The sequence below is a fragment of the Pristiophorus japonicus genome, chromosome 18, assembly GCF_044704955.1.
Source record: "Pristiophorus japonicus isolate sPriJap1 chromosome 18, sPriJap1.hap1, whole genome shotgun sequence".
NCBI lineage: Eukaryota > Metazoa > Chordata > Chondrichthyes > Pristiophoridae > Pristiophorus > Pristiophorus japonicus.
The window spans coordinates 115,380,312-115,524,490 of NC_091994.1; the positions used below are offsets into that span (position 1 = coordinate 115,380,312).

The window sequence follows — 144,179 nt, forward strand, 5'->3', positions numbered from 1 at the left end:
AAGGACCTGATGCTCTGACTCTCTTTGCCCGCTCAAGCCCCGGCCCTGTCCCCCACCCCACCCTGCTCCTGCTCTCTCCCAGCCGCGACCGACCTGGGGCTGAGAGCACGAGAGACTGGGGAGAGAGAGAGAGAGAGACTGGGGAGAGAGAGAGAGAGAGACATGGGGAGAGAGAGAGAGAGAGAGAGACGGAGAGACGGAGAGGGTGGAGTTAGAGGGAGAGGCGGGGGGAGAGTGAAAGAGACCGGTGGGGCAGAGGCAGAGGGAGAGAGATAGGGGCGAGAGAAAGAGAGACTGGGTGGATAGAGAGAGAGAGACAGGGGGGAGAGTGACTGGGAGTGAGCGAGAAAGGCTGGGGGACGAGTGAGAGAGAGGGGAGAGAGAGAAAGAGGCTGGGTGGGGGGGGGGGGGAGAGACTGGGGGGGGGGGGAGAGAGAGAGAGACTGGAGGTTGGTGGGGGGAGAGAGAGAGAGAGAGAGAGACTGTGGCGGGGGGGGGGGGAGATTGGAGGGGAGAGGGAACTCGGGGAAGACGGATCACGTTCTTCCAACCCCCTACAAGGGACATCGAAGGAGTGGATGATATCCAGAAATCACAACACTCTCACTATTCACTTCATACCCAATAAACCTGTTAACAATCTGTACACAATGCCTGCCCCATCTTGGTGGGGTGGGGAGAGAGGGTAGGATGCACTTGCGCTGGGTAAGGCACTTCGGCTGGGGGAGGCATACGCGGACTGGGGTAAGGCACTTTGGCTGGCCCTTGCTGTCTTCTGGGGAGCTCTGTCCTCTGTGGCTTCAGGAAGTCAAAGTGGATCGAGTTACAATTTACAAAGTCAGTGAGACCTTGGGCTGGGCGGTTCCATTTACACATTCCTGTCAAACTTCAGGGTGTGGCTTATCCTCCAAAGGGACCAATCATAGACAAAGGGTGGAGCATGGTGGCCATGTGTGCAGTACAAATAAGCGCGTCCATTTTTAAACCCTGTATTTACATATATGCAGATTCTAATTCGTTAGCTGATTGTTTTTTGGTCAATATATGTACTGCCATCTGTCAGTGATTCACGGGAAGCTCCAACAACTAGCTGTTTATCATTGTAAATCTTATCATTGTAACTGGCAGAGTGAGACTCCTTCCATCTGTGCTTCCCAAACGTTTCCAGATTTACTGCAGACACGAGATTGTTTCTGGCCCACACCTTGTGGCCACTCAGCCTGCGGATATATTGGGATTGTTTGGTCCTGTTCCCCCCTGAGCTGCCTGTCGCTCACACCCTCTAATGGCAGAGCACACATGGCCAGTAATATCTGAAATACACTGGAATTGAGTGAGAGAGGTTCCCGTTCCTGGCCCATCAGTGAATGCAGCTGGACAGTGTGTGCGGGAGCGATCGGTGGGCGCCGGCACCGATTTGGTGAAATCCCGGCTCAACATTTGAGCTGGTTACGATCACAGGGGAGGAGCAGATATTTGGTGGAAGCAGGGGGCTGACCTGGTGCAGGGAATCCCAGACACCAGGTGAGTCCGTGCCTTCGGGAAAGAAGGGAAGAACATTGAAAATAAAACACACACATGCACACAGAAGATAAGGCTCTCCTCAATGCCGGGAATTTGTATTCAAAATAAATTCTTGTGAACTAATTGAATAAAATGGAAAAAAGGAACCACGTTTATCAAATAATTATTCTCGTCATAGATCCAATGTTGCAAGTTTAATCAAACTACAGTTGTATGAGCAGATACAAAGGACAAACAGAAAAAGTATTGTACTTGTGATTTAATCATTTGCATATAGGCATACAAATTGAGAAGAAAAAGTATTTGGAGGAAGGGCTATGCTTTCTGACCTCCGGCACTGAATGGTTTGACTGTAGATTACATCTTACAGAGATGGTAGATGTTTACTTTGATGTATTTGTTTAAACCAGTGTTTATTAACAGTTTGTCAAGGGCGCCAGTCCCAACATCATGCTGGAGGGCTGTTCTCAGCAGTTGAGTGATGGGATGTCCATCTCCACACATTTCCTCACACCAATTCCTGATTTCAATCAGGCCCATTGGACCACCGGCCACACAAATGAGAAAAAACTGTAGGACTATTTAATAATTCAGTGAAATCATCTCGATTTTAACCAGGCCTTTGAATTTGTTTGAATGAAAGCTGGGGTAACCTTGCATTCTAATAGTATTCCCTTTGCTGGGGTGTTAGAGAGGTGGAAGAAGCGATTTTCGATCAACATCCCACAGCCGCCAGTCTCTGAATCATGACTGCGAGGTACATGGAGCTGTGACTAATGTCTGGCAGGCTGTATTCATACCACTGGTTTAGACTGTATGATTCAGAGTCATGTACACAAGGGGTGATTCTCCCCTCCAGTGCCCCTAGGGAGCATATCTTAGGAACGAGCAGGTGTGCAGCCTATAGCAGTACATCCAGTAAGAGGAATGGATGCAAACTCAGGACTGTGTCCCCACACCTCTCCCAAATGCACTCCCTGTGATTGCCAGTCCTGACTGGGAGAGCCAATCGTTCAATTATCTCGATCGTTTTTTTTTAACAACATAAAGCTTTTGGCTTTAATTAACTTTCACTTTTAGAAATTCAAAAGAATGTACATCAATATTAAACATAGTTTGTTTCAGAGTTAATACATTCAAAACTTAGGGTTATTGGTAGGTTGCACAATAGTATTTATGGAAGGAGTGTGGCCTACAAATTGGAGGGTAGATATCAGCTACTAGTCAAATGCTTTTAATATGTTTATTCTCTGGAGTTTAAGGGGATCTTTTATTTAACTTTTGAAAAAATTGCCATGTTTTTCTTGTGAGGCACATCATATGCTGCCTCTGCTCTCAACCTTCTCCCTCCTCTTTTGTCTTCATACTCCATACCATTCGTTTCTGCATTTTTATATTATCTTGCACTATTTGCAACACCAACAGCAGCTTTTTCTCTCTGTCTGCTGCACACTCATTCACCACTCACTATCATCTCTTGTTCCAGATATCAGACACTGTTTATGTGGCCTCCAAACACTGTTTCCATCTGAGGCAGTGATTTATGTGTACCACCTCCAATCTAGTATACCCTCAGTCCCAGTGGGTCATGGCATTCACAGGCAGTGTGGGCCAAAGATTCAAGTATGCCTTTTAATTAAACTATAAGGAGACACTGGCTTGTCCCAGTGCCATCAAACAAGAAAACCCAACAAAGGTGCCTCCTATTTAGAGGGGCACAACCAATAGAAAACTAAAGCTTAAACCAGGAAGCTCCAAAAATTAAATAATAATGTTGTTACCCATGTCCGCAATGCCCCCCAGTCCCTGCTGTGCCCACTGGTCCTGATGATGCCCACCAGCCATGGAAGGCCTCAAATATACCTGAAGAATCCACATGCATCTTTTCCAGGGCCACCTGGACATGGACAAGGCCACAGACAGATAAGGTAAGGGTCCTGCATTGGCTGCGAATTGAACCAATTCTCCTGTAGCAGCCAATAAGCTTACCCCTGAATCACCAAGTCTTGTGGAATTAACCCTTATTTTTTTTTTTATTGCTAGCTTCAATGAAGGATCCCATCTCAAATATTAACCTTTGTTTCTGTTTCTGATGTGGGTCAACCTGCTCGGCATTTCCAACAATGTCTGTTTCTTTCAACGGCTTTCAGTGGGGAGAATTCTTATCTGTCCCACATCGGAAGTCGCTCAATGGAGAGGAACATTGGGCGGAGATTAAATTGGATGCATCTATTTGAACTAATAAAATGGCTGCCATTTCTCTGATTGGCTCTCCATTATCACATGACCTATTGCTGATTAGTCCCCTTGGAGGATAAGGCACACCCTGATGTTTCTCTGGAATGTATAAATGGAACCACCCAGCCTAAGTTCTGACTGACTGTGCAAATTGTAATTTGATCCATTCTGACTTCAGAAGCCAGAGAGGACAAATCTCGAACAACTCAGCAAGTTCCAGCTGCAGTCACTCACCCCAGGGCAAGTGCATCCCTCCCCAGCCAAAGTCCCCCCCTCTCTCTCTCTCTATCTCTCCTTCCCCCCCATCCCCCTCCTCTCTCTCTCTCTCTCTCCCTCCCCCTCCCCCCATGTTCCTCCCCCTCTCTCTCTCTCCCCCCCCATGTCCCCCTCTCTCTCCCCTTTACCTCACCCCCTGTTCCTCCCTCTCTTTCCCCCCACCCCCCGTGTCTCTCTCCCCCTCCAACCCCCCCACTGTTCGGGGGGTCAGTGGCTCACGGCTCAGTCAGTTCAGAATCAATGTGTTCGGGGCCCCACTCCTGGTCCCAGTTTCGGGGGCGGGGGTGCAGTCGGGAGAACGGCTGTGCAGAAGCAGTACAAATAGTCACTCCGGATTAAGTTGGGCGGTGAATCCGCTGCTGCCCAGTTCTCGGTCCTGCGGGGAAGCTCAGCCTCCCCCTGGGCTGGCATTTTATGAGCTCTCACATACTCTCACTACCCTGCCATATGTCCTTCACTCAGTCAGCTTGCTTTCACCTATCACAGAGACCTCGAGGTAGACACATTGACACCAGGTTTCAAACCTGTGATAACTTCAGAAATCACCCCGCCTCATTAGTAATTGGGACTGGAGTATGGGTCTTATCTTTCTGTGAGTGAAGTGGAGAGGTGGGGCTGGGGAGAGAGGGACATAGGCCCTGGAGATGCAGCTCTGGCTGAATTATTAATAGTATAGTAATTGGATTGCCTATTTTTAATGAGTAAATTTGAAGTCCAGTTTTGGCTATATTTAATGTATTGTTGTGACAACACGTTTTCTTAATTATTATAAATATTATTGGAAGCTGTTGTGTTATCTATTTATTATTGTCATCATGATGATTTATTATTGTGACTGCATTAATGAGTACTGTTTCTGTTTGTGGGTGGCAAAGACTGGGGTGGAGCAGGCCTGCATGAATCTGGAGGGCTGTGAGGAGGCTGAGGCTGATGTGGGGAGCTGGACAAGTGGAAGTGAACAGTGCAATCCAGCTGTTGCTGACAATGGAACCAGAAGGCTAAGGAGGAGTGGAGGGTTAACCATGGGCCAACAGAGGTCGATCCAGGGGTTCAGTGGTCCAGTGGAGGCTGTAGTGAGCACGAGCAAATCTTGTACAGCAGTAGAGAGCGAGGAGCAGTGGAAGTGAGACCCAAGGACTGGGAAGAGTGAAGCTCAAGGAGTCAGGGGAGGATGAATCATAAATCCGTGGGATCAGTGCAGAGCACTGTCTGAGGAACACCTGTTGGGGTTTGAGGAGCACACACGATCGGGAGCAGCAGGAGGAACTGGAGGAGCCTGTGCAACCCAGTCTAACTGGACTATATCCAACCTGCTGTCTTTCATGAAGAAATTCTCTCTTGAACTGATACAAACAAGTTGAGCTTTCTATAAATTCAAATGCAGGAAATTTCACTCATCAATGATTAACTCGGTTTGCATCAATTCTACTCAATGTAATGTTTGTTTATAATTGGAGGAAAATCGATGGTTGTACATTCAATTATAAAAAGTATTTGAGAAATGGTTGAATAATTGATATTTGCATTAATTAGCCCCAAAACAATAGCAATTGAAGTATTATTTAACTTTGATTTTAGAACTAACATAAGCAAACGACTAACTGCATGGCAACTAAAGTATTTTTATAGTAACCAGGAATGTGTATGTGGTAGGCAGTGGTCAAAATCTGTTTATTTTACGATTAATCCACCTTATATACTTGCCTACTCTTGTGTAAACCCCGGGGTATTTGTAATGCGCACAACTGATTCCCCAGGACACAATTCCTTGAATGACTCCATCACAAACCAGTGGTCCTCCAGAATCACCCTGCAGGAAAAATGGAAGGAAATCAGAATCCGCGCGAGAAGGTATCAAAACTTTTAATTAGATCCTCGTCACTTTCACGTGGAATTTCATATGGGGATTAAAGACCAAGTATAGTCTTCAAGTGAGGCAGAGTTGGGGCAGATAAATGGGTCAGGGCTTGCAGATATCATTCAATCCCGATTTAACAGTTACATGCTCTTTCCTTGTTTTAATATTTCCATTAGTTGTGTCCAATCGAATGTAAACTATTGAATATAAACTTGGCATGCTGTAATTACACCTTCCTACCAACAGTGGTGCTGCAGGAAATAAATCAATGTAGTCTTCCAGATACTTGGCAATTAATCTATCTATTAATAATAAACATCTTAGATCTGCACGCACTCCCACTACAAAGATTAAGCAAAATGTGTTTTCCATTTAGCATTATCTAAAAAGATCCCTAACTTTCTTCCTTCCTACCCAAAGGTCCCAACTCTTGCCACGTGGCGATTTCCTGGACAAGCAACGCTCTGAAACAATATCCCGTTGTGAATTCCTTCATACATGAGCTTACAGACTGAGTGTTGGCAGGCTATTGAACCAAAGGATGCCTTTGAGTCGGAGTCTGTCCTCATCCAATATCCACACAATCAGGTGAGGAAACCATGGACCATTTCCCCCTCCCACGCACAAGGGTGCTGAGGTTAATTGTAACATTCCCTGGTTAAGCACCCTAACTCAGCGCAGACCATGACCAGTGACATTCCAGGCCTGTAAAGTTTGTGAGACAATAGGCCAACATGGAGCATGCTTTTCTGACCCGGAATTTGCAGCGTGCAACCAAATTCTCCCCCTGTTTTGGTCTATTTTTACGTGTTTCAAACCCAGGATCAATCTGAGTAAGTCTATTACACAAAATCATGTGATAGCTCTTTGAATCAAAGTGAAGTACTGCATCACAATGTGAAACGTTGTACAAACAGTTCAGATTGGGATATCATATTGAAAAGGGACAATAATTAGGAGGTCATTTTTGTAGAGACACCAGTAATGCATACCTGACAAGAATCCTTGCCTCCTGTACTGTATCCTGCACAGATCATGTAGGCATACACCTTCCCATTATATGAAGAAGGTCTGTTGCACTTATAACGAGAAATAATTGGCACCTCAACAGACATAAGCACATCAGATAGGCTGTAACTGTAAACAGTAGTGACTCCCCAGCCAGAGACTGTACACAAGGTATTTCGAGGCACCATTCGATCAGACGTTGGAATCACTGCAAGGCTGATATATGCGTTCTGTATTGCTGGAGTTTTCATCTGATAAAAAATATACAGTAGATTTACTAAACAGATTCACTAAAGTTTTGGTCTTTAATATCAAACACAGTTCATGTTGAAATGTTATTTTGTGCACATATAAAGAATAACAACAACTTGTATTTCTATAGCGCCTTTAACGTAGTGAAATGTCCCAGGACGCTTCACAGGAGTATTATGAGATAAAAAATTTGACACCGAGCCGCATAAGGAGAAATTAGGGCAGGTGACCAAAAGTTTGGTCAAAGAGGTAGTTTTTAAGGAGTGTCTTGAAGGAGGAAAGAGGGGTAAAGGTTTAGGCAGGGAGTTCCAGAGCTTAGGGACTAGGCAACAGAAGGCACAGCCACCAATGGTGGAGCGATTATAGTCAGGGAATCAGGGATCAGAGGGCAGAATCGGTGGAGCGCAGGCATCTTGGGGTTGGGTGGGTGGGGGCGGGGTTGTGGTGCTGGAGAAGATTTCAGAGATAGGGAGGGGTGAGGGCCATGGAGGGATTTTAAAACAAGGATGAGAGTTTTGAAATTGAGGCGTTGCTTAACCGAGAGCCAATGTAGGTCAGTGAGCACAGGGGTAATGTTTGAATGGGACTTGGTGCAAGTTAGGACACCGGGTAGCCGAATTTTGGATCACCTCTAGTTTACGTAGGGTAGAATGTGGGGGGCCAGCCAGGAGTGTGTTGGAATAGTCAAGTGTAGAGTTAACAAAGGCACGGATGAGGGCTTCTGCAGCGGATGAGCTGAGGCAAGGGCGAAACAGGGCGATGTTATGGAGGTGGAAATAGGCGGTCTTAGACAGAAGTTGGGGAGAGGGATGGAGTCAGTTGCTAGGGAACGGAGTTCATGGCGGGGACAGAAAACAATGGCTTCGGTCTTCCCAATAATCAACTGGAGAAAATTTCTGCTCATCCAGAACTGGATGTCGGACAAGCAGTCTGACAATTTAGAGACTGTGGAGGGGTCGAGGGAAGTGGTGATGAGGCAGAGCTGGGTATCATCAGCGTACATGTGGAAACTGACGCTGGTTTCTGGATGATGTCACCAAGGGGCAACATGTAGATGAGGAATAGGAGGGAGCCAAGGATAGATTCCTGGGGGACACCAGAGGTAACGATGCCTGGGGTGGGAAGAGAAGCCGTTGCAGGAGATTCTCTGACAACGATTAGATAGATAAGAATGGAACCAGGCGAGTGCAGTCCCACCCAGCTGGACGATGGTGGAGAGGCGTTGGAGGAGGATAGAGTGGTCAACCGTGTCAAAGGCCAGAGACAGGTCCAGGAGGACGAGGAGGGAGAGTCACAGTCACAAAGGGTGTCAGTCACCTGTTGGGTCTTTTCTAGAGAGAAGAGCTCCAGGAGGTTCAATTCTTCCTGCTAACTGTAATGTCTCATGTATTGTACCACCCTTGTATATGTTATGGTAGTAAAATACAATTCTCACTTATTAAATTCTTTTTCAAGGACAAGACAGCCCATAATACCCAAGAGAGAGCTGCTACAGGTGAAGGGCTCACAAACTCTGACCTTTAATCTCTGCAAATCCTGCAGAAGGAGGTCACAGAGGGTACCAGAGGCTGGGAGGGAGGAGAGCATGTGACCTTCTGCACCTCCTCCTTCTCACCCCATTTCCCCCACATTCAATGTCAACAAACTTGATCATGAAAGTTTTATGCCGTGGCTTCCGCTGTAAATTACTTGTGAAATGCATTGCAACGTCTCTTCATCTTTTCCATCTTCTCGATGTGCCTGCGGAAGAACACAGAGGCCCCACTACCTGTGCTTCACCTGCACTTCACATCAACAAAAGCACTCACTCCAATTCCTCACAAGCAGCAGCTCAGAAATATTCACACTGGGGAAATTGGAGCGTGATCGAGAGGGCGGTGCAGTGGGTGACACACACAGAGCAGTGGCTGGCACAGCACGAGGAGGAAGCTGCTGTGGGTCAGGGGTCAGATTGTGGAATCAATTGCAGGTCATGGGTCAGATTGTGGAAGCTGCTGCAGGTCAGGGGTCAGATTGTGGAATCTATTGCGGGTCAGAGGTCAGATTGTGCAGCTCTTTGGCCGAAGACTCGGGATCTGGATCTCACAAGCCCTGTTTTTGGTGCCTTCAGGTGTTTGCTGTTTACTCCTTCCAAGATACCACGCGCAAAGGGGACTGGCTGCAAGCACTAATGCTCACTTACAGGGACACAACTTTGTTTGAACCGTCGCCATGAACATGAGATGGGAAGAGGGATGACGTCAATTTAATCTCATTACCTTTTCATTTTAATTCTTCTGCCTGCTCCAAGCACTAGAGCTCTGCCCACCATTGGGCAAACCCCCTGATAATACCAAGCCACTCAAAGGAGCTGGAGCCCTGACATCACATCTTGGCTTTTGTGCCCAGCAAATAAGTAAGTCAGTGTGCAAAGCAGAGGCCTCAAAATACCATTTTATCAAACCAAACTTAATAAATGCAGCTCTCAGGGAACATTAAACAGATAAAGCTACTAAAGTTCTCTGGTTGTAACTCAGTAGAATGGGCCTAATATTGAATAGATTGGCCCTAAGCTCTCTGGAGTTTAGAACGAGAGGTGATCTCATTGAAACATATAGGATTCTGAGAGGGCTTGACAGAGTAGATGCTAAGAGGCAGAGTCTAGAACCAGGGGTAACAGTCTCAGGATAAGGGGTCGGCCATTTAGGACAAATGAGGAGACATTTCTGTGAATCTTTGGAATACTCTACCCCAGAGGGCTGTGGATGCTCAGTTGTTGAGTATATTCAAGACAGAGATCGATAGATTTTTAGACTCTACAGGAATGAAGGGATTGGTCAGGAAAGTGGAGTTGAGGTCAAAGATCAGCCATGATCTTATTGAATGGCGGAGCAGGCTTGAGGGGCCGTATGGCCGACTCCTGCTCCTATTTCTTATGTTCTTTATAAGAACATCCGGCCCAACCAGTCCGTCCTCCCCACAACTGCGACACCCCATGTATCACAACATTCTACACTCCACCCCACCCGGAGCCATGTGATCTCCTGGGAGAGGCAAAAAAAACAGATAAAAACCCAGGCCAATTGGGGAAAAGAAATCCGGGAAAATTCCTCTCCGACCCATCCAGGCGATCAAAACTAGTCCAGGAGATCACTCTGGCTGTATTCGATTCCCTGTGGTACTTACCATCGTATCTGTGCCAGCCAACAAGAGGTTATCCAGTCTAATCCCAATTACCAGCTCTAGGTCTGTAACCCTGCAGGTTACGGCATTTCAAGTGCCCATCCAAGCACCTTTTAAATGTGGTGAGGGTTTCTGCCTCTACCACCTTTCTAGTCAGTGAGTTCCAGACCCCCATAACCCTCTGAGTGAAGAAGCTTCCCCTTAAATCCCCTCTAAACCTTCCACCAACCACCTTAAACCTATGCCCCCTCATAATTGACCCCTCCACCAAGGGAAATAAGCCCTTGCTATCCACTATATCCAGGCCCCTCAAAATGTTATACACCTCAATGCGGTCTCCTCTCAGCCTCCTCTGTTCCAAGGAGAACAAACCCAGCCTATCCAATCTGTCCTCAAAAGCTAAGATTCTCCATTCCAGGCAGCATCTTTGTAAATCTCTTCTGCACGCTCTCCACTGCAATCACGTCCTTCCTATAATACGGTGACCAGAACTGCACGCACTATTCCAGCTGTGGCCTAACCAAAGTATTATATACAAGTTAAGCATAACCTCCCTGCACTTGTATTCTATGCCTCGGCCAATAAATGCAAGCATTCCATATACTTTCTTAACCACCTTATCCACCTGGCCTGCTACTTTCAGGGATCTGTGGACAAGCACTCCTAGGTCCCTTTGTTCATCTGCACTTCTAAGTGGCCTACCGCTTAATGTGTATACCCTTTCCTTATAAGTCCTCCTCATGTGCATTACCTCACACTTCTCCAAATGAAATTCCATTTGCCACTGTTCTGCCCACCCTATCAATAGATTGATATCCTCCTGCAGCCCATGACTTTCCTCTTCAGTATCAACCACACAGCCAATTTTAGTATCATCAGCAAACTTCTTCATCATAGCCCCTATATTCAAATCTAGATCATTAATATATACCATGAAAAACAAGGGACCCAGTACTGAGCCCTGTGGAACCCCACTGGAAACAGCCTTCCAGTCACAAAAACATCCATCAACCATTACCCTTTGCTTCCTGCCCCTAAGCCAATTTTGGATCCAACTTGCCCCTTTGCCCTGGATCCCATGGGCTTTTACCTTCGATTATCAAAAGCTTTGCCCTTAACCGATTTGGTTGACCAGCTTTCAGCCCCAAAGAGTTGAACTCGCTGTCGTCTCACTCTTTCTACAAGAGCTTGGAGAGCATCTTCACTGAATCTAGCTTCTCCTTCACACTTTTTCAGCCCCATTGTGAACATTTTGTGTCATCACCGAGCTGGATTAACAGACTCTCTCGCTCATAATGAGTATCTCAGCTACAGTATTGGTTCATCTGCCAAGTGTGTGTTGTAACCAACAACAAAAAATTCCACTGTGGGGGTCATTTCTTCTGCCTACTCCGTCTGTGTTCTGACAGCAGGATGGGGTGGTGCCTAGCAATGTTTCTGGGCTACCTTGGGAATTGCACTAGGTATGGCCCTGATAGGCCCAGCCTTATCTGCATCTGCTGAGAGCAAGTGTAGGTGTTATTGTGGATCACAGAGTGCCTCTCACCAGGAAGGAATTAATGATCTGTCGGGGTGGGATCAGAACTCCACCTTCCCAGTGCGGGATCAGAACTCCACCTTCCCAGTGTGGGATCCGAACTCCACCTTCCCAGTGCAGGATCCAAACTCCACCTTCCCAGTGCGGGATCAGAACTCCACCTTCCCAGTGCGAGATCCGAACTCCACCTTCCCAGTGCGGGATCAGAACTCCACCTTCCCAGTGCGGGATCAGAACTCCGCCTTCCCAGTGCGGGATCAGAACTCCGCCTTCCCAGTGCGGGATCAGAACTCCGCCTTCCCAGTGTGGGATCAGAACTCCACCTTCCCAGTGCGGGATTCGAACTCCATCTTCCCAGTGCAGGATCCGAACTCCACCTTCCCAGTGTGGGATCAGAACTCCACCTTCCCAGTGCGGGATTCGAACTCCGCCTTCCCAGTGCGGGATTCGAACTCCACCTTCCCAGTGCGGGATCAGAACTCTGCCAATAAGGCAGACATCACGGTTGTGTCAATGCAGGCACAGGGCACCTACCCCTGTTATTGAAATGACCCTGTCCTTGGGGTTTGGGATGGGATCCCAGTGAAAACAGGAGGCAACAGAATTTCTACACTCGGGAAGTAAAGCTGGAACCTGGCAGGTCCGAAGACTCAGTGTCACAGTGAGCTGTGCCCTTGTTCACAGAGCCTGACTTTACATCCACTTTTATCTGCAATACTTGCAGGTCAATGATACGCATTCATACAACTTACTTTCAAAAGCATGATGTCATGTTTGAATGTTTCATGTCGGTAATAAGGAAACATAATGAGTCTCGCCACCTTATAGAATTTCTCATTGCCATCGGACTTTGACAAACTGTGTTCACCCAGAACAACCGTGATGAGATATGGTCTGGAACAGAAAAAAAATCACTGACAATAAAGAGCTTACTTTTTATTCTAAAAAATATTTAAGTAAGTACTTGTTATTTTAAAAGAGAGGTTGTAATTTTATATTTGCCTGGAACGTACGGCTTGACACAATGTGCTGCTGACAGGACCCAGCGCGGACTAATTAAAGTTCCACTGCAGTAATGTGTCGATCTTATCTGCAAGGAGGCTTGAAAGGGAATGGAGTGAGGCACCACCTCAGACCCACCGATAATCCTCTCTTTGGTTAAACCTGCGGAAAGTCAATTATAAGCATTTTAATACCATACTACAGGTGAAGGCCTCAAGTTGTATAGAAGGAGAATCTTTCAACAATACCTGCTGTGGGATAGAGGTGATAAACTGTGAAAGTGAGGAATCACAGAATCACAGAATGTTTACAGCATCGAAGGCCATTCGGCCCATCGAGCCCGTGCCGCGACTCTCAGTGAGTCCCACTCCCCCCGCCCTTTCCCCGTAGCCCTGCAATTGTTTTTTCCTTCAGATACTTATTGAAGGGTTAGTGCGAAATTGCTGTGCTTTAGAAAATGTACTGCATGACAGAATGAGATCAGCAATTGCGAACAGGTCACAAGACGCTGAGCAAGAAAGAAACCCATCGCACCAGACGCTGGCCGAAGATAAGGAAGTAAGCCGGCCAGAGACGAAAAAAAACTCATTGTGTCGACACTTTTTGCAATGCCAGGTGTAGAAGCAGTGACATGTGACCTTTGCGGTTTACGACTTTAAATACTCATTTTTTGTAAATCCAAATTGAGTTGTTGCCTGGTTGAGGGACCTACATACAGCTCCCCTGGTACCTTGTATTAATAAACTGTGTGTGTTTTCAACTCTCTAACGTAGTCTCGGAGTAGATTTATTTCTACCTCGGGGTCTTCCCTCAATAGTTTTGGCGCTGTGATCAAGGTGTATCGGTAAGCCCTCCTGACCGAGACTCGAGCGTACGGGGATAAGGTCGGATTTCACGACATCCCAGAAATTGGAACGTCGAACCGGCAGGGGTGAGGCTGCCGGACACCCAACGAACAAGTGAGACTCGGGGAGGTTTGATAACAGACACAGTGAGTAGAAATTAAGATAAAGTAGAATATAAGTAAGATAAGTGGTGTGTAAGAGAAACGAGTGTTCCCGTCACTTCAATTGTCACAAACTATCTCAATCACCTAACTTGAGCCGGAATTAAGAGGGCAAATGCCCCACGTGATGGCCAAGGATTAAGGTCGAAGGGAACACCGGGAGGACAAAGTGACAGCGGAAACCTGTGAGTGACTGTGTGATACGCATGAACTGGTGAGAGAGTTGAGGGATAATCCCATCGCAATAAATAAGTGACGGAGTAGAAGTAGGCCCGCGTGAAGAGACTCATTCACAGAGGAAGCGAGGGAAGGTCAGATCACATAATGGCCTCGGGGGAAGACCTTGAATGGGGGCCGGGAGGGTCTCTTAGTCGGTTCTATGCAGACGACCAGAAGAGCTTAATAGATAAAATGATTAAAGACGGTGGGATCCCTCGGCTGTCCCTAAGGAGCAAAAGAATTGGTGGGAGAAACAGAAACAGAAAAAGGCAAAGAAAGCCGGAGTACTTTTAGTATAACAGTTGTGTGTGTTACAAAATAAAACCAAACAATTAGTAGAGAAAAGTAAGGAGACAGAAGCCGAGAATAAGAAATGGAGAGAGCGGTATGAACAAACCGGCAAGTGGGGGGGGATCAGATTATGACCTCCCTCCGACTTATGTTGCCACAGTAGCGGCCTCGGCTCCTCCCTTTGATGAGGAAACCGAGATGGAAGGGTCAAATTCAGTAAATACAGAAAGGGCAGCCCCTCTTCGGGTAACCCAGGGCGTACAGGGAGGGAACCCCCGATATCAATATTACACTTTCACTCCCACAGAAAAACAAATGATGAATCAGGATTTGGGGAGTCTACAACCACGGAAGAGAAATGTAGAATTTTGGCAAAAGTTCGAAGAATTGTATGAGACCCACGATATACATAAGCGAGATGTCCACCAAATAGTTCGGGCTAAGTGTCCAAAGGACCGGTGGACAGGGCTAGCACCCCCTCACAGTGACGGCACATGGATACCTGCCGTGGGTGCCACAAGGGCACAACGGGACGCTGCTAGAACAGGGTGCGTCCAGGCTGTACAGGCCTTAATGGGAGCATCCACTCCAAATTGGGGATTGATAATGCAGACCCGCCAGAAAAAGGGAGAAAACGCCAAGGACTACGGAGAGAGGTGATGGGTCCAATACCAAGAATCCTCGGGACAGGCGGCCCCGAACAGAGACGACCCAGTCTTCGTGAAAATGTTTAAGGACGGCCTTTCGGCCAACCATCAAAAGATCTTAAAACTGGGGGTGGTAGTCGTGGACACCTATGACCAAGCTGTCCAGTGGGCATGCCACATTAACTCTGGGGGAATAAAACAAGAAGTGGCCATGGCTAAGAGTAGTAAGAGTGCGGGCCGAGGGAAATGCTACAACTGTGGCAAGACGGGTCATTTTGCCACCGACTGTAGGGGCCCCAAAAGACCAACCGTCCGATGTGACAATTGTGGGAAAAAGGGACATGCCACTGATAAATGTTGGGCGCCCAAGGAGAAAAGAAATAGTCAGTCAGGCCTGAGAGTAGAGGAGATGAACCGACAGCAGCTAATCACAGCGCTGAGGGACTTAGGAAAAGACTGAAGGCCAGCGACCCCCGTGGGGCAGGGAGAGGATCTGCGTATTCACATAACTGCGCTGTTAGGGGGCCGGCAGTGTGATATGTTAGTGGATACCGGAGCATCGGTATCTATGACAGATATTCCCTTACCCACCACTAAACATGTTGTCCATATAACTGGCGTGGGAGGATCTGCCACCACAGCCCACCAGAGTGAAGTAATTCTATTGGAGATAGCCGGGATTCTGATCCCGGCACAATTTTATGTATGCCCAAATGCAGAAGGGACTATATTGGGGATCGACCTCCTGGAACAGTTAGGGGCAATAATAGACCCACACAATAAGAGAATAGTTTGGAGAAATAAGGGAGGACGCAAAATCACGATGTACGGGGAACAGACTAATTTGCACAATCACGCAAAGGTCGGAAGTGTGCAACTTCTCACCCGAGATTGGGATACAGCAGGAGACTACGGCCCATTATGTGAACAAATGAGGGAAGTGTGGGCTCAATCAAAGCAGGATTGTAGGCTGGTAAAGACCAAGTCAGTGGTCATTCCTGGGCCCGAACACCCTCCTCATAAGCAATGCCCCATTAAACCTGAAGCCCGAGAGGCCGTAAAACAAATCGTGCAGGACCTCTTGTGGAGTGGTGCCCTTCGGGAAGCCGAAAGCACTACGAACTCGCCAACCTGGCCCGTAAAGAAACCAGATGGGTCATACCGATTGACCATAGACTATACGGCGTTAAATAAAGTAACTCCCCGCCAGCACCCCATCGTAGCAAGCCCAGCGATCATATTTAATGGACTGAAACCAGAACATAAAATATTCACAGTCTTAGATATAGCTAATGGATTTTGGTCCATACCATTAGCCCAGGAGTCCCAAGATAAATTCACATTCACGGTCGGGGATAGGCAGTACACTTGGACACGAGTGCCCCAGGGTTCTCACAATAGTCCGACCATATTTCATCGAACTATGAGTCGAGCCTTGGAGACCGTAGATTTAGCCCCCTACCGAAGTACCATCCTCCAATATGTGGACGATCTGTTGATTGCCTCAGAGGACGAGAGAGGACATATGGGGGCTCTAATAGAAACCCTGGAAGCCTTAAAGAAAGCGGGATTTAAGGTAAACCCCAAGAAAACTCAGATCGGATTGAAGGAGGTACAGTACTTGGGGCACCAACTGTCGCAGGGGACAAAAACAATACCCCACAACAGAAAGGAAGCAATTCGCATTATGCCCCGACTGAAAACGGTCCGAGGAGTGCGTAAAGTATTAGGACTCTTTAACTACTGTAGGAACTTTATAGCCAACTTCATGGCAATCGCGGAACCCATACAGAGACTAGTTAAGGGAGGAAAACCAGCTCAAGAAAGTGTGGAGTGGGGCCCGGAACAAGAAACAGCATACGGCCAGATAAAGGAAGCCCTGATGTCGGCACCAGGCCGAGGACTGCCAAATATGAACGCACCGTTTCACATTCATTGTGAAAACGAGGGTGGGTTTTACGGAGTATTAGTTACTTAAATGCATGGCGACTGAGCCTGCCCAGTAGCTTACTATTCCACCCAACAGTCGCCCGTGGCAGGAGGTCTATCAAGATGTGTAGCAGCCTTGGACTGCGCAACATGGGCGGTGAAAGTTCGTGAGCCAGTAGTAATGACAAGGGAGGTTATACTACATACCAAACATACCTTGGTGGAAATGCTCAACACCGGCAAATTGCGCTCCGTGTCCAATGCCCGCCAGGCCAAATGGGAAGCAGTATTACTTCCCTTAGATGGGGCCGTAAAAATTGTACGAGACACGGGGGAGAGCCCGGCAGAGGGCCTCTTATCCGTGGGTGAGCCTCAGGAGTGCCAGGCACAGGAATGGGAGGACTCACCGGGACACATAAATGAGATTCCCCTTGAAAACCCCGAGCTGATCCTGTACGTGGATGGTCCTGGAAATATATTCAGGGGACCCTGCATACGGGATGGGCGGTGGTAGACAAAGCACTAAACACTGTCCGAAAGGGAAGGTTAGACGGAGGACTGTCGGCCCAAGTAGCTGAGCTCACTGCCCTGACTGAAGGCCTCCAATTGGCCAAAGGCCGGCGGGCAAATATATATACGGATAGCCGCTATGCCTTCGGGGTAGTCTATGACTACATGACTGCCTGGGCAAAGAGAGGGTTCATCACTTTGGGCGGGGAGGCTATCAAACATGAAGGCTGAATCAGACTACGATTAGACGCCGCCAGTAAACCCGCAGAGGCAGCAGTGATCAAGGTTAAGACTCACCAGAAAGTAGTAAACAATGTCCAAAGGGGCAATGAAGCAGCGGATAAAGCGGCGCAGGAAGCAAGTCTATCCTTCGAAGTGCAGCAAGAAGTTGTATGTATATCATTACCAGGGAAGATATAGACATTGTGAGATTACATGCCGATGTAATGATGAAGAAAAGAAAGATTGGGGCACAAAAGGAGGGAGTCAGGGTGACGACTTTGTATGGAGGAAAGATGGGAAAGTGATAGCCCTGGCTTGCATTAGACAAATGCTCATGGAACTACACCACGGCATCATCATGTCGGACGGAAGGTCATGATAAGAAACATAACTGGGGATTGGTGGTGGCCAGGAATGAGACGGGACGTAGCTAAGTATTGTCAGCAATGTGTCACGTGTGCTCAGCACAACCCAGGAAAGGCCGTTAAGGTTAGAATGGCTCACCAACCACAACCAAGGGAGCCGTGGGAGTGTATACAGATAGACTTCACGTGACCTTTACCATCCTCAAGGGGCAAGAAATACTGTCTAGTAATAATAGATCAGTTTATGCGGTGGGTAGAAGCGTTCGCCACGCGAAACTGCACCGCAATCACGGTGGCCCGAATATTGGCAGAGGAAGCAATCCCACGTTGGGGCGTCCCTATCCAAATCGATTCTGACCAGGGAACCCATTTTACCAGACAAATAATGAAGGAGGTGTGTGCTATGTTGGGTATTGGACAGAAGTTTCATATCCCCTACCACCCGCAAGGCTCTAGGATGGTGGAACGTATGAACAGGACACTTAAAACAGCCCTAGCAAAGGCCATCCAAGAGACGGGACAAGCTTGGGCGTATTTACTACCCACAATCTTGATGAGACAAAGGGCAATTCCTAACCGAGTGACGGGATTAACTCCATGAGTCGATGACAGGCAGGGCCATGCACCTGCCGGAAGGAATCATAACTGGGGGATCTGAAGTAGGACCGAGGGATCGGATTAGAAAGTACGTCTTGGAACTGAGTAAGCAACTTAAGGAATTGAGGAAGGAAGTGAGGGAACGGCAAGCAGGCCGGGACGGACAGAAGGAATTGGAGGACCAGAGGGAGGTCCCACAGGTCGGTGCGAAGGTAATGGTAAAATGTCTGCCAGGACGAACGGGGTTTGCTCCCCGTTGGTCTGGCCCATTTGAAGTCCTAATTAGCGGAGATACATGCGCCTGCACACATTCTAGGAAACTGAAGGCGGACGCATCAGCAGAAAACAGCGGAAGAAATAAAGACGATCCAAGATGAATGTGTTACGCGATATTATGTGCAGTTTGCTTTTTTGTGTAATTGTAATATGTAGCCTAGGGAGGACTCCGGCCAGAGTGCCCCCACGGACCAAGAGAGAGTTGTATGTGAACACCTTTTTGTCCATGTCATACACCTATGCCAAGAAAGCCAATGTTGCAGCTGTTGGGTCTGTGCCCATGTCCCCACACACTCGGAGGAAGGAATCCCCCTACAATCAATCCCATTTAGTGATAATGAGACGGCCAGCTGGATGTTTGGAGTTAGAACAGGATCCACATGTGTTGGCTCTTATGTCATAGAGGCAGACGGCAGCACCATAATAAAACTTAAAAGTCATGGGTATAATCCAGAACAGTGTAGTGGGTGGAGACGATCAACCTATAACGATTCCTATCTACCACCATTCCTGAGAACAAGGTGTAAGAAGGGACAGGGAGGGGGGCTATGTCTCACAAGGCAGGGACGACCGGAAGATCCTATTGTGGGGTACAGTAACTGCACATATAGCCTTACCTTACCTGCCGAAGGGCGTAGGGTGACACTCCCGTCATTAAACAGAAACGGTGACTTTTCGGTCCAATGGGACCCCCCAGCGATAAATAAGTATACACCCTACAACGGGACTCATTTTGTGTGCGGTCACAGGGCCTACCCCTGGTTGCGCCGAGAATGGACGGGTTCTTGTTATCTGGCTTATATCGTACCCTACATGTATCACCTGGGTTCTCTGAAGGACCTCCACCGGAGAGCCAGATGAGCTATCACGGAGACTGAAAGACTCTGGGCCATTGCGTTTCCCTGGTATGGAGCGGGTAGATTGGCGAGGGAATCCATTAACATGGCTTCCGTCCTGGAACAGGTGGCCAACGGTACAGCTAAGCCCTAGTTAAGGTTAATGCAGAGATGGTAGCCCTCCGCACAGGAGCTCTGCAAAATTGGATGGCCCTTGACTATGTGTTGGCAGAAAAAGGGGGACCCTGTGCCCTGATCGGGGCCGAATGTTGTACATACATCCCGGATAGCTCGGGAGAAATTACCGATCTGGCAGAGCTTATCCAAGAAGAGGTTAAAAAGCTTAAGCAACCACCAGCCTCCACGTCGTGGGACTGGTTCTCAGGGTGGTTAGGATCTATGGGAACGTCACTAATCCAAGGTCTGGTTGCCTTTGTGGTGGTGGTAATAATGCTGTATTGCCTATGTATGTTACTTAAATGTTGTATAAGCAAAGCACTGTCATCTTTACTATCGAGCAGACCTGTAACCCAACCGCCCTCAAACTACGAGAACCTAGCGGTGTCTCAGAAGGTGGCGTACACTTGTCCAAAACACCTATATGATGAGGTTTTACAAGCAGCAGAATGAGTTGCAACAGGAGATGGGAACCTGGACCCCGGAGTGGAGACCCCGGGGCTCCGGAACCGGCACATCACATCACCAATTTCTGCATAAAGACCGGATATATGTTGGTCTAGAATTATGCATATGAAAAATTTTGGCCAAATGAGGGTTTGAAGGGTTAATAGCGTTAGTGCGAAATTGCTGTGCTTTAGAAAATGTACTGTATGACAGGATGAGATCAGCAATTGTGAAAAGGTCACAAGACGCTGAGCAAGAAAGAAACCCATCGCACCAGACGGTGGCCGAAGATAAGGAAGTAAGCCGGCCAGAGACGAAAAAAACTCATTGTGTAGACACTTTTTGCAATGCCAGGTGTAGAAGCAGTGACATGTGACCTTTGCGGTTTACGACTTTAAATACTCATTTTTTGTAAACTCAAATTGAGTTGTTGCCTGGTTGAGGGACCTACATACAGCTCCCCTGGTACCTTGTATTAATAAACTGTGTGTGTTTTCAACTCTCTAACGTAGTCTCGGAGTAGATTTATTTCTACCTCGGGGTCTTCCCCTAACACTTATCCAACTCCCTTTTGAAAGATAAGTTTGAGTCTGCCTTCAGCACCCTCTCAGCGCATTCCAGATCCTAACCACTCGCTGCGTAAATATGTTTTTTCTTACATCGCCTTTGGTTCTTTTGCCAATCGCCTTAAATCTGTGTCCTCTGGTTCTTGACCCTTCCACCAATGGGAACAGTTTCTCTCTCTCTACTCTGTCCAGACCCCTCATGATGTTAAACACCTCGATCAAATCTCCTCTCAACCTTCTCTGCTCCAAGGAGAACAACCCCAGCTTCTCCAGTCTATCCACGTAACTGAAGTCCCTCATCCCTGGAACCATTCTCGGAAATCTTTTCTGCATCCTCTCTAAAGCCTTCACATCCTTCCTAAAGCGCGGGGCCCAGAATTGGACACAATACTCCAGTTGGGGCCGAACCCGTGTTTTATACAGGTTCATCATAATTTCCACACTTTTGTACTTTATCCCTCTATTTATGAAGCCCAGGATCCCATAAGCCTTTTTAATCGCTTTCTCAACCTGCCCTGCCATCTTCACTGATTTGTGCCCATATGCCCCCAGGTCTTTCTGTTCACCACCCCCTTTAAGATTGTATCCTTTAGTTTATATTTCCTCTCCTCATTCTTTCCACCAAAATGTATCACTTCGCACTTTTCTGTGTTAAATTCCATCTGCCCCGTGTCCGCCCATCCCACCAGCCTGTCTGTGTCTTCCTGAAGTCTATCCCTCTCCTCCTCACTGTTCACTACACTTCCAAGTTTTGTTTCATCTGCAAATGTTTAAATTGTTCCATGTACACACACATCCAAATCATTAATATATATCAAGAAAAGCAGTGGTCCCAATACTGACCCCTGGGGAACACCACTGTATACCTTCCTCCAGTCCGAAAAACAACCGTTCACCACTCTCTCTGTTTCCTGTCACTGAGCCAATCCCGTATCCATGCTGCCACTCTCCCTTTTATTCCATGGGCTTCAACTTTGCTGGCAAGACTATTATGTGGCACTTTATTGAATGCCTTTTGGAAATCCATGTACACCACGTCATCATCATCGTCATCATCATCATAGGCAGTCCCTCGGAATCGAGAAAGACTTGCTTCCACTCCCAAAGTGAGTCCTTTGGTGGCTGAACAGTCCAATGTGAGAGCCACAGACTCTGTCACAGGTGGGACAGACATTCGTCGTAGAAAGGGTGGGGAGTGGGACTGATTTTCCGCACGCTCCTTCCGCTGCCTGCGCCTGACCTCTTCACGCTCGCAGCGTTGAGACTTGAAGTGCTCAGCGCCCTCCCGGATGCACTTCCTCCACCTAGGGCGGTCTACGGCCAGGGACTCCCAGGTGTCAGTGGTGATGTCGCACTTTACCAGGGAGGCTTTGAGGGTGTCTTTGTAACATTTCTGCTGCCCATCTTTGGCTCATTTGCCGTGAAGGAGCTTCGCATAGAGCAATTGCTTAAGGAGCCTCATGTCTGGCATGCACACTATGTGGCCTGCCCAGCGGAGCTGATCGAGTGTGGTCAGTGCTTCAATGCTGGGGATGTTAGCCTGAATGAGGACACTGATGTTGGTGCATCTGTCCTCCCAGGGGATTTGCAGGATCTTGCAGAGACATCGTTGGTGATATATCTCCAGCAACTTGAGGTGTCTTCTGTACATCGTCCATGCCTCTGATCCATACAGGAGGGCAGGTATTACTACAGCCCTGGTGGTAGATTTGAAGGCCTGGTCCTCTTTTCCTCAGGCGGGCAAAGGCTGCACTGGAGACGATGGTGAATCTCCGCATCAATGTCTGCCTTTGATGATAAGAGGCTCCCGAGGTATGGGAAATGGACCACGTTGTCCAGGGCCGCGCTGTGGATCTTGATGACTGGGGGGGGCAGTGCTGTGCGGCGAGGACAGGCTGGTGGAGGACCTTCATCTTACACTTACACCATGTCACTGACTGGCCTGTAGTGGCAGGGTTTATCTTTACACACTTTTTTGAAGAATTGTGTAACACTTGCAATTCTCCAGTGCTCTGGCACCAGTACCTCCATGATCTCCGCTCTCAATTCCCTCAGTATCCTCAGATACATCCCATCCACTATGGGTGATTTATCTACTTTAGATAAATCTACTTTACAGCCAGCCTTTCTAATACCTCTATCAGTTTTTATCCAATCAAGTGTAACCACTGCCTCCTCCTTCACTATGTCTATGGCAGCCTCCTCTTCCTTGGTGAAGACAGATGCAAAGTACTCATTTAGTCCCTCAGCCGTACCCTCTGCCTCCATGCACATGCCTCCTTTTTGGTCCCTAATCGGCCCCACCCTTCCAACTACCCTTTTACTATTTATATGTCTAGAGAAGACGTTTGGATTCCCTTTTATGTTGGCTGCCATTCTATTCTCATACTCTCTCCTTGCCCCTCTTATCTTCCTTTTCACTTCTCCTCTGACCTTTCTATATCATCATAGGCAGTCCCTCAAAATCAAGGAGGACTTGCTTCCACTCTAAAAGTGAGTTCTCAGGTAACTGAACAGTCCAATACGGGAATTACAGTCTCTGTCACAGGTGGGACAGACAGTGGTTGAGGGAAGGGGTGAGTGGGGAGTCTGGTTTGCCGCACGCTCCTTCCGCTGCCTGCGCTTGGTTTCTGCATGCACTCGCCGATGAGATTCGAGGTGCTCAGTGCCCTCCCGGATCCACTTCCTCCATTTATGGCAGTCTTTGGCCAGGGATTCCCAGGTGTCGGTGGGGATGTTGCACTTTATGAAGGAGGCTTTGAGGATGTCCTTGAAACGTTTCCTCTGCCCACCTTGGGCCCGCCTGCCGTGTAGGAGTTCCGAGTAGAGCGCTTGCTTTGGGAGTCTTGTGTCATGCATGCAAACAATGTGGCCCGCCCAGCGGCCTCGATGCTGGGGATGTTGGCCTGGTCGAGGACGCTAACGTTGGTGCGTCTGTCCTCTCAGGGAATTTGTAGGATCTTGCAGAGACATCGTTGGTGGTATTTCTCCAGCGACTTGAGTCTACTGTACATGGTCCATATCTCTGAGCCATACAGGAGGGTGGGTATCACACAGCCCTGTAGACCATGAGCTTGGTGGAAGATTTGAGGTCCTGATCTTCGAACACTCTTTTCCTCATGCAGCCGAAGGCTGCACTGGCGCACTGGAGGCGGTGTTGAATCTCGTTGTTGATGTCTGCCCTTGCCGATAATAGGCTCCCGAGGTATGTCCAGGGCCATTGTCCAGGGCCGTGCCGTGGATCTTGATGACTGGGGGGTAGTGTTGTGTGGTGGGGACAGGTTGGTGGAGGACCTTTGTCTTAGAGATGTTTAGTGTAAGGCCCATGCTTTTGTATGCCTCAGTGAAGTTGTTGACTATGACTTGGCGTTCAGTCTCTGAATGTGCGCAGACGCATGCATCATCCGTGTACTGTAGTTCGACGAGAGGTTGGGACAGTCTTGGATCTGGCCTGGAGACGACGAAGATTGAACAGGTTCCCACTGGTTCTGTAGTTTAGTTCCACTCCAGCGGGGAGCTTGTTGTGTGTGTGAGGTGGAGTATTGCAGTGAGGAAGATTGAGGGGCCTGATTCTTAGATGTATTTGCAACCTGACATTTGTTATACGTGTTCTTTTTCATCATCCAGCTAGCTCTGACTTAGGTTGCCCTGCCTTTTCCCCCAGTGGGAATATACCTCAACTGTACCTGAACTATTTCCTGTTTAAAGGCAGCTCATTGTTCCATTACAGTTTTGCCTGCCAACCTTTGATTCCAAATCTGTTCTCATCCTACTGAAATTGGCCTTCCCCAGTTTAACAGTTTTACTCGAGATTGCTCTCTTTCCTTTTCCACAGCTAATCTAAACCTTATGATACTATGGTCACTGTTCCCTAAATGTTCCCCTACTGACACTTGCTCCACCTGACCTACCTTATTCTCCAGAACCAGATCCAGCAATGCCTCATTCCTCCTCCATTAGCCGGAAACATATTGCTCAAGAAAGTTCTCTTGAACACACTAGAAATTCTTTCCCCTCTCTGGCCTTTACTCTATTACGATCCCAGTCTATATTAGGATAGTTGAAGGCCCCATTATTACTACTCTATAGTTCTTGCACCTCTCTGTAATTTCTCTGCAAATTTTCTCCTCCATATCTTTCCCACTATTTGGTGGTCTATAGAATACACCTTGTAATGTAATGGCACCTCTATTTTTTTTTAACTCTAGCCGTATAGATTCTGTCCTTGACCCCTCCAGAACACCCTCTCTCTCCAGCACTAACATGCTCCTTAACCAATACTGCCACACAACTTCCTATCTTTCCTTCCCTTTCTTTCCTGAACAGCTTATACTAGGAATATTTAACACCTAATCCTGCCCTTTTTGAGCCAGGTCTCAGTTATTGCCACAACATCATATTCCCATGTGGCTATTTGTTCCTGCAGCTCACTTACCTAGTTTACTCTGCTTCGTGCGTTCACATACATGCACTGTAAACCCATCTTTGACCATTCTGTATTCTCTCTTAGTCTGACCCCACCTAATGTCTTAATACCTTACAGCAGTCTGACCATTTAAAAGAAAAGTTTGACAAATTGGATTTTCCTATGAAGATGCTGTTTTAACAAATAGATTGAGATGAAATCATAAGCTATCACTCCAATCTGTGCTGTAGACTTAATGTAACATGTCATTAAACAAACTAATACACACATATATAATGTTAAATATATACTGAAATAGTACAGGTAAAACAAAGGCATTGTTGGAAATCTGAAATAAAGGCAGAAGGGACTGTAAAGTGCCCAATAGGCTGATCAGCATCTGAAGGACATGTTAATATTTCAGTGGAACTTCTCATCAGACTGGATGAAAGATGCTTCCAGAAACAAAGGTTAATTTCTCTTTCACTTTCAGATGCTGATCTCACTGAATGATAAAGTAGCTGTAACTTCACTTCATCTTTTCCATCCTCTCATAGAAACATAGAAAATAGGTGCAGGAGCAGGCCATTCAGCCCTTCTAGCCTGCACCGCCATTCAACGAGTTCATGGCTGAACATGAAACTTCAGTACCCACTTCCTGCTTTCACGCCATACCCCTTGATCCCCCGAGTAGTAAGGACTTCATCTAACTCCCTTTTGAATATATTTAGTGAATTGGCCTCAACTACTTCCTGTGGTAGAGAATTCCACAGGTTCACCACTCTCTGGGTGAAGAAGTTTCTCCTTATCTCGGTCCTAAATGGCTTACCCCTTATCCTTAGACTGTGACCCCTGGTTCTGGACTTCCCCAACATTGGGAACATTCTTCCTGCATCCAACCTGTCCAAACCCGTCAGAATTTTAAACGTTTCTATGAGGTCCCCTCTCACTCTTCTGAACTCCAGTGAATACAAGCCCAGTTGATTCAGTCTTTCTTGATAGGTCAGTCCCACCATCCCGGGAATCAGTCTGGTGAATCTTCGCTGCACTCCCTCAACAGCAAGTATGTCCTTCCTCAAGTTAGGAGACCAAAACTGTACACAATACTCCAGGTGTGGCCTCACCAAGGCCCTGTACAACTGTAGCAACACCTCCCTGCCCCTGTACTCAAATCCCCTCGCTATGAAGGCCAACATGCCATTTGCTTTCTTAACCGCCTGCTGTACCTGCATGCCAACCTTCAATGACTGATGTACCATGACACCCAGGTCTCGTTGCACCTTCCCTTTTCCTAATCTGTCACCATTCAGATAATAGTCTGTCTCTCTGTTTTTACCACCAAAGTGGATAACCTCACATTTATCCACATTATACTTCATCTGCCACGCATTTGCCCACTCACCTAACCTATCCAAGTCACTCTGTAGCCTCATAGCATCCTCCTCGCAGCTCACACTGCCACCCAACTTAGTGTCATCCGCAAATTTGGAGATACTACATTTAATCCCCTCGTCTAAATCATTAATGTACAATGTAAACAGCTGGGGCCCCAGCACAGAACCCTGCGGTACCCCACTAGTCACTGCCTGCCATTCCGAAAAGTACCCATTTACTCCTACTCTTTGCTTCCTGTCTGACAACCAGTTCTCAATCCACGTCAGCACACTACCCCCAATCCCATGTGCTTTAACTTTGCACATTAATCTCCTGTGTGGGACCTTGTCGAAAGCCTTCTGAAAGTCCAAATATACCACATCAACTGGTACTCCTTTGTCCACTTTATTGGAAACATCCTCAAAAAATTCCAGAAGATTTGTCAAGCATGATCTCCCTTTTACAAATCCATGCTGACTTGGACCTATCATGTCACCATTTTCCAAATGCGCTGCTATGACATCCTTAATAATTGATTCCATCATTTTACCCACTACTGAGGTCAGGCTGACCGGTCTATAATTCCCTGCTTTCTCTCTCCCTCCTTTTTTAAAAAGTGGGGTTACATTGGCTACCCTCCACTCGATAGGAACTGATCCAGAGTCAATGGAATGTTGGAAAATGACTGTCAATGCATCCGCTATTTCCAAGGCCACCTCCTTAAGTACTCTGGGATGCAGTCCATCAGGCCCTGGGGATTTATCGGCCTTCAATCCCATCAATTTCCCCAACACAATTTCCCGACTAATAAAGATTTCCCTCAGTTCCTCCTCCTTAATAGACCCTCTGACCACTTTTATATCCGGAAGGTTGTTTGTGTCCTCCTTAGTGAATACCGAACCAAAGTACTTGTTCAATTGGTCTGCCATTTCTTTGTTCCCCGTTATGACTTCCCCTGATTCTGACTGCAGGGGACCTACGTTTGTCTTTACTAACCTCTTTCTCTTTACATACCTATAGAAACTTTTGCAATCCGCCTTAATGTTCCCTGCAAGCTTCTTCTCGTACTCCATTTTCCCTACCCTAATCAAACCCTTTGTCCTCCTCTGCTGAGTTCTAAATTTCTCCCAGTCCCCAGGTTCGCTGCTATTTCTGGCCAATTTGTATGCCACTTCCTTGGCTTTAATACTATCCCTGATTTCCCTAGATAGCCACGGTTGAGCCACCTTCCCTTTTTTATTTTTACGCCAGACAGGAATGTACAATTGTTGTAATTCATCCATGCGTTCTCTAAATGTCTGCCATTGCCCATCCACAGTCAACCCCTTAAGTATCATTAGCAATCTATCTTAGCCAATTCATGCCTCATACCTTCAAAGTTACCCTTCTTTAAGTTCTGGACCATGGTCTCTGAATTAACTGTTTCATTCTCCATCCTAATGCAGAATTCCACCATATTATGGTCACTCTTCCCCAAGGGGCCTCGCACAATGAGATTGCTAATTAATCCTCTCTCATTACACAACACCCAGTCTAAGATGGCCTTCCCCCTAGTTGGTTCCTCGACATATTGGTCTAGAAAACCATCCCTTATGCATTCCAGGAAATCCTCCTCCACCGTATTGCTTCCAGTTTGGCTAGCCCAATCTATGTGCATATTAAAGTCACCCATTATAACTGCTGCACCTTTATTGCATGCACTCCTAATTTCCTGTTTGATGCCCTCCCCAACATCACTACTACTGTTTGGAGGTCTGTACACAACTCCCACTAACGATTTTTGCCCTTTAGTGTTCTGCAGCTCTACCCATATAGATTCCACATCATCCAAGCTAATGTCTTTCCTAACTATTGCATTAATCTCCTCTTTAACCAGCAATGCTACCCCACCTCCTTTTCCTTTTATTCTATCCTTCCTGAATGTTGAATACCCCTGGATGTTGAGTTCCCAGCCCTGATCATCCTGGAGCCACGTCTCCGTAATCCCAATCACATCATATTTGTTAACATCTATTTGCACAATTAATTCATCCACCTTATTGCGGATACTCCTTGCATTAAGACACAAAGCCTTCAGGCTTGCTTTTTTAACACCCTTTGTCCTTTTAGAATTTTGCTGTACAGTGGCCCTTTTTGTTCTTTGCCTTGGGTTTCTCTGCCCTCCACTTTTCCTCATCTCCTTTCTGTCTTTTGCTTTTGCCTCCTTTTTGTCTCCCTCTGTCTCCCTGTATAGGTTCCCATCCCCCTGCAATATTAGTTTAACTCCTCCCCAACAGCACTAGCAAACACTCCCCCTAGGACATTGGTTCCGGACCTGCCCAGGTGCAGACCGTCCGGTTTGTACTGGTCCCACCTCCCCCAGAACCGGTTCCAATGCCCCAAGAATTTGAATCCCTCCCTGCTGCACCACTGCTCAAGCCATGTATTCATCTGCGCTATCCTGCGATTCCTACTCTGACTAGCACGTGGCACTGGTAGCAATCCCGAGATTACTACTTTTGAGGTCCTACTTTTTAATTTAGCTCCTAGCTCCTTAAATTCTTTTCGTAGGACCTCATCCCTTTTTTTACCTATGTCATTGGTACCAATGTGCACCACGACAACTGGCTGTTCTCCCTCCCATTTCAGAATGTCCTGCACCCGCTCCGAGACATCCTTGACCCTTGCACCAGGGAGGCAACATACCATCCTGGAGTCTCGGTTGCGTCCGCAGAAACGCCTATCTATTCCCCTCACCATCGAATCCCCTATCACTATCGCGCTCTCGATGTGCCTGAGGAAGAACACAGAGGCCCCACTACCTGTGCTTCACCTGCACTTCACATCAACAAAAGCACTCACTCCAATTCCTCACAAGCAGCAGCTCAGAAATATTCACACTGGGGAAATGGGAGCGTGATCGAGAGGGTGGTGCAGTGGGTGACACACACAGAAATCAAACAATTAAAAAGTTATATCAGTCCAAATCCTTGCATTCTTATTTGACTGCTTATTGTCCATTTTGAAGACATCCTACTCAACATACTGGGTGGCACCAGTAAAGATTTGTTCAAACCAACTGATGTGAATGTACTTGACTGGGTATCATTAGAATTTGGAGCAAAGGATAGCCAGAATTAGTATGGGCGAGTGGGTGGGGGGGGGGGGAGAGAATAGATCGGCAAAGCAATAGTAATAGGGGATTCGATATTCGATAGTTAGGGAAACAGACAGGTGTTTCTGCGGCCATGGCTGTGACTCCAGGATGGTATGGTGCCCCCCTGGTGCCAGGGTCAAGGATGTCACTGAACGGCTGAAGGGCTTTCTGGGGGAAGAGTGTGAACAGCTCGAGGTCGTGGTCCATATCGGGACCAATGACAGGTAGAGAGGGACGAGGTCCTGCAGGCAGAGTTTAAGGAGCTGGGAGAGAGATTAAAAAGCATGATCTCAAAAGGTAGTAGTCTCCAGATTACTCCCGGTGCCACAAGCTAACGAGTACAGAAATAGGAGGATAGAGCAGATGAACGCATGGCTGGAGAGTTGGTGCAGGAGGGAGGGCTTTAGATCCCTGAGGTCTTCTGGGGGAGGTGGAACCTGTACAAGCCGGACGGGTTGCACCTCAACAGAACTGGGACCAATATCGTCGCAGGTGGGTGGGGAGTTGCTAGGGTTTAAACTAGCTTGGCAGGGGGATGGGAACCTGAGAATAGATTCAGTTGAGAGGCAAGTAAAGCTGGAATTGAAAAGCAAAAATGTAGAAAGTGAATTTGAAATACAGAGGAAACAAGGGCTAGAAAGTAGTCAACAAGGAGGTCTGGCTGTATTAAATGGTATATACTTCAATGCAAGGAGTATAGCGAATGAGGCAGATGAGCTGAGAACACAGGTAGACACTTGGGAATATAATACAACTATTACAGAGGCATGGTTAAAAGAGGGGCAGGTATGGCAGCTCAACATTCCTGGTTACAGGATTTTCAGACGGGATAGAGAGGGGGGTAAAAAGGGAGAGGGGGGTCATGGTATTGATTACAGAAACTATTACAGCTGTGAGGAGGAATCATCAAATGAGGCCATATGTGTCGAACTGAAAAGCAAAAAAGGGGGCGATCACACTGCTGGGTGTGCACTATAGACCCCCAAACAGTGAGATGGAGATAGAAGAGCAAATATATAGGCAAATTGCTGAGAAGTGCAAAACCTAGAGGGCAGTAATAGTAGAGGATTTCAACTATCCTAATATTAACTGGGACAACATTAGTATGAAGGCAGAATTACTAAAATGCATTCAAGAAAACTTTTTTAGCCAGCATGTAGCAAGCACAACACAGGAGAGGGTGGTTCTGGATTTAGTTTTGGGTAATGAAGCTGGGCAGGTGGAAGGGGTATCAGTGGGAGAGCATTTAGGTGCTAGTGACCATAATTCAGTTAGATTTAAGGTAGTTATGGAAAAGGACAAAGAGAGACCAGGAATAAAAGTTCTAAATTGGGGAAAAGCCAACTTTGCTAAGCTGAGTGATGATTTAGCAATCGTGGACTGGAAACAGCTGCTTGAAGGTAAATCAGTGTCAGAGCAGTGGGGGGCATTCAAGGAGGAGATCCGTAAGGTTCATGCCAAATATATGCCTTTAAAGAAGAAGGATGGGACTAACACATCTAGAGCCCCTGGATGTTGAAGGACTTACAGAGGAGGATAAAGAAAAAAGGGAAGCTCATAACAGATACGGAGGGTTAAATACCGCAGAACCTCGAGAGTAGAGAAAGTCCAGGGGTGCAATCTAAAGGGAAATTAGAAAAACAAAGAGAGGGCATAAAAAATTCTTGGCCAGTAAAATCAAGGCAAACCCAAAGATATTTTATAAATATATTAAGAGCAAGAGGATAATTAAAGAAAGAGTAGGTTCTATTAGAGACCATGAGGGTAATCTATGTGTGGAGGCGGAAGATGTGGGTATGGTCTTTAATGAATACTTTGCGTCTGTTTTCACAAAAGAGAGGGCCGATGCAGACATTGTTATCGAGGAGGAGGAGTGTGAAATATTAGATGAAATAAACATAGTGAGAGAGGAGGTCTTAAGGGGTTTAGCAGCTTTGAAAGTGGATAAGTACCCAGGCCCGGATAGAATGCTGTTCAGCGAAGCAAAAAGGAAATAGCAAAGGCTTTGATCATCATTTTCCAATCCTTCCTGGCTTCAGGTGTGGTGCCAGAGGACTGGAGGACTGCTAATGTTGTACCTTTGTTTAATAAGGGAGAAAGGGATAGACTGAGTAATTACAGGCCAGTCAGCCCAACCTCAGTGGTGGGAAAATTATTGGAAAAAGTCCTGAGGGACAGGATAAATCTTCACTTAGAAAGACATGGATTAATCAAAGACAGTCAGCACGGATTTGTTAAGGAAAGGTTGTGTCTGACTAACTTGATTAAAATTTTTCGAGGATGTACCAGGAGGGTCGATGAAGGCAAAGCGTATGATGTAGTGTATATGGATTTTAGCAAAGCTTTTGAAAAGGTCTCACATGGCAAACTGGTCATGAAGGTAAAAGCCCATGGGATCCAGGGCAAGTTGGCAAGTTGTATATAAAATTGGCTCAGAGGCAGGAAACAAAGGTAGTGATTGATGGGTGTTTTTGTGGCTGGAAGGATGTTTCCAGTGGGGTTCTGCAGGGCTCAGTACTGGGTCCTTTGCTTTTTGTGATTATACATCAATGATCGAGACTTGAATATAGGGGGTATGATTAAGAAGTTTGCAGATGATACTAAAATCGGCCGTGTGGTTGATAATGAAGAAGAAAGCTGTGGACTGCAGGAAGATATCAATCAACTGGTCAGGTGGACAGAACAGTAGAAAATGGAATTTAATCTGTAGAAGTGTCAGGTAATGCATTTGGGGAGGGCTAACAAGGAAAGGGAATCCACATTAAATGGTAGGTCACGGAGAAGTGTAGTGGAACAAAAGGACCTTGGAGTTCATGTCCACAGATCCCTGAAAGTAGCAGGTCAGGTAGATAAGATGGTTAAGAAGGCAGACGGACTGCTTGCCTTTATTAGCTGAGGCATAGAATATAATAACAGGGAGGTTATGCTTGAACTGTATAAAACATTGGTTAGGCCACAGCTGGAGTACTGTGTGCAGTTCTGGTCACCGCATTACAGGAAGGATGTGATTGCACTGGAGAGGGTACAGAGGAGGTTTACGAGGATGTTGCCAGGAGTGGAGAAACTTAGCTATCAGGACAGATTGGATAGGCTGGGTTTGTTTTCCTTGGAACAGAGGAGGCTGAGGGGAGACCTCATTGAGATATATAAAATTATGCAGGGCCTGGAAATAGTGGATAGAAAGGGCCTATTTCCCTCAGCAGAGGGGTCAACAACTAGGGGTCATAAATTTAAAGTAATTGGAAGAAGGTTTAGAGATGATTTGAGGGGAAATTTCTTCACCTAGAGGGCGGTGGGGGTCTGGAACTCACTGCCTGAAAGGGTAGTAGAGGTAGAAACCCTCACCACATTTAAAAGGTGCTTGGATGTTCACTTAAAGTGCCGTAACCTACAGGGTTATGAACCTAGAGCTTGGAAAGTGGGATTAGGCTGGTGGCTCTTTATCGGTCGGCGCAGACATGATGGGCCGAAATGGCCTCCTTCCATGCTGTAAACATCTATGATTCTATGTTTCTTTCAACATAAACAACATGCTATAAACTAATCATATAAGAAATCTAAGCAATGTCTATTGTAGCCAGCCTTGACTTCTGCAGTAAAAGCTCAAACATGAATGGAAATCTCTCCATTGAGGCCATGCAATATAAGGTTTGTTTGCTGTGGACGAGTTCTGAGTAGAGCGCTTGCTTTGGGAGTCTCGTGTTTGGCATGCCAACTATGTGGCCTGCCCAGCGGAGGTGATCAAATGTGGTCAGTGCTTCAATGCTGGGGATGTTGCCCTGGTGAGGACGCCACTCAGAACTCCTTCACGGCAAACGAGCCAAAGGTGGGCAGCGGAAACGTTACAATGACACCCTCAAAGCCTCCCTGATAAAGTGCAACATCCCCACTGACACCTGGGAGACCTTGGTCAAAGACTGCCCAAAGTGGAGAAAGCGCATCTGGGAGGGCGCTGAGCACTTTGAGTCTCATCGCCAAGAGCATGCAGAAATCAAGTGCAGGCAGCAGAAAGAGCGCATGGCAAACCAATCCCACCCACCCCTTCCCTCAACGACTATCTGTCCCACCTGTGACAGAGACTGTGGCTCTTGTATTGAACTGCACAGCCACCTAAGAACTCATGTTAAGAGTGAAAGCAAGTCTTCCTCGACTCCGAGGGGCTATGATGACAATATAGGATGGATTTTCAAGTGTGGTACAGCTCAATCATGGGCGCTAATTGCATACACTGGACTACAAATACCAAGAGAGGAATCCTTCAGGTTGACACTGAACCTCCGCCCTGCTCCATGGGGCTGGTTGAGCATTTCAAACTCCCGTCCAAAGCTGGAGGGAGCAGCCCTGCTACATGCAGAAAGCTGTAAGAGTCGTGCCCCATTTCGCATCCAGCTGGATCAAACTTCCCAGCATCCCCAGGAGACCTGATGGGAAAGAGCCTCCGAGTGGATCTTTAGACAAGAAGGCCATTAAAAGGCCTGCCAATGTTTTAGTGGGTTTGCCAGGAGGGAACCTCCTAACTGATGTGTTTGGAAGAAGAGGATTCATGTAGCGATGCACGAAAGGTGCAGGTCCAAAGCTGAATGGTGAAGGGTCAGCCTGAAGTCAGAGCTAATGGGATGGTGTGGGTGGTGAGATGGCCCAATGAGACTCCTGAGATCAATGCTGGGGGACATAGTAGCTCACACATCTAGGTGAGCAGGTTGGAGGCAGCGGTGTGGAAAAATGGGGGAGAGGAAAAGGGTGGCCAAATGTGGGTAAGCAAACCTGAGGCCCAAAATAAGTATAGAGCAGGCAGTGGCAAAGGGAGTGGGAAGGTCGAGGAAGCCAACTTTCTACAGGGCAACTGGTGGGAACTAGTGACAACCATTGTTAATAGTAGTAAGGGAACTGAAGCCAATGGGGAGTGGGCACTGGAGCCAATGGAGAAACATAGAAACATAGAAAATAGGTGCAGGAGTAGGCCATTCGACCCTTCGAGCCTGCGCCACCATTCAATAAGATCATGGCTGAACATTCACCTCAGTACCCCTTTCCTGCTTTCTTTCCATACCCCTCGATCCCTTTAGCCGTAAGGGCCATATTTAACTCCCTCTTGAATATATCCAATGAACTGGCATCAACAACTCTCTGCGGCAGGGAATTCCACAGGTTAACAACTCTCTGAGTGAAGAAGTTTCTCCTCATCTCAGTCCTAAATGGCCTACCCCTTATCCTAAGATTGTGTCCCCTGGTTCTGGACTTTCCCAACATTGGGAACATTCTTCCCGCATCTAACCTGTCCCGTCCCAGTCAGAATCTTATACGTTTCTATGAGATCCCCTCTCATCCTTCAAAACTCCAGTGTATAAAGGCCCAGTCGATCCAGTCTCTCCTCATATGTCAGCCCAGCCATCCCTGGAATCAGTCTGGTGAACCTTCGCTGCACTCCCTCAATAGCAAGAATGTCCTTCCTCAGATTAGGAGACCAAAACTGAACACAATATTCCAGGTGAGGCCTCACCAAGGTCCTGTACAACTGCAGTAAGACCTCACTGCTCCTATACTCAAATCCCCTCGCTATGAAGGCCAACAAACCATTTGCCTTCTTCACCGCCTGTTGTACCTGCATGTCAATTTTTCAATGACTGATGAATCATGACACCCAGGTCTCGTTGCACCTTCCCTTTTCCTAGTCTTCCGCCATTCGGATAATATTCTGCCTTCGTGTTATTGCCTCCAAAGTGGATAACCTCACATTTATCCACATTGTACTGCATCTGCCATGCATTTGCCCACTCACCTAACCTGTCCAAACCACCCTGCAGCCTCTTAGCATCCTCCTCACAGCTCACACCGCCACCCAGTTTAGTGTCATCTGCAAACTTGGAGATATTACATTCAATTCCTTCATCCAAATCATTAATGTATATTGTAAAGAGCTGGGGTCCCAGCACTGAACCCTGCGGCACTCCATTAGTCACTGCCTCCCATTCTGAAAAGGACCCATTTATCCCGACTCTCTGCTTCCTGTCTGCCAACCAGTTCTCTATCCACGTCAGTACATTACCCGCAATACCATGCGCTTTGATTTTGCACACCAATCTCTTATGTGGGACCTTGTCAAAGGCCTTTTGAAAGTCCAAATACACCACACCCACTGGTTTTCCCTTGTCCACTCTACTAGTTACATCCTCAAAAAATTCCAGAAGATTTGTCAAGCATGATTTCCCTTTCATAAATCCATGCTGACTTGGACTGATCCTGTCATTGCTTTCCAAATGCGCTGCTATTTCATCTTTAATAATTGATTCCAACATTTTCCCCACTACTGATGTCAGGCGAACCGGTCTATAATTATCCGTTTTCTCTCTCCCTCCTTTTTTAAAAAGTGGTGTTACATTAGCTACCCTCCAGTCCATAGGAACTGATCCAGAGTCGACAGACTGTTGGAAAATGATCACCAATGCATCCACTATTTCTAGGGTCACTTCCTTAAGTACTCTGGGATGCAGACAATCATGCCCCGGGGATTTATCGGCCTCCAATCCCAAGAATTTCCCCAACACAATTTCCCTCCTAATAAGGATATCCTTCAGTTCCTCCTTTTCTCGAGACCCTCAGTCCCCTAGTACATCAGGAAGGTTATTTGTGTCTTCCTTCCTGAAGACAGAACCAAAGTATTTGTTCAATTGGTCTGCCATTTCTTTGTTCCCCATTATAAATTCATCTGAGTCCGACTGCAAGGGACCTACGTTTGTCTTCACTAATCTTTTTCCCTTCACATATCTATAGAAGCTTTTGCAGTCAGTTTTTATGTTCCCGGCAAGCTTCCTCTCGTACTCTATTTTCCCCCTCCTAATCAAACCCTTTGTCTTCCTCTGCTGAATTCTAGATTTCTCCCAGTCCTCAGGTTTGCTGCTTTTTTGGCCAATTTATATGCCTCTTCCTTGGATCTAACACTATCCTTAATTTCCCTTGTTAGCCACGGGTAAGCCACCTTCCCTGTTTTATTTTTACTCCAGACATGGATGTACAATTGTTGAAGTTCATCCATGTGATCTATAAATGTTTGCCATTGCCTATCCACTGTCAACCCTTTAAGTATCATTTGCCAGTTTATTCTAGCCAATTCATGCCATCGAAGTTAGCTTTCCTTAAGTTCAGGACCCTGGTTTCTGAATTAACTGCGTCACTTTCCATCTTAATAAAGAATTCTACCATATTATGGTCACTCTTCCCCAAGGGGCCTCGCACAACAAGATTGCTAATTAATCCTTTCTCATTGCACATCACCCAGTCTAGGATGGCCAGCCCTCTAGTTGGTTCCCCCGACATATTGGTCAAGAAAACCATCCCTAATACACTCCAGGAAATCCTCCTCCACCGCATTGCTACCAGTTCGGTTAGCCCAATCTATATGTAAATTAAAGTCGCCCATGATAACTGCTGTACCTTTATTACACACATCCCTTATTTCTTATTTGTTGCTGTCCCCAACCTCACTACTACTGTTTGGTGGCCTGTACACAACTCCCAACAGCGTTTTCTGCCCTTTGGTATTCCGTAGCTCCACCCATACCGATTCCACATCATCCAAGCCAATGTCCTTCCTTACTATTGCATTAATTTCCTCTTTAACCAGTAACGCCAACCCACCTCCTTTTCCTTTTTATCTATCCTTCCTAAATGTTGAATACCCCTGGATGTTGAATTCCAAGCCTTGGTCATCCTGGAGCCATGTCTCTGTGATGCCAATTACATCATATCTGTTAACTGCTATCTGTGCAGTTAATTTGTCCACCTTATTCTGAATACTCCTCTCATTGAGGCACAGGGCCTTCAGGCTTGTCTTTTTAACACACTTTGCCCCTTTAGAATTTTGTTGTAATGTGGCCCTTTTTATTTTTTGTCTTGGGTTTCTCTGCCCTCTACTTTTACTATTCTCCTTTCCAACTTTTGCCTCTGTCTCCCTTTTATTTCCCTCTGCCTCCTTGCATCGGTTCCCATCCCCCTGTCATATTAGTTTAACTCCTCCCCAACAGCACTAGCAAACACTCCCCCTAGGACATTGCTTCCGATCCTGCCCAGGTGCAGACCGTCCGGTTTGTACTGGTCCCACCTCCCCCAGAACCAGTTCCAATGTCCCAGGAATTTGAATCCCTCCCTTCTGCACCACTCCTCAAGCCACGCATTCATCTGAGCTATCATGCGATTCTTACTCTGACTAGTACGTGGCACTGGTAGCAATCCTGAGATTACTACTTTTGTGGAGGGGGCACTGGAGCCAATGGACCAATGGGGAATGGGCACTGGAGCCAATGAGGAATGGGCACTGGAGCCAATGGGGAGGGGGCACTGGATTAAATGTGGAATGGGCACTGGAGCCAATGGGGAGACGGCACTGGAGCCAATGGACCAATGGGGAGGCAGCACTGAAGCCAATGGGGAGGGGGCACTGGAGCTAATGGGGAGGGGGCATTGGGAGCCAATGGGAATGGGCACTGGAGGCAATGGGGAGGCGGCACTGGAGCCAATGGGGAATGGGCTCTGCATACAATGGGCGGCAGGGCGAGAAGGGAATATGGTCAGTGGGCCAAGTGGTCCTGGCAGTCACAGTGGGAAGGTGACTTGTACTTGACAATGCAGTTTGGATAGCTGAATTAGCAATGCCTTAAAATGAATAAGGAAACTGAACCGAATGGAAATGAAAGCAAAACTGCCTTCTTCAAGCAACATGTTTCAAGATATCCAGTTCTTTTCAACATGAATCATGAAATTGCCGAAATGACAGCAGAGATGAAACGTTTGATGCGTTGTGTCTGTACCAACTCTGGGGCACCTGGAGTTTACTGCTCTAACCACATTACCCCGCCCTTTCCCGCTATTCAATTATATTCTTCCTTCTGAAATATTTATCCAATTCTATTTCAACTATTGCTCTCGCCTTTACCTCAATAGCCAACTGTCGTAAAGCATTTCACAATCTAATAACTGACTGAAAAAAAAAGCTCCTTCCTTCACTGCAAATCTATGAAAGGAACAGGTAGGGACCCCAGTGACACTGAACCTCATCCCAGAATGATGAATTCCAGCCAGGGTGGCAGTCCAGGGACCACAGGCGGTCTCACTATCCCTGGGTCAGGCCTCCGCTCTCCTGATTGTTATCCATTAAGGTGTGCATGTGGACAGAGTCGTGTCTACTTGCAATGGGCTCGTGGGTCAAATAACCCTCTGGCTCTTATAGTTCAGGTTTAAAAACATGAAAAATGGATGTTTGGGCGAGGTGAGAGGAGTGCTCGTCTGTGGAAACAGACTCCAGCACATGTCAGCACTTTAAGGAGATCAAACAGACCAGAAACCATTCAGACAAAGAACACACCGTACTCTTTAAAACCAGCATGTTGAACAGTAAGCCAAATCATTCGGTTTTAATGAGTTCCAGTTGGAGTCTCACTTGTGTCACTGTCCTACTTGTAATAAATTCAAAATGTTATTCATCTCGCAGCGACCCCCGAGCTGACCCCGCCTTACCTTGAGCACTGCTCAGCAACGCCAGCAGCTTCAGGTATATCAAGGCTCCCATTCTGTGACACCTACGATAAACACAAAACACAGACACTGTTGCTCACACGTGTAGCTTCCTGCTGAGACCTCAGGTTCGCTCGCTGATACCCAGAGTACAGCTGGGCCGTACAGACAGATCCAGCACTGCTCAAGCTGAGCTTGCTGGGGCAGTCCGGTACTAGAATTGGATTAAGACGGGGAGGGGGATCATTAAACCAGGTCCCTTACTCCTGCTCACTACCCAGTGACTTTCGCTGGAAATGTAGGTGTGTGCCCCACATGGGAGAATAGCTTCACTGTGAAAGCTCACCTGCGACAATAACCACTTGCATCAGGTACGTGAGGCTGTGTGCTGCTCACGGACACAGACCCCAGCAAGAAGGGAACACCTTCAGGAGGGCAGGGGAGAAAATTAGCAAGGCGTTAAAAAACCGTACATTAACAAAATAATAAATATATAAAACTCATATTTGCTGCCCCCACACAATTTTAAAACTCTGATTTTTGGGTATTATCCACCCCACAAAACTCCTCCAGTACTGCAAAAGCAATTTGGAAATGAATCATAACAAGACAAGTCAGACTTATTTATGGTGAAACTTCTTTACTGTGTTCTGAGATATAATTGTGTTGTAAAAATATATAAAATGAATCTCTATTTAAATCACTTTTATGTTTTCTTATGAGCTACACATACCTTCAGGAAAGGACGCCAACCATTAGCCAGACAGTCTGCACCCTTTGTTACCCTCAAGCTGAAACTGACAAGGTTCATGGTGGTTTTCATTATATATGCCAGTAATATTACACTGCAACATTATCCAGGTAATCCTATTATAGATGCTCTGGCTAACTATGCCTGCGGCAAAAGGAAAACAATTGGCTCCTCCCAAATGTACAATTTTTTGAACTAATTCTAGAATTACATCTTTTATCACCAAGCGTTAAGGGGGGAATCCATTGTATTATTCCTGGAAAAATAAGCCCCACAATAGACTAGTAACCTTTTAAGAAACTGTTACTGATGCACAGCCTTTACTGTAACAAATGCTCTTTACATTACATGTTACATTTGTGCCACAGTAAACCCACAATGAGCACTCGAAGGATAATTATGGGGAGTTTCTAGCTTACGGAGACTGACAAACTGTTACTATGCTCTATCTTTTGAAGGTCATATATAGTAGTACCTCAAAAATGATATTTTTTAACCCAGAAACCAAAATACTTCTTAGTATTATGTTTAATTACTATAATGGCAAGAATACCAGAATATCATTATGGCGACGTGCCAGTATCTGACATTTAGGACCCATTCTACATCATTTGGATTGTTAGAAACATAGAAACATAGAAAATAGGTGCAGGAGTAGGCCATTCGGCCCTTCAAGCCTGCACCGCCATTCAATGAGTTCATGGCTGAACATGTAACTTCAGTACCCCATTCCTGCTTTCGCGCCATACCCCTTGATCCCCCGAGTAGTAAGGACTACATCTAACTTCTTTTTGAATATATTTAGTGAATTGGCCTCAACAACTTTCTGTGGTAGAGAATTCCACAGGTTCACCACTCTCTGGGTGAAGAAGTTTCTCCTCATCTCAGTCCTAAATGGCTTACCCCTTATCCTCAGACTGTGACCCCTGGTTCTGGACTTCCCCAACATTGGGAACATTCTTCCTGCATCTAACCTGTCTAAACCCGTCAGAATTTTAAACGTTTCTATGAGGTCCCCTCTCATTCTTCTGAACTCCAGTGAATACAAGCCCAGTTGAATCAGTCTTTCTTGATATGTCAGTCCCGCCATCCCGAGAACCAGTCTGGTGAACCTTCGCTGCAATTGTTATTAACTCTAAAACCCCAGAGTTCTATCACGTTAAGGAGGAAAGGAATCTAGCGTGCTTTGGAAAAAGAGGGATATTTTTTTAAACTCTGGCACAAAATAAGGCTAAGTTCTCAGCTGGCTTTTCACCAATAGAAAAGCAAGAGACAATTGGTAAAATTAGTTGACCTTTCACTAAGTTACTTTACTTCCATAGTCATTAACTTGATGTACTTCAGCTTTGACTGCATTTTAATTCAGCTCGCACACTGCTGACAAGAACTCCTCATTCCCGACTGATGTCACCATCAGTCACTAAAGAAAAGTTTGCCAACAAAGTCAGTAGGCTACATTGGACCTCAGGGCTTGGGAGGGGCTTAAAGTCAGCCAGGGGTTGTGCTAATGATTGCTCTCCGGTAAGTCCGTTCCTAAATGAGCCTCCGCAAAGCTCTCCATGATTGTACATCCTGCCAATACTCAGTGACCAGCTTCCGGCATGAAAAATGTTACAGTAGTCGATGTGGCAGACACTTACTGCCCGTGGAAATGCAGCCCGGCACGAGTCAGTGAACTCAGGAAAGGAAGATTGGAGGGACAGAAAATAAACAGGCAAAGATGAATTAGAATAGGTGTCAAAGTTCATCATAATTCTTTGTGACACATTCTCTGAAACTGATGCTATACTCTGTCACAGGAGAGATTAAGCTGGGAACCAGCCGAAAGCTCTTTGAAATATTATATTGTCATGTACACTCTTTGCATCTGCGTTGTACAAAAGACAGACAGTCTTAAGTAATATATTTATCAGACTTTAATTCTGATCTTTTTATTGGTAGATGTGATCACTCCAGATGTGCACTTGTACTCTGTACATGGAGAGATATAGACAAGTGAATCAATGATTTGCTGAGTTATTCCGCATCAATCTGTAGCAGAATGTCGAAGCTGTTCACGGGCTACTTGGGGATATCGCTTTCTTACAGGAAGAAAGTGAGTAATAAAATATTCAAATATTTTCATCCATAGTTACACTTGAAAAGTACTGAGTTCCTTCAAGCGAGAGCTGGAACTATTTCTGTCTGGGAGGAAATCACCTGTTACAAAAGGTAGAGCCAGAATGATCTCCTGGACTAGTTTCTATTGCCTAGATGGCTCGGAGAGGAATTGCCGAGATCCCTGCCTCTGTTTTTCCGCCTCTCCCAGGAGATCACATGGTTTCAGGTGGGATGGAGAGTGTGTACTGTGATACACAAGGTATTGCAATTGTGTGATACAGGTGGGCTGACCTGAGATTCTTTACCTGTCCGTCATTATTTGTATGTTCGTCGTGCTGCCATTGGTGAGGGAGTAGACGCAGAGTTCGGGCTCCGCTGGGGATGAAACATTTCACAGTGCTGTGCTCACTGGCGCTTGGAACAGCTGAGCAGTATTTGACTCAGGGTGAAATGCTGCAATGCACAGCTGACTGGTATACTTTATTTCCCTTAAGTCAACATACATTTGTACAAAAGTAGGACAAAACTACTCAAGTAATTAAATAGCATTGGCAATGCAGATTAGACAAGCAGGCATTATTTTGATACAATTCTTATCTGTTAGCTTAGCCTTTCCAGAGCACTCTCCCCTCCAGTTGGGTTGTAGGTACAAGCCCCACTGTAGCTTTGCGCACAGACTCGAGGTTGGCATTTTGGCGCAGTACTGAGAGAATGCTGCATTGTAGAGGGTGCTGTGATGTTAAGTTGAAGCCCCGTCTGCCTCTTCAGGTAGATGTTGAAGGTCCCATGGCACTGTTTGAAGAAGAGAAGGAGGTTTTCCGTATCATCTGGCATACATTCATCCCTCAACTATTTTTAGTAAAACTATAAATCAAGTGCCCCTTTAAAAGGAGGTACTAAAACTGACAAATAAACATATTAAACTTTGGACATTAAACAAATCAAATTAAAATTTGGTTGCCGGGGGTGATGATGCACTCCAGTCCCTCCAGCGCCCACCTCTCGCGGAAGTCCGCGAGCGTACCGGTGGACACCGCGTGCTCCATCTCCGGGGCCACCCTGACTCAAATGTAACTGTGGAAGAGAGGCAGGCAGTCAGGCTGAACAACCCCCTCAGCCGCCCGCTGCCTGGACCAATCAATGGGCACCTTGGCCATGCCCAGGAGCAGTCCTACGAGGAAGCCTTCCGACCTGCCCGCTCCCCTCCGCACAGGACGCCCAAAGATCAGGAGTGTGGGACTGAATTGCAGCCAGAATTTGAGGAGCAGCCCATTCAAATATTGGACCAGGAGCTGCAACCTGACACAGGCCACATAAACATGGAACACGGACTCTTCCAGACCGCAGAAATTACAAGCGGCCTGGGAGTCCATGAACCGATCTAAAAACCGATTGGTACGGGACTGTCCCATGCAACACCCTCTAGGCCAAGTCCCCAATAAATAAAGGGAGGACTCCCGCTTAGATAGCACTCCATAATAGACCCCCGCCTCCTGCGGATGGCAAGATAATGCGCCATGCTGTATCCAGATGACAGACGAGTAAGGCAAAGTATGCAAGAGCAGCCCGTACAGGAATCCCCTCCGTGCAGAACTGAAAGGCACAGAGGGGATTTGCTGGAGGAGGCTCAAGTTGTGAGGCACCGGATCCTGAGGGAGGTTTTGGGGCTTGGCGGCGATGAGGAATTCCATCCAGACAGGGGTCAGTTCAGATGGGATCGGCCCATGTGCTTGAGTCTCTTCGACGCACCTAATGGAGTCAGGACTCAGTGCTGTATTTAGCAACTTGATGGCATTGGCCGTGCACCGGACATCGGCCCAGGATAGGCGCCGTGCATATTCATCCCTCAACCAACACCACCAGAAACAGATGGTCGGCTCATTCATTCATTTATTGGTCATGGGACTTTGCTGCAAATTGGCTGCAATGTTTGGCAGAGTGATTGCACTTCAAAATTAACTTATTGGTTTTAAAACACCTTGGAAGATCCTCAAAATGTGATAAGGGGCTATACAATTGTGAGATATTTCTTAAAACTTGAATTGGTGTATAATCTGTTTCTGATTTCAAGAGATATGGAAAAGCAAATACTATAGTCTTTCAAAATCCGGGATAGACCTGCCTGTACAAATGGTTTGCTCTGTTCAATTTCTTGCAGTTTCCCACATTCTTCACTGTTATTTGACTGTTTAAACGTCTGTTTAGTCACGTATAGAATCTTACAGCACAGAATGAGGGTTGTGGCACGTCAAAAGAGATGCAGTTTTTGAGATAAGACCTTTTTTGTGGTAGTTTATCGAGTTTAGTGATAACAGGGCAGCTTGATTTATGCCTGCAGTTCAGATAAGGAAGCAAATGACCAATGGGTTGCACTATTTTCTGTTGCACTTTGACCTCCATTGGTTGGAAAGTGAAGGAGGCTCATCCACTTCGGTGAGATTGACCATTGGATGTGAACAGGAGGAAGCCCAGCAGTCTGTGAAAGAACAGATTTTGTTTAAACCGCCATTGTGGTTTTATGTTGGGCTTATTTTTAAAACCTGCATTTCCGAGCATCCCAGGAAAGTTCTTAAAAACACGGATTTATTCTGTAATATTAGATGGGTGTAGTTCAAAAGCAAAGCACTTCTTAACCATCAATAGATACATCTATTGAGTCATTTGGAAACTACCATTAAGTATGAAAGCAATTTGCCTGAAGCTGAATCCACCCTTTTGACAGTAGACCCCTTTATTTTGCAAAGTTTAAAAGTTTAACACATTATTTTAAACATTTGACACACTGAAGAGAATGGGCTGTGAATATGTTGAAGTGGTCTTAACCTTACCACTTTCACCTCAAGCAGAGAATTACAGCTAAATCTGATACATGTTGTTAATGCTTGATTGCAGTTTTACTGATTCCCATTTAAACCCAATTACAATATATAATGTTACAAGGCAACCTGCCGGAGGAAACTCAGTAACTGGATAAAAGAACACTTGACATGCTGAAATTTCTTTGCGGTTCCCAGTCGGTGAGCTTAGTATTACTCAGCTAGGTGCTAGTTGGATCTTTCTATCTCCATAAACACAAAATGAATGTCTCCAACATTTACATACTGTTTCTGCTCTTCTTAAAATTACCATCAACATATGGTAAGTGATTGCACATTAACTTTGAACTTTCATGACTTGTATGAATCTTGATAGCTGTTTTACATTCTGCCTTCTGTTGAGAATATTTTGAAAGCAGAAGTACATTAACTTCTTTAACATTGTTGTGTTACTTTGTCTACTGAAATTTAAGATGTGTAATGTCAACTAAAGACATTTGAGAAGGTTGCCATCTACACCTGAAGTTGCTACTTACTCTCCTTCGAGCAAGAATGCCCAGCCAAATACAGCAAACTATCAAAAGTTACGATACTGGCTGAGAATAATAATCTATATAACAAGATAGCATTCTGCTGCTCATCTTAGAGTTGTTAATATATGATTGCATTGTAATCAGGCAGCTTAAATATATCTGCTTGAGCCTTGTAGGAACGCGATCAAATGATATAACTTGGAAGCTTTCTTTTACCTCTTCCTAAGGCTGGTCCCGGATTGTCGGTGGCTATTCAGTGCTGCCTCATTCCATCAAATACCAGGTTTCTCTGAAGAGACCAGGAGGATCTCATTACTGTGGAGGGTCTCTGATCCACCGGAGATGGGTTCTGACAGCTGCTCACTGCAACTATGGGTTTGTGGCATTCTGTATTAAACATATTATATTTCTAGTAATGAATTAATGCACAATGAAACACCTATTCCTGCTTCATTCCAGTGGTGCTGAGACTATACAAATAGTAGCCGGGGAACATTCATTATCCAGGTATGAAGGGACTGAGCAACTGTTTCGCCCATCTAAGATCATAACCCATCCTCAATATGACACAAAGAAAAAAGACTTTGACATCATGTTGATTAAGGTAAATGTGTAGTCATAGACACGATCAGTATTGAACCTTAGCAAGTGTTAAACTCTGTAAATTACCCTCACTTTTCTCCTGCAATAGAACAAGCCTTTCAAAGATAGAAATTTTTATTTGTAAATATGTAATGTATCTGCTAGAACAATAAATGCCGACGCAGTACTATCAAAACGAATTAGTTTTCCTTTAATGGTGTATATTGTTCACCCATCTTCAAACATAGCGTTCCATTGAGGGACTCCTCAAATTCCATATACAATTGGATAAATGGGTTTGAACACATACCTAAACAAGCATTTAATTTATATCTGAGCAGGGCTTTTGAGTAGAACAGTTTGCAAAACCCCCACCATAGCCATCCAAACTGAAGGAATGGGTATCGGATTCTGTTGACCTACTTAGACTGTAATCAATCCTCAAAGCCACAGAAATGTTTTCTTCAATGAAACCGTCTTTTCAGAAAGCTTTTCTACTAAGCTTCTGTACAACCTTGATTTCAGTGTTTAAAGTTAAAGAAGTGTTACCATATTTCCAGATCTCAGATGCAAGCAGTCAGAGACACAGCCCACAAAGCCAGGGACAAATGGCCAAAGCCAGGAACACCTCTTTTTTCTGTGCTTATTATCTTATCTGACTAATAATGTGGGCCAAATGTCTCTTCAATCTTAGTTATCATTAAAAATGAATAATGTCATTTGTACACCACTCAATGGGAATCAAAGCATTCTTACAATCCAACAATGGTGTGTTTAGTTATTTATTTAAAAAAAAAAATTATTAATCTGGATCTAAAATACCTCCCCTGAAGAATATACAAGATAAATAACAGCACAGAAAGAGTTCAATAGCTGCTTTTGCAACTAAAAGGTTAAAACATCCCACAAAGTATTGCTCACTTACCAGCTATTGCTCCTTGTGGAGGTGCTCCCAGAACCGCTGTAAGCTACTCTGTAGATGCCACTGTCTCGGGAGGATGCTGGCTATTTGCCTTAATGCAGCCAAAACGAAGGACGCCCTTTGATTAATTTGAATATAATAACTTGTTGCTTGGTGGTCCAGGCAATCAGACAAAAGAATGACAATGCTTTTTAATAAAATATGCATTCCTGCTGACTGAAGGCAGGCTGCTTGGAGGGCCACTACATCTGATATTTGTGTCACTTCACAACATGCCTAGTTAGAGGAGGGAGGCAATTTCCCCACACTAAAAGTGAAACATCCTAATAATGTGGGACACACGAAGGCACTGCGCTCTTTTCCCATGAACAAGGGTTTGTCATTGTTTGGGGAAGGAGATGCGCCAAAGGAGCCGGGAGGCATTTCTGAATGGATGGTGTCATGTGCAAGTGAACTAATAACAGTTTGGTTGATTTAATTTGGCCTCGTAAACTTGTAATCCATTGAGAGAGGATCTGGAAATATTGTTTTCATTACAGTCTGACCCTTTATGCTTATTAATGCAGCCATCAGTCATCAGAGAATGTTTAAGGCTGATTTAGGTTATTTAATATATTTATTACTTTTATTTTCTGAGCTCCCCTTTTGTGCTGAAGATTTCAGCGATGGAAAATGTGTAGATTGGAGGTTGGGTGGAGCCAGTATTGGGCTGGGCACTGATGCTATCCTCATGAGCCAATGGCTCACTATCACATGCTGTCTAGGGTCAGAGATGCAGATGGCCCCTTGGGTGGGGTCCTGAAGGGCAGCTAGTCCCTATGGATCTGCACCCTTGCGCCCTCTGGAGGAGAGGGAAAGAAAACTAGAAAAAAACATTTGTACACAAGTGGGAAGTTCAGAGCCCATTCAGTGTGAGGCTGACACTTGGGATCCACTGACCCACCATTCAAGCTATGGGTTACGTGAGTGATTTTACCCCATACTGAAATACTTGCCATATCATAGGGCTCTTATATTGCTGTTAGTTTTTGGCCTAGTTCTCCTATTTCACCCTGGTACAAATCTCTTTCCTAGTATAACATTTTGGGAGTGCCCCCTCCTTTAAGTAGATAGATTAGAATATATTAAAATTGTTTGTAACTAACACGTACTGGGCATAATGCGTCTTTCTGACCAAGGCTGCCTTATGTATCTCAAACAGCTTTCCCGACCTGCCAGGCTGAACTATTTCGTTGGGATTGTAGCTCTGCCTCGCCAAAGGACATCGTTAGAAGCAGACACATTATGCCGAGTGTCTGGGTGGGGTTTCAGCAGTGCAAATGGAAGGCACATGCCAAGAATGTTGAGAGCAGTTAAAGTACCCATTGTGTCCAATTCACGGTGTAACCACACAGATTCGTATAGTGGAAACATTACCGCCAACATGATCTGTGCTGGATTCACTACTGGAGGGAAGGATTCGTGCCAGGTATTGATACCTTTACTTCAACATTAAGGCATTAGTAAAGATTAAAATGTAGAGTCCCACAACATTCTATCACACTAAATTAGTAAATGCACAGACTTTTAAGCTTGCAATCGCTTAGCATATTTTATAAACTACGATCGATAGACCGACCTGAGTGAACTGGATGATGCAGTGAGTCAGTACAATACCCTTCCAGTTCTGGCACACGGATTTGAATCCAGCCGAAAGTAAAGTGATGAAAGTCTCTACTCCCTGCTGGTTGCGAGAACTGGCTTTGGGTACAAAAATACAGAATGGCAGAATCTAGCAATTGACATCAAAGCCTTTCTATGCTGGATCTGCACTGACAGCAAAGTAACTCACCGCATGCTTATATGGACTTGGAAAACTTAGCTCACTACGGCAATCTCATCCAAGGAAATCACAAGGATAACTGGTTGGAAAATGGGCCAACTGGTATCTTGAGTTTGGGCTTAGCACATTGTTGGGGCAGAGAAGGAGTTTTGCTTTGCATCTACAGAGGTTGTCCATCACATGGGCATCGTTCTCTAAATAGAGAATCCACTTTGGAATTACAATTTGAACAGGGAGCAAAACATTTATTTGCTTTTTCACTTTAAGTTCATTTATCAAAGATGACCATTGACATTTCACATGCTATGATCATCAAAGGCCGTCCCTTGAAATTGAGGAAGACTTGCTTCCACTCTAAAAGTGAGTTCTTAGGTGGCTGAACAGTCCAATACAGGAATTACAGTCTCTGTCACAGGTGGGACAGACAGTCGTTGAGGGAAAGGGTGGGTGGGACTGGTTTGCCGCACGCTCCTTCCGCTGTCTGTGTTTGGTTTCTGCATGCTCTCGGCGACGAGACTCAAGGTGCTCAGCGCCCTCCCGGATGCTCTTCCTCCACTTAGGGCGGTCTTTGGCCAGGGACTCCCAGGCGTCAGTGGGGATGTTGCATTTTATCAGGGAGGCTTTCAGGGTGTCCTTGTAATGTTCCCTCTGCCCACCTGGGGCTCGCTTGCCGCGTAGGAGTTCCGAGTAGAGCGCTTGCTTTGGGAGTCTTGTGTCAGGCATGTCTAAGGTGGTCAGCAAGGCCCAACAACCTGATGCAGTCATATTTTCTCCCATAGCCACGGTGTCTGAGAGAGATAGAGCGAGAATGAGAACCAACAGACCTTGTTAGTAGAAAGCATTGAGAGAGACAATGAATGAAAGAGAATCGGAGAATAAAGGAGATGGTGAATAAAAGGGCAAGTAAAAGGGACAGGGACCAAATGAAAATTAAATTAAAAATACTTTGACAAATATGACACTAAATGTGAAACAAAAGCAAAATACTGCAGACGCTGGAAATCTGAAATCAGTTCTGACGAAGGGTCATCGACCTGAAACGTTAACTGTTTCTCTCTCCACAGATGCTGTCTGACCTGCCGAGTGTTTCCAGCATTTTCTGTTTTTCTGAAATTAATTGTGATTTGCCTTATTTTTGTATCTTCCCCTGAGATCTGATACTTCTCACTCTGTGTGCAGTTGTTTCTGATTGTGACTCTTGCTACTTCACTATGGTACCAGTTAGAGGATGAGGGACACAGGTCCCGGCATGTCAGACAAACCTGCTTCAATATCCCAAACTTTGCCCAAATTGAGATTTGCAGATAGTGAAGGTGGCCAAGTACCTGGGGCACAGCATCATCTGAACAACAAACAAACCTTCCCTCATCACTGGAATCACTCGACAAGACCTCCCAGCCTTGCTCGCAGAGATATTTGGAGTGTTCATTCCTAGTCGGATACAACCTTTGTCGGAACAGTTGACATATGTTGCTGGGTCCACGCATTATAGAGGATGTGTTCAGTTACTTGCTGCTATACAGTCCCACTATAAAGGGCGGACTTCTAGCCATAGCATTGGTTGACAGCTGCGCCAATGCAGTGAGTCCAGACCCAGCTTTTGGTCACCTGCCCTAATTTCTCCTTATATTGCTTGGTGTCAATGTTTTTGTCCCATAATATTCCTGTGAAGCGTCTAGGGTTCTTTCACTACGTTAAAGGTGCTATATAAATACAAGATGCTGTTGAGTTTGGTTTCCACCATCCCATAATCCTTACCTCTATGTTTCTAGCCCAATGGAAGTTTACCTATCCCAGTGCTGTTGCACTTGGATAGACCAGGAATAAAAGTCCCAAATTGTGGGAAAGCTAACTTTGCTAAGTTGAGAAGTGATTTGGCCACAGTGGGCTGGAAACAGCTACTTGTGGGTAAATCAGTGTTGGAACAGTGGGAGGCATTCAAGGAGGAGATCCAGAGGGCTCAGGCCAAACATGTGCCCTTAAAGAAAAAGGGTGGGAATACCAATTCTAGAGCCCCCTGGATGTTTAGGGACTTACAGGGAAGGATAAAGAAAAAAAGGGAAGCTGATGTCATATACCAATGGCTAAATACTGTAGAATCTCTGGAGGAATATAGAAAGTTCAGAGGTAAAATGAAAAAGGATATTAGGAATGCTAAGAGAGAACATGAAAAATTCTTGACAAGTGAAATATTCTATAAATATATTAAGAGCAAGAGGATAACTAAAGAAAGGGTAGTGCCTATTCGAGACCATGAGGGTAATCTGTGTGTGGAGGTGGAAGATGGTTCTTAATGAATACTTTGCATCTGTTTTCACTGCTATTGAGGATGAGTGAGAGATTCTGGATGAAATAAACATAGTGAGAGAAGAGGTATTAAGGGGTTTAGCAGCTTTGAAAGTAGCTAAGTCCCCAGGCCCGAATGAAATGCATTCCAGGCTGTTGAGCGAAGCAAAAGAGGAAATAGCAGAGGCCTTGACCATCATTTTCCAGTCCTCTTTGGATCTGGGCATGGTGCCGGAGGATTGGAGGACTGCTAATGTAGTACCCTTGTTTAAGAAGGGAGAAAGGGATAGGCTGAGTAATTACAGGTCTGTCAGCCTAACCTCAGTGGTGGGAAAATTATTGGAAAAAGTCCTGAAGGACAGGATAAATCTACATTTAGAAAGGCAAGGATTAATTAGGGACAGTCAGCACGGATTTGTTAAGCAAAGATCGTGTTATAATAACTAATTTTATTTTTCGAGGTGGTAACCAAGAGGGTCGATGAGGGTAGTAGGTACAATGCTCTGTATATGGATTTTAGCAAAGCTTTAGATGAGGTCCCACATGGCAGATTGGTCACGAAAGTAAAAGCCCATGGGATCCAGGGCAAAGTGGCAAGTTGGATCCAAAATTGGCTTAGGGGCAGGAAGCAATCTACTGGTCGGGTGGGCAGAGCAGTGGCAAATGGAATTTAATCCGGAGAAGTGTGAGGTAATGCACTTAGGGAGGCCTAATAAGGAAAGGGTATACACATTAAACGGTAGGCCACTTAGAAGTGCAGATGAACAAAGGGACCTTGGAGAGCTTGTCCACAGATCCCTGAAAGTAGCAGACCAGAAGGATAAGGTGGTTAAGAAGGCAAACAGAATGCTTGCCTTTATTGGCTGAGGCATAGAATACAAGAGCTGGGAGGTTATGCTTAAATTGTATAATTTAGGTTAGGCCACAGTTGGAGTACTGCGTGCAGTTCTGGTCGCCATATTATAGGAAGGACGTAATTGCACTGGAGAGGGGGCAGAGGAGATTTACGAGTATGTTGCCTGGAATGGAGGATCTTAGCTATGAGGACAGATTGGATAGACTGGGTTTCTTCTCATTGGAACAGAGGAGGCTGAGAGGAGATCTCATTGAGATGTATAACATTTGAGGGGCCTGGATATAATGGATAGCAAGGGCCTATTTCCCTTGGTGTTGGGGTCTATTACGAGGGGGCATAGGTTTAAGGTGGTTGGTGGAAGGTTTAGAGGGGATTTGAGGGGGAGCTTCTTCACCCAGAGGGTGGTGGGGATGATCAGGAACTCGCTGCCTGGAAGAGTGGTGGAGGCAGAAAGCCTCACCACATTTAAAAATTGCTTGAATGGGCACTTAAAGAGCCGTAACCTGCAGGGTTACAGACCTAGCGCTGGAAATTGGGATTAGACTGGATAACCTCTTGTTGGCTGGCACAGATAAGTACTGCAGGGAATCTAATACGGCCAGAGTGATCTCCTGGACTAGTTTTGATCGCCTGGATGGGTTGGAGAGGAATTTTCTCAGATTTTTTTCCCCCAATTGGGCTGGGTTTTTAATGGTTTTATTTGCCTCTCCCAGGAGATCGCTTGGCTCTGGGTGGGGTGGAGTGTAAAATGTTGCGATACATGGAGTATTGCAGTTGTGTGGGGTGGACTGGTTGGGCCGGATGCTAGTTACCTGTCCACCATTGTTCACTGTTCATAGGTTTATATGTAACCTTCAGGGCTGCTGACCGAGGGCCGTGTGGCTCTTTGTCGGCCGGCGCGGACACGATGGGCCGAAATGGCCTCCTTCTGCGCTGTAAATTTCTATGTTTCTATGTTGCGCACACAATTGCTCCTCTTTATATGCCTGAGATCTATGATCTGAAATGAGCTCAAACAATCCACCGCATTTCACAGGCCAGATAAGTGCCCGTGGTGGTGTGATGTATTGGATTGTGTTGGAACATATTCTATAGTCATTGTGACGATCCTTTTGTTAGTAGTACTGGTGAAGATGCTGATGATTTGTGGTGACTTGGCACTTCAGATGGCTGAATTCATTGATGAAGCAATAAAGTATCCTAATGGAACAAAATCCCCTTTGATATTTTGATATCTGTTCAGGGATTTTAACTGTGCACATGCTGTAGATGAGTTTACTTTCCTGGGCTCTCTGTGCAAGATACAGAATCAAAGTATAACCAAAGGAGCATCATTGAAATATAGAAATATAGAAACATAGGAAATAGGTGCAGGAGTAGGCCATTCGGCCCTTTGAGCCTACACCACCATTCAATAAGATCATGGCTGATCATGCAACTTCAGTATCCCACTCCTGCTTTCTCTCCGTACCCTTAATCCCTTTAGCCGTAGGGGCAACATCTAACTCACCTTTGAATATATCTAATGAACTGGCCTCAACAACTTTCTGTGGTAGAGAATTCCACAGGTCCAAATTCTCTACTTGAAGAAGTTTATCCTCATCTCGGCTTTCCCCTTATCCTTAGACTGTGACCCCTGGTTCTGGACTTCTCCAACATTGGGAACATCTTTCCTGCATCTAACCTGTCTAAACCCATCAGAATTTTATATGTTTCTATGAGATCCCCTCTCATCCTTCTAAATTCCAGTGAATCATCATCATAGGCAGTCTCTCGGGATCGAGGAAGACTTGCTTCCACTCATGAAGTGATTTTTTTGGTAGCTGAACAGTCCAATACAAGAGCCACAGTCCCTGTCACAGGTGGGACAGACAGTGGTTGAGGGAAGGGGTGGGTGGGACTGGTTTGCCGCACGCTCCTTCCGCTGCCTGCGCTTGGTTTCTGCATGCTCTCGGCGTTGGAACTCGAGGTGCTCAGTGCCCTCTCGGATGCACTTCCTCCACTTAGGGCGGTCTTGGGCTAGGGACTCCCAGGTGTCGATGGGGATATTGCATTTTATCAAGGAGGCTTTGAGGGTGTCCTTGTAATGTTTCCACTGACCACCTTTGGCTAGTTTTCCGTGAAGGAGCTCCGAGTAGAGCACTTGCTTTGGGAGTCTCGTGACTGGCATGCGGACTATGTGGCCTGCCCAGCGGAGCTGATCAATTGTGGTCAGTGCTTCAATGCTGGGGATGTTAGCCTGAATGAGGATGCTGATGTTGGTGCTTCTGTCCTCCCAGGGGATTTGTAGGATCTTGCGGCGACATTGTTGGTGATATTTCTCCAGCAACTTGAGGTGTCTACTGTATATGGTCCATGTCTCTGAGCCATACAGAAGGGCAGGTATTACTACAGCCCTGTAGACCATGAGCTTGGTGGCAGTTTTGAGAGCCTGGTCTTCAAACACTCTTTTCCTCAGGCGGCCAAAGGGTGCACTGGTGCACTGGAGGCGGTGTTGGATCTCATCATTGATGCCTGCTCTTGTTGATAGGAGGCTCCCGAGATATGGGAAGTGGTCCACGGTGTCCAGGGCCCCACCATGGATCTTGATGACTGGGGGGCAGTGCTGTGCGGTGAGGACAGGCTGGTGGAGGACCTTTGTCTTATGGATGTTTAGCGTAAGGCCCATGCTTTCTTATGCCTCAGTAAATACGTCGACTATGTCCTGGAGTGCAGCCTTTGTATGTGCGCAGATGCAGGCGTCGTCCGCGTAATGTAGCTCGATGACAGAGGTTGGGGTGGTCTTGGACCTGGCCTGGAGATGGCGCAGGTTGAACAGGTTCCCACTGGTTCTGTAGTTTAGATCTACTCCAGCTTGGTCGATCCAGTCTTTCTTCATATGTCAGTCCCGCCATTCTGGGAATCAGTCTGGTGAACCTTCACTGCACTCCCTCAATAGCAAGAATGTCCTTCCTCAGATTAGGAGACCAAAACTGTACACAATATTCAAGGTGTGGCCTCACCAAGGCCCTGTACAACTGCAATAAGACCTCCTTGCTCCTATACACAATTCCTCTCACTATGAAGGGCAACATGCCATTTGCCGCCTTCAATGCCTACTGTTCCTGAATGCCAACTTTCAATGACTGATGTACCATGACATCCAGGTCTCACTGCACCTCCCCTTTTCCTAATCTGTCACCATTCAGATAATATTCTACCTTGCTGTTTTTGCCACCAAAGTGGATAACCTCACATTTATCTGCATTATACTGCATCTGCCATGCATTTGCCCACTCACCTAACCCTCCATGTCACCCTGTAGCCACTCAGAATCCTCCTCACAGCTCACACTGCCACCAACTTAGTGTCACCTGCAAACTTGGAGATATTACATTCAATTCCTTCATCTAAATCATTAATGTATATTGTAAATAGCTGGGGTCCCAGCACTGAACCTTGCGGTACCCCACTAGTCACTGCCTGCCATTCTGAAAAGGACCCGTTTATTCCTATTCTTTGCTTCCTGTCTGCCAATCAGTTCTCTATCCACGTCAATACATTATCCCCAATACCATGTGCTTTAATTTTGCACACTAATCTCTTGTGTGGGACCTTGTCAAAAGCCATTTGAAAGTCGAAATACACCACATCCACTGGTTCTCCCTTGTCCACTCTACTCGTTACATCCACAAAAAATTCCAGAAGGTTTGTCAAACATGACTTCCCTTTCATAAATCCATGCTGACTTGGACTGATCCTGTCACTGCTTTCCAAATGCGATGCTCTTTCATCTTTAATTATTGATTCCAACATTTTCCCCACTACCGATGTCAGGCTAACCGGTCTATAATTTCCTGTTTTCTCTCTCCCTTCTTTTTTAAAAAGTGGGGTTACATTAGCTGCCCACCAATCCATAGGAATTGATCCAGAGTCTATAGAATGTTGAAAAATGACCACCAATGCATCCACTATTTCTAGGGCCACTTCCTTAAGTACTCTGGGATGCAGACTATCAGGCCCTGGGGATTTATTGGCCTTCAATCCCATCAATTTCCCTAAATAATTTCCTGACTAATAAGGATTTCCTTCAGTTCCTCCTTCTCGCTCGACCCTCGGCCCCCTAGTATTTCCGGAAAATTATTTGTGTCTTCCTTCGTGACAGAACCAAAGTAATTGTTCAATTGGTCAGCCATTTCTTTGTTCCCCATTATAAATTCACTTGATTCTGACTGCAAGGGACCTACGTTTGTCTTCACCAATCTATTTCTCTTCACATATCTATAGAAGCTTTTGCAGTCAGTTTTTATATTCCCTGCAAGCTTACTCGCATACTCTATTTCCCCCTCCTAATTAAACCGTTTGTCCTCCTCTGCTGAATTATAAATTTCTCCCAGTCCTCAGGTTTGCTGCATTTTCTGGCCAATTTATATGCCTCTTACTTGGATTTAACACTATCCCTAATTTCCCTTGTTAGCCACGGTTGAGCCACCTTCCCCATTTTATTTTTTACGCCAGACAGGGATGTACAATTGTTGATCACAGGGCGTTCTGGGACGTCCTGGGGGGGGGCGACTACTCGCGGGTCCTGGGGGAAAGTCTGGCGACTGGGGAGATGCCCCTCTCTTGGCACAGGGCAGTCATCGTCCTGCTGCCTAAGAAGGGCGATCTCCGCCTACTTAAGAACTGGCGCCCGGTCTCCCTCCTCAGCACGGACTACAAAATCTTCATCAGGGTGATGTCTGCTCGCCTTGGCGCCGTGCTGGACCACATGATCCACCCCGGCCAGTCCTACACGGTCCCGGGCCGGACAATCCACGATTACATCCATCTGGTCCGGGACCTCATCCATCATTCCCAGGAGGCTGGTCTGTCGGTCACCTTCCTATCCCTCGACCAAGAGAAGGCGTTCGACAGGGTGGATCACGACTATCTGTTCGGAACTCTGCACGCATTCGGGTTCGGGACGCAGTTCGTCGCCCAGATCCGACTTTTGGACGCTGCCGCGGAGTGTCTGATTAAGGTTAACGGGTCCTTGACGGCGCCCCTTCGCTTTAGGAGAGGGGTGCACCAGGGATGCCCCATGTCCGGCCAGTTATATGCCATCTGCGTGGAGCCTTTCCTGCGCCTCCTGCGGACGAGGTTGACGGGACTGGCTCTGCAAGGGCCGGGCGTGGAGGTTGTCCTCTCGGCTTACGCCGATGACGTGCTCCTCGCGATAGAGGATCCCGCTGACCTGCGGAGGATGCGTGAGTGCCAGGAGATTTACTCGGCCGCATCCTCTGCCAGGATCAACTGGGAGAAATGTTCCAGAATCCTGGTGGGTCAGTGGCGGGTGGACTCCCTGCTGGAGGAGCTCAAGCCTTTTGCCTGGAGCACGACCCATCTCCTCTCTCTGGGAATCTACCTTAGCCCTGACGAGGAAGCCTGGCCGGCGAACTGGCAAGAGCTGGAGGCCAAGGTCGCTGGACAGGACTGCTCCGAGTGCTGTCCTACAGGGGTCGAGCGCTAGTCATAAACCAGCTGGTGGCCGCCATGCTGTGGTATCGGCTGGTCACTTTGACCCCTCCCCATGCGTTTGTCGCCAAGATACAGAAGAAGCTGGTGGACTTCTTCTGGAACAACATGAAGCACTGGGTCTCTGCCGCGGTCTTGAGTCTCCCGCTTAGGGAGGGCGGTCAGTCGTTGGTGTGCGTCAGCACCCAGCTAGCAACTTTCTGTCTTCAGACCCTGCAGAGATACCTTTACGTCGAGCCCCCTCCTAGGTGGCGTGCTCTGGCGAGGTATTTCTTCCGCCAGCAGCACGGCCTCAACTACGACACGCAGCTCCTGTTTGTGAGCATGGGGGGCGTCAGGACCGCCGTCCAGGGGCTGCCTGTCTTTTACAAGGAACTCACCAGGGTCTGGAACAAAGTATCCTAAAGTGCAGCTCTCCACCGGCTGGAGTGGCGGCTGTCCTGCAGGAATCCGTACCTCCACGACCGAGGTTTTAGGTGGCAGTCGGACGAGAGGGCTGTGGCTGGTGAGGTGACCAGGGTCAGGGACCTGCTCGATGGCGGAGGAGCGGGCTGGATGGCGCCAGACATGCTGTCACGGCGCCTAAATTCAGCAACGTCTGTCGCGCGGCCGATGCCATCGAGTCGCTAAAAACAGCTCTGGGCCCTGACTCCGTTAGGTGTGTCGAGGAGGCTCAAGCACATGGGGAGATCCCGTCCGAACTGACCCCCGTCCGGACGGAATTCCTCATCGGTGCCAAACCCCGGAACCTCCCTCGGGAGCCGGCGCATCACAACTTGAGCCGCCTCGGGGAAATCCCCTCCGTGCCTTTCAGTTCCGCGCGGAGGGGTTTCCTGTACGGGCTGCTCCTGCACACTCTCAACTTTGCCATCCTCGCCTGCCGTCCGGACACGCCATGGCATACCATCTTGCCGTCCGGAGGAGGCGTGGGTCCCCGATGGAATGCACTCTACGCGGGAGTCCTCCCACTATTTATCGGGGACTTGGCCTGGAGGGTGGTGCACGGAGCAGTCTCGTGCAACAAATTTCTAAGCCGGTTCACGGGCTCCCAGGCCGCCTGCAATTTCTGCGGTCTGGAAGAGTCCGTGTTCCATGTTTTTATTGAATGTGCGAGATTGCAGCCCCTGTTTCATCATTTAAAGGGGATGCTCCTCAATTTCTGGCTGCACTTCAGTCCCACACTCCTGATCTTTGGGCACCCTGTGCGGAGGGGAGCGAGTACTTCCGAGGGCCTCCTCATAGGACTGCTCCTGGGCCTGGCCAAGGGTGCCATCAGCCGGTCCAGGCAGCGGGCGGTCGAGGGGGTCGTTCAGCCCGACTGCCTGTCTCTCTTCCGTGCTTACATCCGCGCCAGGGTGTCCCTGGAGATGGAGCACGCGGTGTCCACCGGTACGCTCGCGGCCTTCCGCGAGAGATGGGCGCCGGAGGGACTGGAGTGCATCGTTACCCCAGCAACCAAATTTTAATTTGATTTTATATGTTTTAAAGTCTCATTTATTTTAAATGCCGGTTTTCGTTTCCCCTCCCCTTTTATAGGGGACACTTGAAAAAATATGATTTTAGTGCGAAAAAAAACAAAAAAACAAAAAAACAAAAAAACAAAAAAACAAAAAAAATACAAAAAACCAAAAAAAACACAAAAAAGGGCCTTGAAAAATGTTTGGCGTGTCCCCCAGATCGGGGGGCACTTGATTTAATGTTTACTTTTTCTCCCCAAAAAGAGTTGTAGAGCTGTTGGATTGCCGGGTTTTTAGTGTCCCCCTCCCCTTTTATAGGGGGCACTTGTAAAATATATAATTTTAATGCCCCCCCCCCCCGCAAAAAAAATCAAAAAACACAAAAAACAAAAAATATTTAAAAAAAGAGGGCAGTTAAAAGTGTCTGGAGTGTCCCCCAGATGGCGGGGGGGGGGGGGGAGCACTTGATCTAATGTTTATTTTGTTCCCCCCAAAAGAGCTGTAGAAACAGGAATTCATTGTCCCTCACCACTTACCCTAACCCACCCCGCCCCTAACGGAATCCACCGCTCTTTAAATGTTAAACTCAACATTGACATTTCTCGATGAAAGGTACTTTTGATCTGTACCTGACCTTATTAAGTCTGCACTGTGATGCAAAGACTCAATTTGTGTGAAATGCTTCTCTTTTACAACCTTGGACAATTCATTCTTCAAACAAAACTCTTTAAGATTTCTCTTACGGAAAAGTGATATGTGTGATGCGATGTTCTGTGAAGATCTGTTTTGTTGGGTTGGGTGGAGTTTAACCTTTAAGATTATAATCCATTTCCATCTTTTCTTTTATCAGATGTAAACATCAAAATCTGCCGGCGTGTGAATGAGCAAAGAATCAACACATTGCGAATGTTACTTAGTCCAACAAATATGTATTCATTATATTTGGCATTGATTAAGATGTGCATGAAATGGAAATAATTTCTGTTATTATACGAATGTGTAGCAGGGTTTATTTGGACTCTACTTCATGGTGTCTAATTAGCTGACAGGCAGTATTCTGTTTGTCTTTCACAGGGAGATTCTGGCGGCCCGCTGATTTGTAAAGGCAGGATATACGGCATCGTGTCCTGGGGCAAGCTGTGTGGAGATGAGAGGTTTCCCGGGGTATACACAGCTGTGGCCAAGTTTCGGAACTGGATTATCAGCACCGTCAAACGCTCATAAAGCAGCTCGTTTAACCTTCGCATGTCGCTCTGATCATTATTCTGTTAAATTCTATCAGTTTTAGCCGGTGTTAAAATGCACGGAATGACTAGCCAGCTTTAAAAAAAGGAGAGTAAGAAAATCAGTTGCGTTGAAATCATAGCATCAAGTATAATAGTATATTACAGCGCAGGAGACCATTCGGCAGTCCTGCCTGTATTCGCTCTTTGCTATCCGATTTGTCTCACTCCTCGGTGGGGTTGAAATTGCTTTGATAATTTCAAAGTTGTTTTCAAATCATGTACGGCAGTCCCAATTAAAATATTATAATTCTGAAAATTTGCATCAGCATGTAAAGATTTTGAATTGCAATGACTCAGAACTAAAACTGAAAGGCAGTTCTGCATTTGACATGAGAAACTTGTATAATTTTTAGAGAGATTTCCTTATAAAATGATGTCAATGCTGCTTTAACTTATGATTAACCCCAATGTACTAAATTGATTCTAATGTTGCTAGCAATAAAGTGGCTCAGTGTGTGGGAAGGGATTCACTCAGTCATCCAGCCCGCTAACACACCAGCGAGTTCACACTGGGGAGAGACCGTTCCCCTGCTCAGTGTGTGAGAAGGGATTCACTCAGTCACCCAGCCCGCTGACACACCAGTGAGTTCACAAGTGACTGCAGGGTTTGGATTCTGTTGTTGTTGCTGCTGTTTTTCACATTCTACTGAATCGTGTTCATTCTGTTCATTGGCTTTTGTTTCTGCTGATGTTACTAACCCTTCAACTAGGCTGGAGTTTAATATTTTGATATTTCAAATAACAGTGTTGATATTTGATGTCTCCAAGATAAGAGGAGACTAATTGATGTCCTGTTTCTGACTGCTCCATTTTTGATGGGGGTGGAGGAGCAGTGAGAGATTGGGGCCCAGGAGCATCATGATTGGGGCCCGGGAGAGGTGAGGGTTCGAAGCCCAAAAGAGGCAAGGGCCCAGGGGCAGCCCGGGCCAGCCCACACTGCGATCTATGGATAGTAGGAGTATGCGTGCGCACTAGGTCCGTGAGCAGAGTCTTGGTTAACCCTTGCCACTGGACCAAGACCTAGCTCTGTCAAGCCTGTGTGGTGGCTTGTGTGCAACATAAGAACATAAGAACATAAGAATTAGGAACAGGAGTAGGCCATCTAGCCCCTTGTGCCTGCTCCGCCATTCAACAAGATCATGGCTGATCTGGCCGTGGACTCAGCTCCACTTACCCGCCCGCTCCCCATAACCCTTAATTCCCTTATTGGTTAAAAATCTATCTATCTGTGACTTGAATACATTCAATGAGCTAGCCTCAACTGCTTCCTTGGGCAGAGAATTCCACAGATTCACAACCCTCTGGAAGAAGAAATTCCTTCTCAACACGGTTTTAAATTGGCTCCCCCGTATTTTGAGGCTGTGCCCCCTAGTTCTAGTCTCCCCGACCAGTGGAAACAACTTCTTTGCCTCTATCTTGTCTATCCCTTTCATTATTTTAAATGTTTCTATAAGATCACCCCTCATCCTTCTGAACTCCAAGGAGTAAAGACCCAGTCTACTCAATCTATCATCAAAAGGTAACCCCCTCATCTCCGGAATCAGCCTAGTGAATCGTCTCTGTACCCCCTCCAAAGCTAGTATATCCTTCCTTAAGTAAGGTGACCAAAACTGCACGCAATACTCCAGGTGCAGCCTCACCAATACCCTGTACAGTTGCAGCAGGACCTCCCTGCTTTTGTACTCTATCCCTCTCGCAATGAAGGCCAACGTTCCATTCGCCTTCCTGATTACCTGCTGCAACGGCTATCACACGTTAAAAGAATCCATGCACAGGCATCTTCCACCCTTCAATCGTAGTTCGGGACCTAGAATGTCAGGTCACTCATTGAAACACCTGTGAACTCATCCCTGTTACTTGTAAGTATATTTTATAGTTTTGAAGAAACCTTTGTTAAATTTTACTGCACTTTAGATCATTCAGATTTATATATTTGTTACAGTACACACATTAAATCCAGGTCTACATAAATCAAATATTCTGTCTACAAACTAACCTGTTGACATAAGCCCACACATAAAATGAGGAATGAATTAATATACGCCGGGTAAATATTCTGGGTTCTGTTGGTGTTCATTTATTTGTTTTCTAATTTCCACCATCTTTCCTGGAGACACAGCCTCATGTTGCTGTTCCAGCCACACTGACAGCCCTTCTGGACTTCAGTCAGATGGCATCCATCCTGTGTGCACAGATAGTGAACATTGACAGCATGTATAGTGCAGTGCAGTCTCAGCCAATCCTTTCCTCGCGCAATGACTATACACACGGTTTGTAGCGGGGGTCACAGGTCAGCTCTTCATCCTCACAGTGTGGACACTATCTTCACACCATCTCCAACTCTAATTCATTCTTTCCAAGGACTTTGAAATGGTGGATGCTGAAGCCCCACTCCCGAGACTTGGCTGAGGGAATATTACCGAGGTGCCACCGTTTGGATGAAATCTATAACCAAGGCCCGGTCTGCCCTGTCAGATGGATGTAAAAGATTCCATGGCATTATTCTAAGAAAAGTAGAAACATAGAAACATAGAAAATAGGTGCAGGAGTAGGCCATTCAGCCCTTCGAGCCTGCACCACCATTCAATAAGATCATGGCTGATCATTCCCTCAGTACCCCTTTCCTGCTTTCTCTCCATACCCCTTGATCCCTTTAGCCGTAAGGGCCATATCTAACTCCCTCTTGAATATATCCAATGAACTGGCATCAACAACTCTCTGTGGCAGGGAATTCCACAAGTTAACAACTCTCTGAGTGAAGAAGTTTCTCCTCATCTCAGTCCTAAATGGCCTACCCCTTATCCTAAGACTGTGTCCCCTGGTTCTGGACTTCCCCAACATCGGGAACATTCTTCCCGCATCTAACTTGTCCAGCCCCGTCAGAATCTTACACGTTTCTATGAGATCCCCTCTCTCCCTTCTAAACTCCAATATATAAAGGCCCAGTTGATCCAGTCTCTCCTCATATGTCAGCCCTGCCATCCCGGGAATCAGTCTGGTGAACCTTTGCTGCGCTCCCTCAATAGCAAGACCATCCTTCCTCAGATTAGGAGACCAAAACTGAACACAATATTCCAGGTGAGGCCTCACCAAGGCCCTGTACAACTGCAGTAAGACCTCACTGCTCCTATGCTCAAATCCCCTAGCTATGAAGGCCAACATACCATTTGCCTTCTTCACCACCTGCTGTACCTGTATGCTAACTTTCAATGACTGATGAACCATGACACCCAGGTCTCGTTGCACCTTCCCTTTTCCTAATCTGCCGCCATTGAGATAATATCCTGCCTTTGCGTTTTTGCCCCCAAATTGGATAACCTCACATTTATCCACATTATACTGCATCTGCCATGCATTTGCCCACTCACCTAACCTGTCCAAGTCACCTTGCAGCCTCCTAGTGTCCCCCTCACAGCTCACACCGCCACCCAGTTTAGTGGCATCTGCAAACTTGGAGATATTACACTCAATTCCTTCATCCAAATCATTGATGTATATTGTGAAGAGCTGGGGTCCCAGCACTGAGCCCTGCGGCACTCCACTAGTCACTGCCTGCCGTTCTGAAAAGGATCCGTTTATCCCGACTCTCTGCTTCCTGTCTGCCAAACAGTTCTCTATCCACATCAGTATATTAACACCAATACCATGTGCTTTGATTTTGCACACCAATCTCTTGTATGGGACCTTGTCAAAAGCCTTTTGAAAGTCCAAATACACCACATCCACTGGTTCTCCCTTGTCGACTGTACTAGTTACATCCTCAAAAAATTTCAGAAGATTTGTCAAACATCATTTCCCTTTCATAAATCCATGTTGACTTGGAACGATCCTGTCACTGCTTTCCAAATGCGCTGCTATTTCATCCTTAATAATTGATTTCAACATTTTCCTCACTACTGATGTCAGGCTAACCGGTCTATAATTACCCGCTTTCTCTCTCCCTCCCTTTTTAAAAAGTAGTGTTACATTAGCTACCCTCCAGTCCATAGGAACTGATCCAGAGTCGATAGACTGGTGGAAAATGATCACCAATGCATCCACTATTTCTAGGACTACTTCCTTAAGTACTCTGGGATGCAGACTATCAGGCTCTGGGGATTTATCGGCCTTCAATCCCATCAATTTCCCTCACACAATTTCTCGCCGAATAAGGATATCCTTCAGTTCCTCCTTCTCACTAGACCCTCGGTCTCCTAGTACTTCCGGAAGGTTATTTGTGTCTTTCTTAGTGAACACAGAACCAAAGTATTTGTTCAATTAGTCTGCCATTTCTTTGTTCCCCATTATAAATTCACCTGAATCCGACTGCAAGGGACCTACGTTTGTCTTCATTTTTCTTTTTCTCTTCACATATTTATAGAAGCTTTTGCATTCAGTTTTTATGTTCCCTGCAAGCTTCTTCTCGTACACTATTTTCCCCCTCTTAGTTAAACCCTTTGTCCTTCTCTGCTGAATTCTAAATTTCTCCCAGTCCTCAGGTTTGTTGCTTTTTCTGACCCATTTATAGAAACATAGAAACATAGAAAATATGCCTCTTCCTTGGATTTAACACTATCCTTAATTTCCCTTGTTAGCCACGGTTGAGCCACCTTCCCCGTTTTATTTTTACTCCAGACAAGGATGTACAATTGCTGAAGTTCATCCATGTGATCTTTAAATGTTTGCCATTGCCTATCCACCATCAACCCTTTAAGTATCATTTGCCAGTCTATTCTAGCCAATTCATGCCTCAAACCATCGAAGTTACCTTTCCTTAAGTTCAGGACCCTAGTTTCTGAATTAACTGTGTCACTCTCCATCTTAATAAAGAATTCTGCCATGTTATGGTCACTCTTCCCCAAGGGGCCTCTCACAATAAGATTGCTAATTAATCCTTTCTCATTACACATCACCCAGTCTAGGATGGCTAGCTCCCTAGTTGTTTCCTCGACATATTGGTCTAGAAAACTATCCCTAATACACTCCAGGAAATCCTCCTCCACTGCATTGCTACCAGTTTGGTTAGCCCAATACATATGTAGATTAAAGTCACCCATGATAACTGCTGTACCTTTATTGCATGCATCCCTTAGTTCTTGTTTGATGCTGTCCTCAAACTTACGACTACTGTTTGGTGGTCTGTACACAACTCCCACTAGCGTTTTCTGTCCCTTGGTATTCCGTAGCTCCACCCATACAGATTCCACATCATCCAAGCTAATGTCCTTTCTTACTATTGCATTAATTTCCTCTTTAACCAGCAATGCCACCCCACCTCCTTTTCCTTTCTGTCTATCCTTCCTAAATGTTGAATACCCCTGGATGTTGAGTTCCCAGCCTTGTTCACCCTGGAACCATGTCTCCGTGATGGTAATTACATCACACCTGTTATCTGCTGTCTGCGCAGTTAATTCGTCCAACTTATTCCGAATACTCCTCGCATTGAGGCACAGAGCCTTCAGGCCTATCTTTCTCACACACTTTGCCCCTTTAGAATTTTGCTGTAATGTGGCCCTTTTTGCTTTTTGCCTTGGGTTTCTCTTCCCTCCACTTTTACTATTCTCATTTCTATCTTTTCCCTCTGCTTCCCTGTATAGGTTCCCATCCCACTGCCATATTAGTTTAACTCCTCCCCAACAGCACTAGCAAACACTCTCCCGAGGACATTGGTTCCGGTCCTGCCCAGGTGCAGACCGTCCGGTTTATTCTGGTCTCACCTACCCCAGAACCGGTTCCAATGCTTCAGGAATTTGAATCCCTCCCTTCTGCACCACTCCTCAAGCCACGTATTCATCTGAGCTATCCTGCAATTCCTACTCTGACTAGCACGTGGCACTGGTAGCAATCCTGAGACTACTACTTTTGAGGTCCTACTTTTTAATTCAGCTCCTAGCTCCCGAAATTTGTCTTGAAGGACCTCATCCTGTTTTTTTACCAATATTGTTCATACCTATATGCACCTCGACAACTGGCTGTTCACCCTCTCTTTTCAGAATGTCCTGCACCCGCTCCGAGACATCCTTGACCCTTGCACCAGGGAGGCAACATACCATCCTGGAGGTATGGTATGTTGCCTCCCTGCAGAAACGTCTATCTATTCCCCTTACAATTGAATCCCCCATCACTATAGCTCTCCCACTCTTTTTCCTGCCTTCCTGTGCAACAGAGCCAGCCACGGTGCCATGAACTTGGCTGCTGCTGCCCTCCCCTGATGAGTCATCCCCCTCAACAGTACCCAAAATGGTGTATCTGCTTTGCAGGGGGATGACCGCAGGGAACCCCTGCACTACCTTCCTTGCACTGCTCTTCCTGTTAGTCATCCATTCCCTATCTGGCTGTGTAACCTTTACCTGCGGTAAGACCAACTCGCTAAACTTGCTATTCACGTCATTCTCAGCATCGTGGATGCTCCAGAGTGAATCCACCCGCAGCTCCAGTGCCGCAATGTGGTCCGTCAGGAGCTGCAGGCGGATACACTTCCCACACATGCAGTCGTCAGGGACACTGGAAGCGTCCCTGACTTCCCACATAGTACAGGAGGAGCATAACATGTGTCCGAGCTGACCTTCCATGGCTTAATAAACTTAGATAAGCTTAAATTGGCAACAACAATGCTAAAGGTTACTTACTGATATAGAAAAGAAAAAGAAAAACTACTTACCAATCACAAGCCAATCACTTACCCCCTTGGCTGTGACGTCACCTTTCGAGTTTTTGTGTCCTGGTCAACATTTATACCATAACTATCAGATTATCCAGCCACATCTCAATGCAGTTTTTGGGATCTTGCTGTGAGCATTATAACAGTGACACTTCAAAAGTATTTCAATTCTGTGAAACACTTTAGGAAGTCCTCAGGTCACCACTCTCATTCCTCCCTTAAATCTCAGGCTTTTACAACCCAAGCTGTTCACTACTTCTTCACTTACCTAGTCTTCTCGGCTATGTTCATGATCTTGTCGGATGCCATTAGGATGGCAATGGACCAGTGGGACAAAGGATCGCTCCTAATTTTTCAATTGGAGCTCTTACACCAGCCTGATGGGCGCAGCCTCGATTGAGCAGCAAGGTGCTTCCCCAGGCCCCCTCGCTCTGTGGGGTCGATGGCCTGAAGCCCCTCACTCTGTGGGGTGGGTGCCCCTGGTCCCCTCGCTCTGTGGGGTGGGTGCCCCGAGACCCCTCGCTCTGTGGGGTGGGTGCCCCGAGACCCCTCACTCTGTGGGTGGGTGCCCCAGATCCCCTCGCTCTGTGGGGTGGGTGCCCCGAGACCCCTCGCTCTGTGGGGTGGGTGCCCCGAGACCCCTTGCTCTGTGGGGTGGGTGCCCCAGGTCCCCTCATTCTGTGGGGTGGGTGCCCCGAGACCCCTCGCTCTGTGGGGTGGGTGCCCCGAGACCCCTCACTCTGTGGGGTGGGTGCTCCAGATCCCCTCGCTCTGTGGGGTGGGTGCCCCGAGACCCCTCGCTCTGTGGGGTGGGTGCCCCGAGACCCCTTGCTCTGTGGGGTGGGTGCCCCAGGTCCCCTCATTCTGTGGGGTGGGTGCCCCGAGACCCCTTGCTCTGTGGAGTGGTGCCCCAGGTCCCCTCATTCTGTGGGGTGGGTGCCCCGAGACCCCTCACTCTGTGGGGTGGGTAATCTGTCTCACCCCTCGCTCTGTGGGATGGGTGTTCTAGGCCCCCTCACTCTGTGGGGTGGGTGAACTGTCTCACCCCTCGTTCTGTGGGTTGGGTGTCCCAGGGCCCCTCACTCTGTGGGGTGGGTAATCTGTCTCACCCCTCGCTCTGTGGGCTGAGTACTCCAGGCCCTCTCGCTCTGTCGGGTGGGTGCCCTAGGTCCCATGTTCTGTAGGGTGGGTGCCCTGAGTCCCCTCGTTCTGTGGGATGGGTGCCCCGAGACCCCTCGCTCTGTGGGATGGGTGATCTGCTGTACCGCTGGTTCAGATGCTTGATCCCATCTTATTTCCACACACGCACCTTACAACCTGGATGGTTAGATAGCAGTGAGGAGCTGGTTGCTTTACTTTCCTCCTTAATCCAATGGTGCAAGGGGCAACTGTGGCTGGCTGTAATATATAAATATAAGTTCTCTAGCACCTCCCACAACCTCAGGACATCCCAAAGCGTTTCACAGAAATTAAATACTTTGAAGTGTTGTCACTGCTGCAATGTAGGGAAACGTGGCAGCCAATTTGCAGACAGCAATGAGATGCCCCACCTATAATTCCCGTATTGGACTGTACAGTCACCAAAAAAATAACAAAAAAGGGCACTTGAAAAGTGTTTGGAGTGTCCCCCAGATCAGGGGGCACTTGATTTAATAGATTTTTTGTTTTGCAACAAAAGAGTTGTACAGTCACCTAAGAACTCACTTTTAGAGTGGAAGCAAGTCTTCCTCGATTTCGAGGGACTGCCTATGATGAAGATGTAACTGGATAATCTGATAGTTATATGATAAATGTTACTCTTTTTAGGATGATGCCACGGGATCTTTTACATCCATCTGACAGGGCAGACTGGGCCATGGTTATAGATTTCATCCAGAGGTGGTACCTGGGCAGCTGTCCCTCTGCCTAGTTTATGTGGCCAAGTCTCGGGAGTGGGGCTTCAACACAAAACCTTCTGACTCAACTAACTCGCTACAGATGGTGATTGAAACGGCACCAGGTTGTACATTTATACTCGGGGAATTAGCCAGCATGCAATTAAATCAAATGAACTGTAATGAACTTTCTGAGCACCTGGAATCCAATCTCATTATGTTTTATGAGTCGAGTAGTGAACGCTGGGCAATCCAATTCGGAAGACTGAAAGCAGAAATATTGTCAACAATGTTCGAGAAAAGGAAAAGGCTATGTTTCAGAGGAGCGACTTTTCATTATTGGACTTTTCATTGATTTGATACCCATCCTTTCCCGTGTTTGAACAATTTTTCTTGTGTTTCTGCTAAGAGCCGGCTACTGTTGCATCGATTTTACTTTGAATGCTTGGGTCAAAGAAAATAGGAATCACTTCTAATGCACTTTATCATTCTTCCCATTGACGGATAACCATTAGAAATTGAGACGGGGACTGTCCAAGACATATGGTACCTTTATAATGAGCTGAGAGAGTAAGCTTTCATTTCTTTAGCCTAACCTTGGTTCACACCCAGCTCCCATCAATGGAAGCATGTTTTTGCATTGCTCAGCTCTGCTCTGCTGCCTGTAATCCTATTCCAGATAACGACTGGCTCATCTACAGGCAGTTTTACTATTTACCCTTTGTATAATTGAGATCACAAGAGAGCACCATGGATACAATGCAAAAACCGGCTTCTTTATTCTTACCTACATAAACACAGCAGTAAGAATGATTAGGTTGTCAGGATAAAGGAGCTGGTTTTCTGATGTAAGTGCGGAGAGCTGGTGCATGAATACCACTCTCCTGTCACCCATGTTACAGAAATGCAAAAGTATCCAAGGATGATTACGACCTTGGCATCCATGAAACAAAGCGTTCTGCTTTTGAGTGCTCTATTGTCCGATTATCCAATCAGCTTGACCAGTTTAGGATCTAGCCGGTGGAAAGTGGTTAAATAAATACAACAGCAGCAGTCCCTTCAGAAAATGGTCTCTTCAATGGACACAATGGTTTGCTCTATCGGACAAGTGCCAGGAACAGGAGGCCATTCAGCCCTTTCAGTCTGTTTCACCATTGAATTAGACCATGGCTGATCTGTACCTCAACCCCTTAGCTAACACAACTCTGGTCAATCTCTGTCTTGAAAATGTCAATTGACACTCAGCATTCACAGCCTCTTGAGGGGGAGGGGGGGGGGGGATTTCCACAACCCTTTGTGTGAAAGTGTTTCCCGATTTCACTCCTAAATAACCTGGCTCTGAGTTTAAGATCATTCCCTCTTGTTCTGGATGCACCCAACGGAAGAATTTGTTTCTCTGTATCTATCGTATTGAATCCCTTGATTTGATCACTCCTCAACCTACACTGCTACACTGTTGGAGGAGCAGTACTGAGGGAGCGCTGCACTGTCAGAGGGGCAGTACTGAGGGAACACTGCACTGTCGGAGGGGCAGTACTGAGAGAGTGCTGCACTGTCATAGGGGCAGTACTGATGGAGCGCTGCACTTGGAGGTGCCGTCTTTTGGATGAGACATTAAACTGAGGCCCATCTGCCCTCACAGATGGATGTAAAAAATCTCATGGCACTATTTGAAGAAGAGCAGGGGACATTTACCCCTTAACCAACATCACTGAAACCGATGAGCTGGTCATTGCTGTCTGAGGATCTTGCTATATTTTCCTGCACTACAACAGCAACTACACTTCAAAACATTGTTCAATGGTTATTAAGCTCATTGGGACATCCTGAGTTCATGAAAGATACGATTAATTCTATCCTTATCTAGAAACAAAATATACCTTTTAGATATATACATTTTAAAATATATTTTATTGAAATTGGAGGGCAATATCTTTGATGGAAAAAATATGAAACCATATTGTAAGGATGCTTGAAATATTAAATGTGAATGATGTATCTTGGATAAGATGGAATAAATGTGTGTTGTGTGCTGTCTGTAGCTCTATAATTGATTTACAATCCAAATGAATCAGTATTCTGAGATAAGTCTGTTATATTTCATTGTGTCTTTAATCTAATTGTGAAATTTATACCTCCGTCAAAAACGAACTTGTATGTACGGAACACTTTTCACCCACGCGTGTTGCCCTCAATGAATTATTTTCAAGCTGAGCCATTGTTGCTTCAGTTTATTCTAATGGATAGATGTAATATTGCTCACACTGCCACCCAGCTTAGCGTCATCTCCAAGTTTGCAGATGACACTAAGTTGGGTGGCAGTGTGAGCTGTGAGGAGGATGCTAAGAGGCTGCAGGGTGACTTGGAAAGGTTAGGTGAGTGGACAAATGCATAGTAGATGCAGTATAATGTAGATAAATGTGAGGTTATCCACTTTGGTGGCAAAAACAGGAAGGCAGAATATTATCTGAATGGTGACAGATTAGGAAAAGGGGAGGTGCAATGAGATCTGGGTGTCATGGTATTTCAGTCATTGAAAGTTGGCATGCAGGTACAGCAGGCGGTGAAGAAGGCAAATGGCATTTTGGCCTGCATAGCGAGAGGATTTGAGTATAGGAGCAGGGAGGTCTTACTACAGTTGGACAGGGCCTTGGTAAGGTCACACCTTGAATATTGTGTACAGTTTTGGTCTCCTAATCTGAGGAAGGACATTCTTGCTATTGAGGAAGCACAGTGAAGGTTCACCAGACTGATTCCCGGGATGGCAGGACTGACATATGAAGAAAGACTGGATCGACTAAGTGTATATTCATTGGAATTTAGAAGAATGAGAGGGGACCTCAAAGAAACATGTAAAATTCTGACAGGTTTGGACAGGTTAGATGCAAGAAGAATGTTCCCGATATTGGGGAAGTCCAGAACCAGTGGTCACAGTCTAAGGATAAGGGGTAAGCCTTTTAGGACTGAAATGAGGAGAAACTTCTTCACTCAGAGAATTGTGAACCTGTGGAATTCTCTACCACAGAAAGTTGTTGGGGCCAGTTCATTAGATATATTCAAAAGGAAGTTAGATGTGGCCCTTATGGCTAAAGGGATCAAGGGGTATGGAGAGAAAGCAGGAATGGGGTACTGAAGTTGCATGAACAGCCATGATCATATTGAATGGTGGTGCAGGCTCAAAGGGCCGAATGGCCTACTCCTGCACCTATTTTCTATGCTTCTATGTTTCTATAAGAACGTAAGAACTAGGAGCAGGAGTAGGCCGTATGGCCCCTTGAGCCTGCTCCGCCCTTCAATATGATCATGACTGATCCAATCATGTACTCAGGTCCACTTCCCTGCCCGCTCCCCATAATCCCTTGCTACACTAGCTGTTTTGGGAATGCGTCAACATGCTTTCAACAAGCTGGACTTAAAACGTGGAAATTTCCACACAACCTTTTCCATATCAAAAAGTCTAAGGTTGCAATTGCTAATTCTTCTTATTTCAAGCCTGTAATGAGTCATAACTTTCCCTGTGTCAATGTGTATCCAGATATCTAAACACATGCATATCCACAGACTGACTTTTTTAAAAATAGTGCTGCGATTAGATTTCACAAGGAAGGGTTTTCTTAATTTAAGATATTTAATCCTGTGAAGATCTTTTGTTGGATAATAAAGACATAACTTCTTTCAGAAATGATCTATTTCAGATTACGGCGTTAGTCTCAATGAATGAAAAGCAATTACTATGCACGAGGATGGTGATTGACAAAATATGGAAACTCCACTCCACCCAACAATATTAATTCAGCCATTGCTTTTAAAATACTGCCTCGATAGCTATTTCAAAATAAGCACTAGAGAAATAAACATAAGCACTGAAACAAATTTGCCAAACAGGTAAAAGTTTGAGATAAGAAAAGGGTTCCACAATTCCTTACCATGGTATCGCCTGCTCAATGATTTATGGATATACCCTCACATCGTCTTGTGTTTCAAAGTATTATTTTCTAACATAATCCATAAAGAGACATGGATTGCCCCAGTGTCACCAAATGAAAACCAAACAAGAGTACCCCCTCTTACTGCAATTATATAAGGCCCTGGTGAGACTGCACCTGGAGTACTGTGTACAGTTTTGGTCTATTTACCTAAGGAAGGATATATTTTCCAGAGAGGGAGTGCAATGAAGGCACACCAGACTGATTCCTGAGATGGGGGGATTGTCCTATGAGGAGAGATTGAGTAGACTAGGCCTATATTCTCTAGAGTTTAGAAGAATGAGAGGTGATCTCATTGAACATAAGAATTCTTACGGGGCTTGACAGGGTAGATGCAGGAAAGATGTTTCCCCTGGCTGAGGGGTTGATGTGGAGCATTACAAAGATACTCAACACAAGTTTGTTTTGGAGAAAAGAATTGATTATTAAGTACTCAATCGAGGGAGAGACAGCTTCTACATGAGGTCAGTAACTTCGTGACCAAAATCAGCTGTTCTCCTCGAACAATCGTCGGGTTACTGTTTTTATACAGTCAAAATACATACAAAATCATGAAGTTCTGCGTGGAAGCTTTCCATTTGTTGTTTCCCTGCCACGTATCAAAGTTTCGCCTAACTACTATGATTACAAATATTAATTGGTTAATACAATTATATTGATAGCAAGCTTCGTTACCTCCCCTGTGCACCTTTTATCTGATCAGTTATGTGCTACATCATTCTCAGGTCTGCGCCTCGTGGCTGATCTGCTCTCAACCAGTTGAGATTTTTTTCAATCCTCCTTTGCTTCCCGTAATCACTTACCACGCCATGTGACCTAGCCTTGGCCCAACTGTCTGCTTTATACTGTGATAAGGTGATTTATCTTCCTGAGAGTTGTAGCATTTTTCCCGTGTTTTGTAGCATGTAAATTCCTTTTTTTCTTACAGCCTTTGCTTTTGGTTTTTAATTTTACTTAATTAGGTCCCCTTTGATTAATTAGGTTCCATCTACTTAATTTTTTTTCTACAGGGGTCCAGAACCAGGGGTCACAGTCTCAGAATAAGGGGTCGGCCATTTAGGACTGAAATGAGGAGGAATTTCTTCACTCAGAGGGTGGCAAACCTTTGGAATTCTCTGCCCCAGAGGGCTGTGGAGGCTCAGTCATTGAGCATATTCAAGACAGAGATCGATAGATTTTTGGATATTAAGGGAATCAAGGGATATGCACTATCGCTGGCAGCATCTAGGAAAACCAGGCCTTGCAAGCATCCAAACAGGTCCTTAAAGGGATGGCTGCAGACCCCAACCAAATGGTCATTTTTATAATATACATACCTGCATGTAGAGCTGGGAGCACCACCTGATCACACACTAAAAGATCACACCCCCTCCTGACCCAATCTTCCCCCCCCCCGTCCCGAGTATCGCCCTCTCCTGACCCGATCGCCCACCCCCTCCTGACCCGAGTGTCACCCTTTCCTGACCCGATCGTCCCCCCCTCCTGACCTAATCGCCCTGCTGCTACTGTCACAGTAGCCCTATCATCACCTTATATCGAACCTTGGTTAGACCACACTTGGAGCACTGCATACAGTTCTGGTCACCATATTATAAAAAGGATGTAGAGGCAGAGAAGATTTACAAGGATGATACCAGAAATGCGAGAGTATACATATCAAGGATGAACAGGCTGGGTTGCTTTTTGCTTGAAAAAAGAAGGCTGATTGACCTAATAGAGGTCTTTAAAATGATGAAAGGTTTTGATCGAGTGGATACAGAGAGAATGTTTCCACTTGTGGGGAAGAGTATAACTAGAGGCCATCAATATAAGATAGTCACCAAGAAATCCAATGGGGAATTCAGGAGAAACTTCTTTACCCAGAGAGCGGTGAGAATGTGGAACTCGCTGCCACAGGGAGAGGTCGAGGCGAATAGTATCGATGCATTTAAGGGGAGGCTGGACAAGCTAATGAGTAAAGACGGGAGGAGGCTCGAGTGGAGCATAAACACCGGCATGGACTGGTTGGGCCGAATGGCCTGTTTCTGATGTAAACAGCTTGGTGACTTGATGAAAGTGAGGCCCAAGGCCCAATATCGGGGGTGCCTCGTCCCTCACCATTCTGCCGCCGGAATCGTACTCTGCCCCACCCCCAAAAATGGGCGTGGCCAAATCTGTAGGTCTCAGTCCATTGAAGGTTGATTCCACAAACACTCCTTTCCTGAGACATTTGTTCCCTGGATCCCAAAAGAGTTGTGGAACTTGTGACTTCCTCCAGTCTTCCCTCCCGCTTTACAAACTAATTATTTTTTAAATTCAAGATTGTTATCAGCTAATCAATTTTTCTTGGTCCATCTTGTCTTCTTTGCAACTCCTTCCAAGTTTGGTGTCCTGCTCCACGAGTCTGGCCCTTCATCGAGGTTCCTCACTGAAGTCCAGCTCCTGCCAGATACACTCAAGCCAGGTTCAGAATACAAAGTAACACGGCACTGAGTCCATGGGCAGGGTTTGGCAGAACCCCTTGCTTGTTTGGAGAGGGAGAAGAACAATTTTTGTCATAATAAATGATGGGCCGCTGTGTTTTGACACAATTTGTGCAATTGTATCGTGTGTTTAACAAACATTTGTTCATGAAGGCGATGGCTCTTTAATGGACGCATTCAGACACAAAGGACACCAAGTTGTCATAGAGATGTTCCCATTAACAGGCTTCTATTGTATTAATATAAAGCAGAATAATGGATAGTCTCCTTTTATTTAAATCAATGCAAAAAAAACACTAGCCTACTTCCAGAGTTTGCACCAATCCACCGCTGCACAGAATCCGCCACAACCAGGAAGGTGTGGTATTCACTGCTTCCCAATCACACAGCGCCTCAGCCGATCTCATTGGTTTGAGGTGGGTAACATTAACAACGGAGGTTTAAAAAATCTCATTCCAAAACTCTTCTGCTTTTTAAATAAAGCCAAAATGAAAATAATGTGTTTCAGCTTCTTTATGCAATTTTATTCATAGCTTCCCATTCGTCAATCCAATCAAATAATTTGAGTTCATAAAAAAAAATCATCTCATTACGAAACTAAAATTTCTATCTTCAGCTCCCTTATATCGCCCCATGTTGAGGTGAACAGTCAACGGTTGAGTGCTTTCACTAGAGTGACCAAGGGGTCGAGGCTGACTGCAGGGGTTGCATTGAGAAGGGTGAGGATTAATCTCCGTCCAGTTCCCAGTCTGTATATATCGGGGCTATGAGGGATGGTTGACTTATGGACCCATTCACTGGACTCACTCTGAGACACGTGTGTATGAAGTTGGTAAACCTAGCTGTGGCTGTGATATTTTCCAGGGTGTTGCTTGTCCTTGCAATTGCTTTGGCTAAATTAATTTGGAAGCAAAGACCAGCTGGAGTAATTTGAAGCTATTCAGCCAACAATTAAACGTAAATAACAAACTAAAAATAAAGCTATCAATAACAAAAAAAAACCCAATGGGCTAAGCAACATCTTCACTGGGCCATTTAAACCAGACTACCAGCATCCCACCTGGATTGGGGAGATATTGGCCAATTCAGGCAATAGAGTATTGAGAGAGCAACATCATGAAAGCTGGATTCTGATTGGCTGGTTTTGATTTGTTAACGAGTTTGAATTATGCAGAAAGCCTGAAGTCAAGGGACTGAACATCTTAACTTTGATTTGATTCAAGGCAATTAACTCTTTATTCATGACAGGAGGAAAATACAGCCCTTTAAGAGTTAACGTGCAGGTGCCCTCATTTCCTGAGAATTCTCAGGTAACACTTCAATCATTTCTTATGATTAATGTATTGACTTAAAGCAACACATTTAACTGAAAGCCCTTGTTCTCAAAATATCAAATATCTTTGATCTTCCTGACTAATGAGCACAGGTCTGCACGCAGTACCCGAGCAGTCTCAGAGTTGGTGCAAAGAGAATATCTTGTTTTGTGCGGTGAAACAGAATTAAATTACAGTCTCCAATGTCTTGCTTTGAAACTTGACTGAAAAGAATGGCTCTTTAAGATTCCCAAAGGGATCGACTGTAGTGTCAGTTTTATTTATGTTTTATATAGAAAGCTAATTGTACGTTCTAACCCAATGCATCAGTCCTGGGAACACATATCCTTCACACAAAGGCCAGATGTCATAACAACATTGACCAAATGTGTCACTGGTTTGCTCTTTGTAAAAGGTTACACAATGAACATGTAGTTAAATTGCTGCTACTTTCTCTGAACTGATTTTTTCCCCCAACTTTAACAACAAATTGCATTCATAAAATTCCTTTTAACATAGAAAAATGTCTTAAGATCTATCACATTGACGTAATCAGACAAACACTGACGTCAAGCCAAAGGAGATATTCAGAGGGAAGACCAAAACCTTGGACAAAGAAGTGGATTTTAAGCAAGGTTGTAAAGGGGAAGAGGGAGGTGGAGAGGGTGAAAAATTTAGGGAGGGAATTCCAGAGTGAGCGGCCTAGGTGGTAGAAGGCTCAAGCTTCAATGGTGGGGAAAGGCAGAGGCATGCACAAGAGGCCAGAGTCACAGGAACAGGGAATTTAGTTGGGGGTTGTAAGGCTGGAGAAGGTTACAGAGATACGGAGGGGTGAAAGGATTTGAAGATGAGAATGAGAATTTTAAATTGAAGGTGTTGGGGGACGAGGAGCCAATTAAAGTCAGTAGGACGGGGTGATGGGTGAGAGGGACCCGGTGCAGGTTAGGGTGTGTGTGGCAACTGAGGATGGGCGAGGGGCCAGGAGAGCTTTGGATTAGTTGAGTACGGAGGTGACAAAGGCACAGATGGGCTGAGGCAGAGGCAGGTGATATGATGAAGATGGAAATAGGCAGTCTTTGAGACAAAGAGGATATGGGGTCAGGAACTCAGCTCCAGGTTGAATGGGACGTCAAAGATAAAAACAGACTGAGGAAATTGTGGTTCATCCATGACTGGGTATCTCACAAGAAATCTGACCAGAGCAAGAGAAGTGATGGAGAATTGGAGCTGGGTGTCACCAGCTTATGTCCTGTAACCACAGTCAGCAAGTACAATAAAGGAGACAAGTACAGAAACCATGGAAGAGAAAACCAGTGAGCGGAGAAGGATTTGAGCATGACCAACTCAGTCACTCAGTGGGTCTTTATATTTTGTACGCTAATGACTAGAAACTGGTTTGCATCAGAATTGGGGAACAAGAGAACCACGCAAAATTGGTCCTCTTGCATCATCAATACGCAACCAGCAGGCGGGAGGCGCAGTCACTGGCCAAGACGCAGGTGAAGAGGAGGTGGGGTGTTGGCTCTGGGCTTACAGTAAATCCGGTGGGGGTGGGGGGGGAGTGGAATTGGGGCCGGAGATCCGGGTGGACTAAGGAGAGCCTGGTTTTGAGTGCTCTCTTCATTAACAATTCTGCCGGGGGAACTCCGGTAAGCGAGTGGGGTCGTGTCTAGTAGCTGAGCAGAACCCGAGATAACCGGGTCTGCTGGGAACCGTCTGTCACATGTTTCAAGCTCTGCTTGATAGTTTGGACTGCCTGTTCCACTTGACCGTTGGATCTAGGCTTAAATGAGGCACACCTGACATGTTTGATGCCATTGCGGGTCATGAACTCGTTGAATTCCAAGCTGGTGAAACATGGTCCATTGTCACTAACAAGGACGTCGGGAAACCATGAGTGGTAAACATGGCCCGGAGGCTTTCAATGATGGCAGTGGACGTACATGATGACATAATTACACATTCAATCTGTTATGTATAGAACACCTTGTATCAGCATTCTACCGTCACCAGAGGGCGCATCTGTTGGAGTCCCAAGGGATCCCAGCATCCCTTGGGAACACTGTATATAAGCAGGCCTCCCATGCTGTGCTAGTACTCTGGAGTCAGAATAAAGAGACTAAGGTCACACTTAAGTCTACAGTACTCAGTCATGTTGCTTTATTTGAGACATAATAACTGGCGATGAGTAATAGATACCGAACCATCACGCAAAAATGCAGAGAACTGTTGGTATCCTGGAGAAATTCTCAGAAGGTGATGTTTGGGAAGCCTTCGTGGAGCGACTTGACCAATACTTCATGGCCAACGAGCTGGAAGGGAATGTGAACGCTGCCAAATGAAGGGCGATCCTCCTCACCGTCTGTGGGGCAACAATCTATGACCTCATGAAGAATCTTCTTGCTCTGGTGAAACCAGCAACCAAATCATATGAAGAACTGTGTACGCTGGTCCGGGAGCACCTAAATCCGAAGGAGAGCGTTCTGATGGCAAGGTTAAAAACTTTATACATGTCAACAGTCTGAAGGCCAGGAAGTGGCGAGCTATGTCGCTGAACTAAGGCGCCTTGCAGGACATTGTGGAATTTGAAGGCTACCTAGAGCAAATGCTAAGAGACTTTTTTGTGCTTGGCATTGGCCATGAGGTTATCCTTCGTAAACTATTGAGTGTTGAAACACCGAACCTGAGCAAAGCCATAACGATAGCCCAGGCATTCATGTCCACCCGCGGTAACACCAAATAAATTTCACAGCATAAAGATGCATCGGCAAACACTGTACACAAAGTAACGTCGTTTTCAGGCAGGAATGCATCTGGCAGAACGTACACGCCTGCAGCTGCACGACCTCAGATGACCCAGAATCCACCATCAAACGTTAATGCGAGGCAGTTAACACCTTGTTGGCGCTGTGGAGGTGATCATCGAGCCCATCAATGCGTGCAAAGGCTGTGGAACAATGGGACACCTTCAGCGAATGTGCAGCTGAGCTGAAAACCCTGCAAACCACCACGTTGCCGAGGAAGACCGATCGATGGCAGAGCAAACTGAACCAGAGACTCGAACCGAGGAGGCAGAAGTGTACGGGGTACACACCTTCACCACGAAATGTCCACCGATCATGTTAAAAGTTGAACTGAACGGAATTCCAGTATCCATGGAATTGGACACGGGTGTGAGTCAGTCCATCATGAGCAAAAAGGCCTTTGAGAGGCTGTGGTGCAACAAGACACAAAGACCCAAGCTGAGCCCCATTCACACCAAGCTGAGAACTTACACTAAAGAGCTGATCCCTGTAATTGGCAGTGCAGCAGTAAAAGTCTCCTATGATGGAGCAGTGCACGAACTCCCACTATGGATAGTACCAGGGGATGGCCCCACACTGTTTGGCAGAAGCTGGTTGGGAAAAATCCGCTGGAACTGGGACCACATCCGAGCGATTTCGTCCGTCGACGACATCTCATGTGCCCAGGTTTTGAGCAAGTTCCCGTCGTTATTTGAGCCAGGCATCGGAAATGTATCTGGGGCGAAGGTGCATATCCACTTGGTTCCCGGTACACGACCCATCCACCACAAGGCACGTGCGGTGCCAGACATGATGCGAGAGAAAGTGGAGATCGACAGGCTGCAACGAGAAGGCATCATTGCACCAGTTGAGTTCAAAGAGTGGGCCAGTCCGATTGTTCCAGTTCTCAAGGGCGATGGCACGGTCAGAATTTGTGGGGACTATAAAGTAACTATTAACCGTTTTTCGCTGCAGGGCCAGTACCCACTACCCAAGGCAGATGACCTATTTGTGATGTTGGCAGGAGGGAAGATGTTTACCAAATTGGACCTGACCTCGGCCTACATGACGCAGAATCTTCGAAAGACCTCACCTGCATCAACACGCACAAAGGTCTGTTCATCTACAATTGATGCCCGTTTAGGATTCGATCGGCCACGGCTATTTTTCAAAGGAACATGGAGAGTCTGCTAAATCCGTTCCGCGCTCCGTGGTTTTCCAGGACGACATATCAATCACAGGTCGGGACACCATCGAACACTTGCAGAACCTGGAAGAGGTTCTAATTCGGCTAGATCGTGTGGGACTCAGGTTGAAACACTCGAAATGTGTTTTCCTGGCACTAGAGGTCGAGTTCTTAGGGAGAAGAATCGCAGCAGACGGCATCAGACCCACCGACACCAAGACGGAGGCCATCAAGAACGCGCCGAGACCACAGAACGTGACGGAGCTGCGGTCGTTCCTGGGACTCCTCAATTATTTTGGTAATTTCCTATCTGGGTTAAGCACCTTGCTAGAACCTCTACATGTGTTGCTACGCAAGGGAGATGACTGGATATGGGGAAAATCACAAGAGACTGCTTTTGAGAAAGCCAGAAATCTGTTATATTCCAACAAACTGCTTGTTCTGTATGACCCATGTAAACGTTTAGTGCTAGCTTGCGATGTGTCTTCGTAGGGGGCCGGGTGTGTGTTACAACAATCAAACGAATCGGGGACATTGCAACCGGTCGCTTATGCATCCAGGAGTTTGTCCAAAGCCGAAAGGGCCTACAGCATGATTGAAGAAGAAGCTCTGGCATGTGTTTACGGGATGAAAAAAATGCATCAGTATCTGTTTGGGCTTAAGTTCAAGTTAGAAACTGACCATAAGCCGCTCATATCGCTATTCTCAGAGAGCAAAGGTATCACTACCAATGTCTCTGCTCGCATCCAAAGATGGGCGCTCATGCTGTCTGCATATAACTATGTATTCACCACAGGCCAGGCACAGAGAACTGCGCTGATGCTCTCAGTTGGCTACTATTGCCCACCACCGGGGTGGATATGGCACAGCCTGCAGACTTGCTCTTGATGATGGATGCATTTGAAAACGAAAAGTCACCCGTTACGGCCCGCCAGATGAGGACCTGGACCAGCCAGGGTCCTTTACTGTCCCTTGTAAAAAATTGTGTTCTCCATGGAAACTGGGCCAACATCCCAGCGGAAATGCATGAAGAGATCAAGCCATTCCAGTGGCGTAAAGACGAAATATCCATACAGGCGGACCGTCTTTTGTGGGGTAATCGCCTAAGAAAGGCAGGGAAACGTTCATACGCAACCTACACAGTACCCACCTGGGCATAGTAATGATGAAAGTTATAGCCAGATCCCGTGTGTGGTGGCCCGGCATTGACTCAGATTTGGAGTCTTGCATGCGCCAATGCAACACTTGCTCTCAACTGAGCAATGTACCCAGGGAGGCACCGCTAAGTTTGTGGTCATGGCCCTCCAAACCGTGGTCTCGGATCCACGTTGACTTCTAGGCAAAATGTTTTTGGTTGTTGTGGATGCTTATTCAGTGTGTAATAACGTCTGTAAGCACATCCACTGCCATCGAAAGCCTATGAGCCATGTTTGCCAGGCACAGCCTGCCTGATGTCCTTGTCAACGACAATGGGCTGTGCTTCACCAGCGCTGAATTCAAGGAATTCATGACCCGCAATGGGATCAATCACGTCACATCTGCCCCGTTCAAGCCCGCATCTAACGGGCAGTCCAAACCATCAAGCAAAGCTTGAAAAGCATGTTGGAAGGCTCCTTGCAGACCCGCCTGTCCCGAGTCCTGCTCAGCTACCGCGCAAGACCCCACTCGTTCACCGGGGTTCCCCTGCTGAACTGCTCATGAAAAGGGCGCTCCAAACAAGGTTCTCTCTAGTCCACCCTGATCTCCATGATCATGTCGAGGGCAGGCGGCATCAACAAAGCACGTAATATGATCGCGCAAATTTGTCACGCGATATTGAAGTCAATGACCCTGTATTTGTACTCAACTATGGACATGGTCCCAAATGGCTTGCTGACACTGTCGTAGCCAAAGAAGGGAGTAGGGTGTTTGAGGTCAAACTTGCAAATGGACTAACTTGCACAAAGCATTTGGACCAAACCAAACTGCGATTCACAGACAGCCATGAACAACCTGAAGAGGACACCAACAACTTCGACCCTCCGATACACACACAAGTGGCAACCGACATTACGGTTAACCCAGGAGCTGAACTCATCATCCCCAGCAGCCCAGCAAGGCCAGCTGCACAGCAGCCCAGTGAAGGCCCAACCAATTCACCTGCACCTGTGTTTGTACCGAGACGATCGACTAGGGAGCGGAAAGCCCCAGATCGTCTCGCCCTGTAAATAAGTGTACTATTGACTTTGGGGGGGAGTGATGTTATGTATGCAACACCTTGTAACCAGCATTCTACCACCACTAGCGTTGCATCTGTTGGAGTCCCAAGGGATCCCAGCATCCCTTGGGAGCACTGTATATAAGCAGGTCTTCTATACTGTGCCGGCACTCTGGAGTCAGAATAAAGAGACTAAGGTCACACTTACTCAAGTCTACAGTACTCAGTCACGTTGCTTTATTTGAGACATAACACAATCCATTTAGAGTAAGCGTCCACTGCTACTAGGAATATCTTTCCTAGAAAGGGACCAGCGAAATCTACATGGACCCTGGACCAGGGTTTGGAGGGTCATGACCACAGACATAGTGGGGCCTCCCTTGGTGCATTGCTCAACTGTGAGCAAGTGTTACATTGGTGTACGCATGACTCCAATTCCGAGTCAATACCGGGCCACCAAACGATTGACCTGGCGATAGCCTTCAGCATGACTATACCTGGGTGGGTATTTTGTAGGTCGAGTATAAACGTTTCCCTGCCTTTTTTTGGCAAAACCACGCGATTCCCACATAGGAGACAATCCGATTGGATGGACATTTCATCTTTGCGTCGGTAAAAGGGCTTCATTTCGTCTTGCATTTCCCCGGGAACAGTCGACCAGCTCCCATTTAGGATGCAGTTTTTCACTAGTGATAGCACAGGGTCCTGGCTAGTCCAGATCCTGATCTGGCCCTCGCTCTGAAAAGCATCCATTACAAGAAGCAAGTCTGCAGGTTGCATCATTTCCACCCCGGTGGTGGGCAATGGTAGCCGACTGAGGGCATCTGCACAATTCTCCGTGCCTGGTCTGTGGCAGATCACATAGTCATCCGCAGATAATGTTGGTGCCCATCTTTGGATGCGGGATGAAGCATTGGTGTTAATACCTTTGATTTCTGAAAACAGCGAAGTGAGCGGTTTGTGGTCGGTTTCGAGCTCGAACCAGTGTCCAGATAGGTATTGGTGCATTTTTTAACCCCGTATATGCATGCTAATGCTTCTTTCTCAACCATACTGTTGGCTCTTTCAGCCTTAGATAAACTTCTGGATGCATATGTAACCGGTTGCAGTTTGCCCGACACATTGGCTTGCTGAAACACACAACCGACCCCGTAAGGAGATTCATCACAAGCTAGTACTAAACGTTTACACGGGTCATACAATACAAATAACTTGTTAGAACATAGCAGGTTTCTGGGCTTCTCAAAGGCTGTCTCTTGCGATTTATCGCAAACCCAATCGTCACCCTTACGTAGCAATAAATGCAAAGGTTCCAGCAAAGTTCTCAACCCGGGTAGAAAGTTAACAAAATAGTTGAGGAGTCCCGGGAACGGACGCAGCTCCGTCACATTCTGTGGTCTGGGTGCATTCTTGATGGCCTCTGTCTTAGAGTCCGTGGGTCAGATGCCGTCTGCCGCAATCCTTCTCCCCAAAAATTCGACCTCTGGCGCCTGGAAAACACACTTGGGGCGTTTCAGCCTGAGTCCCACTCTGTCCAGTCGCTTTAGAACCTCTTCCAGAATGTGCAAGTGTTCGGTGGTGTCGTAATACAATGGTGTGTGGAATCGCTTTCAGCAGACTCTCCATGTTCCTCTGGAAGATGGCAGCAGCTGAGCGAATCCCAAAAGGGCATCTGTGGTATATGAACAGTCCTTTATGCGTGTTGATGCACGTCAATCTTTTCGAAGATTCAGCCAGCTCCTGTGTCATGTTAGCAGAGGTTAGATCCAGCTTGGTGAACGACTTCCCCCCTGCTAGCGTTGCAAACAGGTCCTCCACTTTGGGTAGTGGGTACTGATCCTGTAACGAGACTCGGTTGATCGTTACTTTGTAGTGTCCGCAGATTCTGACTCTGCCATCGCTTTTCCACACTGGAACAATTGGACTGGCCCACTCGTTGAACTCGACTGACGATATGATTCATAGAAACATAGAAACATAGAAAATAGGTGCAGGAGTAGGCCATTCGGCCCTTCTAGCCTGCACCGCCATTCAATGAGTTCATGGCTGAACATGCAACTTCAGTACCCCATTCCTGCTTTCTCACCATACCCCTTGATATCCCCCTAGTAGTAAGGACTACATCTAACTCCTTTTTGAATATATTTAGTGAATTGGCCTCAACAACTTTCTGTGGTAGAGAATTCCACAGGTTCACCACTCTCTGGGTGAAGAAGTTCCTCCTCATCTCGGTCCTAAATGGCTTACCCCTTATCCTTAGACTGTGTCCCCTGGTTCTGGACTTCCCCAACATTGGGAACATTCTTCCTGCATCTAACCTGTCTAAACCCGTCAGAATTTTAAACGTTTCTATCAGGTCCCCTCTCGTTGAAGTCTGTCCAGTTCGATCTCGACTTTCTCCCACATCATATATGGAACCGCTTGTGCCTTGTAATGAACAGGCAGTGCATCAGGGACTAGATGGATCTGCATTTTGGCACATGTGAAGTTGCCGATGCCAGGCTCAAATAGCGATGGAAATTTGTTTAGCACTTGAGCGCACGAGCGTCATCCACTGAAGACAGTGCTTTGATGTCGTTCCAGTTCCATCGGATCTTTCCCAGCCAGCTTCTGCCGAACAGCGTTGGGCCATCCACTTTTACTAATCTGTCACTATTCAGATAATAACCTGCCTTCCTGTTTTTGCCACCAAAGTGGATAACCTCACAGTTATCCACATTATACTATATCTGCCATGCATTTGCCCACTCACCTAACCTGTCCAAGTCACTCTGCAGCCTCTTAGCGTCCTCCTCATAGCTCACACTGCCACCCAGCTTAGTGTCATTTGCAAACTTGGAGATATTACATTCAATTCTTTTGTGCAAATCATTAATGTATATTGTAAATAATTGGGGTCCCAGTACTGAACCTTGCGGTACCCCACTAGTGTGTGCAGTTTTGGTCTCCTAATCTGAGGAAGGACATTCTTGCTATTGAGGGAGTGCAGCGAAGGTTCACCAGACTGATTCCTGGGATGGCAGGACTGACATATGAAGAAAGACTGGATTGACAAGGCTTATATTCACTGGAATTTAGAAGAATGAGAGGGTATCTCAAAGAAGCAGATAACATTCTGACGGGATTGAACAGGTTAGGACTGAGATGAGGAGAAACTTTTTCACTCACAGAATTGTGAACCTGTGGAATTCTCTACCACAGAAAGTTGTTGAGGCCAGTTCATTAGATATATTCAAAAGGGAGTTAGATGTGGCCCTTAAGGCTAAAGGGATCAAGGGGTATAGAGAGAGAGCAGGAATGGGGTACTGAAGTTGCATGATCAGCCATGATCATATTGAATGGCGGTACAGACTCGAAGGGCTGAACGGTCTGCTCCTGCACCTATTTTCTATGTTTCTATGTTTTCCACCCTTTAACATGTAGTTTGGGATCTGGAATATTAGGTCCTTCATTGAAACACCTGGGAACTTTTTGGCGTGGAAGCAAGTCATCCTCGACTCGAGGGACTGCCTATGACGGTGATGACAGCACAGAAGGAGGCCATTCGGCCCATCGTGCCTGTACCAGCTCTCTGAAAGTGCTCTCCGCTTAGTCCCACTCCCCCACTCTTTCCCCATTGCCTTGCACATTGCCCTTTTTAAGAATATATCCGCTTCACTTGAAAGTTAGTATTGAATGCCCTTTCAGGCAATTTCCATTTACAAAAAATGTTCAGGAAATTGAATTTCTATGAGAGGTCCTTTTTAAACTTTTTTAAAACCCCCTTATCCAGTCGTTGATTCCTGTGGCTTATAGTTTGCTTGAAAGTATTTAACGTGGGACTTGATCAAAAGTTTTCTGAAAATCCCGGATAAACTACGTCCTTGGAAGTACCATTATCAACCTTCTCTAAGGTCAGGGTAAATTCACACAGGGCTGTTTCTTATCAAGTTGCTATAATATTATAGTATTCCTCTACCTTACCCTGTAAAATTAGTTCCATCATTTTAACAATTATTAATGTTAGGCTAGTGGGCCTGGGTTAGGGTTGCTGCATTTTATATGCTGACAGAGAAAGATAAGTTCAGGTGGAACCTTTCATTCGGGTATTAGTAAAATTCGTCTATGAATAGAAGGTTAATCCCACCATCCTAAATCCACGCTTTGTCTCACTGCCTCGGTATCTTCTTTCTCTATAGAAATCTGAAATCACCGGGTAGCTATTGTTTTCTAACATCTTTATCTCTTTCAGTAACTGCATCGCAAATGACCAGTACTGATGTATTATTTTCTAATGCCTCCTACTTTAGGGTGTGTAACGATGAACTATTAATTACTTGTATTACTCTGTGTGAGGTGTCACTAAGAAAAACAAATAGGAACCGCAAGGATAATGGCAGACTGATTAGCAAATGTTAATTTGTGCTACATCTTATAAAGAAAGAACCTTTCTCAACCTCTGGATGTCCCAAAAGCTTTACAGCGCATGAAGCACAAAGTCCCGGTGTGATGTAGGAAACGGGGCAGCCAATTTGTACATAGAAAGGTCCCACACACAGCAATTAAATAAATGACTGGATAATCTGTTTTAGGTGCTGGTATCATGCAGGACACTGAGGAGAACTCCCCTGCTCATTTCGATTAGTGTCATGGGATCTTTTACGTCCAACTAAGAGGGCAGATAAGGCCTCGGTTTAATGCCTCATCCAAGTGACAGCACCTCTAATAGGCATGCACAAAAGTGCCAGCCTGCATTAGGTGTTCCAGTCCCTGGAGTGGGATTTGAATGCACGACTTTCTGACTCCGAGGGATCCACTGGGCCACAGCTGATAAATCAGTTATTCCTGTCAGAGGAAAGCAGTCGAGGATGTCGGGTTATTGGCCACTAGAATATCGAAGCCCCTGAAATTACACAGTGGGATACTAGTGTATATCATCTAAAATTCCTCTTGCTTTAGTTTAGCTGAGATACAAATCTAATTATTTTAAATGAGTTATTGTCTGTGTAAAGTCCTGTCCCCTCAGTACAGATTCACACAAGGCATGTAGTGAAGTCAAGGTCACTCTGGACCTGCACCTTTATTTCACAGCTCTGGAATGCTGCACTTGCCTGAGACCTGTCCTTATATACCTTTCTCTTGCAAGTGCACCCCTGGTGGTAAGGTATGCTGGTGGTTACAGGTCATATCTTATTACAGTCATGTATAGCATGTTAGGATACAGTTATATATAATAATGTAAGATACAAGACATCACCCTCCCCCAAGGTCTTATTGTCTTTATAGGTTCAGTCTCTCAGGTGGTCTACGCTCTCGCGTGGAGCGTCTGAGTTGTGGTTCAGTTGTTTGCCTTGGTGTCTGTTTTTCTTTGGGTGTGGTTGCTGGTATCTCGCCTGGGCTGTCTGTTTCGATTGGTGTGATTGTTGTTGACTCGCCTGGGCTGTCTGTTGGGATTGCCGGTTCCTCAGGTTGTTCCCTCTGTCTGTCCACCAGGTGTGGTGCGAGTTCCACATTGTAGTCTGCCTCTGGTTCCGCAGTGTTGTTGGTAAATCTACTTTTGACCTGGTCTACATGCCTCCGGCAGGTTTTGCCATTGTCCATTTGTACTACCAGTAGCCTGTTTCCTTCCTTGCCCGTTACTGTCTCTGCAAGCCATTTGGGACCCCTGCCATCGTTTAGTACAAACACTTTGTCCCCTATCTCATTCCATCTCCCCCTCAAATTTCTGTCATGGTACTCAGTCAGCTTACGGCGCTTTGCCTCAACGATTTTGTGCATGTCTGGGAGGATTAATGAGAGCCTTGTCTTTAAAGTCCTTTTCATCAACAGTTGCACGGGGGGGGGATCCCAGTCAGTGAGTGCGGACGAGATCTGTATGCCAGCAACATTCGCGACAGGCGACCCTGCAGCGTGGGACCTTGGATTTTAAGCATGCCTTGTTTAATGATTTGCACTGCTCTCTCCGCCTGGCCGTTGGAGGCCGGCTTGAATGGTGCCGTCTTGACGTGATTTATGCCGTGGACAATTATAAAATCTTGGAATTCTGTGCTGGTGAAACACGGACCATTGTCACTGACCAATATGTCAGGGATTCCGTGCGTTGCAAACATGGTTGCGAGGCTCTCCACAGTGGTGGAGGTTGTGCTCAAGTTTAAAATGGTGCATTCGATCCACTTTGAAAATGCATCTACAACTACGAGGAACATTTTGCCCATGAATGGGCCCGCATAGTCTACGTGCACCCGCGACCACGGTTTGGTAGGCCAGGGCCAGGGGCCCAGGGGAGCCTCCCTGGGGGTATTGCTGAGTTGGGCACAAATGGTGTACCTTCGGACGCAGAGCTCCAAGTCCGCGTCAATACCAGGCCACCAGACGTGGGATCTGGCTATGGCCTTCATGAGAACGATCCCCGGGTGCTCGTGGTGGAGCTCCCGGACAAATGCCTCTGCCTCACAGAGGCATGACTACTCGGCTGCCCCACATCAGGCAGTCTGCTTGTAGTGATAGCTCATGCATGCGCCTGTGAAAGGGTTTTAATTCCTCGGGGCAGGCATCACGAGCCTCTGCCCAGTCACCGGTTAGGACACATCTTTTTACTAAGGATAACGTGGGGTCGCTGGCCGTCCAGGCTCTGATTTGGCGAGCCGTCATGGGCGAACCTGTGAACTCAAAGGCATTGATTGCCATGACTATCTTACAGTCCTGTTTGTCTGACCCTTCCGTGGTTGCCAGGGGTAGCCTGCTGAGCGCGTCGGCACAGTTGTCTGTGCCTGGTCTGTGCCTTATGGTATAGTCGTAGGATGCCAGCATGAATGCCCACCGTTAAATTCGCGCCGAGGCGTTGGCGTTTATTGCCTTGCTCTCGGATAGGAGGGACGTGAGGGGCTTGTGGTCGGTTTCTAACGCGAACTTGGCCCCGAAAAGGTATTGGTGCATCTTTTTGACACCGTACACGCACGCGAGTGCCTCCTTCTCTACCATTCCGTACCCGCGCTCCGCCCACGAAAGTGACCTGGAGGCATAAGCTATGGGTTGTAATTTGCCTGCACTATTGACATGTTGCAAAACGCACCCGATCCCATACGCTGACGCATCGCATGTGAGAACTAGCTTTTTACCTGGATCAAAGAAAGTCAAAACACTGTTGGAACACAGACGGTTGCGTGCCTTATTGAAGGCGCGTTCCTGGGCGTCCCCCCAAAACCAATCTCACCCCTTCCTGAGTAACATGTGGAGAGGCTCCAGCAGCGTGCTTAAGTTCTGCATAAAGTTCCCAAAGTAATTGAGTAGTCCGAGAAAGGCGTGCAGTTCTGAGACATTCCGGGGCCTGGGTGCCAGGCGAATTGCTTCTGTTTTGGACTCTGTTGGGCGGATTCCATCAGCGGCAATCCTTCTGCCCATAAATTCAACCTCGGGTGCAAGAAACAAGCACTTGGATTTCTTGACTCGTAGGCCTACCCGATCCAACTGCTTTAGTACATCCTCCAAATTACGGAGAGGGGAGGCTGTGTCCCTGCCCGTGATAAGTATGTCGTCTTGAAATACAACCGTCCCTGGGATGGACTTGAGCAGACTCTCCATGTTGCGCTGGAATATGGCAGCTGCCGACCTGATGCCGAATGGGCATCGATTGTACATGAAAAGGCCTCAATGTGTGTTGATGGTGGTGAGTTGCTTGGATTCCTCGGTCAATTTTTGCGTCATATACACAGATGTGAGGTCTAGTTTTGAGAAAAGTTTACCTCCAGCCAATGTGACAAATAAGTCCTCCGCTCTGGGCAGCGGGTACTGGTCCTTTAGGGAGACTCTGTTTATGGTAGATTTGTAGTCCCCACAAATTCGTACGGATCCATCAGACTTCATGACTGGGACGATGGAACTTGCCCAGTCGCTAAATTCCACAGGTGATATAATGCCTTCCCGCAGAAGCCTGTCTAGTTCGTGTTCAATCTTTTCCCTCATCACATAGGGTACAGCTCTGGCCTTGTGATGGACCTGTCTAGCATCCTGTGTGATGTAGATTTTAACTTTGGCCCCTTTGAAAGTGCCCACACCTGGCTGAAAGAGATGTTCAAATCGCTTTATAACTGTTGAGCAGGAGGTCCATTCCTCTAATGACATGGCATGGACATCATCCCATTTCCAGTTTAGTTTTGCCAGCCAGCTTCTCCCCAGCAATGCTGGGGGGTCTCTGGGGACAATCCACAGGGGAAGTCGGTTCACTGTCCCTTTGTGTGTGACAGAGAGCATGGCGATGCCGAGGACTGGTACGATTTCTTTGGTATAGGTCCTTAGTGTGGTGTCGACCCTTGTGAGTTTTGGTCTGTCTCTTTTATGCGGCCACAGTTGTTCAAATTGTTGAGCGCCCATGAGAGATTGACTTGCTCCTGTATCCAGCTCCATGTTGGCATGTGTCCCATTGACTAGGACCCTCATCATTACAGGAGGCATCCTGTTGTAGGAGCAGCAGCCATTGATCGTGTTGACCCGCTGTACACCGGTGTCCCGGGTACTGTCCCCACCGTCTTCTGGTCCGCTTTCCGACCCATCCGATTCGTATACCAGCCGAGCTGCTGTTTTTTTGCACATGCGGGCCAAATGCCCTGTATATTCACAGTTCCTGCAAACAGCCTGCTGAAATCGACATCCCCTTGACGAGTGCCCACCCCCACACCTCCAGCACAGACTGCTTGCAAAGAATGAGCTGCGTCTGGCTGATCTCTCTTGAGCTTCTCTCAGTTTGTAGTTGATTGCTCGCATTGTGGGTTGATGAGGTGTGAACGGCCATTCCTGTGGCCCTTGATGGCTTCTGGCTGCACTGCCTGCTGTCGAGAGCCTGTTCTCCCGGTTTTGTCTGTGTGTGGGAGTAGCAGCTTGTTTAGTGCTGTGAACTTCTTGTTCCGATATTTTGTTAGTTGTCGCACCTGCATTGTAAATGAACCTCGTTTCTTCTTCCCCTACCAAGAATGTCTGTGCAACCAGTGCTGCTGCCTTGGTCTCTATGAGCCTTCGGAATATGTCTACGTGGCCTATTCCTTGAATGAAAAAGTCTCTCAGCATTTCTCTCCTCAGTTCATCGGAGAACTCACATAAACTAGCCAACCTCCGAAGTTCCGCCACGAAGTCGGGTATGCTCTGGCCCACACAGCGTCTGTAGTTGTAGAACCTGTGTCTGGCCATGTGTAGGCTGTTCGCTGGCTTCAGGTGGTCTCTTACCAGTGTGCTCAATTCTTCAAACGACTTGCTTACTGGTTTCTCGGGTGCCAACAGATCCTTCATTAAAGCGTATGTTTCCGAGCCACAGCTGGTCAAGAGATGGGCTCTTCTCTTGTCTGCCTTATCGTCGCCGAACCAGTCTTTGGTTACAAAGCTTTGCTGGAGCCTTTCTATAAAGTCCTCCCAATTGTCTCCAGCATTGTACTTTTCATCTGATCCGTTGTTCGCCATTCTGTGGATTCTGTAATCCCATAACTCGTCGCCACTGTAAATTCCTGTCCCCTCAGTACAGATTCACACGAGGCATGTAGTGAAGTCAAGATCACTCTGGACCTGCACCTTTATTTCACAGCTCTGGAATGCTGCACTTGCCTGAGATCTGTCCTTATATACCTGTCTCTTGCAAGTGCACCCCTGGTGGTAAGGTATACTGGTGGTTACAGGTCATATCTTATTAGTCATGTAAAGCATGTTAAGATAGAGTTATATATAGAAACATAGAAACATAGAAACCCACAGAAAATAGGTGCAGGAGTAGACCATTTGGCCCTTCGAGCCTGCACCACCATTCAATGAGTTCATGGCTGAACATGCAACTTCAGTACCCCATTCCTGCTTTCTCACAATACCCCGTGATCCCCCTAGTAGTAAGGACTACATCTAACCCCTTTTTAAATATATTTAGTGAATTGTCCTCAACAACTTTCTGTGGTAGAGAATTCCACAGGTTCACCACTCTCTGGGTGAAGAAGTTTCTCCTCATCTCGGTCCTAAATGGCTTACCCCTTATCCTTAGACTGTGACCCCTGGTTCTGGACTTCCCCAACATTGGGAACATTCTTCCTGCATCTAACCTGTCTAAACCCATCAGAATTTTAAACGTTTCTATGAGATCCCCTCTCATTCTCCTGAACTCCAGTGAATACAAGCCCAGTTGATCCAATCTTTCTTGATATGTCAGTCCCACCATCCCGGGAATCAGTCTGGTGAACCTTCGCTGCACTCACTCAATAGCAAGAATGTCCTTCCTCAAGTTAGGAGACCAAAACTGTACACAATACTCCAGGTGTGGCCTCACCAAGGCCCTGTACAACTTTAGTAATACCTCCCTGCCCCTGTACTCAAATCCCCTCGCTATGAAGGCCAACATGCCATTTGCTTTCTTAACCGCCTGCTGTACCTGCATGCCAACCTTCAATGACTGATGTACCATGACACCCAGGTCTCGTTGCACCTCCCCTTTTCCTAATCTGTCACCATTCAGATAATAGTCTGTCTCTCTGTTTTTACCACCAAAGTAGATAACCTCACATTTATCCACATTATACTTCATCTGCCATGCATTTGCCCACTCACCTAACCTATCCAAGTCACTCTGCAGCCTCATAGCATCCTCCTCGCAGCTCACACTGCCACCCAACTTAGTGTCATCTGCAAATTTGGAGATACTGCATTTAATCCCCTCGTCTAAATCATTAATGTACAATGTAAACAGATGGGACCCCAGCACAGAACCTTGCGGTACCCCACTAGTCACTGCCTGCCATTCTGAAAAGTACCCATTTACTCCTACTCTTTGCTTCCTGTCTGACAACCAGTTCTCAATCCATGTCAGCACACTACCCCCAATCCCATGTGCTTTAACTTTGCACATTAATCTCTTGTGTGGGACCTTGTCGAAAGCCTTCGGAAAGTACAAATACACCACATCAACTGGTTCTCCCTTGTCCACTCTACTGGAAACATCCTCAAAAAATTCCAGAAGATTGGTCAAGCATGATTTCCCTTTCACAAATCCATGCTGACTTGGACCTATCATGTCACCTCTTTCCAAATGCGCTGCTGTGACATCCTTAATAATTGATTCCATCATTTTACCCACTACCGATGTCAGACTGACCGGTCTATAATTCCCTGTTTTCTCTCTCCCTCCTTTTTTAAAACGTGGGATTACATTGGCTACCCTCCACTCCATAGGAACTGATCCAGAGTCTATGGAATGTTGGAAAATGACTGTCAATGCATCCGCTATTTCCAAGGCCACATCCTTAATTACTCTGGGATGCAGTCCATCAGGCCCTGGGGATTTATTGGTCTTCAATCCCATCAATTTCCCCAACACAATTTCCTGACTAATAAGGATTTCCCTCAGTTCCTCCTTCTTACTAGACCCTCTGACCCCTTTTATATCCGGAAGGTTGTTTGTGTCCTCCTTAGTGAATACCGAACAAAAGCACTTGTTCAATTGGTCTGCCATTTCTTTGTTCCACATTATGACTTCCCCTGATTCTGACTGAAGAGGATCTATGTTTGTCTTTACTAACCTTTTTCTCTTTACATATCTATAGAAACTTTTGCAATCCATCTTAATGTTCCCTGCAAGCTTCCTCTCGTACTCCATTTTCCCTGCCCTAATCAAACCCTTTGTCCTGCTCTGCTGAGTTCTAAATTTCTCCCAGTCCCCGGGTTCACTGCTATTTCTGGCCAATTTGTATGCCATTTCCTTGGCTTTAATACTATCACTGATTTCCCTTGATAGCCACGGTTGAGCCACCTTCCCTTTTTTATTTTTACGCCAGACAGGGATGTACAATTGTTGTAGTTCATCCATGCGGTCTCTAAATATTTGCCATTGCCCATCCACAGCCAACCCCTTAAGTATCTTTCGCCAATCTATCCTAGCCAATTCACGCCTCATACCTTCAAAGTTACCCTTCTTTAAGTTCTGGACCATGGTCTCTGAATTAACTGTTTCATTCTCCATCCTAATGTAAAATTCCACCATATTATGGTCACTCTTCCCCAAGGGGCCTCGCACAATGAGATTGCTAATTAATCCTCTCTCATTACACAACACCCAGTCTAAGATGGCCTCCCCCCTAGTTGGTTCCTCGACATATTGGTCTAGAAAACCATCCCTTATGCACTCCAGGAAATCCTCCTCCACCGTATTGCTTCCAGTTTGGTTAGCCCAATTTATATGCATATTAAAGTTACCCCTAGGACATCAGTTCCAGTCCTGCCCAAGTGCAGACCGTCCCTTTTGTACAGGTCTCACTTCCCCCAGAACTGGTTCCAATGTCCCAGGAATTTGAATCCCTCCCTCTTGCACCACTGTTCAAGCCACGTTTTAATTCTAACTATCCTGCTCCCTCTACTCTGATTAGCACGTGGCACTGGTAGCAATCCAGAGATTACTACCTTTGAGGTCCTACTTTTAATTTAACTCCTAGTTTCCTAAATTCAGCTTGTAGGACCTCTTCCCGCTTCTTACCTTTATCGTTGGTACTTACATGTACCACGACAACTAGCTGTTCACCCTCCCTCTCCAGAATAATGTAAGCTACATGACAGTCTGTCCTAAAATAGCAAAGAGGAATTTTAGACAAATACATGAAGCATTCATGGGCTAGCATCTCACAGCATAATGTTGGGACCTTGTGCATAAAATCATCTAAATGATGCTCAACATGGTTTAGTTGGCATGTGCCCTGTCCAATGGGAATCGGGAAGATCCCAGGGTTGATCTCCAGATTCAGCTAAGTGAGCTAAATTGACCTTAGCACCCCTGAGTTAAGGGGGAGAAAAAAGTATGACCGGGTTCCAGTGGCCCCTGCTGGAAATGGTGTGCCTGCAGAGTTTGGATGGAGACGCGACTGGGTTTGGGTGTGATGGCCCCTTTGCTGTCTGACGTCCACTGACTAGACACAGACTGAAGACTAAGCAAGCTATTGGCGACTGACCTGTGACCATGTAGCTCCACCCCAGCAAGAGTGAGAGGTGTCCAGGGGAGGACGGGAAAAGATCAGACACAGAAACAGTAATCAACATCAAAAGCACCATTTCATAGCAATGATCGTTTGCCTTGCCCCACCTCCATGTTTCAGGATTCGGTCCAGTCCCAGTTACATCGGAGTGATTTGCAGTCTGGTTTTAAACCTCTTCTCGGTGGCTTAGCTGATTAGCTGACCTTCTCCACCCATTGCAAGGGATCGTGGTATATTTCACACTCTATTTGTACAACAAAACATTGGGAGCAATTTTAACTTTGAGCGATATTGAATTTTCTGCCTATTTTACACCCCGCCCAAATTTCTAGGCCAATGCTCAATGATTGGTTGGTTGTTTGTGGTCATTGCTCAGTGATTGGCTGACTGTGTGTGGTCACTGCTCAGTGATTGGCTGGCTGTGTGTGGTCACTACTCAGTGATTGGTTGGATGTGTGTGGTCACTGCTCAGTGATTGGTTGTTTGTGTGTGATCATTGCTCAGTGATAAGCTGGCTGTGTGGTCATTGCTCAGTGATTGACTGGCTGTGTGTGGTCATTGCTCAGTGATTGGCTGGTTGTGTGTGGTCACTGCTCAGTGATTGGTTGTGTGTGGTCTACTGAAGTCAATGGAGGGGAGGAACTAGTGGGGCAGCTAATTCAATATTGCCCCAAATTAGCATGACCCCTGCTATTTTAGTTCTGGATGTGGTAATTCTGGAAGTGCATGTTGTGTGATAATGCAGTCTTTGGAAACATCCAAGCCTTTTCAGTAGATCACATCATGTTGAAATAGAAGTATAAAATTATGAATATAAGAAATTACATCAAAAGGATGGAAGATTTACTAATGCTCACAAGTGTAATACACATTAAGGATCAGACCTGGTTTCAGGAAATCAATCTGCCAGCACAATTTTACTTGTATGTTAGAGAACATTAGACAACATGGCAAAGACCTGGACAATATGGGATAAGTGAGGCTGCAATTCAATTTGAAATTGCTTTGAGAAAAGTGTTTAGCTTCAATCTACAGTGACACAAGTTATGAAGGACCCTTGTGTGAAATGATCCCACATCTGGTGTTCCCCAGGATCTATCCTTGGCCCCCTCCTATTTCTCATCTACATGCTGCCTCTTGGCGACATCATCCGAAGACACAGTGTCAGGTTCTACATGTACGCTGCTGACACCCAGCTCTGCCTCACCACCACCTCTCTCCACCGCTCCACTGCCTCTGATTTGTCACGCTGCTTGCCCGACATCCTTCAATTAAATATTGGAAAGATCGAAGCCATTGTCTTTGGTCCTGCCACAAACTCCATTCCCTAGCCACTGACTTCATCCCTCTCTCTAGCCACTGTCTGAGGCTGAACCAGACTGTTCACAACCTTGGTGTTCTATTTGACCCTGAGCTTAGTTTCCGATCCCATATCCTCTTCATTACCAAGACTCTATTTCCACCTCCATTACATTCACCTGTCTCCACTCCTGCCTCAGCTCATCTGCTGTTGACACCCTCATTCGTTGCCTTTGGTATCTCTAGACTCATCTCTTCCGATGCTCACCTGGCTGGCCTCTCACCTTGCACTCTCTGTAAACTTTCGCTCATCCAAAACTCTGCTGCCCATGTCCTACCTCACACTAAGCTCCATTCACCCATCACTCCCTGAGCTCGCTGACCTACAATGGTTCCCCGTCAAGCAATGCCTCAATTTAAAAATTCTCATCTTTGTTTTCAAATCCCTCCATACCTTGCCACTCCCTATCTATATAACCCTATACAACCTTCTCCAGTCCTACAACCCCCATAGATCTCTTTATTCCTCCAATCCTGGGCTCATGCACACCACCGATGTTGATGTTGAAATGTGACCGTATAGAACATGAGAACATAAGAAATAGGATCAGGAGTAGGCCAAGTTCATGGGGTTTGGGGTAATATATTAGCATGGATAGAGGATTGGTTAACTAACAGAAAACAGAGAGTCGGGATAAATGTTCATTCTCGGCTTGGCAATCAGTAACTAGTGGGGTGCCACAGCGATCAGTGCTGGGACCCCAACTATTTACAATCTATATTAACGGCTTGGAAGAAGGAACTGAGTGTAACGTAGCCAAGTTTGCTGATGATACAAAGATGGGAGGAAAAGCAATGTGTGAGGAGGACACAAAAAATCTGTAAAAGGACATAGACAGGCTAAGTGAGTGGGCAAAAATTTGGCAGATGGAGTATAATGTTGGAAAGTGTGAGGTCATGCACTTTGGCAGAAAAAAATCAAAGCAAGTTATTATTTAAATGGAGAAAGATTGCAAAGTGCCACAGTACAGCGGGACCTGGGGGTACTTGTGCATGAAACACAAAAGGATAGTATGCAGGTACAGAAAGTGATCAGGAAGGTCAATGGAAACTTGGCCTTTATTGCAAAGGGGTTGGATTATAAAAGTAGGGAAGTCTTGCTACAGTTATACAGGGTATTGGTGAGGCCACACCTGGAATACTGCATGCAGTTTGGTTTCCATATTTATGAAAGGATATACTTGCTTTGGAGGCAGTTCAGAGAAGGTTCACTTGGTTGATTCCGGAGATGAGGGGGTTGACATGAGAAAAGGTTGAGTAAGTTGGGCCTCTACTCATTGGAATTCAGAAGAATGAGAGGTGATCTTATTGAGACGTATAAGACTATGAGGGGGCTTGACAAGGTGGATGCAGAGAGGATGTTTCCACTGATGGGGGAGACTAGAACTAGAGGGCATGAAGGCAAAAAACAAAAAGGGCCACTGAATATAAAGGGGCTGCAGGAGAGGTCAAAACTAAAAATCACGGTTTAAAAACTAGGATTAAAAGACTCTACCTAAATGCACGCAGCATTCGAAATAAAGTAAATGAGTTGACGGCACAAATCATTACAAATGGGTATGATTTGGTGGCCATTACAGAAACATGGTTGCAGGGTGGCCAAGACTGGGAATTAAACATACAGGGGTATCTAACAATTCGGAAAGATAGACAAGAAGGGAAAGGAGGTGGGGTAGCTCTGTTAATAAAGGATGATATCAGGACAGTTGTGAGAGACGATATTGGCTCTAATGAACAAAATGTTGAATCATTGTGGGTGGAGATTAGAGATAGTAAGGGGAAAAAGTCACTGGTGTAGTTTATAGGCCCCCAAATAATAACCTCACGGTGGGGCGGGCAATAATCAAGGGAATATTGGAGGCATGTGAAAAAGGAACGGCAGTAGTTATGGGGGATTTTAACCTACATATCGATTGGTCAACTCAAATCGCACGGGGTAGCCTGGAGGAGGAATTCATAGAATGCATACGGGATTGTTTCTTAGAACAGTATGTAACAGAACCTACAAGGGATCAAGCTATCTTAGATCTGGTCCTGTGTAATGAGACAGGAAAAATAAACGATCTCCTAGCAAAAGATCCTCTCGGAATGAGTGATCACAGTATGGTTGAATTTGTAATACAGATTGAGGGTGAGGAAGTTGTGTCAGAAACGAGTGTACTATGCTTAAACAAAGGGGACTACAGTGGGATGAGGGCAGAGTTGGCTAAAGTAGACTGGAAACACAGACTAAACGGTGGCACAATTGAGGAACAGTGGAGGACTTTTAAGGAGCTCTTTCATAGTGCACAACAAAAATATATTCCAGTGAAAAAGAAGGGCGGTAAGAGAAGGGATAAACAGCCGTGGATAACCAAGGAAATAAAGGAGAGTATCAAATCAAAGACCAATGCGTATAAGGTGGCCAAGGTTAGTGGGAAACTAGAGGATTGGGAAAATTTTAAACAACAGCAAAGAATGACTAAGAAAGCAATAAAGAAAGGAAAGATAGATTTCGAAGGTAAACTTGCGCAAAACATAAAAACAGAAAGTAAAAGCTTTTACAGATATATAAAACGGAAAAGAGTGACTAAAGTAAATGTTGGTCCCTTAGAAGATGAGACGGGAGATTTAATAATGGGAAATGTGGAAATGGCTGAGGCCTTAAACAATTATTTTGCTTTGGTCTTCACAGTGGAAGCATCGAGGAGGTGCGTGGAGAGGCGTGAGTTCCGGGGTCAGAGAGGCGGCTTGTGCAGCTACAGGGAGAAGGCAAAAAAGAAGTAGAAAGAAACAGAAAGGTGACGTCACAGTCAAAGGGGTAAGTGAATGGCTGGTGATTGGTGAGCAGTTTTTCTTTTTTCTCTTCTATAACAGTGAGTAAACTTAAACATTGTTGTTGCTTATCAAAGGGTTAAGTCATGGCAGGACAGCTCGGTCACGTGTTATGCTCCTCCTGTACCATGTGAGAACTCAGGGACGACTCCAGTGTCCCTGCCGACTACGTGTGCGGGAAGTGTATCCGCCTCCAGCTCCTGACGGACCGCGTTGCGGAGTTGGAGCTGAGGGTGGATTCACTCTGGAGCATCCACGATGCTGAGAATGACGTGAGTAGCACGTGTAGTGAGTTGGTCTTACCGCAGGGAAAGGGTCCACAGCCAGATAGGGAATGGAAGACCAGCAGGAAGAAGAGTGCAAGGAAGGTAATGCAGGGGTCCCCTGTGGTCAACCCCCTGCAAAACAGATACACTGCTTTGAGTACTGTTGAGGGGGATGACTCATCAGGGGAGGGCAGCAGCAACCAAGTTCATGGCACCATGGCTGGCTCTGTTGCACAGGAGGGCAGGAAAAAGAATGGGAGAGCGATAGTGATAGGGGATTCAATTGTAAGGGGAATAGATAGGCGTTTCTGCGGCCGCAACCGAGACTCCAGGATGGTATGTTGCCTCCCTGGTGCAAGGGTCAAGGATGTCTCGGAGCGGGTGCAAGACATTCTAAAAAGGGAGGGTGTACAGCCAGCTGTCGTGGTGCACATTGGTACCAACGATGTAGGTAAAAAAAGGGATGAGGTCCTCCGAACGAATTTAAGGAGCTAGGAGCTAAATTAAAAAGTAGGACCTCAAAAGTAGTAATCTCGGGATTGCTACCAGTACCACGTGCTAGTCAGAGTAGGAATCGCAGGATAGCGCAGATGGATTTGTGAAAGGGAAATCATGCTTGACAAATCTTCTGGAATTTTTTGAGGATGTTTCCAGTAAAGTGGACAAAGGAGAACCAGTTGATGTGGTGTATTTGGACTTTCAGAAGGCTTTCGACAAGGTCCCACACAAGAGATTAATGTGCAAAGTTAAAGCACATGGGATTGGGGGTAGTGTGCTGACATGGATTGAGAACTGGTTGTCAGACAGGAAGCAAAGAGTAGGAGTAAATGGGTACTTTTCAGAATGGCAGGCAGTGACTAGTGGGGTACCGCAAGGTTCTGTGCTGGGGCCCCAGCTGTTTACACTGTACCTTAATGATTTAGATGAGGGGATTAAATGTAGTATCTCCAAATTTGCGGATGACACGAAGTTGGGTGGCAGTGTGAGCTGCGAGGAGGATGCTATGAGGCTGCAGAGTGACTTGGATAGGTTAGGTGAGTGGGTAAATGCATGGCAGATGAAGTATAATGTGGATAAATGTGAGGTTATCCACTTTGGTGGTAAAAACAGAGAGACAGACTATTATCTGAATGGTGACAGATTAGGAAAAGGGAAGGTGCAACGAGACCGGGGTGTCATGGTACATCAGTCATTGAAGGTTGGCATGCAGGTACAGCAGACGGTTAAGAAAGCAAATGGCATGTTGGCCTTCATAGTGAGAGGATTTGAGTACAGGGGCAGGGAGGTGTTGCTACAGTTGTACAGGGCCTTGGTGAGGCCACACCTGGAGTATTGTGTACAGTTTTGGTCTCCTAACTTGAGGAAGGACATTCTTGCTATTGAGGGAGTGCAGTGAAGATTCACCAGACTGATTCCCAGGATGGTGGGACTGACCTATCAAGAAAGACTGAATCAACTGGGCTTGTATTCACTGGAGTTCAGAAGAATGAGAGGAGATCTCATAGAAACTTTTAAAATTCTGACGGGTTTCGACAGGTTAGATGCAGGAACAATGTTCCCGATGTTGGGGATGTCCAGAACCAGGGGTCACAGTCTAAGGATTAGGGGTAAGCCATTTAGGACTGAGATGAGGAGAAACTTCTTCACCCAGAGAGTGGTGAACCTGTGGAATTCTCTAACACGGAAAGTTGTTGAGGCCAATTCACTAAATATATTCAAAAAGGAGTTAGCTGTAGTCCTTACTACTAGGGGGATCAAGGGGTATGGCGAGAAAGCAGGAATGGGGTACTGAAGTTGCATGTTCAGCCATGAACTCATTGAATGGTGGTGCAGGCTAGAATGGCTGAATGGCCTACTCCTGCACCTATTTTCTATGTTTCTATGTTTCTATGAATACGTGGCTTGAGCAGTGGTGCAGCAGGGAGGGATTCAAATTCCTGGGACATTGGAACCGGTTCTGGGGGAGGTGGGACCAGTCCAAACCGGACGGTCTGCACCTGGACAGGACCAGAACCAATGTCCTAGGGGGAGTGTTTGCTAGTGCTGTTGGGGAGGAGTTAAACTAATATGGCAGGGGGATGGGAACCAATGCAGGGAGACAGAGGGAAACAAAAAGGAGGCAAAAGCAAAAGACAGAAAGGAGATGAGGAAAAGTGGAGGGCAGAGAAACCCAAGGCAAAGAACAAAAAGGGCCACTGTACAGCAAAATTCTAAAAGGACAAAGTGTGTTAAAAAAACAAGCCTGAAGGCTTTGTGTCTGAATGCAAGGAGTATCCGTAATAAGGTGGATGAATTAACTATGCAAATAGATGTTGACAAATATGATGTGATTGGGTTACGGAAACGTGGCTCCAAGATGATCAGGGCTGGGAACTCAACATCCAGGTGTATTCAACATTCAGGAAGGATAGAATAAAAGGAAAAGGAGGTGGGGTAGCATTGCTGGTTAAAGAGGAGATTAATGCAATAGTTAGGAAGGACATTAGCTTGGATGATGTGGAATCTATATGGGTAAAGTTGCAGAACACCAAAGGGCAAAAAATATTAGTGGGAGTTGTGTACAAACCTCCAAACAGTAGTAGTGATGTTGGGGAGGGCATCAAACAGGAAATTAGGGGTGCATGCAATAAAGGTGCAGCAGTTATAATGGGTGACTTTAATATGCACATAGATTGGGGTAACCAAACTGGAAGCAATACGGTGGAGGAGGATTTCCTGGAGTGCATAAGGGATGGTTTTCAAGACCAATATGTCGAAGAACCAACTAGGGGGGAGGCCATCTTAGACTGGGTGTTATGTAATGAGAGAGGATTAATTAGCAATCTCGTTGTGCAAGGCCCCTTGGGGAAGAGTGACCATAATATGGTGGAATTCTGCATTAGGATGGAGAATGAAACAGTTAATTCAGAGACCATGGTCCAGAACTTAAAGAAGGGTAACTTTGAAGGTATGAGGCGTGAATTGGCTAGGATAGATTGGCGAATGATACTTAAGGGGTTGACTGTGGATGGGCAATGGCAGACATTTAGAGACCGCATGGATGAATTACAACAATTGTACATTCCTGTCTGGCGTAAAAATAAAAAAGGGAAGGTGGCTCAACCGTGGCTATCAAGAGAAATCAGGGATAGTATTAAAGTCAAGGAAGTGGCATACAAATTGGCCAGAAATAGCAGCGAACCCAGGGACTGGGAGAAATTTAGAACTCAGCAGAGGAGGACAAAGGGTTTGATTAGGGCATTGAAGATGGAGTACGAGAAGAAGCTTGCAAGGAACATTAAGACGGATTGCAAAAGTTTCTATAGATATGTAAAGAGAAAAAGGTTAGTAAAGATAAACGTAGGTCATAACGGGGAACAAAGAAATGGCGGACCAATTGAACAAGTACTTTGGTTCGGTATTCACTAAGGAAGACACAAACAACCTTCCGGACATAAAAGGGGTCAGAGGGTCTAGTAAGGAAGAGGAACTGAGGGAAATCCTTATTAGTCAGGAAATTGTGTTGGGGAAATTGATGGGATTGAAGGCTAATAAATCCCCAGGCCCTGATGGACTGCATCCCAGAGTACTTAAGGAGGTGGCCTTGGAAATAGTGGATGCATTGACAGTCATTTTCCAACATTCCATTGACTCTGGATCAGTTCCTGTGGAGTGAAGGGTAGCCAATGTAACCCCACGTTTTAAAAAAGGAGGGAGAGAGAAAACAGGGAATTATAGACCGGTCAGTCTGACATCGGTAGTGGGTAAAATGATGGAATCAATTATTAAGGATGTCATAGCAGCGCATTTGGAAAGAGGTGACATGATAGGCCCAAGTCAGCATGGATTTGTGAAAGGGAAATCATGCTTGACCAATCTTCTGGAATTTTTTGAGGATGTTTCCAGTAGAGTGGACAAGGGAGAACCAGTTGATGTGGTGTATTTGGACTTTCAGAAGGCTTTCGACAAGGTCGCACACAAGAGATTAATGTGCAAAGTTAAAGCACATGGGATTGGGGGTAGTGTGCTGACATGGATCGAGAACTGGTTGTCAGACAGGAAGCAAAGAGTAGGAGTAAATGGGTACTTTTCAGAATGGCAGGCAGTGACTAGTGGGGTACCGCAAGGTTCTGTGCTGGGGCCCCAGCTGTTTATACTGTACATTAATGCTTTAGACGAGGGGATTAAATGTAGTTTCTCCAAATTTGCGGATGACACTAAGTTGGGTGGCAGTGTGAGCTGCGAGGAGGATGCTATGTGGCTGCAGAGTGACTTGGATAGGTTAGGTGAGTGGGCAAATGCATGGCAGATGAAGTATAATGTGGATAAATGTGAGGTTATCCACTTTGGTGGTAAAAACAGAGAGACAGACTATTATCTGAATGGTGATAGATTAGGAAAAGGGGAGGTGCAACGAGACCTGGGTGTCATGGTACATCAGTCATTGAAGATTGGCATGCAGGTACAGCAGGCGGTTAAGAAAGCAAATGGCATGTTGGCCTTCATAGCGAGGGGATTTGAGTACAGGAGCAGGGAGGTGTTGCTACAGTTGTACAGGGCCTTGGTGAGGCCACACCTGGAGTATTGTGCACAGTTTTGGTCTCCTAACCTGAGGAAGGACATTCTTGCTATTGAGGGAGTGCAGCGAAGGTTCACCAGACTGATTCCCGGGATGGCGGGACTGACCTATCAAGAAAGACTGGATCAACTGGGCTTGTATTCACTGGAGTTCAGAAGAATGAGAGGGGACCTCATAGAAATGTTTAAAATTCTGATGGGTTTTGACAGGTTAGATGCAGGAAGAATGTTCCCAATGTTGGTAAAGTCCTGAACCAGGGGTCACAGTCTAAGGATAAGGGGTAAGCCATTTAGGACCGAGATGAGGAGAAACTTCTTCACCCAGAGAGTGGTGAATCTGTGGAATTCTCTACCACAGAAAGTTGTTGAGGCCAATTCACTAAATATAATCAAAAAGGAGTTAGATGAAGTCCTTACTACTAGGGGGATCAAGGGGTATGGCGAGAAAGCAGGAATGGGGTACTGAAGTTGCATGTTCAGCCATGAACTCATTGAATGGCGGTGCAGGCTAGAAGGGCCGAATGGCCTACTCCTGCACCTATTTTCTATGTTTCTATATTTCCATGGAAGACACAAAAACCATGCCAAAAATTGCTGGTCACGGGAATGTGCGAAGGGAGGACCTTGAGACAATCACTATCACTAGGCGGGTAGTGCTGGACAGGCTAATTGGACTCAAGGTAGACGTCCCCTGGTCCTGATGAAATACATCCCAGGGTATTAAAAGAGATGGCAGAAGTTATAGCAGATGCATTCGTTATAATCTACCAAAATTCTCCGGACTCTGGGGAGGTACCAGCGGATTGGAAAGCAGTTAATGTAATGCCTCTGTTTAAAAAAGAGGGCAGACAAAAGGCAGGTAACTATAGGCCGGTTAGTTTAACATCTGTAGTGGGGAAAATGCTTGAAACTATCATTAAGGAAGAAATCGCGGGACATCTAGATAGGAATAGTGCAATCAAGCAGATGCAGAATGGATTCATGAAGTGGAAATCATGTTTAACTAATTTACTAGAATTCTTTGAGGATATAACGAGCATGGTGGATAGAGGTGTACCGATGGATGTGGTATATTTAGATTTCCAAAATGCATTCGATAAGGTGCCACACAAAAGATTACTGCAGAAGATAAAGGTACGCGGAGTCAGAGGAAATGTATTAGCATGGATAGAGAATTGGCTGGCGAACAGAAAGCAAAGAGTCGGGATAAATGGGTCCTTTGCGGGTTGGAAATCGGTGGTTAGTGGTGTGCCACAGGGATCGGTGCTGGGACCGCAACTGTTTACAATATACATCGATGACCTGGAAGAGGGGACAGAGTGTAGTGTAACAAAATTTGCAGATGACACTAAGATTAGTGGGAAAGCGGGTTGTGTAGAGGACACAGAGAGGCTGCAAAGAGATTTAGATAGGTTAAGCGAATGGGCGAAGGTTTGGCAGATGGAATACAATGTTGGAAAGTGTGAGGTCATCCACCTTTGGAAAAAAAACAGTAAAAGGAAATATTATTTGAATGGGGAGAAATTACAACATGCTGCGGTGCAGAGGGACCTGGGGGTCCTTGTGCATGAATCCCAAAAAGCTAGTTTGCAGGTGCAGCAGGGAATCAGGAAGGCGAATGGAATGTTGGCCTTCATTGCGAGAGGGATGGAGTACAAAAGCAGGGAGGTCCTGCTGCAACTGTACAGGGTATTGGTGAGGCCGCACCTGGAGTATTGCGTGCAGTTTTGGTCACCTTACTTAAGGAAGGATATACTAGTTTTGGAGGGGGTACAGAGATGAATCACTAGGCTGATTCCGGAGATGAGGGGGTTACCTTATGATGATAGATTGAGTAGACTGGGTCTTTACTCGTTGGAGTTCAGAATGATGAGGGGTGATCTTATAGAAACATTTAAAATCATGTTAGAGATGGACAAGATTGAGGCAGAGAGGTTGTTTCCACTGGTAGGTGAGGCTAGAACTAGGGGGCACAGCCTCAAAATATGGGGGAGCCAATTTAAAACCGAGTTGAGAAGGAATTTCTTCTCCCAGAGGGTTGTGAATCTGTGGAATTCTCTGCCCAAGGAAGCAGTTGAGGCTAGCTCATTGAATATATTCAAATCACAGATAGATAGATTTTTAACCAATAAGGGAATTAAGGGTTACGGGGAGAGGGCGGGTAAGTGGAGCTGAGTCCACGGCCAGATCAGCCATGATGTTATTGAATGGCGGAGCAGGTTCGAGGGGCTAGATGGCCTACTCCTGTTCCTAATTCTTATGTTCTTATGTTCTTATGATCTTTGAATAAGGGGCCGCCCATTTAAAGCAGAGATGAGGAGAAATTTCTTCTCTCAGGTGGTAGTGAGTCTGTGGAATTCGCTGCCTCAGAGAGCTGTGGAAGCTGGGACATTGAATAAATTTGAGACAGAAATAGACAATTTCTTAAACGATAAGGGGATAAGGGGTTATGGGGAGCGGGCAGGGAAGTGGAGCTGAGTCCATGATCAGATCAGCCATGATTCTATTTAAGTGGCGGAGAAGGTTCGAGGGGCCGTATGGCCTATTCCTGCTTCTATTTCTTATGTCCTTATTTGGCCCCTTGAGTATCCTCAACCTTCAGATGATTCAGCACAATGATGCCTCATACTTCGAGTCATATTAGGAACATTAGTTTTAAGTGAATTCTATTTCATTTGGGAGATATGCCGGAGTTAGGATGTACCTTCGGCATCGATGGAAATTGGACTTCAGCAATTACACACAACTGGCGATAATGAATCGGCCGCCTGTTTTATACCCGGTCACATTTTCTTTGCATTGTCTGCGTGTGGAGTCTTTAGGTTGCCCTCAGCAATGGGAAATAATCCAAACTGTCTCCACAGGTTAGCAACATATTTTGCATAACTTCAAAACCAGCAACTGCCAGGAAACAGCTGCTGATTTATCTCAGCGCTCCATTTATGTTGAGGAGTACTTTATAGTTTACAAAATAGTTACGGTGTTAAAGAAAGACTTGTATGTATATAGCACCTTTCATGACCACCGGATGTCTCAAATTAAATACTTTTTGAGTGTAGTCACTGTTGTAATGTTAACTCCCAGATTGCTTTTACTGTACAAATACTGACGTGGCTCTGGCTGCTCGATTTAACTCTGATTTAAAGTCTGATTCACAGCTTGCAGATCACATTATGCGAATTGTACAAACACTTCATTATTTTAATGGAGGCTTGAGCCCAATTATGTTAAGCAGGTTAATGCTCCATCAAAATAGCAAAGGACTTGATATGAACGTGTTAAACATTTGTATAATAATTGCACATGGTATTTTCCAAGCTCGTGTTTCATACACAGCTCAGGCAGACAATTCCTGCAATGTTGTCCCAATAACCTCAGCGATGACTGGAGCTCTCCTTCCCAACCGGCAGCCTGGCCTCTTCGCCACCTCCAGCACGTGATGAGTACCGTGGCTGTGACCCCCCTGCCCTCCCACCCTGAACCCCGGTGGGCCACTGACCCTCCCAATGCCTGCCCCCAACCAGGCCTCGGACCACCTACCACCAAGGGCCCTACCCAGCTCCGAGCCTGCGGCCAACATCTCGCCATAGGCATAGACCCATACAGCAGTGCCTGGTCTCCAGTCGTCTTGGACCCCCTTGCCACTGGATCTAGACCTCGCTCAGCTAAGCCCGTGTGGTTGCCGGTGTGCAACGACCACCCCACGTTAAAAGAACTCACACACAGGCATCTTCCACTCCGTTAGCATGAAGTTCGGGACCTGGAACATCAGCACTCTCATGAACAACCCCAACAGTGACAGGCCGGAACGCCGCACCGCCATAGTTGCCCGGGAATCGTCGCCCTAAGCGAGACCCGGCGGGCAGGGGAAGGCCAGCTCAAGGAACAAGGTGGAGGTTACACCTTCTTCTGGAAAGGGAAACCGGAGGCAGAACGCCGCCTCCATGGAGTCGGCTCCACCGTCAAAAACGAGCTGGTCGACCGCCTCAAAGATTTCTGCAGGACTAACGAACGCCTCATGACTCTTCGACTCACCCTATTCCGGAACCAGTGCGCCACAGTCATCAGAGCTACACTTGATGCAACAGATGAGGCCAAAGAGGGCTTTTACACCAACCTCGAAAAATCCCTGTCCTGCGTCCCCGCGGGCGATAAACTGATCCTCCTCAGTGACTTCAACGCCAGGGTCTGCCCTCCAGGCCTCTATAACTAGTGCCTGTGAAGAGACACTTGGTTACTCAATCAGGAAACACCAGGACTGGTTTGATGAGAATGATCAGGAAATCCAAGAGCTAATAGATCGCAAGCACAGGGCATTTCTGAGCCTTCAATCACAACCCAACGCGGGAGCAGCAAAGCGGCATTACAGACGGCTCAAGGCTGAGGTCCAACAAAAAACCTGGGACCTAAAGAACAGGTGATGGATGGAGAAAGCACAGGAGATACAGCAGCTGGACGACAGCCATGATGTGCGAGGATTCTTCATCGCAGTCAAGGCCATCTACGGGCCAAACTCCCAAGGCCCCACCCCACTGCTGGCCAAGAACGGGGAAACACTCATCAAGGACACCAAGGCAGTCAGGGCCCGTTGGAAGGAGCACTTTGAAGATCTCCTCAATCGAGACTCTGCCTTTGACTCGAGTGTTCTCGACTCTATCCCGCAGCATGCGACCCGCCACCACCTCAGTGAGACCCCAATGCTGCACGAGGTAGAAAAAGCCAAAAGACAGCTCAAAAACAACAAGGCTACGGGTGCGGACGGAATCCCTGCCGAGGCATGGAAGTATGGCGGAGAGGCACTGCTGGCATGAATACACGACCTCATCTCTCTATCTCTCTCATCTGGAGGGAGGAGAGCATGTCGGGGATCTCAGAGATGCAGTGATCGTGACCATCTTTAAAAAAGGGGACAAGTCCAACTGTGGCAACTACAGAGGAATCTCCCTGCTATCAGCTACTGGGAAAGTTGTCGCTAGAGTCCTCCTCAACCGTCTTCTCCCTGTGGCCGAGGAGCTCCTCTCGGAGTCACAGTGCGGATTTCGTCCCCTGCGGGGCACAACGGACATGATTTTTGCAGTGCGACAGCTGCAGGAAAAATGCAGGGAACAGTGCCAGCCCTTATACGTGGCCTTCTTCGACCTTACAAAGGCCTTTGACACTGTCAACCGCGAGGGTCTATGGAGCATCCTCCTCCGTTTCGGATGTCCCCAAAATTTCGTTACCATCCTCCGCCTGCTCCACGACGACATGCAGGCCGTGATCCTTACCAACGGATCCATCACAGACCCAATCCACGTCCCAACCGGAGTCAAACAGGGCTGCGTCATCGCCCCAACCCTCTTCTCAATCTTTCTCGCCACCATGCTCCACCTCACAGTCAACAAGTTCCCCGCTGGAGTGGAACTAAACTACAGAACCAGTGGGAACCTGTTCAACCTACGCCGTCTCCAGGCCAGGTCCAAGACCACCCCAGCCTCTGTCGTCGACCCCTGCGTCTGTGCACACACAGAGGCTGAACTCCAGGATATAGTCGACGTATTTACTGAGGCGTACGAAAGCATGGGCCTTATGCTAAACATCCGTAAGACAAAGGTCCTCCACCAGCCTGTGTTCACCGCACAGCACTGCCCCCCAGTCATCAAGATCCACGGTGGGGCCCTGGACACCGTGGACCATTTCCCATATCTCGGGAACCTCCTATCAACAAGAGCAGGCATTGACAACGAGATCCAACACCGCCTCCAGTGCACCAGTGCAGCCTTCGGCCGCCTGAGGAAAAGAGTGTTTGAAGACCAGGCCCTCAAAACTGCCACCAAGCTCATGGTCTACAGGGCTGTAGTAATACCCGCCCTCCTGTATGGCTCAGAGACATGGACCATGTACAGTAGACACCTCAAGTTGCTGGAGAAATATCACCAACGATGTCGCCGCAAGATCCTGCAAATCCCCTGGGAGGACAGAAGCACCAACATCAGTGTCCTCATTCAGGCTAACATCCCCAACATTGAAGCACTGACCACACTCATTCAGCTCTGCTGGGCAGGCCGCATAGTCCACATGCCAGACACGAGACTCCCAAAGCAAGTGCTCTACTCGGAGCTCCTTCAAAGTAAATGAGCCAAAGGTGGGCAGTGGAAACGCTACAAGGACACCCTCAAAGCCTCCCTGATAAAATGCAACATCCCCACCGACACGTGGAAGTCCCTGGCCAAAGACCGCCCTAAGTGGAGGAAATGCATCCGGGAGGGCGCTGAGCACCTCGAGTCTCATCGCCGAGAGCATGCAGAAACCAAGCGCAGGCAGCGGAAAGAGCGTGTGGCAAACCAGTCCCACCCTCCCCTTCCCTCAACCACTGTATGTCCCACCTGTGACAGAGTCTGTGGCTCTCGTATTGGACTGTTTAGCCACCAAAGAACTCACTTCAGGAGTGGAAGCAAGTCATCCTCAATTCCGAGGGACTGCCTATGATGATGATGATTTGATTATTAAAGGAATCCACTGAATCCCAAACTCTTGCTTTTACAGATAAAACTACAATGGCTAGTCCATCTTGGATTATAAATCATATAAAAACAATCTGGGAGCAAATGTAACCCCACTGTTCAAGAAAGTAGGAAGAGAGAAAACAGGGAACTGCAGGCCAGTTAGCCTGACATCAGTCATCGGGAAAATGCTGGAATTCATTGTTAAGGAAGTGGTATCAGGGCACTTAGAAAATCATAACATGATTAGGCAGAGTCAACATGGTTTTGTAAAAGGGAAATCGTGTTTGACAAATTTATTAGGGGTTTTTTGAGGATGTAACTAACAGGGTAGATAAAGGGGAACCAGTGGATGTAGTAGATTTGGATTTCCAAAAAGCATTCAATAAGGTGCCACATAAAAGGTTATTACACAAGATAAGGGCTCATAGGGTTGGGGGTAATATAGTAGCATGTTTCAAGGATTGGTTAATGGACAGAAAACAAAGAGTAGGGATGAGTGGGTATTTTTCAGACTAGCAGGCTGTAACTAGTGGGGTGCCGCAAGGATCAGTGCTGGGCCCCAGCTATTTACAATCTATATTAATGATGAAGGGACCGAGTGTAATGTATCCAAGTTTGCTGATGATACAAAGCTCGGTGGGACAGTAAGCTGTGAGGAGAACACAAAGTGTCTGCAAAGGGATAGATAGACTGAGTGAGTGGGCAGTGAGATGGCACATTATAATGTGGGGAAATGTGAGGTTATTCACTTTGGTCGGAAGAATACAAAAACAGTCTTTGTTAAATGGTGAGAAACTTTTAAATGTTGGTGTTCAGAGAGATTTGGGTGTCCCTTGTACAAGAAACACAGAAAGCGAGCATGCAGGTACAGCAAGCAATAAGGACGGCAAATGGCATGTTGTCCTTTATTGCAAGCGGGTTGGAGTATAAGAGTAAGGAAGTCTCGCTACAACTGTACAGGGCCTTGGTGAGACCACACCTGGAGTACTGTGTGCAGTTTTGGTCTCCGTATCTAAGGAAGGATATACTTGCCTTGGAGACAGTGCAACGGAGGCTCACCAGACTGATCCCTGGGGTGAGAGGGCTATCTTATGATGAGCGATTGTATAGAATGGGCCTGTACTCTCTGGAGTTTAGAAGAATGAGAGGTGATCTCATTGAAACTTACAAGATTCTGAGGGGGATTGACAGGGTAGATGCAGGGAGGATGTTTCCCCCGGGCTGGAGAGTCCAGAACCAGGGGTCATAGTCTCAGGAGAAGGGGTCGGCCATTTAACTCTGAGCTGAGGAGGAATTTCTTCACTCAGAGGGTGGTGAATCTTTGGAATTCTCTGCCCCAGAGGGCTGTGGATGCTCAGTCGTTGAGTATATTCAAGGCTGAGATCGATAGATTTTTTGACTCCCGGGGAATCGAGGGATATGGGGATCGGGCGGGAAAGTGGAGTTGAGTTCGATGATCAGCCAGGATCTTATTGAATGGCGGAGCAGGCTCGAGGGGCCGAATGGCCGACTCCTGCTCCTTTTACTTGTGCACTTATGTTTTTATGACCCTTGGTTATATATTCCTGCGGTTCAATGAGGCTGTGCCAAAACCTAGATGAGCACTGTTACACTTTGCCGTTTGCACGGAATTATATACAGCTTGATTTGTATTCAAATAATAAACCTTAATGGAATCCATATTATGATGTATATTGTGCCCAGAACACATTAGACCACACATAATTTATGACACCAGGTTGATTTTCTGGGAAATGTCAGCTTTTTAATAAAATATCAATTCAAACGTATTTTCAATTTCTACACAGTTTAGATTCTGGCTCTCGCCAAACTCACTCAAGGGAGTCACAACGTCACAGGACATGTTGAGATGGGAAAGGCAAATCTGCTCACTGCAGCTTGTCCATCCAGAAATACGACCAAAGGTCCCAGCACAACATCTCACTCTTTCCTAAATGACCCCGGGGTTTCTGGCTCCATTCAGTGTGTGAGACGATTTCTGATTGTATCAATTCTAACTTTTCCTTCCCTAGTTTGGAAATGTTTAATTTTAAATCAAAAGATTGTGTTTAATGCCAAATTCTTCCTGCTTCAATACTGGAAGGATGCAGTTGCCTCACTCTATACAATGCAGGACGAAGGCTGTGCTGCTTGAACCGTTTTGGTCACAAGTCAAGTTTTAACCCTACGGGAATGCAGGAGGTGCGCATGCTCCCTAGGGGACACGCAAGTTCTGGTTTAGGTCGGCGAAGAGCATGTGTCTAAAGCCAGAACTTGCGATCTGTTGAGAATCCAATGACAGATCGCCCACTTCCGAAGTAAACGGTCTCCGTGATCGGAGAGTGTCCTATTGCCCAACTCTTGCCCAGCGAATGCCCGTGAAATTCTCACGCCTGATAAAAGGTGTAAGGACTGCTTTTATCAGCGTAAGACTTTTAAAGAACAAAAATATTTTGTTTCCGATAAGTTAAACATGTTAAATCCTGTTAAACAATATAAGTTTATTTTTAGACCCTTTAAAATATGTAAATTTTTTTTTTTTTAAATTACATTTTTGTTTTAAATAATTAAATTCCATTTTGATTTAAAAAAAACATTATTTCTAAGTGTTTGTGTGTTTTGGGGGCTATGGAGATTCACCATAAGTAGGAATGGGAATATCCCATCTTTGATTGGTTGGGCCGGCCCACATGATCCCAGGGACACGTTCAAAATAACTACATCCCTGGACTATGCAAACCTTCGCGTACAGGCCCAGTCTCCCGCAAGTCTCCGAATCTCCCGGGCCACCAGGTAGATTCGTAGAAATGTTTCGGGTCAGAAGCACTGGCCGCAGTTTCTGGGCCTCACTGCGTGGATGAGTTTACTTGTCCCGGTTTGGAGCTTTGATTAAGTTTACTCAGCAGTTCACACCACTGTCTCCTCGCTTCCGTAGAAAATGGGATCAACAGACTCCAGAAGAAAAGACAATACAAGTGGACAAAGTGTTTAATTTCATTAATGTTTAATTAAAATTGAGCTTTAATTAAATGTAGTTATTTATTTTAGTAGCTTAGGGCTGCTATTAATAATAATACTATAATTTACTTCAGCATCCGAGCGTACAAGCTGAAAACGTATAGAACTGGTCGACCCACTGAGGTAGGATATTGCTGAGAAGTAAAATGTGAATACTGACATTTCTTCTTTAAAAATAAATACCGTGCATTAAACACAAGATTGAAACGTCCATTCAGCAGCAACTTTTAAATGTCAATGATTGAGTGGTGAGAATGTGGAACTTACAACCACAGGGAGTGGTTGTGGCGGACAGCAGAGATGGATTTAAGGGGAAGCTGGATAAAGACGTGAGGGGGAAAGGAATCAAAGGATGGAATGAGATGAAAAGGGGTGGGAGGGGGCTCGTTGGAGCATGGGCCAGTTGAGCTGAATGGCCTGTTTCTAGGCTGTAAATTCGATCAAGAGGCAGGATATGTAAGAGAATCAAATTCTGTAAATTTTCTCCCAGCTGACATTAAATGTAAGTGAGCTTGTTGTTGCAGTTTTGTTTCAGCCCTTGTGCCCCGTGTCGCCCACGGGGTGGTTATTGTCTGCTCTGTTAATCTTGTCTCAGTCACCCTGAGAAAGTCATGACAAATATGTCTATGGATTCACATCTACTTAATCAATACACAAATGCAAAGGTTCTGTGCTGGAAGAGACGACAGAGAACTGATTATGTTGTGTATACAAGAACTCCACGAGGCTGAGTACTGTGAGCTAAACTTAGTGTGACCTTAGTCTTCTTTATTACAACTCCAGAGTGCCTAAACAACATGGCAGCCAACCTTTTATACTGGCCCTGCACGTGTGTGCAGGTCACCATTAGGACTCCAACAGTCACGCCCTCTGGTGGCAAGTATTACATAGTTACATACATAATTGATTAAAGCATAAGTCAATCTCCAAGCCTTTGAGCTCCAAGCTGCCTGTTGACAAATTGAAATTTGTATATCTTCATATTATGGGCTTCAGTAGAGATCGGGGACCAGTATTAAACCTTCTCTGAAGCAAGAGTCGAGGAAAGGTATATTGAACATCCACCCCACTGCCAATCAATAGGCAACTGTAGCCCAGCTCGACCCGACCCGACCCGACCCGGCCCGACCCGACCCGACCCGACCCCACCACACCCCGACCCGACCCGACCCGGCCCGACCCGACCCCACCACACCCCGACCCGGCCCGACCCGGCCCGACCCGACCCGACCCGACCCCACCACAGCCCGACCCGGCCCGACCCGGCCCGACCCGACCCCACCACACCCCGACCCGGCCCGACCCGACCCCACCACACCCCGACCCGGCCCGACCCGACCCCACCACACCCCAACCCGACCCGACCCGACCCCACCACACCCCGACCCGACCCGACCACAACCCGACCCGGCCCGACCCGACCCCACCACACCCCGACCCGACCCGACCCCACCACAACCCGACCCGGCCCGACCCGACCCCACCACACCCCGACCCGGCCCGACCCGGCCCGACCCGACCCCACCACACCCCGACCCGGCCCGACCCCACCACACCCCGACCCGACCCGACCCGGCCCGACCCGACCCCACCACACCCCGACCCGACCCGACCCGACCCCACCACACCCCGACCCGACCCAACCCGGCCCGACCCCACCACACCCCGACCCGACCCGGCCCGACCCGACCCCACCACACCCCGACCCGACCCGACCCGACCCGACCCCACCACACCCCGACCCGACCCGACCCCACCCGACCCGACCCCACCCCACCACACCCCGACCCGACCCGACCCCACCCGGCCCGACCCGACCCCACCACACCCCGACCCGGCCCGACCCGGCCCGACCCGACCCCACCACACCCCGACCCGGCCCGACCCGGCCCGACCCGACCCCACCACACCCCGACCCGGCCCGACCCGGCCCGACCCGACCCCACCACACCCCGACCCGGCCCGACCCGGCCCGACCCGACCCCACCACACCCCGACCCGACCCGACCCGACCCCACCACACCCCGACCCGACCCGACCCGACCCGACCCGACCCGACCCCACCACAGCCCGACCCGGCCCGACCCGACCCCACCACACCCCGACCCGACCCGACCCGACCCGACCCGACCCGACCCGACCCGACCCCACCCCACCACACCCCGACCCGGCCCAACCCGACCCGACCCGACCCCACCACAGCCCGACCCGGCCCGACCCGACCCCACCACACCCCGACCCGACCCGACCCGACCCGACCCGACCCGACCCCACCCCACCACACCCCGACCCGGCCCAACCCGACCCGACCCGACCCCACCACACCCCGACCCGGCCCGACCCGGCCCGACCCCACCACACCCCGATCCGGCCCGACCCGACCCCACCACACCCCGACCCGACCCGACCCGACCCGACCCGACCCCACCCCACCACACCCCGACCCGGCCCGACCCGACCCCACCACACCCCGACCCGACCCGACCCGACCCCACCCCACCACACCCCGACCCCGACCCGGCCCAACCCGGCCCCACCACACCCCGACCCGGCCCGACCCGACCCCACCACACCCCGACGCGACCCGACCCGGCCCGACCCGACCCCACCACACCCCGACCCGACCCGACCCGACCCGACCCGACCCCACCACACCCCGACACGACCCGACCCGACCCGACCCCACCACACCCCGACACGACCCGACCCGACCCCACCCCACCCCACCACACCCCGACCCGACCCGGCCCGACTCGACCCCACCACACCCCGACCCGGCCCGACCCGACCCGACCCGACCCCACCCCACCACACCCCGACCCGACCCGACCCGACCCCACCACACCCCGACCCGACCCGACCCGGCCCGACCCGGCCCGACCCGACCCCACCACACCCCGACCCGACCCGACCCGACCCGACCCCACCACACCCCGACCCGACCCCACCACACCCCGACCCGACCCCACCACACCCCGACCCGGCCCGACCCGACCCGACCCGACCCCACCACACCCCGACCCGACCCGACCCGACCCCACCACACCCCGACCCGACCCGACCCGACCCCACCACACCCCGACCCGACCCGACCCGACCCCACCACACCCCGACCCGGCCCGACCCGACCCGACCCCACCACACCCCGACCCGACCCGACCCGACCCCACCACACCCCGACCCGACCCGACCCGACCCCACCACACCCCGACCCGGCCCGACCCGACCCGACCCCACCACACCCCGACCCGACCCGACCCGACCCGACCCGACCCCACCACACCCCGACCCGACCCGACCCGACCCCACCACACCCCGACCCGACCCGACCCGACCCCACCACACCCCGACCCGACCCGACCCGACCCGACCCGACCCCACCACACCCCGACCCGACCCGACCCGACCCCACCACACCCCGACCCGACCCGACCCGACCCCACCACACCCCGACCCGACCCGACCCGACCCGACCCCACCACACCCCGACCCGGCCCGACCCGACCCGACCCGACCCCACCACACCCCGACCCGGCCCGACCCGACCCCACCACACCCCGACCCGGCCCGACCCGACCCCACCACACCCCGACCCGGCCCGACCCGACCCGACCCGACCCCACCACACCCCGACCCGACCCGACCCGACCCCACCACACCCCGACCCGACCCGACCCGACCCCACCACACCCCGACCCGACCCGACCCGACCCGACCCCACCACACCCCGACCCGGCCCGACCCGACCCCACCCGACCCCACCACACCCCGACCCGGCCCGACCCGACCCCACCACACCCCGACCCGGCCCGACCCGACCCCACCACACCCCGACCCGGCCCGACCCGACCCGACCCGACCCCACCACACCCCGACCCGACCCGACCCGACCCCACCCGACCCCACCACACCCCGACCCGGCCCGACCCGACCCAACCCGACCCCACCACACCCCGACCCGGCCCGACCCGACCCGACCCCACCACACCCCGACGCGACCCGACCCGACCCGACCCGACCCCACCACACCCCGACCCGACCCGACCCGACCCCACCACACCCCGACCACACCCCGACCCGACCCGACCCGACCCGACCCCACCCCGACCACACCCCGACCCGTCCCGACCCGACCCGACCTGACCCGACCAAACCCGACCCGACCCGGCCCGACCCGACCCCACCCCGACCCGTCCCGACCCGACCCGACCTGACCCGACCCGACCCGACCCGACCCGACCCCACCACACCCCGACCCGGCCCGACGTGGTAAGTGATTTGGCTGCTGATTGGTGAGTAGTTTTTCTTTTTCTTTATTAGTCAGTAACTTTTAACATTGTTGTCGGCAATTTAAGTGTATCTAAGGGTTAAGTCATGGCAGGACAGCTCGGTCACGTGATATGCTCCTCCTGTACCATGTGGGAACACGGGGACAACACCAGTGTCCCTGACGACTACATGTGCGGGAAGTGTGTCCACCTCCGGCTACTGACGGTCCGCGTTGCGGAGTTGGAGCTGAGGGTGGATTCACTCTTGAGCATCCACGATGCTGAGAATGACGTGAGTATCACGTGTAGCGAGTTGGTCTTACCGCAGGAGAAGGGTCCACAGCCAGCGAGGGAATGGAAGACCAGCAGTAAGAGTAGTGCAAGGAAGGTAGTGCAGGGGTCCCCTGTGGTCATCCCACTGCAAAACAGATACACTGCTTTGAGTGCTGTTGAGGGGGATGACTCATCAGGAGCGGGCAGCAGCAGCCAAGTTCATGGCACCGTGGCTGGCTCTGTTGCACAGGAGGGCAGGAAAAAGAGTGGGCGAGCGATAGTGATAGGGGATTCAATTGTAAGGGGAATAGATAGGCGTTTCTGCGGCCGCAACCGAGACTCCAGGATGGTATGTTGCCTCCCTGGTGCAAGGGTCAAGGATGTCTCGGAGCGGGTGCAGGACATTCTAAAAAGGGAGGGAGAACAGCCAGTTGTCGTGGTGCACGTTGGTACCAATGACATAGGTAAAAAAAGGGATGAGGTCCTACGAAATGAATTTAAGGAGCTAGGAGCTAAATTAAAAAGTAGGACCTCAAAAGTAGTAATCTCGGGATTGCTACCAGTGCCACGTGCTAGTCAGAGTAGGAATCGCAGGATAGCTCAGATGATTATGTGGCTTGAGCAATGGTGCAGCCGGGAGGGATTCAAATTCCTGGGGCATTGGAACCGGTTCTGGGGGAGGTGGGACCAGTACAAACCGGACGGTCTGCACCTGGGCAGAATCGGAACCAATGTCCTCGGGGGAGTGTTTGCTAGTGCTGTTGGGGAGGAGTTAAACTAATATGGCAGGGGGATGGGAACCAATGCAGGGAGATAGAGGGAAACAAAAAGGAGGCAAAAACAAAAGACAGAAAGGAGATGAGGAAAAGTGGAGGGCAGAGAAACCCAAGGCAAAGAACAAAAAGGGCCATTGTACAGCAAAATTCTAAAAGGACAGAGGGTGTTAAAAAAACAAGCCTAAAGGCTTTGTGTCTTAATGCAAGGAGTATCCGCAATAAGGTGGATGAATTAACTGTGCAAATAGATGTTAACAAATATGATGTGATTGGGATTACGGAGACATGGCTCCAGGATGATCAGGGCTGGGAACTCAACATCCAGGGGTATTCAACATTCAGGAAGGATAGAATAAAAGGAAAAGGAGGTGGGGTAGCATTGCTGGTTAAGGAGGAGATTAAGGCAATAGTTAGGAAGGACATTAGCTTGGATGATGTGGAATCTATATGGGTAGAGCTGCAGAACACCAAAGGGCAAAAAACGTTAGTGGGAGTTGTGTACAGACCTCCAAACAGTAGTAGTGATGTTGGGGAGGGCATCAAACATGAAATTAGGGGTGCGTGCAATAAAGGTGCAGCAGTTATAATGGGTGACTTTAATATGCACATAGATTGGGCTAACCAAACTGGAAGCAATACGGTGGAGGAGGATTTTCTGGAGTGCATAAGGGATGGTTTTTTAGACCAATATGTCGAGGAACCAACTAGGGGGGAGGCCATCTTAGACTGGGTGTTCTGTAATGAGAGAGGATTAATTAGCAATCTCGTTGTGCGAGGCCCCTTAGGGAAGAGTGACCATAATATGGTGGAATTTTGCATTGGGATGGAGAATGAAACAGTTAATTCAGAGACCATGGTCCAGAACTTAAAGAAGGCTAACTTTGAAGGTATGAGGCGTGAATTGGCTTGGATGGATTGGCGAATGATACTTAAGGGGTTGACTGTGGATGGGCAATGGCAGACATTTAGAGACCGCATGGATGAACTACAACAATTGTACATTCCTGTCTGGCATAAAAATAAAAAAGGGAAGGTGGCTCAACCGTGGCTATCAAGGGAAATCAGGGATAGTATTAAAGCCAAGGAAGTGGCATACAAATTGGCCAGAAATAGCAGCGAACCTGGGGACTGGGAGAAATTTAGAACTCAGCAGAGGAGGACAAAGGGTTTGATTAGGGCAGGGAAAATGGAGTATGAGAAGAAGCTTGCAGGGAACATTAAGACGGATTGCAAAAGTTTCTATAGATATGTAAAGAGAAAAAGGTTAGTAAAGACAAACGTAGGTCCCCTGCAGTCAGAATCAGGGGAAGTCATAACGGGGAACAAAGAAATGGCGGACCAATTGAACAAGTACTTTGGTTCGGTATTCACGAAGGAGGACACGAACAACCTTCCGGTTATAAAAGGGGTCGGGGGGTCTAGTAAGGAGGAGGAACTGAGGGAAATCCTTATTAGCCGGGAAATTGTGTTGGGGAAATTGATGGGATTGAAGGCCGATAAATCCCCAGGGCCTGATGGACTGCATCCCAGAGTACTTAAGGAGGTGGCCTTGGAAATAGTGGATGCGTTGACAGTCATTTTCCAACATTCCATTGACTCTGGATCAGTTCCTATGGAGTGGAGGGTAGCCAATGTAACCCCACTTTTAAAAAAAAGGAGGGAGAGAGAAAACAGGGAATTATAGACCGGTCAGCCTGACATCGGTAGTGGGTAAAATGATGGAATCAATTATTAAGGATGTCATAGCAGTGCCTTTGGAAAGAGGTGACATGATAGGTCCAAGTCAGCATGGATTTGTGAAAGAGAAATCATGCTTGACAAATCTTCTGGAATTTTTTGAGGATGTTTCCAGTAGAGTGGATAAGGGAGAACCAGTTGATGTGGTATATTTGGACTTTCAGAAGGCGTTCGACAAGGTCCCACACAAGAGATTGATGTGCAAAGTTAGAGCACATGGGATTGGGGGTAGTGTACTGACATGGATTGAGAACTGGTTGTCAGACAGGAAGCAAAGAGTAGGAGTAAATGGGTACTTTTCAGAATGGCAGGCAGTGACTAGTGGGGTACCGCAAGGTTCTGTGCTGGGGCCCCAGCTGTTTACACTGTACATTAATGATTTAGATGAGGGGATTAAATGTAGTATCTCCAAATTTGCAGATGACACTAAGTTGGGTGGCAGTGTGAGCTGTGAGGAGGATGCTGTGAGGCTGCAGAGCGACTTGGATAGGTTAGGTGAGTGGGCAAATGCATGGCAGATGAAGTATAATGTGGATAAATGTGAGGTTATCCACTTTGGTGGTAAAAACAGAGAGACAGACTATTATCTGAATGGTGACAAATTAGGAAAAGGGGAGGTGCAAAGAGACCTGGGTGTGATGGTACATCAGTCATTGAAGGTTGGCATGCAGGTGCAGCAGGCGGTTAAGAAAGCAAATGGCATGTTGGCCTTCATAGCGAGGGGATTTGAGTACAGGGGCAGGGAGGTGTTGCTACAGTTGTACAGGGCATTGGTGAGGCCACACCTGGAGTATTGTGTACAGTTTTGGTCTCCTAACCTGAGGAAGGACATTCTTGCTATTGAGGGAGTGCAGCGAAGGTTCACCAGACTGATTCCCGGGATGGCGGGACTGACCTATCAAGAAAGACTGGATCAACTGGGCTTGTATTCACTGGAGTTCAGAAGAATGAGAGGGGACCTCATAGAAACATTTTAAATTCTGACGGGGTTAGACAGGTTAGATGCAGGAAGAATGTTCCCAATGTTGGGGAAGTCCAGAACCAGAGGTCACAGTCTAAGGATAAGTGGTAAGCCATTTAGGACCGAGATGCGGAGGAACTTCTTCACCCAGAGAGGGGTGAACCTGTGGAATTCTCTACCACAGAAAGTTGTTGAGGCCAATTCACTAAATATATTCAAAAAGGAGTTAGATGAGGTCCTTACTACTCGGGGGATCAAGGGGTATGGCGAGAAAGCAGGAATGGGGTACTGAAGTTGAATGTTCAGCCATGAACTCATTGAATGGCGGTGCAGGCTAGAAGGGCCGAATGGCCTACTCCTGCACCTATTTTCTATGTTTCTATGTTTCTATGACCCGGCCCGACCCGACCCCACCACACCCCGACCTGACCCGACCCCACTCCGACCCGACCCGACCCCGACCCGACCCGACCCGACCTGACCCGACCAAACCCGACCCGACCCGACCCGGCCCGACCCGACCCCACCCCGACCCGACCCGACCAAACCCGACCCGACCCGACCAAACCCGACCCGACCCCACCCCAACCCGACCCCGACCCGGCCCGACCCCACCCCGACCCGACCCGACCAAACCCGACCCGACCCGACCCGACCTGACCCGACCAAACCCCACCCGACCCGACCCCACCCTGACCCGGCCCGACCCGACCCGACCCCGACCCGACCCCACCCCGACCCGACCCGGCCCGACCCGACCCCACCCCAACCCGACCCGACCCGACCAAACCCGACCCGACCCCACCCCGACCCGACCCGACCTGACCCGACCAAACCCGACCCGACCCGGCCCAACCCGACCCCACCCCGACCCGACCCGACCCGGCCCGACCCGACCCCACCCCGACCCGACCCGACCAAACCCGACCCGACCCGACCAAACCCGACCCGACCCCACCCCAACCCGACCCCGACCCGGCCCGACCCCACCCCGACCCGACCCGACCAAACCCGACCCGACTCGACCAAACCCGACCCGACCCCACCCCAACCCGACCCCGACCCGGCCCGTCCCCCACCCCGACCCAACCCCACCCTGACCCGACCCCACCCCGACCCCGACCCGACAGCACCCTGACCCCACCCCACCCCGACCAAACCCGACCCGACCCCACCCGACCCCACCCCGACCCTACCCCGACCCCACCCCGACCCCACCCCGACCCGACCCCACCCCGACCTCACCCCGACTCGACCCCACCCCGACCCGACCAAACCCGACCAAACCCGACCCAACCCCACCCCGACCCCACCCCGACCCCACCCCGATCCGACCCCACCCCGACCCCAGCCCGACCCGACCCCACCCCGACTCCACCCCGACCCGACCAAACTCACCCCGACTCGACCCGACCCTGACCAAACCCGACCTGGCCTGACCCGACCAAACCCGGCCCAACCCGGCCCGACCCCGACCAAACCCACCCCGACCCGACCAAACCCGGCTCGACCCGACCCGACCAAACCCGGCCCGACCCAACCCGGCCCGACCCAACCCGACCAAACCCGACCCAACCAAACCCGACCCGACCAAACCCGACCAAACCCGACCCGACCAAACCCGACCCGACCAAACCCGACCAAACCCGATCAAACCCGACCCGACCAAACCCGACCCGACCCGACCAAACCCGACCCGACCAAACCCGACCAAACCCGGCCCGACCCGACCAAACCCGACCAAACCCGACCCGACCAAACCCGACCCGACCAAACCCGACCCGTCCCGACCCGACCAAACCCGACCAAACCCGACCCGACCAAACCCGACCCGACCAAACCCGACCAAACCCGACCCGACCCGACCAAACCCGACCAAACCCGACCAAACCCGACCCGACCAAACCCGACCCGACCAAACCCGACCAAACCCGGCCCGACCCGACCCGACCAAACCCGACCCGACCAAACCCGACCCGACCCGACCCGACCAAACCCGACCAAACCCGACCCGACCAAACCCGACCCGACCAAACCCGACCAAACCCGACCCGACCCGACCAAACCCGACCCGACCAAACCCGACCAAACCCGACCCGACCAAACCCGACCCGACCAAACCCGACCAAACCCGACCCGACCAAACCCGACCCGACCAAACCCGACCAAACCCGGCCCGACCCGACCAAACCCGACCCGACCAAACCCGACCCGACCCGACCAAACCCGACCAAACCCGGTCCGACCAAACCCGACCCGACCCGACCAAACTCGGCCCGACCCGACCCGACCAAACCCGACCCGACCCGACCAAACCCGGCCCGACCCGACCAAACCCGGCCCGACCCGACCAAACCCGGCCCGACCCGACCAAACCCGGCCCGACCCAACCCGGCCCGACCCAACCCGACCAAACCCGACCCGACCAAACCCGACCCGACCAAACCCGACCCGACCAAACCCGACCAAACCCGACCAAACCCGACCCGACCAAACCCGACCCGACCAAACCCGACCCGACCCGACCCGACCCGACCCGACCAAACCCGACCCGACCAAACCCGACCCGACCAAACCCGACCCGACCCGACCCGACCCGACCAAACCCGACCAAACCCGACCCGACCAAACCCGACCCGACCCGACCAAACCCGGCCCGACCCGACCAAACCCGGCCCGACCCGACCAAACCCGGCCCGACCCGACCAAACCCGGCCCGACCCAACCCGGCCCGACCCAACCCGACCAAACCCGACCCGACCAAACCCGACCCGACCAAACCCGACCCGACCAAACCCGACCAAACCCGACCAAACCCGACCCGACCAAACCCGACCCGACCAAACCCGACCCGACCCGACCCGACCCGACCCGACCAAACCCGACCAAACCCGACCCGACCAAACCCGACCAAACCCGACCCGACCAAACCCGACCCGACCCGACCCGACCCGACCAAACCCGACCCGACCAAACCCGACCAAACCCGGCTCGACCCAACCCGACCCGACCAAACCCGACCCGACCCGACCCGACCCGACCAAACCCGACCCGACCAAACCCGACCAAACCCGACCAAACCCGACCCGACCAAACCCGACCCGACCCGACCCGACCCGACCCGACCAAACCCGACCAAACCCGACCCGACCCGACCAAACCCGACCCGACACGACCCGACCAAACCCGACCCGACCCTACCCGACCAAACCCGACCCGACCAAACCCGACCCGACCCGACCCGACCAAACCCGGCCCGACCCGACCCGACCCGACCCGACCCGACCAAACCCGACCCGACCAAACCCGACCCGACCAAACCCGACCCGACCAAACCCGACCCGACCCGACCCGACCAAACCCGACCAAACCCGGCCCGACCAAACCCGACCAAACCCGACCCGACCAAACCCGACCCGACCCCACCCGACCCGACCAAACCCGACCCGACCAAACCCGGCCCGACCAAACCCGACCCGACCCGACCCGACCAAACCCGACCCGACCAAACCCGACCCGACCAAATCCGACCCGACCAAACCCGACCCGACCAAACCCGACCAAACCCGACCCGACCAAACCCGACCCGACCCGACCCGACCAAACCCGACCCGACCAAACCCGACCCGACCATACCCGACCAAACCCGACCCGACCAAACCCGACCCGACCAAACCCGACCCGACCAAACCCGACCAAACCCGACCCGACCAAACCCGACCCGACCCGGCCCGACCCGACCCCACCCCGACCCGACCCGACCAAACCCGACCCGACCCGACCCGACCCGACCAAACCCGACCCGACCAAACCCGACCCGACCCCGACCCGGCCCGACCCCACCTCGACCCGACCCGACCCCACCCCGACCCGACCCCACCCCGACCCCGACCCCGACCCGACACCACCCTGACCCCACCCCACCCCGACCCCGACCCGACAGCACCCTGACCCCACCCCACCCCGACCAAACCCGACCCGACCCCACCCGACCCCACCCCGACCCTACCCCGACCCCACCCCGACCCCACCCTGACCCGACCCCACCCCGACCTCACCCCGACTCGACCCCACCCCGACCCGACCAAACCCGACCAAACCCGACCCGACCCCACCCCGACCCCACCCCGACCCCACCCCGACCCGACCCCATCCCGACCCCATCCCGACCACACCTGACCCGACCCCAGCCCGACCCGACCCCACCCCGACTCCACCCCGACCCGACCAAACTCACCCCGACTCGACCCGACCCTGACCAAACCCGACCTGGCCTGACCCGACCAAACCCACCCCGACCCGACCAAATCCGGCCCGACCCAACCCGGCCCGACCCAACCCGACCAAACCCGACCCGACCAAACCAAACCCGACCCGACCAAACCCGGCCCGACCCAACCCGACCAAACCCGACCCAACCAAACCAAACCCGACCCGACCAAACCCGGCCCGACCCGACCAAACCCGACCCGACCAAACCCGACCCGACCAAACCTGACCAAACCCGACCCGACCAAACCCGACCAAACCCGGCCCGACCCAACCCGGCCCGACCCAACCCGACCAAACCCGACCCGACCAAACCAAACCCGACCCGACCAAACCCGACCCGACCAAACCCGACCAAACCCGGCCCGACCAAACCCGACCAAACCCGACCAAACCCGACCCGACCAAACCCGAGCCGACCCGACCCGACCAAACCCGGCCCGACCCGACCCGACCCGACCCGACCCGACCAAACCCGACCAAACCCGGCCCGACCAAACCCGACCAAACCCGACCCGACCCAACCCGGCCCGACCCGACCAAACCCGACCCGACCAAACCCGGCCCGACCAAACCCGACCCGACCCGGCCCGACCAAACCCGACCCGACCCGACCCGACCAAACCCGACCCGACCCGACCAAACCCGACCCGACCCGACCAAACCCGACCCGACCCGACCAAACCCGACCCGACCCGACCCGACCAAACCCGACCCGACCCGACCCGACCAAACCCGACCCGACCAAACCCGACCAAACCCGACCCGACCAAACCCGACCCGGCCCGACCCCACCCCGACCCTACCCCACCCCGACCCCGACCCGACACCACCCTGACCCCACCCCACCCCGACCAAACCCGACCCGACCCTACCCGACCCCACCCCAACCCGACCCCGACCCGGCCCGACCCCACCTCGACCCGACCCGACCCCACCCCGACCCGACCCCACCCCGACCCCGACCCGACACCACCCTGACCCCACCCCACCCTGACCAAACCCGACCCGACCCCACCCGACCCCACCCCGACCCTACCCCGACCCCACCCCGACCCCACCCTGACCCGACCCCACCCTGACCTCACCCCGACTCGACCCCACCCCGACCCGACCAAACCCGACCAAACCCGACCCGACCCCACCCCGAACCCACCCCGACCCCACCCCGACCCGACCCCACCCCGACCCCATCCCGACCCCACCTGACCCGACCCCAGCCCGACCCGACCCCACCCCGACTCCACCCCGACCCGACCAAACTCACCCCGACCCGACCCGACCCGACCCCATCCCGACTCCACCCCGACCCGACCAAACTCACCCCGACCCGACCCGACCCTGACCAAACCCGACCTGGCCTGACCCGACCAAACCCGGCCCGACCCGGCCCGACCCCGACCAAACCCACCCCGACCCGACCAAACCCGGCTCGACCCGACCCGACCAAACCCGACCCGACCAAACCAAACCCGACCCGACCAAACCCGGCCCGACCCGACCAAACCCGACCCGACCAAACCCGACCCGACCAAACCCGACCAAACCCGGCCCGACCCAACCCGGCCCGACCCAACCCGACCAAACTCGACCCGACCAAACCAAACCCGACCCGACCAAACCCGACCCGACCAAACCCGACCAAACCCGGCCCGACCAAACCCGACCAAACCCGACCAAACCCGACCCGACCAAACCCGACCCGACCAAACCCGACCAAACCCGACCCGACCAAACCCGACCAAACCCGGCCCGACCAAACCCGACCAAACCCGACCAAACCCGACCCGACCAAACCCGACCCGACCAAACCCGACCAAACCCGACCCGACCAAACCCGACCAAACCCGGCCCGACCAAACCCGACCAAACCCGACCAAACCCGACCCGACCAAACCCGACCCGACCAAACCCGACCAAACCCGACCCGACCAAACCCGACCCGACCAAACCCGACCCGACCCGACCAAACCCGACCCGACCAAACCCGACCCGACCAAACCCGACCCAACCCGGCCCGACCCAACCCGACCAAACCCGACCCGACCAAACCCGACCAAACCCGACCCGACCAAACCCGACCAAACCCGGCCCGACCCAACCCGGCCCGACCCAACCCGACCAAACCCGACCCGACCAAACCCGACCCGACCCGACCAAACCCGGCCCGACCCAACCCGGCCCGACCCAACCCAACCAAACCCGACCCGACCAAACCCGACCCGACCCGACCCGACCCGACCAAACCCGACCAAACCCGACCCGACCAAACCCGACCCGACCAAACCCGACCCGACCCGACCAAACCCGACCCGACCCGACCAAACCCGACCAAACCCGACCAAACCCGACCCGACCAAACCCGACCCGACCAAACCCGACCAAACCCGGCCCGACCCGACCAAACCCGACCCGACCAAACCCGACCCGACCCGACCAAACCCGATCAAACCCGACCCGACCAAACCCGGCCCGACCCGACCAAACCCGACCCGACCAAACCCGACCCGACCCGACCCGACCAAACCCGACCCGACCCGACCCGACCCGACCCGACCCGACCAAACCCGACCCGACCAAACCCGACCCGACCAAACCCGGCCCGACCCGACCAAACCCGACCCGACCCGACCCGACCCGACCCGACCAAACCCGACCCGACCAAACCCGACCCGACCCGACCCGACCAAACCCGGCCCGACCAAACCCGACCCGACCCGACCCGACCAAACCCGACCAAACCCGACCCGACCAAACCCGGCCCGACCCGACCCGACCCGACCCGACCCGACCAAACCCGACCAAACCCGGCCCGACCCGACCCGACCAAACCCGACCCGACCAAACCCGGCCCGACCCGACCCGACCCGACCCGACCCGACCAAACCCGGCCCGACCAAACCCGACCCGACCAAACCCGGCCCGACCAAACCCGACCCGACCAAACCCGACCCGACCAAACCCGGCCCGACCAAACCCGACCCGACCCGACCCGACCAAACCCGACCCGACCAAACTCGACCAAACCCGACCAAACCCGACCCGACCCGACCAAACCTGACCCGAACCCACCCCGACCCGACCCGACCAAACCCGACCAAACCCGGCCCGACCCGACCAAACCCGACCCGACCCGACCCGACCAAACCCGACCCGACCAAACCCGACCAAACCCGACCCGACCCGACCCCACCCCGACCCGACCCGACCAAACCCGACCCGACCCGGCCTGACCCGACCCCACCCCGACCCGACCAAACCTGACCCGACCCGACCCCACCCCGACCCGACCCGACCAAACCCGACCCGACCCGACCAAACCCGACCCGACCCCACCCCGACTCCACCCCGACCCGGCCCGACCCCACCCCGACCCGACCCGACCCCACCCCGACCCGACCCGACCAAACCCGACCCGACCCCACCCCGACTCCACCCCGACCCGGCCCGACCCCACCCCGACCCGGCCCGACCCCACCCCGACCCGACCCGGCCCAACCCGACCAAACCCGACCCGACCCGACCAAACCCGACCCGACCCGACCCGACCCCACCCCGACCCGACCCGACCAAACACGACCTGACCCGACCAAACCCGACCCGACCCCACCCCAACCCGACCCCGACCCGGCCCGACCCCACCCCGACCCGACCCGACCCGACACCACCCTGACCCCACCCCACCCCGACCAAACCCGACCCGACCCCACCCGACCCCACCCCGACCCTACCCCGACCCCACCCCGACCCCACCCTGACCCGACCCCACCCCGACCTCACCCCGACTCGACCCCACCCCGACCCGACCAAACCCGACCAAACCCGACCTGACCCCACCCCGACCCCACCCCGACCCCACCCCGACCCGACCCCACCCCGACCCGACCCGACCACACCTGACCCGACCCCAGCCCGACCCGACCCCACCCCGACTCCACCCCGACCCGACCCCACCCCGACCCGACCCCACCCCGACCCCATCCCGACCACACCTGACCCGACCCCAGCCCGACCCGACCCCACCCCGACTCCACCCCGACCCGACCAAACTCACCCCGACCCGACCCGACCCGACCCCATCCCGACTCCACCCCGACCCGACCAAACTCACCTCGACCCGACCCGACCAGACCCCACCCCGACCCGACCCGACCCTGACCAAACCCGACCTGGCCTGACCCGACCAAACCCGGCCCGACCCGGCCCGACCCCGACCAAACCCACCCCGACCCGACCAAACCCGGCTCGACCCGACCCGACCAAACCCGGCCCGACCCAACCCGGCCCGACCCAACCCGACCAAACCCGACCCGACCAAACCCGGCCCGACCCGACCAAACCCGACCCGACCAAACCCGACCCGACCAAACCCGACCAAACCCGACCCGACCAAACCCGACCAAACCCGGCCCGACCCAACCCGGCCCGACCCAACCCGACCAAACCCGACCCGACCAAACCAAACCCGACCCGACCAAACCCGACCCGACCAAACCCGACCAAACCCGGCCCGACCAAACCCGACCAAACCCGACCAAACCCGACCCGACCAAACACGACCCGACCAAACCCGAACAAACCCGACCCGACCAAACCCGACCAAACCCGGCCCGACCCAACCCGGCCCGACCCAACCCGACCAAACCCGACCCGACCAAACCAAACCCGACCCGACCAAACCCGACCCGACCAAACACGACCAAACCCGGCCCGACCAAACCCGACCAAACCCGACCAAACCCGACCCGACCAAACCCGACCCGACCAAACCCGACCAAACCCGACCCGACCAAACCCGACCCGACCAAACCCGACCAAACCCGACCCGACCAAACCCGACCCGACCAAACCCGACCCGACCAAACCCGACCCGACCCGACCCGACCCGACCAGACCCGACCCGACCAAACCCGACCCGACCAAACCCGACCCGACCAAACCCGACCCGACCAAACCCGACCCGACCCGACCCGACCCGACCAAACCCGACCCGACCAAACCCGACCAAACCCGACCAAACCCGACCCGACCAAACCCGACCCGACCCGACCCGACCCGACCAAACCCGACCCGACCAAACCCGACCAAACCCGACCCGACCAAACCCGACCCGACCAAACCCGACCCGACCAAACCCGACCCGACCCGACCCGACCCGACCAAACCCGACCAAACCCGACCAAACCCGACCCGACCAAACCCGACCAAACCCGACCAAACCCGGCTCGACCCAACCCGGCCCGACCCGACCCGACCCGACCAAACCCGACCCGACCCGACCCGACCCGACCAAACCCGACCCGACCAAACCCGACCAAACCCGACCAAACCCGACCCGACCAAACCCGACCCGACCCGACCCGACCCGACCAAACCCGACCCGACCAAACCTGACCCGACCAAACCCGACCCGACCAAACCCGACCCGACCCGACCCGACCCGACCAAACCCGACCCGACCAAACCCGACCCGACCAAACCCGACCCGACCAAACCCGACCAAACCCGACCCGACCCGACCAAACCCGACAAAACCCGACCCGACCAAACCCGGCCCGACCAAACCCGACCCGACCAAACCCGACCCGACCCGACCAAACCCGACCCGACCAAACCCGACCAAACCCGGCCCGACCAAACCCGACCAAACCCGACCCGACCAAACCCGACCAAACCCGACCCGACCAAACCCGACCAAACCCGACCCGACCAAACCCGACCAAACCCGACCCGACCAAACCCGACCAAACCCGACCCGACCAAACCCGACCCGACCAAACCCGACCCGACCCGACCAAACCCGACCCGACCCGACCAAACCCGACCAAACCCGACCAAACCCGACCCGACCAAACCCGACCCGACCAAACCCGACCAAACCCGGCCCGACCCGACCAAACCCGGTCCGACCAAACCCGACCCGACCCGACCAAACTCGGCCCGACCCGACCCGACCAAACCCGACCCGACCCGACCAAACCCGGCCCGACCCGACCAAACCCGGCCCGACCCAACCCGGCCCGACCCAACCCGACCAAACCCGACCCGACCAAACCAAACCCGACCCGACCAAACCCGACCCGACCAAACCCGGCCCGACCAAACCCGACCAAACCCGACCCGACCAAACCCGACCCGACCAAACCCGACCCGACCCGACCAAACCCGACCCGACCAAACCCGACCAAACCCGACCCGACCAAACCCGACCCGACCCGACCAAACCCGACCCGACCAAACCCGACCAAACCCGACCAAACCCGACCCGACCCGACCAAACCCGACCCGACCCGACCCGACCCGACCAAACCCGACCCGACCCGACCCGACCCGACCAAACCCGACCCGACCCGACCCGACCAAACCCGACCCGACCAAACCCGACCAAACCCGACCCGACCAAACCCGACCAAACCCGGCCCGACCCGACCCGACCAAACCCGACCCGACCAAACCCGACCCGACCAAACCCGACCCGACCCCACCCCGACCCGACCAAACCCGGCCCGACCCGACCAAACCCGACCCGACCCGACCCGACCCGACCAAACCCGGCCCGACCAAACCCGACCCGACCAAACCCGACCCGACCAAACCCGACCCGACCAAACCCGGCCCGACCAAACCCGGCCCGACCCGACCAAACCCGACCCGACCCGACCAAACCCGACCCGACCCGACCCGACCAAACCCGACCCGACCCGACCCGACCAAACCCGGCCCGACTTGACCCGACCCGACCCGACCCGACCAAACCCGACCAAACCCGACCCGACCCGACCCGACCCGACCCGACCCGACCAAACCCGGCCCGACCCGACCCGACCCGGCCCGACCCGACCCGACCCGACCAAACCCGACCCGACCAAACCCGACCCGACCAAACCCGACCCGACCCGACCCGACCCGACCAAACCCGACCCGACCAAACCCGACCCGACCAAACCCGACCCGACCCGACCAAACCCGACCCGACCAAACCCGACCCGACCAGACCCGACCCGACCCGACCCGACCAAACCCGACCCGACCCGACCCGACCCGACCCGACCCGACCCGACCCGACCCGACCAAACCCGACCCGACCAAACCCGACCCGACCAAACCCGACCCGACCCGACCCGACCAAACCCGACCCGACCAAACCCGACCCGACCCGACCAAACCCGACCCGACCAAACCCGACCCGACCAAACCCGACCCGACCCGACCCGACCAAACCCGACCCGACCAAACCCGACCCGACCAAACCCGACCCGACCAAACCCGACCCGACCCGACCCGACCCGGCCCGACCAAACCCGACCCGACCCGACCCGACCAAACCCGACCCGACCCGACCCGACCAAACCCGACCCGACCCGACCCGACCCGACCCGACCCGGCCCGACCAAACCCGACCCGACCCGACCCGACCAAACCCGACCCGACCCGACCCGACCAAACCCGACCCGACCCGACCCGACCCGACCCGACCCGGCCCGACCAAACCCGACCCGACCCGACCCGACCCGACCCGACCCGACCAAACCCGACCCGACCCGACCCGACCCGGCCCGACCAAACCCGACCCGACCCGACCCGACCAAACCCGACCCGACCCGACCCGACCAAACCCGACCCGACCCGACCCGACCCGACCCGACCCGGCCCGACCAAACCCGACCCGACCCGACCCGACCAAACCCGACCCGACCCGACCAAACCCGGCCCGACCAAACCCGGCCCGACCAAACCCGACCCGACCCGGCCCGACCAAACCCGACCCGACCCGGCCCGACCAAACCCGACCCGACCCGACCCGACCAAACCCGACCCGACCAAACCCGACCAAACCCGACCCGACCCGGCCCGACCCGACCCCACCCCGACCCGGCCCGACCCCACCCCGACCCGACCCGACCCGACCCCACCCCGACCCGACCCGACCCGACCCCACCCCGACCCGACCCGACCAAACCCGACCCGACCCCACCCCGACCCGACCCCGACCCGGCCCAACCCGACCCCGACCCGGCCCGACCCCACCCCGACCCGACCCGACCAAACCCGACCCGACCCCACCCCAACCCGACCCCGACCCGGCCCGACCCCACCCCGACCCGACCCGACCCGACACCACCCTGACCCCACCCCACCCCGACCAAACCCGACCCGACCCCACCCGACCCCACCCCGACCCTACCCCGACCCCACCCCGACCCCACCCTGACCCGACCTCACCCCGACCTCACCCCGACTCGACCCCACCCCGACCCGACCCGACCCGACACCACCCTGACCCCACCCCACCCCGACCAAACCCGACCCGACCCCACCCGACCTCACCCCGACCTCACCCCGACTCGACCCCACCCCGACCCGACCAAACCCGACCAAACCCGACCCGACCCCACCCCGACCCCACCCCGACCCCAGCCCGACCCGACCCCACCCCGACTCCACCCCGACCCGACCCCACCCCGACCCGACCCCACCCCGACCCCATCCCGACCACACCTGACCCGACCCCAGCCCGACCCGACCCTGACCAAACCCGACCTGGCCTGACCCGACCAAACCCGGCCCGACCCGGCCCGACCCCGACCAAACCCACCCCGACCCGACCAAACCCGGCTCGACCCGACCCGACCAAACCCGGCCCGACCCAACCCGGCCCGACCCAACCCGACCAAACCCGACCCGACCAAACCAAACCCGACCAAACCCGACCAAACCCGGCCCGATCCGACCCGACCAAACCCGACCCGACCAAACCCGACCAAACCCGACCCGACCAAACCCGACCCGACCAAACCCGACCCGACCAAACCCGACCAAACCCGACCCGACCAAACCCGGCCCGACCCAACCCGGCCCGACCCAACCCGGCCCGACCCAACCCGACCAAACCCGACCCGACCAAACCAAACCCGACCCGACCAAACCCGGCCCGACCCGACCAAACCCGGCCCGACCCGACCAAACCCGACCCGACCAAACCCGACCCGACCAAACCCGACCAAACCCGACCCGACCAAACCCGGCCCGACCCAACCCGGCCCGACCCAACCCGACCAAACCCGACCCGACCAAACCAAACCCGACCCGACCAAACCCGACCCGACCAAACCCGACCAAACCCGGCCCGACCAAACCCGACCAAACCCGACCAAACCCGACCCGACCAAACCCGACCCGACCCGACCAAACCCGACCAAACCCGACCCGACCAAACCCGACCCGACCCGACCCGACCAAACCCGGCCCGACCCGACCCGACCCGACCCGACCCGACCAAACCCGACCCGACCAAACCCGACCAAACCCGACCCGACCAAACCCGACCAAACCCGGCCCGACCCAACCCGGCCCGACCCAACCCGACCAAACCCGACCCGACCAAACCAAACCCGACCCGACCAAACCCGACCCGACCAAACCCGACCAAACCCGGCCCGACCAAACCCGACCAAACCCGACCAAACCCGACCCGACCAAACCCGACCCGACCAAACCCGACGAAACCCGACCCGACCAAACCCGACCCGACCAAACCCGACCCGACCAAACCCGACCCGACCCGACCCGACCCGACCAGACCCGGCCCGACCAAACCCGACCCGACCAAACCCGACCCGACCCGACCCGACCCGACCAAACCCGACCCGACCAAACCCGACCAAACCCGACCAAACCCGACCCGACCCGACCCGACCCGACCAAACCCGACCCGACCAAACCCGACCAAACCCGACCCGACCAAACCCGACCCGACCAAACCCGACCCGACCAAACCCGACCCGACCCGACCCGACCCGACCAAACCCGACCCGACCAAACCCGACCAAACCCGGCCCGACCCGACCCGACCCGACCCGGCCCGACCAAACCCGTCCCAGCCCGACCCAACCCGACCAAACCCGGCCCGACCCGACTAAACCCGGCCCGGCCCGACCCGACCAAACCCGACCCGACCCAACCCGGCCCGACCCGACCAAAACGACCCGGCCCGACCCGACCACACCCCGACCAAACCCGGCCCGGCCCGACCCGACCCGACCAAACCCGACCCGACCAAACCCGACCATTCCCGACCAAACCCGACCCGACCAAACCCGACCCGACCCGACCCGACCCGACCAAACCCGACCCGACCAAACCTGACCCGACCAAACCCGACCCGACCAAACCCGACCCGACCCGACCCGACCCGACCAAACCCGACCCGACCAAACCCGACCCGACCAAACCCGGCCCGACCAAACCCGACCCGACCAAACCCGACCCGACCCGACCAAACCCGACCCGACCAAACCCGACCAAACCCGGCTCGACCCAACCCGGCCCGACCAAACCCGGCTCGACCCAACCCGGCCCAACCAAACCCGGCTCGACACAACCCGGCCCGAGCAAACCCGACCCGACCAAACCCGACCCGACCCGACCCGACCAAACCCGACCAAACCCGGCCCGACCAAACCCGACCCGACCAAACCCGACCCGACCAAACCCGACCAAACCCGGCTCGACCCAACCCGGCCCGACCAAACCCGGCTCGACCCAACCCGGCCCAACCAAACCCGGCTCGACACAACCCGGCCCGAGCAAACCCGACCCGACCAAACCCGACCCGACCCGACCCGACCAAACCCGACCAAACCCGGCCCGACCAAACCCGACCCGACCCGGCCCGACCAAACCCGACCCGACCCGACCCGACCAAACCCGACCCGACCAAACCCGACCCGACCAAACCCGACCCGACCAAACCCGACCAAACCCGACCCGACCAAACCCGGCCCGACCAAACCCGACCCGACCAAACCCGACCCGACCCGACCAAACCCGACCCGACCAAACCCGACCAAACCCGGCCCGACCCGACCAAACCCGACCCGACCAAACCCGACCAAACCCGACCCGACCAAACCCGACCCGACCAAACCCGACCAAACCCGGCCCGACCAAACCCGACCCGACCAAACCCGACCAAACCCGACCAAACCCGACCAAACCCGATCCGACCAAACCCGACCCGACCCGACCCGACCAAACCCGACCCGACCCGACCCGACCCGACCCGACCAAACCCGACCAAACCCGACCAAACCCGACCCGACCCGACCCGACCAAACCCGGCCCGACCCGACCAAACCCGACCCGACCAAACCCGACCAAACCCGACCCGACCAAACCCGACCAAACCCGACCCGACCAAACCCGACCAAACCCGACCCGACCAAACCCGACCAAACCCGGCCCGACCCGACCAAACCCGACCAAACCCGGCCCGACCCGACCAAACCCGACCCGACCAAACCCGACCTAACTCGGCCCGACTCGACCACACCCGGCCTGACCCGACTAAACCCGACCCGTCCCGACCCGACCAAACAAGACCCGGACCGACCAAACCCGGCCCGACCCGACCCGACCCGACCCGGCCCGACCAAACCCGTCCCAGCCCGACCCAACCCGACCAAACCCGGCCCGACCCGACTAAACCCGGCCCGGCCCGACCCGACCAAACCCGACCCGACCCAACCCGGCCCGACCCGACCAAAACGACCCGGCCCGACCCGACCACACCCCGACCAAACCCGGCCCGGCCCGACCCGACCCGACCAAACCCGACCCGACCAAACCCGACCAAACCCGACCAAACCCGACCCGACCCGACCCGACCAAACCCGACCCGACCAAACCTGACCCGACCAAACCCGACCCGACCAAACCCGACCAAACCCGACCCGACCCGACCAAACCCGACAAAACCCGACCCGACCCGACCAAACCCGGCCCGACCAAACCCGGCCCGACCCAACCCGACCCGACCAAACCCGACCCGACCAAACCCGACCCGACCAAACCCGACCCGACCAAACCCGACCCGACCAAACCCGACCCGACCAAACCCGACCAAACCCGGCTCGACCCAACCCGGCCCGACCAAACCCGACCAAACCCGACCAAACCCGGCTCGACCCAACCCGGCCCGAGCAAACCCGACCCGACCAAACCCGACCCGACCCGACCCGACCAAACCCGACCAAACCCGGCCCGACCAAACCCGACCCGACCCGGCCCGACCAAACCCGACCCGACCCGACCCGACCAAACCCGACCCGACCAAACCCGACCCGACCAAACCCGACCCGACCAAACCCGACCCGACCCGACCCGACCAAACCCGACCCGACCAAACCCGACCAAACCCGACCCGACCAAACCCGACCCGACCAAACCCGACCCGACCCGACCCGACCAAACCCGACCCGACCAAACCCGACCTGACCAAACCCGGCCCGACCAAACCCGACCCGACCAAACCCGACCAAACCCGACCCGACCAAACCCGACCCGACCAAACCCGACCAAACCCGACCCGACCAAACCCGACCCGACCAAACCCGACCCGACCCGACCCGACCAAACCCGACCCGACCAAACCCGACCTGACCAAACCCGGCCCGACCAAACCCGACCCGACCCGACCCAACCCGACCAAACCCGACCCGACCAAACCCGACCCGACCAAACCCGACCCGACCAAACCCGACCCGACCAAACCCGACCAAACCCGACCCGACCAAACCCGACCCGACCAAACCCGACCCGACCAAACCCGACCCGACCAAACCCGACCCGACCCGGCCCGACCAAACCCGACCCGACCCGACCCAACCCGACCAAACCCGACCCGACCAAACCCGACCCGACCAAACCCGACCCGACCCGACCAAACCCGACCAAACCCGACCCGACCAAACCCGACCCGACCCGACCCGACCAAACCCGACCAAACCCGACCCGACCAAACCCGACCAAACCCGACCCGACCAAACCCGACCAAACCCGACCCAACCAAACCCGACCCGACCAAACCCGACCCGACCCGACCCGACCCGACCAAACCCGACCAAACCCGGCCCGACCAAACCCGACCCGACCAAACCCGACCAAACCCGACCCGACCAAACCCGACCCGGCCCGACCCGACCACACCCCGACCAAACCCGGCCCAGCCCAGCCTGACCCGGCCCGGCCCGACCCGACCACACCCCGACCCGACCAAACCCAGCCCGACCCAACCCGGCCCGACCCGACCAAACCCGACCCGGCCCGACCCGACCACACCCCGACCAAACCCGGCCCAGCCCAGCCTGACCCGGCCCGACCCGACCTGAAACCATAATCAGCCAGATTTTCCAGTTAAATAGGAAGCAAAATTTAAAAATGTTGCTGTAAAATGATGCTTGAATGATGTATAAAAGCATCTGCTAAGATGAAACTATAGTCCCAGTTGGAGTGGAGAGAGAAAACAGATGGAGAAATCACAATTTCCACAGAAGTTCAATGAAAGGATGGCTTGAAGCACAGCAAGCTATTCCTGTAGCCAGAGGCTGTCCTGGGAGCTGTGACATTGATTCATCGGGATGGTGCTACTTGATACAATCACTATCACTAAGGAAGTAGTACTCGGTAAAATAATGGGACTAAAGGCAGACAAGTCCCCTGGATGGCCTGCATCCTTGGGTCTTAAAGGAAGTGGCTGCAGAGATAGTGGGTGCATTGGTTGTAATTTAACAAAATTGCCTGGATTCTGGGGAGGTCCCAGCGGATTAGAAAACCGCAAATGTAATGCCACTATTTAAAAAAGGAGGCAGACAGAAAGCAGGAAACTATAGACCGGTTAGTCTAGCATCCGTCGTTGGGAAAATGCTGGAGTCCATTATTAAGGAAGCAGTAGTGGGACATTTGGAAAAGCATAATTCAATCAAGCAGAGTCAGCATTATTATGATTTTATGGTTTTATGAAAGGGAAATCATGTTTGACAAATTTGCTGGAGTACTTTGAGGATGTAACGAGCAGGGTGGATAAGGGGGAACCAGTGGATGTGGGGTATTTGGATTTCCAGAAGGCATTTGATAAGGTGCCACATAAAAGGTGACTGCACAAGATAAAAGTTCACGGGGTTGAGGGTAATATATTAGCAAGTATAGAGGATCGGCTAACTAACAGAAAACAGAGAGTCGGGATAAATGGTTCATTTTCTGGTTGGCAAACAGTAACTAGTGGGATGCCGCAGGGATCAGTGCTGGGTCCTCAACTATTTACAATCTATATTAATAACTTGGATGAAGGGACCGAGTGTAATGTAGCCAAGTTTGCCGATGATACAAAGATGGGTGGGAAAGCAAATTGTGAGGAGGACACAAAATATCTGCAAAGGGATATAGACAGGATAAGTGAGTGGGCAAAAATTTGGCAGATGGAGTATAATGTGGGAAAATGTGAGGTTGTCCACTTTGGCAGAAAAAATAGAAAAGCAAATTATAATTTAAATGGAGAAAAATTGCAAAATGCTGCAGTACAGAGGGACCTAGGGCATGAAACACAAAAAGTTAGTATGCAGGTACAGCAAGTGATCAGGAAGGCAAATGGAATGTTGGCCTTTATTGCAAGGGGGACAGAGTATAAAAGCAGAGAAGTCCTGCTACAACTGTACAGGGTATTGGTGAGGCCACACCTGAAGTACTGCGTACAGTTTTGGTCTCCGTTTTTAAGGAAGGATATACTTGCATTGCAGGCTGTTCAGAGAAGGTTCACTGGGTTGATTCCAGAGATGAGGGGGTTGACTTATGAAGCAAGGTTGGGTCTATACGCATTGAAGTTCAGAAAAATGAGAGGTGATCTTATCGAAACATATAAGATGAGGGGGCTCGACAAGGTGGATGCAGAGAAGATATTTCCACTCATAAGGGAAACTAAAACAAGGGGACATAGTCTCAGAATAAGGGGCCGCCCATTTAAAACTGAGATGAGGAGAAGTTTCTTCTCTCAGAGGGTTGTAAATCTGTGGAATTCTCTGCCCCAGAGAGCTGTGGAGGCTGGGTCATTGAATATACTTAAGGCGGAGGTGGACAGATTTTTGAGCGATAAGGGAATAAGGGGTTATGGGGAGTGGGCAGGGAAGTGGAGCTGAGTCCATGATCAGATCAGCCATGATCTTATTGAATGGCGGAGCAGGCTCGAGAGGCCAAATGGCCGACTCCTGCTCCTATTTCTGATGTTCTGTTTTTATTTGCACAAGTCAAAATAGAGGGAGGGCATTTCGTAGAAGTCTGCAATTGGCAAGAAAATGGCACCAGTGAACGGCACTGTGACAGACTGTGATTAATGATATCCTGACATCTAGCAAAATCCTACAACAATTTGGTCTTCAAATTGTCAGAAATTTGAGAGTGAAAGCAATTTGTGGCCACAAATCCATCATCGGAACTATTTATAGCAAATTCAGTGTGGCAGGCTCCGAATTTCACAATTCTTTTGAAGATCATGCTGCATTCTAAGAGTAAAAGACTAATGATGATTAATTGAGTGGCACCATTATTGCAAATAATTAGATTGCTTCACTTTAATAACCTTTATAATAAGAACAACAACTGATTAGGGGTGAAGAGCACACGAATGATCTTCCAATCTGTGAGGCTTGACTTTACAAACAGGAGAAGTCCCATTGGTCCATACAGCTTGTGGCACACAATCGCAATGTCTTTCACTCCCCACCATTCCCAAAACCGTGTAATCTCTGGGGAGAGGCAAAAAACAGATAAAAACCCCAGGCCAATTTAGGCACAAAGTAAATCTGGGAAATTCATTTCCGACCCCCTTAGGTAATCAAAACTGTTGCAGGAGATCACTGTGGCCCCAATTAATGTCATACCTATTGCATGAGGGGATCTCTGCCCCAGCCAGAAACAGGCTCAGATCACGCTTGAAGGAATTCAGCGAATGGTGTCCTTCACATGAGCCAGCAGTCTGTTCCAGAGACCCACTTTCTCTGGCAAATGACCCACTCCTGGAAGAAGGATGAAGTTGATGCACTTCACAGTGCTAGTTCTGATTTTTAAAAATATATTGATCTCTGGGATATGGGCATCGCTGACAAGGTCGGCATTTATTGCCCATCCCCAATTGCCCCTTGAGAAGGTGGTGGTGAGCCGCCTTCTTGAACCGCTGCAGTCCGTGTGGTGAAGGTGCTCCCACAGTGCTGTTAGGGAGGGAGTTCCAGGATTGTGACCCAGCGACGATGAAGGAACGGCCGATATATTTCCAAGTCAGGATGGTGTGTGACTGTGAGGGGAACGTGGAGGTGGTGGTGTTCCCATGCGCCTGCTGTCCTTGTCCTTCTAGGTGGTAGAGGTCGCGGGTTTGGGAGGTGCTGCCGAAGAAGCCTTGGCGAGTTGCTGCAGTGCATCTTGTAGATGGTACACACTGCAGCCACGGTGCGCCGGTGGTGGAGGGAGTGAATGTTGAAGGTGGTGGATGGGGTCCCAATCAAGCGGCTGCTTTGTCCTGGATGGTGTCGAGCTTCTTGAGTGTTGTTGGAGCTGCACTCATCCAGGCAAGTGGAGAGTATTCCATCACACTCCTGACTTGTGCCTTGTAGATGGTGGAGAGGCTTTGGGGAGTCAGGAGGTGAGACACTCACCACAGAATACCCAGCCTCTGACCCGCTCTTGTTGCCACAGTATTTCTGTGGCTGGTCCAGTTAAGTTTCTGGTCAATGGTGACCCCCAGGATGTTGATGGTGGGGGATTCGGCGATGGTAATGGCTTTGAATGTCAAGGGGCGGTGGTTAGACTCTCGCTTGTTGGAGATGGTCATTGCCTGGCACTTGTGTGGCGCGAATGTTACTTGCCACTTATCAGCCCAAGTCTGAATGTTGTCCAGGTCTTGCTGCATGTGGGCATGGACTGCGTCATTATCTGAGGAGTTGCGAATGGAACTGAACACTGTGCAGTCATCAGTGAACATCCCCACTTCTGACCTTATGACGGAGGGAAGGTCATTGATGAAGCAGCTGAAGATGTTTGGGCCGAGGGCACTGCCCTGATGAACTCCTGCAGCGATGTCCTGGGGCTGAAATGATTGACTTCCAACAACCACACCCATCTTCCTTTGTGCTAGGTATGACTCCAGCCAGTGGAGAGTTTTCACCCTGATTCCCATTGACCAGTTTTACTGGGGCTCCTTGATGCCACACCCTGTCAAATGCTGCCTTAATGTCGAGGGCAGTCCCTCTGACCGCCCCTCTGGAATTCAGCTCTCTTGTCCATGTTTGGACCAAGGTTGTAATGAGGTCTGGAACCGAGCGATCCTGGCGGAAACCAAACTGAGCATCGCTTTGCTTTGCTAAAGAGGAAATTGGTCCATTTTAGTTGAGAAAGGACAGAAGAGGGAACTTTTACAGAATAGTTTTTGAAAAGAACTATAGTAAAATAACAGTAGCAGATTCTCGCTCCAGAAATGTGTAACTTTCTTCTTTCGCATTGTCACCGTGAGGAGGGAGGTTTGGAAACGTTTCTTTCACAGAGGGTTATTGGAGCAAGGCATAGAACCATTCAATACGATCATGGCTGATCATTCACCTCAGTACTCCATTCCTGCTTTCTCTCCATACCCCTTGATCCTTTTAGCCGTAAGGGCCACATCTAACTCTCTTTTGAATATATCTAACGAACTGGCCTCAACAACTTTCTGTGGTAGAGAATTCCACAGGTCACCACTCTCTGAGTGAAGAAGTTTCTCCTTATCTCGGTCGTAAATGGCTTACCCCTTATCCTTGGACTGTGACCCCTGGTTCTGGACTTCCCCAACATCGGGAACATTCTTCCTGCATCTAACCTATCCAATCCTGTCAGAATTTTATATGTTTCTATGATAGCCCCT

At 49.9% G+C, this 144,179-nt stretch overlaps 2 protein-coding genes across 2 annotated transcripts; one reads left to right on the plus strand and one right to left on the minus strand.

Annotated features, from left to right (window-relative positions):
• Window positions 1–5,698: 5,698 nt before the first annotated feature.
• On the minus strand, window positions 5,699–39,428 carry LOC139229087 (trypsin-like). Its single transcript, XM_070860744.1, has 5 exons — window positions 39,371–39,428; window positions 12,869–13,019; window positions 12,608–12,749; window positions 6,889–7,155; window positions 5,699–5,848 (listed from the first exon to the last, which is right to left on the minus strand). Exons 1-5 carry the CDS (start codon window positions 39,420–39,422, stop codon window positions 5,699–5,701), a joined length of 762 nt encoding a protein of 253 aa, XP_070716845.1. The 5' UTR covers window positions 39,423–39,428.
• Window positions 39,429–42,159: 2,731 nt separating this feature from the next.
• On the plus strand, window positions 42,160–60,212 carry LOC139229088 (trypsin). The gene is made up of 6 exons (XM_070860745.1): window positions 42,160–42,213; window positions 42,987–43,038; window positions 45,795–45,942; window positions 46,027–46,171; window positions 48,273–48,539; window positions 60,063–60,212. Exons 1-6 carry the CDS (start codon window positions 42,160–42,162, stop codon window positions 60,210–60,212), a joined length of 816 nt encoding a protein of 271 aa, XP_070716846.1.
• The last annotated feature ends 83,967 nt before the right edge of the window (window positions 60,213–144,179 follow it).

Excerpts from the sequence above, each read along its gene's own strand:
- LOC139229087 (XM_070860744.1), bottom strand. The coding sequence starts at position 39,422 with ATGGGAGCCTTGATATACCTGAAGCTGCTGGCGTTGCTGAGCAGTGCT. Across the intron at positions 13,020-39,370 it reads GTTGCTGAGCAGTGCTCAAG|GTTTAACCAAAGAGAGGATT; the intron begins GTAAGGCGGGGT and ends GACTTTCCGCAG. Across the intron at positions 12,750-12,868 it reads GCAGCACATTGTGTCAAGCC|ACCATATCTCATCACGGTTG; the intron begins GTACGTTCCAGG and ends TTTCTGTTCCAG.
- LOC139229088 (XM_070860745.1), top strand. The coding sequence starts at position 42,160 with ATGTCGAAGCTGTTCACGGGCTACTTGGGGATATCGCTTTCTTACAGG. Across the intron at positions 43,039-45,794 it reads AGAAGAGAAGGAGGTTTTCC|GCTGGTCCCGGATTGTCGGT; the intron begins GTATCATCTGGC and ends CCTCTTCCTAAG. Across the intron at positions 45,943-46,026 it reads GCTGCTCACTGCAACTATGG|TGGTGCTGAGACTATACAAA; the intron begins GTTTGTGGCATT and ends GCTTCATTCCAG.